The sequence below is a fragment of the Triturus cristatus genome, chromosome 4_1 (assembly GCF_964204655.1).
Source record: "Triturus cristatus chromosome 4_1, aTriCri1.1, whole genome shotgun sequence".
In the NCBI taxonomy this organism is placed as follows: domain Eukaryota; kingdom Metazoa; phylum Chordata; class Amphibia; order Caudata; family Salamandridae; genus Triturus; species Triturus cristatus.
In genome coordinates this window covers 385,961,125-386,105,303 of record NC_140585.1, presented here as the reverse complement: position 1 = coordinate 386,105,303, position 144,179 = coordinate 385,961,125, and positions in this window count along the sequence as shown.

Below are 144,179 nucleotides of genomic sequence, written 5' to 3'. Positions count from 1 at the left end.
GACTGTTAGCGTCTGCGTCAGCTGCCACTAGCTCCCCCACAAGATCCTCCCAGGCTCTGGCCCTTGTCATTTTGCCTATTCCCCTGCTAGCCTCTCGGAGTAACAGTCTCCCCTCCGCCCCCGCCCACATAATTTTTTATATATATATTAACTTTTTTGACATCGATATTTACAACCCGATATTTGTGTATGGGGATATTTTGGGGGGAAACCCTCTTCTGCGCATTTCCCCCCTGTGCGTGCGCCTACCTTCGGAATGGAAGCATAATTTAGTCCTGGCAGGCACAGTTGATGAGACAGCTGTTTGAACCTATTCACAAAGTAGAGCTCAAGTTTCTCACCTGGAAGATAGCCCTCTAACTGGCTCTCACATTTGCGGGGCGGGTTAGCGAAATACAAGCTTTTACAATCGAGGAACCTTTTCTACGTTTCACTGAGAACTATGTAGCTCTGAGAGCATGCCTGACTTTTATTCCAGAAGTCCCAACACAGTTTCACCTTAACAAACCAGTGATATTGCAATCCTTTTTTCCAAACCCATCTAGGCAGAACGGGCTTTGCATACATTAGACATTAAGAGATGTTTAAAATTCTACCTACACAGAACAAAAGACATAAGGAAAACAGATCAGTTACTGGTCGCTTACGGACAAGGAAAACAAGGCACAGCAGTAACTAAGGCCAAGGTTGCCAGGTGGGTCTCTTCTGCGATCCAATTCTGTCACGACAAGGCTAGCAAGCCTCTTACAACAAGAACTAAAGCGCACCCCACCAGGACAGTTTCTACGTCAGCAGCTCTGTTTGCTGGAGTGACATTGGACAAGATATGCCGTGCTGCGACATGGAAAAATGTCCACACTTTTACAAGACACTAGTGTCTACAATCTATGCAGCGTAAGGATGCAGCTGTGAGCCAAGCGGTACTGCGTCATCTCTTCATTTAAGGTCTTTATTGGATATAAGAGGGAAAAAAAATTGTTTTATCTTACTCAAAGTATATGTATATATAGATAACTGTAATTTATTTCAATGTGAAACTTGTGTATAACTTTGAAGGTTAAGCACAACCTTAATTGCTCTATTATTTTATTCAGCTAGAACGTTTCAGTACATACATCTTTAACAGTATAGTAGAAGAATCATCATCATTGGAAATGGGCTGGCTGAAGAACCCCCCTCAAAATTCTACCCCCAATTGCCCCCGGGCAACAAAATTGACATTTTCCAGGAAGCAGTGGTACAGGGAATATACAAAATAAGAGGAACAAAGTTTCATGATAATTTAAAACAAGAGGAAAGAATGGCTCTTAAAGAATTAATGACAGACAAATCAATAACGATAAAAATGGCGGATAAAGGTGGAAATATCGTTATAATGAACACCGTGGATTACGTAACAGAAGCACATCTCCAATTAAGGAATAAAGAATACTACAGGAAATTGGAGAAAAATCCGACGGCAATATTTAAGGAACATCTAGACAAGGAAATTCAAAGGTGGCAAAGTTTAGACCTAATTGATGATGATGAAAGAAAATTCCTGAGTACAGATCATCCCAAAACGGCAACAATATATTTCCTGCCAAAAGTGCACAAAAATCCAACGAAACCACCGGGCCGACCAATTGTGTCTGCAAAAGGGTCACTTATGGAACCAGTAGCAAATTACATCGACTTTTTCCTGATGCCACTAGTACTAAATCTAAACTCATATTTAAAGGATACTACGGATCTGTTACGACACCTACAGGCACTCCCATGGCAAACTTCCTATATGTTAATCACAATGGACGTTACATCATTGTACACAAATATCGAAAACAACATTGGATTAGCAGCATGCGGATACTTTCTCAAGGACAGAGACATCAAATTTAAATTTCACAACCAAATGTTAATGGACATGATTCAAATGTGCTTGACACAGAATGTATTTCTCTTTGGTGAGGAACTCTATATACAAACAAAGGGTTGTGCAATGGGGTTTTCCTTTAGCCCGGGATATGCCTGCCTCACCATGGGATGGTGGGAACAACAAGTAGCATGGCACCCTGAGAATGACAAATATGTGAACAAGGTGATGAAATGGTTAAGATACATCGATGACCTTTTAATAATATGGGATGGTACAACACAGGAATTTGATGAATATTTCAAAATTTTAAATTCATCTGATGCCAACATAAGATTCACATACAACATCAGTAAAGAAAGAATCATATTCCTGGATACAGAAATCTACATTGCTAACAACCAATTGGAAACAACATTGCACAGAAAAGAGACATCAACAAATGCGACCCTACACGCAACAAGTTTCCATAAATCATCGGTCAAAGATAACATCCCATACGGTGAATTCCTGAGATTACGACGAATCTGCTCAGAACAGAAGGAATGAGAAGAACACAGTAGAAAAACGGCAAAAAGGTTTAGTCACCGAGGATATCAAAAAGGCACCATTCAGAAATGTTGGAAACGGGCTAATGAGAAAAGAAGACAAGACATTCTTGATGAGAACCATCCAAGCAGGAAAAAACTCAAATCAGAAGAATCAACAGTCAGACTGATCTTGGATCATTCGAAGGAATCTAAACAAATAACAGACATCCTTCGAAAAAACTGGAAAATCCTACAATTGGATCCGGTTGTGAGCGAAATTATGGGCAAACACCCAAACATCACATATCGCCGAGCAAAAAACTTGAGAGACAAATTGATACACAGCCACCATCAAGATAACACCACCAAAAAGAAGGGCACACAGTGGCTAAACACAAAGGGGTTTAAAAAGTGTCACAGCTGTAAAGTCTGCCAAATTGCTAAAAACACTACGGAAGTTGAATTACCCAACAACAAAAAATGGCAGATAAAAGAACTCATTACATGTAAAAGTCAATTTGTAGTATATGTGATCCAATGCCCGTGCCAACTGAAATACATAGGAAGTACAAAATGTGAACTTAAAAAAAGAATATTAGAACATGTCAGAGCAACAATCAACAAGGACAGGAGCAACGCAGTTGCCAAACATATGGAGACCAATCATGGAGGAGATTGGAAATCCTTGACTTTCTATGCTCTGGAAAGAATACCCCTACAGGAAAGAGGGGGAGACCGTGAAAAAACTCTGAGGCAAAGAGAATCACGGCAAATTCTTAATTTCAGGACTTTCACACCATGGGGTCTTAATCAGAGTGAGGAACTGTACATTCATCTGTAGTTGGTACACTGACAAAGAGGGAGTTTCTTAGGCAGTCTAATTTAGAAAATGTTTTATATAAAATAAATGTTTAAAAAATACCCAAAACATCACAAAAATCTCTATATTTCCATATATAGATATATAAATATAAACTATCATATAATAAAAAAAGCATAAAAAGACCTCAACATAATCAATTTTCAACAATATAGATACAACCCATTGTTTAAGATGAATCGAATTCAATAAGTGGAATTATAGCCCACTGGAGGGCAATTAAGTAGTCAAGATATCGACCCACTAGAGGGTTCTATCTTGGATGACAATCACTACCAACGTCTGCATAATCAAGATGTAGCAATAGATAAATAGAGTTACGTAATTTGTTTGCGCAAACAATTAAAGGAGGACAGAAATAAATTAAATAAAATAACCCCAATAAAAAAATATATACAAAGATCATTATGCAAATAACACATAACTAAGTGCTACCTGGCAGACTAAATTTGTAAACAAAACATGTCACTATAAATAAATCAATATTTTCCCACTTTATAAATTCAATATGGGTTGGAATGCAAAAATTAATCAAGTGATCATAAAACTGAGGAATTAAATTCTTGCATGAAATGGTATTGTTTATTATTCAGTGATGCAAGGTTCAAAAACTACGGGGTCCAGAATGCTATGCTTTGTAATTGATGACATCAACAGTCACATGATTGATACCGATTGTTTTTATTGGTTAATTTCAAACGTGTAATGACAACCGTGATCAAGCTATCAGTGGATGGTGAAACGCGTTGGTTTGTCTTAAGACTGGATATCTATTAAGACGAATAAAGAACTGGGATTGAAATTAAATAAACCGTGAGTGCGTGCTAATTGGTTTCCTACCAGGGAACCGTCGGAGGATATTATGACGGCACAGCTCGGCCGCAGCATTGCACCGAATAGAGAAGCGCCAGGGGCCCCTTGAAACGGAGCGGAAGTGTGGAGATATGTGTATATATATGTAAATATATGTATATATACGTATATATGTATATATATATGTAAATATATATGTAGATATATATGTGTGTATATATATATATGTATGTATATATGTGTATATTTGTATATATTTGTGTATATATATATGTGTACATATATATGTGTGTGTATATATATACGTGTGTGTGTGTATATATATATGTGTGTATATATATATGTGTATATATATGTGTGTGTATATATGTATATATATATGTGTGTGTGTATATATGTATATATATCTATATACATATATATATGAAAGAAAGAGTTTGCCCCTCGGTGGGACCGCACTTGCAGGTAGGATTAATGCCATAGCACAGGCAGTCTGTTGAAAACTGCAACCTTTATTTTCTTCCTGCTATACGCGTTTCGGGCCACCGCCCTCCTCAGTAGCAGATAGTATGTGTTTGGCAGCGCACGAGTAACCGCCAGTTCATCCCCAGTTCATATTCCACAGGTGCAACTGCTCGCAAAGATTCTTGGGACTGGTAGTTCATCAAACCCATGTGGGACGTTGCTGCAAAACACAGTTTCAAAGTTCAACACAAGGCACGGCAAAGTTCATTCAGGCGCCCATGCACATAAACAGCACCTCCTGCTCCGCTTAAACACTGCATTCCTTTGCACAGTAGCGGACCCACAAATATTTCGCAGTAGTGCAGTCCCGCGGCCGGGCCGACCGCTATGTATGAAAGAAAGAGTTTGCCCCTCGGTGGGACCGCACTTGCAGGTAGGATTAATGCCATAGCACAGGCAGTCTGTTGAAAACTGCAACCTTTATTTTCTTCCTGCTATACGCGTTTCGGGCCACCGCCCTCCTCAGTAGCAGATAGTATGTGTTTGGCAGCGCACGAGTAACCGCCAGTTCATCCCCAGTTCATATTCCACAGGTGCAACTGCTCGCAAAGATTCTTGGGACTGGTAGTTCATCAAACCCATGTGGGACGTTGCTGCAAAACACAGTTTCAAAGTTCAACACAAGGCACGGCAAAGTTCATTCAGCGCCCATGCACATAAACAGCACCTCCTGCTCCGCTTAAACTCTGCATTCCTTTGCACAGTAGCGGACCCACAAATATTTCGCAGTAGTGCAGTCCCGCGGCCGGGCCGACCGCTATGTATGAAAGAAAGAGTTTGCCCCTCGGTGGGACCGCACTTGCAGGTAGGATTAATGCCATAGCACAGGCAGTCTGTTGAAAACTGCAACCTTTATTTTCTTCCTGCTATACGCGTTTCGGGCCACCGCCCTCCTCAGTAGCAGATAGTATGTGTTTGGCAGCAAACGAGTAACCGCCAGTTCATCCCCAGTTCATATTCCACAGGTGCAACTGCTCGCAAAGATTCTTGGGATTGGTAGTTCATCAAACCCATGTGGGACGTTGCTGCAAAACACAGTTTCAAAGTTCAACACAAGGCACGGCAAAGTTCATTCAGGCGCCCATGCACATAAACAGCACCTCCTGCTCCGCTTAAACACTGCATTCCTTTGCACAGTAGCGGACCCACAAATATTTCGCAGTAGTGCAGTCCCGCGGCCGGGCCGACCGCTATGTATGAAAGAAAGAGTTTGCCCCTCGGTGGGACCGCACTTGCAGGTAGGATTAATGCCATAGCACAGGCAGTCTGTTGAAAACTGCAACCTTTATTTTCTTCCTGCTATACGCGTTTCGGGCCACCGCCCTCCTCAGTAGCAGATAGTATGTGTTTGGCAGCGCACGAGTAACCGCCAGTTCATCCCCAGTTCATATTCCACAGGTGCAACTGCTTGCAAAGATTCTTGGGACTGGTAGTTCATCAAACCCATGTGGGACGTTGCTATAAAACACAGTTTCAAAGTTCAACACAAGGCACGGCAAAGTTCATTCAGGCGCCCATGCACATAAACAGCACCTCCTGCTCCGCTTAAACACTGCATTCCTTTGCACAGTAGCGGACCCACAAATATTTCGCAGTAGTGCAGTCCCGCGGCCGGGCCGACCGCTATGTATGAAAGAAAGAGTTTGCCCCTCGGTGGGACCGCACTTGCAGGTAGGATTAATGCCATAGCACAGGCAGTCTGTTGAAAACTGCAACCTTTATTTTCTTCCTGCTATACGCGTTTCGGGCCACCGCCCTCCTCAGTAGCAGATAGTATGTGTTTGGCAGCGCACGAGTAACCGCCAGTTCATCCCCAGTTCATATTCCACAGGTGCAACTGCTCGCAAAGATTCTTGGGACTGGTAGTTCATCAAACCCATGTGGGACGTTGCTGCAAAACACAGTTTCAAAGTTCAACACAAGGCACGGCAAAGTTCATTCAGGCGCCCATGCACATAAACAGCACCTCCTGCTCCGCTTAAACACTGCATTCCTTTGCACAGTAGCGGACCCACAAATATTTCGCAGTAGTGCAGTCCCGCGGCCGGGCCGACCGCTATGTATGAAAGAAAGAGTTTGCCCCTCGGTGGGACCGCACTTGCAGGTAGGATTAATGCCTTAGCACAGGCAGTCTGTTGAAAATTGCAACCTTTATTTTCTTCCTGCTATACGCGTTTCGGGCCACCGCCCTCCTCAGTAGCAGATAGTATGTGTTTGGCAGCGCACGAGTAACCGCCAGTTCATCCCCAGTTCATATTCCACAGGTGCAACTGCTCACAAAGATTCTTGGGACTGGTAGTTCATCAAACCCATGTGGGACGTTGCTGCAAAACACAGTTTCAAAGTTCAACACAAGGCACGGCAAAGTTCATTCAGGCGCCCATGCACATAAACAGCACCTCCTGCTCCGCTTAAACACTGCATTCCTTTGCACAGTAGCGGACCCACAAATATTTCGCAGTAGTGCAGTCCCGCGGCCGGGCCGACCGCTATGTATGAAAGAAAGAGTTTGCCCCTCGGTGGGACCGCACTTGCAGGTAGGATTAATGCCATAGCACAGGCAGTCTGTTGAAAACTGCAACCTTAATTTTCTTCCTGCTATACGCGTTTTGGTCCACCGCCCTCCTCAGTAGCAGATAGTATGTGTTTGGCAGCGCACGAGTAACCGCCAGTTCATCCCCAGTTCATATTCCACAGGTGCAACTGCTCGCAAAGATTCTTGGGACTGGTAGTTCATCAAACCCATGTGGGACGTTGCTGCAAAACACAGTTTCAAAGTTCAACACAAGGCACGGCAAAGTTCATTCAGGCGCCCATGCACATAAACAGCACCTCCTGCTCCGCTTAAACACTGCATTCCTTTGCACAGTAGCGGACCCACAAATATTTCGCAGTAGTGCAGTCCCGCGGCCGGGCCGACCGCTATGTATGAAAGAAAGAGTTTGCCCCTCGGTGGGACCGCACTTGCAGGTAGGATTAATGCCATAGCACAGGCAGTCTGTTGAAAACTGCAACCTTTATTTTCTTCCTGCTATACGCGTTTCGGGCCACCGCCCTCCTCAGTAGCAGATAGTATGTGTTTGGCAGCGCACGAGTAACCGCCAGTTCATCCCCAGTTCATATTCCACAGGTGCAACTGCTCGCAAAGATTCTTGGGACTGGTAGTTCATCAAACCCATGTGGGACGTTGCTGCAAAACACAGTTTCAAAGTTCAACACAAGGCACGGCAAAGTTCATTCAGGCGCCCATGCACATAAACAGCACCTCCTGCTCCGCTTAAACACTGCATTCCTTTGCACAGTAGCGGACCCACAAATATTTCGCAGTAGTGCAGTCCCGCGGCCGGGCCGACCGCTATGTATGAAAGAAAGAGTTTGCCCCTCGGTGGGACCGCACTTGCAGGTAGGATTAATGCCATAGCACAGGCAGTCTGTTGAAAACTGCAACCTTTATTTTCTTCCTGCTATACGCGTTTCGGGCCACCGCCCTCCTCAGTAGCAGATAGTATGTGTTTGGCAGCGCACGAGTAACCGCCAGTTCATCCCCAGTTCATATTCCACAGGTGCAACTGCTCGCAAAGATTCTTGGGACTGGTAGTTCATCAAACCCATGTGGGACGTTGCTGCAAAACACAGTTTCAAAGTTCAACACAAGGCACGGCAAAGTTCATTCAGGCGCCCATGCACATAAACAGCACCTCCTGCTCCGCTTAAACACTGCATTCCTTTGCACAGTAGCGGACCCACAAATATTTCGCAGTAGTGCAGTCCCGCGGCCGGGCCGACCGCTATGTATGAAAGAAAGAGTTTGCCCCTCGGTGGGACCGCACTTGCAGGTAGGATTAATGCCATAGCACAGGCAGTCTGTTGAAAACTGCAACCTTTATTTTCTTCCTGCTATACGCGTTTCGGGCCACCGCCCTCCTCAGTAGCAGATAGTATGTGTTTGGCAGCAAACGAGTAACCGCCAGTTCATCCCCAGTTCATATTCCACAGGTGCAACTGCTCGCAAAGATTCTTGGGATTGGTAGTTCATCAAACCCATGTGGGACGTTGCTGCAAAACACAGTTTCAAAGTTCAACACAAGGCACGGCAAAGTTCATTCAGGCGCCCATGCACATAAACAGCACCTCCTGCTCCGCTTAAACACTGCATTCCTTTGCACAGTAGCGGACCCACAAATATTTCGCAGTAGTGCAGTCCCGCGGCCGGGCCGACCGCTATGTATGAAAGAAAGAGTTTGCCCCTCGGTGGGACCGCACTTGCAGGTAGGATTAATGCCATAGCACAGGCAGTCTGTTGAAAACTGCAACCTTTATTTTCTTCCTGCTATACGCGTTTCGGGCCACCACCCTCCTCAGTAGCAGATAGTATGTGTTTGGCAGCGCACGAGTAACCGCCAGTTCATCCCCAGTTCATATTCCACAGGTGCAACTGCTCGCAAAGATTCTTGGGACTGGTAGTTCATCAAACCCATGTGGGACGTTGCTATAAAACACAGTTTCAAAGTTCAACACAAGGCACGGCAAAGTTCATTCAGGCGCCCATGCACATAAACAGCACCTCCTGCTCCGCTTAAACACTGCATTCCTTTGCACAGTAGCGGACCCACAAATATTTCGCAGTAGTGCAGTCCCGCGGCCGGGCCGACCGCTATGTATGAAAGAAAGAGTTTGCCCCTCGGTGGGACCGCACTTGCAGGTAGGATTAATGCCATAGCACAGGCAGTCTGTTGAAAACTGCAACCTTTATTTTCTTCCTGCTATACGCGTTTCGGGCCACCGCCCTCCTCAGTAGCAGATAGTATGTGTTTGGCAGCGCACGAGTAACCGCCAGTTCATCCCCAGTTCATATTCCACAGGTGCAACTGCTCGCAAAGATTCTTGGGACTGGTAGTTCATCAAACCCATGTGGGACGTTGCTGCAAAACACAGTTTCAAAGTTCAACACAAGGCACGGCAAAGTTCATTCAGGCGCCCATGCACATAAACAGCACCTCCTGCTCCGCTTAAACACTGCATTCCTTTGCACAGTAGCGGACCCACAAATATTTCGCAGTAGTGCAGTCCCGCGGCCGGGCCGACCGCTATGTATGAAAGAAAGAGTTTGCCCCTCGGTGGGACCGCACTTGCAGGTAGGATTAATGCCATAGCACAGGCAGTCTGTTGAAAACTGCAACCTTTATTTTCTTCCTGCTATACGCGTTTCGGGCCACCGCCCTCCTCAGTAGCAGATAGTATGTGTTTGGCAGCGCACGAGTAACAGCCAGTTCATCCCCAGTTCATATTCCACAGGTGCAACTGCTCGCAAAGATTCTTGGGACTGGTAGTTCATCAAACCCATGTGGGACGTTGCTGCAAAACACAGTTTCAAAGTTCAACACAAGGCACGGCAAAGTTCATTCAGGCGCCCATGCACATAAACAGCACCTCCTGCTCCGCTTAACCCCTTCAGCGCTGGGCGAATTCCGCCGCGGTGCTGAAGGGTTCGAGCGCGGGCGGGCTCATGACGGAACGGTTCCGTCATGAGCACAGCTCAACCGTGGCTCATGACGGAACCGTTCCGTCATGAGCATGGAAGGGGTTAAACACTGCATTCCTTTGCACAGTAGCGGACCCACAAATATTTCGCAGTAGTGCAGTCCCGCGGCCGGGCCGACCGCTATGTATGAAAGAAAGAGTTTGCCCCTCGGTGGGACCGCACTTGCAGGTAGGATTAATGCCATAGCACAGGCAGTCTGTTGAAAACTGCAACCTTTATTTTCTTCCTGCTATACGCGTTTCGGGCCACCGCCCTCCTCAGTAGCAGATAGTATGTGTTTGGCAGCGCACGAGTAACCGCCAGTTCATCCCCAGTTCATATTCCACAGGTGCAACTGCTCGCAAAGATTCTTGGGACTGGTAGTTCATCAAACCCATGTGGGACGTTGCTGCAAAACACAGTTTCAAAGTTCAACACAAGGCACGGCAAAGTTCATTCAGGCGCCCATGCACATAAACAGCACCTCCTGCTCCGCTTAAACACTGCATTCCTTTGCACAGTAGCGGACCCACAAATATTTCGCAGTAGTGCAGTCCCGCGGCCGGGCCGACCGCTATGTATGAAAGAAAGAGTTTGCCCCTCGGTGGGACCGCACTTGCAGGTAGGATTAATGCCATAGCACAGGCAGTCTGTTGAAAACTGCAACCTTTATTTTGTTCCGGCTATACGCGTTTCGGGCCACCGCCCTCCTCAGTAGCAGATAGTATGTGTTTGGCAGCGCACGAGTAACCGCCAGTTCATCCCCAGTTCATATTCCACAGGTGCAACTGCTCGCAAAGATTCTTGGGACTGGTAGTTCATCAAACCCATGTGGGACGTTGCTGCAAAACACAGTTTCAAAGTTCAACACAAGGCACGGCAAAGTTCATTCAGGCGCCCATGCACATAAACAGCACCTCCTGCTCCGCTTAAACACTGCATTCCTTTGCACAGTAGCGGACCCACAAATATTTCGCAGTAGTGCAGTCCCGCGGCCGGGCCGACCGCTATGTATGAAAGAAAGAGTTTGCCCCTCGGTGGGACCGCACTTGCAGGTAGGATTAATGCCATAGCACAGGCAGTCTGTTGAAAACTGCAACCTTTATTTTCTTCCTGCTATACGCGTTTCGGGCCACCGCCCTCCTCAGTAGCAGATAGTATGTGTTTGGCAGCGCACGAGTAACCGCCAGTTCATCCCCAGTTCATATTCCACAGGTGCAACTGCTCGCAAAGATTCTTGGGACTGGTAGTTCATCAAACCCATGTGGGACGTTGCTGCAAAACACAGTTTCAAAGTTCAACACAAGGCACGGCAAAGTTCATTCAGGCGCCCTTGCACATAAACAGCACCTCCTGCTCCGCTTAAACACTGCATTCCTTTGCACAGTAGCGGACCCACAAATATTTCGCAGTAGTGCAGTCCCGCGGCCGGGCCGACCGCTATGTATGAAAGAAAGAGTTTGCCCCTCGGTGGGACCGCACTTGCAGGTAGGATTAATGCCATAGCACAGGCAGTCTGTTGAAAACTGCAACCTTTATTTTCTTCCTGCTATACGCGTTTCGGGCCACCGCCCTCCTCAGTAGCAGATAGTATGTGTTTGGCAGCGCACGAGTAACCGCCAGTTCATCCCCAGTTCATATTCCACAGGTGCAACTGCTCGCAAAGATTCTTGGGACTGGTAGTTCATCAAACCCATGTGGGACGTTGCTGCAAAACACAGTTTCAAAGTTCAACACAAGGCACGGCAAAGTTCATTCAGGCGCCCATGCACATAAACAGCACCTCCTGCTCCGCTTAAACACTGTATTCCTTTGCACAGTAGCGGACCCACAAATATTTCGCAGTAGTGCAGTCCCGTGGCCGGGCCGACCGCTATGTATGAAAGAAAGAGTTTGCCCCTCGGTGGGACCGCACTTGCAGGTAGGATTAATGCCATAGCACAGGCAGTCTGTTGAAAACTGCAACCTTTATTTTCTTCCTGCTATACGCGTTTCGGGCCACCGCCCTCCTCAGTAGCAGATAGTATGTGTTTGGCAGCGCACGAGTAACCGCCAGTTCATCCCCAGTTCATATTCCACAGGTGCAACTGATCGCAAAGATTCTTGGGACTGGTAGTTCATCAAACCCATGTGGGACGTTGCTGCAAAACACAGTTTCAAAGTTCAACACAAGGCACGGCAAAGTTCATTCAGGCGCCCATGCACATAAACAGCACCTCCTGCTCCGCTTAAACACTGCATTCCTTTGCACAGTAGCGGACCCACAAATATTTCGCAGTAGTGCAGTCCCGCGGCCGGGCCGACCGCTATGTATGAAAGAAAGAGTTTGCCCCTCGGTGGGACCGCACTTGCAGGTAGGATTAATGCCATAGCACAGGCAGTCTGTTGAAAACTGCAACCTTTATTTTCTTCCTGCTATACGCGTTTCGGGCCACCGCCCTCCTCAGTAGCAGATAGTATGTGTTTGGCAGCGCACGAGTAACCGCCAGTTCATCCCCAGTTCATATTCCACAGGTGCAACTGCTCGCAAAGATTCTTGGGACTGGTAGTTCATCAAACCCATGTGGGACATTGCTGCAAAACACAGTTTCAAAGTTCAACACAAGGCACGGCAAAGTTCATTCAGGCGCCTATGCACATAAACAGCACCTCCTGCTCCGCTTAAACACTGCATTCCTTTGCACAGTAGCGGACCCACAAATATTTCGCAGTAGTGCAGTCCCGCGGCCGGGCCGACCGCTATGTATGAAAGAAAGAGTTTGCCCCTCGGTGGGACCGCACTTGCAGGTAGGATTAATGCCATAGCACAGGCAGTCTGTTGAAAACTGCAACCTTTATTTTCTTCCTGCTATACGCGTTTCGGGCCACCGCCCTCCTCAGTAGCAGATAGTATGTGTTTGGCAGCGCACGAGTAACCGCCAGTTCATCCCCAGTTCATATTCCACAGGTGCAACTGCTCGCAAAGATTCTTGGGACTGGTAGTTCATCAAACCCATGTGGGACGTTGCTGCAAAACACAGTTTCAAAGTTCAACACAAGGCACGGCAAAGTTCATTCAGGCGCCCATGCACATAAACAGCACCTCCTGCTCCGCTTAAACACTGCATTCCTTTGCACAGTAGCGGACCCACAAATATTTCGCAGTAGTGCAGTCCCGCGGCCGGGCCGACCGCTATGTATTAAAGAAAGAGTTTGCCCCTCGGTGGGACCGCACTTGCAGGTAGGATTAATGCCATAGCACAGGCAGTCTGTTGAAAACTGCAACCTTTATTTTCTTCCTGCTATACGCGTTTCGGGCCACCGCCCTCCTCAGTAGCAGATAGTATGTGTTTGGCAGCGCACGAGTAACCGCCAGTTCATCCCCAGTTCATATTCCACAGGTGCAACTGCTCGCAAAGATTCTTGGGACTGGTAGTTCATCAAACCCATGTGGGACGTTGCTGCAAAACACAGTTTCAAAGTTCAACACAAGGCACGGCAAAGTTCATTCAGGCGCCCATGCACATAAACAGCACCTCCTGCTCCGCTTAAACACTGCATTCCTTTGCACAGTAGCGGACCCACAAATATTTCGCAGTAGTGCAGTCCCGCGGCCGGGCCGACCGCTATGTATGAAAGAAAGAGTTTGCCCCTCGGTGGGACCGCACTTGCAGGTAGGATTAATGCCATAGCACAGGCAGTCTGTTGAAAACTGCAACCTTTATTTTCTTCCTGCTATACGCGTTTCGGGCCACCGCCCTCCTCAGTAGCAGATAGTATGTGTTTGGCAGCGCACGAGTAACCGCCAGTTCATCCCCAGTTCATATTCCACAGGTGCAACTGCTCGCAAAGATTCTTGGGACTGGTAGTTCATCAAACCCATGTGGGACGTTGCTGCAAAACACAGTTTCAAAGTTCAACACAAGGCACGGCAAAGTTCATTCAGGCGCCCATGCACATAAACAGCACCTCCTGCTCCGCTTAAACACTGCATTCCTTTGCACAGTAGCGGACCCACAAATATTTCGCAGTAGTGCAGTCCCGCGGCCGGGCCGACCGCTATGTATGAAAGAAAGAGTTTGCCCCTCGGTGGGACCGCACTTGCAGGTAGGATTAATGCCATAGCACAGGCAGTCTGTTGAAAACTGCAACCTTTATTTTCTTCCTGCTATACGCGTTTCGGGCCACCGCCCTCCTCAGTAGCAGATAGTATGTGTTTGGCAGCGCACGAGTAACCGCCAGTTCATCCCCAGTTCATATTCCACAGGTGCAACTGCTCGCAAAGATTCTTGGGACTGGTAGTTCATCAAACCCATGTGGGACGTTGCTGCAAAACACAGTTTCAAAGTTCAACACAAGGCACGGCAAAGTTCATTCAGGCGCCCATGCACATAAACAGCACCTCCTGCTCCGCTTAAACACTGTATTCCTTTGCACAGTAGCGGACCCACAAATATTTCGCAGTAGTGCAGTCCCGTGGCCGGGCCGACCGCTATGTATGAAAGAAAGAGTTTGCCCCTCGGTGGGACCGCACTTGCAGGTAGGATTAATGCCATAGCACAGGCAGTCTGTTGAAAACTGCAACCTTTATTTTCTTCCTGCTATACGCGTTTCGGGCCACCGCCCTCCTCAGTAGCAGATAGTATGTGTTTGGCAGCGCACGAGTAACCGCCAGTTCATCCCCAGTTCATATTCCACAGGTGCAACTGCTCGCAAAGATTCTTGGGACTGGTAGTTCATCAAACCCATGTGGGACGTTGCTGCAAAACACAGTTTCAAAGTTCAACACAAGGCACGGCAAAGTTCATTCAGGCGCCCATGCACATAAACAGCACCTCCTGCTCCGCTTAAACACTGCATTCCTTTGCACAGTAGCGGACCCACAAATATTTCGCAGTAGTGCAGTCCCGCGGCCGGGCCGACCGCTATGTATGAAAGAAAGAGTTTGCCCCTCGGTGGGACCGCACTTGCAGGTAGGATTAATGCCATAGCACAGGCAGTCTGTTGAAAACTGCAACCTTTATTTTCTTCCTGCTATACGCGTTTCGGGCCACCGCCCTCCTCAGTAGCAGATAGTATGTGTTTGGCAGCGCACGAGTAACCGCCAGTTCATCCCCAGTTCATATTCCACAGGTGCAACTGCTCGCAAAGATTCTTGGGACTGGTAGTTCATCAAACCCATGTGGGACGTTGCTGCAAAACACAGTTTCAAAGTTCAACACAAGGCACGGCAAAGTTCATTCAGGCGCCTATGCACATAAACAGCACCTCCTGCTCCGCTTAAACACTGCATTCCTTTGCACAGTAGCGGACCCACAAATATTTCGCAGTAGTGCAGTCCCGCGGCCGGGCCGACCGCTATGTATGAAAGAAAGAGTTTGCCCCTCGGTGGGACCGCACTTGCAGGTAGGATTAATGCCATAGCACAGGCAGTCTGTTGAAAACTGCAACCTTTATTTTCTTCCTGCTATACGCGTTTCGGGCCACCGCCCTCCTCAGTAGCAGATAGTATGTGTTTGGCAGCGCACGAGTAACCGCCAGTTCATCCCCAGTTCATATTCCACAGGTGCAACTGCTCGCAAAGATTCTTGGGACTGGTAGTTCATCAAACCCATGTGGGACGTTGCTGCAAAACACAGTTTCAAAGTTCAACACAAGGCACGGCAAAGTTCATTCAGGCGCCCATGCACATAAACAGCACCTCCTGCTCCGCTTAAACACTGCATTCCTTTGCACAGTAGCGGACCCACAAATATTTCGCAGTAGTGCAGTCCCGCGGCCGGGCCGACCGCTATGTATTAAAGAAAGAGTTTGCCCCTCGGTGGGACCGCACTTGCAGGTAGGATTAATGCCATAGCACAGGCAGTCTGTTGAAAACTGCAACCTTTATTTTCTTCCTGCTATACGCGTTTCGGGCCACCGCCCTCCTCAGTAGCAGATAGTATGTGTTTGGCAGCGCACGAGTAACCGCCAGTTCATCCCCAGTTCATATTCCACAGGTGCAACTGCTCGCAAAGATTCTTGGGACTGGTAGTTCATCAAACCCATGTGGGACGTTGCTGCAAAACACAGTTTCAAAGTTCAACACAAGGCACGGCAAAGTTCATTCAGGCGCCCATGCACATAAACAGCACCTCCTGCTCCGCTTAAACACTGCATTCCTTTGCACAGTAGCGGACCCACAAATATTTCGCAGTAGTGCAGTCCCGCGGCCGGGCCGACCGCTATGTATGAAAGAAAGAGTTTGCCCCTCGGTGGGACCGCACTTGCAGGTAGGATTAATGCCATAGCACAGGCAGTCTGTTGAAAACTGCAACCTTTATTTTCTTCCTGCTATAGGCGTTTCGGGCCACCGCCCTCCTCAGTAGCAGATAGTATGTGTTTGGCAGCGCACGAGTAACCGCCAGTTCATCCCCAGTTCATATTCCACAGGTGCAACTGCTCGCAAAGATTCTTGGGACTGGTAGTTCATCAAACCCATGTGGGACGTTGCTGCAAAACACAGTTTCAAAGTTCAACACAAGGCACGGCAAAGTTCATTCAGGCGCCCATGCACATAAACAGCACCTCCTGCTCCGCTTAAACACTGCATTCCTTTGCACAGTAGCGGACCCACAAATATTTCGCAGTAGTGCAGTCCCGCGGCCGGGCCGACCGCTATGTATGAAAGAAAGAGTTTGCCCCTCGGTGGGACCGCACTTGCAGGTAGGATTAATGCCATAGCACAGGCAGTCTGTTGAAAACTGCAACCTTTATTTTCTTCCTGCTATACGCGTTTCGGGCCACCGCCCTCCTCAGTAGCAGATAGTATGTGTTTGGCAGCGCACGAGTAACCGCCAGTTCATCCCCAGTTCATATTCCACAGGTGCAACTGCTCGCAAAGATTCTTGGGACTGGTAGTTCATCAAACCCATGTGGGACGTTGCTGCAAAACACAGTTTCAAAGTTCAACACAAGGCACGGCAAAGTTCATTCAGGCGCCCATGCACATAAACAGCACCTCCTGCTCCGCTTAAACACTGCATTCCTTTGCACAGTAGCGGACCCACAAATATTTCGCAGTAGTGCAGTCCCGCGGCCGGGCCGACCGCTATGGAATATGAACTGGGGATGAACTGGCGGTTACTTGTGCGCTGCCAAACACATACTTTCTGCTACTGAGGAGGGCGGTGGCCCGAAACGCGTATAGCAGGAAGAAAATAAAGGTTGCAGTTTTCAACAGACTGCCTGTGCTATGGCATTAATCCTACCTGCAAGTGCGGTCCCACCGAGGGTCAAACTCTTTCTTTCATACATATATATATATATATATATATATATATATAAATATATATTAGGAAGACCGATGTACCATCATATCAGTTTAAGTTGGAGAAACAGCACCCACCTCTATAAGGCATGAACAGAACCAATACAAAGTAATCTGGGCCCCATTGAAGTCAGTTACCAACCCATGGACTTCTGGGAGTTGCCGTCCCCTACACCGGACTACAAAGGAGAGATTATGTTTTCTCAATTGAGGCCAGCTGTACTCCAACTAATGGGAGGAGCCTAGTAGGTATAAAGAAGGGTGAGACCCAATTCCGATTTTAAAGGCATCTGAAGAAGACGAAGTGTCGAAATGCATCATGCCGTATTTACTTTCAGTAAACGATCTTCCTCAGAATCCCCGCTGTGTCCTTTGGGTTTCTTGTAAAGAAGTTGCCTATTGTTTTATGTCTTTGCACGCATGCCAGTAGCGTGCTAAAGGACCCGCTCTAAAGAGTCCTAGGGATATCTGGTGAAAGTGCGATATTTTCCAAGGGTTTGGTGTTACCTCGGACCGCCTCAAGAACCGGCCCAGCAAGTGGTTTTTGTCAGGAGCAACCCAGATCTGACGGGGGAACGCGGACACTGCACCGCTGTTCCGTGACCCGGCTGGTGGCAGTAATGGAGGCAGAGCATTGGGGGCCTGAGGAAGAGCGATGTACCATCATATCGGATTAAGTTGGAGAAACAGCACCCACCTCTATAGGGCATGAACAGTACCAATACGAAGTAATCTGGGTCCCATTGAAGTCAGTTACCAACCCATGGACTTCTGGGAGTTGCAGTCCCCTACACCGGACTACAAAGGAGAGACTATGTTTTCTCAATTGGGGCCAGCTGTACTCCAACTAATGGGAGGAGCCAAGGAGGTATAAGGAAGGGTGAAACCCAATTCCGATTTTAAAGGCATCTGAAGAAGACGAAGTGTCGAAATGCATCATGCCGTATTTACTTTCAGTATCCCCCCTGTGTCCTTTGGGTTTCTTGTAAAGAAGTTGCCTATTGTTTTATATATATATTCACTGAAAAAATATAATAATACATACATAACTTAGCATTTAAAAAACCTTACAAATTCACTTAAAAAACCATAGGTTTCACACACTTTATAGTTAGGAATTAGCATTTAAAAAACCTTGCAAATTCACTTAAAAAACCATAGGTTTCACACATGTTATAGTTAGCGGGACTTTTCACTCGTACAAAACCATTGAAATTCCCCCGTTATAGTAAGTTCAGCTAACTATAACTCGCGCACCCGCAATGCACTGCTGATGACGTCACATATTACATCACTCATGACATGGTCAGTGACATCACTCATGACATCACTGATGACATCTCAAATGACATCACTCATGACATCACTGATGACATCATCCAGTGAATGTGTGTTTTTCTGAAAATTACATATGCTTTATATATGTATATCTCAAGGTCGATGGAAGAATAAATGGATATATAAATGTCTAAATGAATGATTTGTTTTGAAAAATTAATTGTATAACTAACTGATTAAGTGTATCTTAGTGAACACATGGCTAGTGAGTAATGTTTAAATATGTAAATATCTGTATCAGTCTCTCACTTTGTGTATAAGTGGCTGCATGGGTTGGTGAGTGTCTATATAGGTTATTAGTTGTTTTTTTGAGTATCAGTATGAGTGTCTGTATGGTTCGGTGGGGGGTATTACGTAGTGCATAGGTGCATTAATGAGTGACTCGCTGTTTGTATGTGTTGAAGACAGCATGTGTGCAGGACTGTATGGGTGGATGCGTGTGTGCATGGGTGTGTTAGTGGGTGAATGACTGTCTCAATAGTGTCTTTATGAGTAACTACATATGTTTTAAACTAGTACATGTGACTATTGGTGTATATAAGTGAGCATATGTGAGAGGGAGAGATTGAAAGAGTTCCTGTATGAATAAGTATGTGTTTCTATAAGTGATTGTTTAAAAGACTAAGTATGTGTAAGTTTCTGTAGAAGTAAGTGTGGTGGTGTGTGTATAACTGTATATGCAAGTAAATGGATGTTTGATTCTTTATTAGCATGAGTGACTATGTGTGTGAATAACTCTATGGATGAGTGGCGTTGTGTAACAGGATGTATAGGTTAATGAGTACATATGATGAATGAGTACATGTATGAGTGACTGTATAGGACTGTTGGTGAATGAATGGATGTGTATGTGGATCTTAGAATTACTGAATAGGTTGTTGTAACTGGTATTGGTATGTCCATTGTTTTGAGAATTTTAGTTTCTATTTTTGAATGTGTGTATCAAAGGTTATATTAGGGGGAGAGGAGGTCTGCCACTTTATCACAAGGATGATGTCATCAGTGATGTCATTTGAGATGTCATCAGTGATGTCACTGACCATGTCATGAGTGATGTAATATGTGACGTCATCAGCAGTGCATTGCGGGCGCGCGAGTTATAGTTAGCTGAACTAACTATAACGGGGGAATTTCAATGGTTTTGTACGAGTGAAAAGTCCAGCTAACTATAACATGTGTGAAACCTATGGTTTTTTAAGTGAATTTGCAAGGTTTTTTAAATGCTAATTCCTAACTATAACGTGTGTGAAACCTATGGTTTTTTAAGTGAATTTGTAAGGTTTTTTAAATACTAAGTTATGTATGTATTATGAAAAGTCCAGCTAACTATAACGCCCCTGAAACCTATGGTTTTTTCAGTGAATTTCTAAGGTTTTTTAAATGCTAATTCCTAACTATAACGTGCCTGAAACCTATGGTTTTTTCAGTGAATTTCAAAGGTTTTTTAAATGCTAATTTCTAACTATGCCTACAGAGATAGGGCATGTGAAGAAAGAAGAAAAAACGCACAGAAAGAAAAAAAATAAATGCAGAAAGAAGCAACAGAAGTCCTCAAAGACGAAGAAAAGTGCAGGAAGAAGGATAACGTGCAGAAAGAACAAACAGAAGAGCAGAAAGAAGCAATGTTGCAAAATCATCCTGTACCCTCAAATTATTTAGACGGATTCTGGTGGTAACTGAGTCTGACTAACCAGTCCTAGAGCCAGTGCTATGTTAAAAGACACTCAGAATACAGTGAAATCACCTACATACACTAGGGAACACTATGCGTTGGGGTCCCCCTGTGATTAGCATGACCTCCTCTGTAAGCTCCTAGTATATAATAGGGCAGGGGATTAAAACTACCTCTTAAAACGCGCCACAGGGCGTGTTTGCACACGTCACCTCAGGCCCCGTCCCCTCCCTTCCCCACTGTGTAAACACGCCCTGTGGCCGTTTTAAGTTGGGAGATTAAGTCCCCTTGAATCCTGAGGGTCCCTAGGGTCCAACTAGACCACTAGGTACCTCCAGTAAGCGCCACAGAGCTTCGTTGCAGAGAGATGTAAAAAAGGGGCACATCCTAGACCACCTCTCTGCAACGCAGCGCAGTGACGCTTACTGGAAGCACCTGGTGGGCTAGTTGGCCCCAGGGTCCCTCAGGATTGACGGGGAATTATTTCCCCAACTTAAAACGCGCCACAGGGCTTGTTTGCACACGTTAACTCAGGCCCCGTCCCCTCCCTTCACCACTGTGTAAACACGCCCTGTGGCCGTTTTTAGTTGGGAGATTTAGTTCATTTGAATCCTGAGGGTCCCTAGGGTCCAACTAGCCCACTAGGTACCTCCAGTAAGCACCACAGAGCTGCGTTGCAGAGAGGTGTAAAAAGTGGCATGGCCTGGACCACCTCTCTGCAACACAGCTCAGTGGCGCTTACTGGAAGCACCTGGTGGGCTAGTTAGCCCCCAGGGACCCTCAGGATTGAAGGGGCATTATTTCCCTAACTTAAAACGTACCATAGGGCGTGTTTGCACACGTCACCTTAGGCCCCGTCTCCTCCCTTCCCCACTGTGTAAACACACCCTGTGGCTGTTTTTTAAGTTGGGAGATTAAGTCCCCTTGAATCCTGAGGGTCCCTAGGGGCAAAATAGCCCACTAGGTACGTCCAGTAAGCGCCATTGCAGAGAGGTGTAAAAAGGGGCACGGCCTTCACCACCTCTCTGCAACGCAGAGCAGTGGCGCTTACTGGAAGCACCTGGTGGGCTAGTTGGCCCCCAGGGGGCCCTCAGGATTGAAAGGGAATTATTTCCCCAACTTAAAACGCGCCACAGGGTGTGTTTGCACACATCACCTCAGGCCCCGTCCCCTCCCTTCACTACTGTGTAAACGCGCCCTGTGGCCGTTCTAAGTTGAGAGATTAAGTCCCCTTGAATCCTAAGGGTCCCTAGGGTCAAACTAGCCCACTAGGTACCTCCAGTAAGTGCCACAGAGCTGCGTTGCATAGAGGTGTAAAAAGGAGCGTGGCCTCAGAACACCTGTCTGCAACGCAGCTCCCTGGCGCATACTGGAGATACCTGTTGGGCTAGTTGGCCCTCAGGGACCCTCAGTATTGAAGGGGAATTAATTCCCCAACTTACAACTGGCCAGGGGGCGCGTTTGCAGAGTGCTGCAAGGAGGGGGCATGGCCTCCGGCGCGATGCCGGTCTTTTATTTATTTTATTTTTTTAAGAAGGAGGGCTGTGTGGCCCCCCTTCTTTTTCAAATTTATTGGCCCTGGGGACCCCATCCCCCAGGGCCTGCACCCTAATTTTTTTTATTGAAAAAAATACATTTGGCCCTCACAAGGCCTTAATCAGCCCCGGGGACCCCAACCCCCAGGTCATGGCCTTTTTAAAAAAGAAATCTATAGGAGGGGGGCTGCGTTGCCCCCCTCCTCAGGCCACTTATGGCCCCGGGGACCCCATCCCCCGGGGCCGGCCTTTGTTTTTTATTATTTTAAAAAAATATATATTTATAGAAACACCTAGGACATGCTGGACAAACCGTATGTACCTATCACCATGACGATTTGCCGGATATTCATTAAAAGGCGACTATGCATACAATGAATCCACGTGGAATGAATTTACACCACTAGTGAAGCTCTGACGTGTCTGATGCCCTACCGTGCCTAATCCCGGCGCCCCCGCCGGTGGGTACTCTCCAAGTAGACACCCTTGTCGTTTATTTATACAAACATGGGTAGCTATTGACGGGCACATTTAATACACACGCACACCAAGCCTTTCAAAGGGGATTCGACAAAAATTCAACCAAACTATGCAAGAAACCCCCCTCATGGTTAATAAAACACACATCCACCGCCGGATGTGTAATACTTTTTATTTTACTCTCTGGAAAGGAGACGAACCTCACTTGAGAGTCACAGCGTGCTCCTGGCTGAGCCCAATGCTGTGTTACACCCACCAATGCTCGCCGAGTGCCACACACCTCTGTGTTGTATTCCACCAGCTAGTGCGTATGCTATGACACTCTCTAGCCCATGTGCACTGTAACACCACTCCGTGAATATGTCATGCGACACTTGCCTTCGCCTTCGTTATATCGCACAGCGCTATGCCATCCATATTACAATCTGGGATCCATATCTTTGTCACAGTGCATATGCAATGTTACACTCCCCAGCACATATTTTATATTACAACTTTAGAGACTAGTTAGGTAACACAACACTGCCCTGTGCATATTACACTCCAAGGCGCATATCGCATAGCACGCGCTAGTGCCTGTGCTATCTCGCGCTCTCCAATGAATCTGTCATTGCGCACAATGTATTGCATATTATATTTCACGCCCGGTTCATCTTATATCACACTTTTTGGTGCATAGTTTATACCATATACTATATCTAGTTTTCATTTTCAATCGTGCTCTCAGGACTATGTTCTATATAATACTGCGTCCACCTACCCTTTTCACGGGCATTACATTTTGCGATGGGGGGTGGAGGGTCAGGGGGTGTTTCTGCCAAGTGAGCCAGGAGTCACAGTCACAAAAGTCCTCTTCTTACTGAATAAAAGTGAGATTATGCTGCATACTTGTTCATGTTTTAAGTAGTTCGCACAGACACAGATTTTAATAACAATAAAGTTCCTAATACCCACCTTCTCTGAACAGTTAGCTTGCTGCCCCATCCACCTCCTCCCTATCCTCTGTTGTCTGAATCCATGGACTAGCCTCCTCCCTCCTGCCATGCATGGTCTGATGTGCTGCCACTGCCCTCCATTTAGCATGATGTACCAGTCCACTCCTCCTGCCATCCATTGCCAAATTCTATGGCCCATCATTGACCTCCTGCTTAGCCTCTGTGCTTAGCTTGCTGCCCCTATTCTCCTTCCCCCTGCCCTCCAATGTCTTTGTGCATGCCCCTGCTCCATCCTTTTTGCCCACCATGTTCCATGGACCTGCCACTCCTATCTACTCTGAGTGTTCTGTTGAGCTGCCACTCCCCTCCCACCTGCCTAGCATTGTCAGATGACTGTAACCTGCCCCTGCCACCTCCACCCTGCCTGTCCACATGCCATGCCCCTATCCCCTTCCTCCTGTCCTCCATGGTCCATTTTACTGCCACATCCTTCTGCCCTCCCTGGTCTGTTGTGCTGCAACTGCTCCTCCTGCCTGACCCGCGCAGTCTGTTGTGAGGCCCCTTCCCCTGAACTCTCTTGTCCGTGCCCAGGTCCTGACCCTCCCTTCTATCCTCCATGGTTCTTTGTGCATGCCCCTGCACCCTCCTTCTTGCCCATCATAGCCATTGTGCTGTCACTAACTCTCCCGCTTGCCATGCATGGTCTTCTGTGCTGCCATGGCCCCTCCCACCTTCCATGTGTGGTCAGCTAGCTGCCCCTGACCCCCTCCCATCTTCCCTCCATGGTCTGTGTGTATGCCACCATAGTCTCATTGTTGCTGTTCATGGTGTGTCTTGTTTCTAGTGCCCATCCTGCCTGACCTCCATGGTCATCTTGCTGCTCCTGCCCTGCCCCCTTGCCCCCAGTGCTCTGTTTCCATGTGCAGACCCCTATTCCCTCCCTCCTGGCTTGTCTGTTCCATTGTAATGCCCCTGATCCGTCCCTCCTGCCCTTTATGGTCTGTTATGCTGCAGCTTTCTCTCCTGTCTGTCCATTATGGTCAGCTAGCTACCATTGCCTCTTTCCCCTCTGTTCTCTGTTGTCCATGTGCATGGTCCTGTCCCCTCCCTATTGCTTTCTATGGATTGTTGTGCTGCACTCCCGTCCCGCATGCCCTGTGTGGTGTATTGTGCTGTTGCAAACCCTGATGCCTGCACTGTAGGGTTAGTTTGGTGCACCTCTCCATGTCCCTCCTGTCCTCTGTTATCCGAGTCCATGTCCCTACCCCAATTCCTGCTGCCTACCATGATCCAATGTACCATACTTGCGAACATTTTGAACTTGGTAAGAGGGAGATTTTGAAAAAAAACTGGGGTATTGATTTTCCCCTTTGAGTTACATTGAAAAAGAGGAGATTGTAGACAGATCAAATAAAGCCCATTTGAGTTTAAAAACATTGGACATTTCCTGGCTGAAACGGGTCTGTTGGCATGTATGGTTGTACTACCACTGCCTCTTCCTTCTGCCCACAATGGTCTATTTTATTACCACAGCCTCTCTTGCCAGTCCTGTATTGTTGGTTTGTTGCTCCTGCCCCCCTTTCCACTGCCCTCCATAGTCTGTTGTGCTGCCACTGCCCTTCCTGCCTGCCCAGTGTGGTCAAATTGTTGCCTCTGCACTCTCCTACCTGCCTTCAATTTCCAGAGTCCGTGCCCCTGGCCTCTGCCTCTCAACAGTATCCCAATGAACAACTAGATTGCTAACATTCTATATTTATTACAAAAGTGTGGAACGCCTGACGTCATCTTGATGTAATCAAAACTGTAATACCTAGAGCATTTCCTTTAGAAATTACATAAATGAGAGGGTCTTATTTGCATCAAAATTATGGTTAGTGCTCTAAAAAACTAAAATGAGGACGTATTTTCTGAGTTTTCAAATAGCGACAAAGAACTGTTAAATTATGTGTAATCTTTATGGTTTTTTATCCAGTTGACCACTTGATTAAATGTTGCTCCTCGGGGAGAGGATGTGGTGTTACTTCCAGAGCTGCAGACTTTGCCACTGGGGAACCAGGTTGGAGTTTCTGCTTCAGCTCAACATTCTGTGATTCTGGTCAAATCACTTAATCCCCCCATGTCTACAACCAAAATGAATTTGATCTTGTGTGATGTAACCAGTGCTCGTGTAAAGCACTCCAATACCTGACAAGTCTGCACTATATAAAACTGCAAATGCACAAATAAGTGTTTTGCACACTTCTGTCATTTCATTTCATTTCAAATAATCTTTATTCGGATATTAAAAAATAGCCATAAAAGATACATATTATACAATAGGGCCTTCAACTAATACAAGATATTTTATGCATTAATAAATAATTCATGATAAAACAAGCATATTAAAAACTGACCATCGATGTCGTCATTAAACGGAAAACCTAGACAATGGTACTCTATTCATTTCTGGATTTTAGTTCTTTCATTTCTACTCCTTATAACAAGGGCGGCCTGATTAATCCTCTGCCCTGGTCTTTCTCAGTTTAACTGCCAAACGCAGGAAATGTACCATACTGAATAGTGTAAAAGAATCAGAGGCAAGCTTGAGAAATAAAAGGGCTGCTTTGGCCTGTCCTATATTTGCACGTTTGAGGATTGTTTTTAAAAACAGTGATCGTGGATAAGCAAAAAAGGGACAAATTAAGACGAAGTGAAGAGTGTCTTGCGGAGATCTAAGATCGCAGCCGCAACACCTTTTTAAACTCACGTCATGTACAAAACCCGCTGGGACGGACAGGATATGGTGCAGCAAATCCAATCTAAATCTGGACATTAGAAATCTGTCATGTCTGTTATACATATTGGCAAGATAGTATTCCATGCCCGGATTAACTTTAATGAGCTGGTAAGACCTTACTGTGCTTTTAAGCCCTTCTATTGCCTCTCTGGTCCTAACCAGATGCTGCCTACAATCTTTCTTTATAATACCCTTGTCTCTACTGACCAACGTGCTTGGTTCATTAAAGAAGTTTTCGTAGCCCAGACTGGTCAGTACATCCCTTACATATTTTAGCCATGGTATTCGGGGCCACTTATCCCCTTTCATACAATCCTCTAAAATCAATCTACTCAAGCTTGCCTCTGGATTGGTCCAAATTTTTATCCAGCAAAAGATTGGGTTAAAGGCGGCCTTATCAGTAAGATAATCTATACCCATCTCCTCAGGTGCAATAAACGAGGAGATGCATGTTGGCACTTGCAAAAGCCTTTTTAAGAATTTGTCTTCTTCTCGTTGGATATTCCCCATATCTAAAAAACCCAGACCTCACTCCGATATAGGATCTTTGGGCAACATACCGAGCTATATAATTGGGCAATTTCGTGCGGGGACCAGCGACCCAGTCTCGTCGCATAATTCAAAAGGGACCCCGCAGCGCTGGGATGTTGACTACATTTGCGTCTTACTAAGGGCTTAAAATTAAGATCTTGGTCGAAGACGATCCCCAGATAATTAAAAGTTTTTACTTTTTCCAGTATGTGGGTTCCTATGGTAAAACTATAGTTCTTAGCTGGCTTTTTACCCACTTCCATGATGTATGATTTGGATAAGTTGGGGACTAGGTCTAAATCCGCCATGAACCTGACGAACCCATTAATGAGTGCCTGTAGACTCCTTCCTGTACGGGCCAAAACTTCTGTCATTGGGCTACATGTGGGCTACATCTGGGTGATATTTGTGCTGCATTTGGGCTCTTTTGTCTCTGGTGGCCATCTTGGGAGATTTATTTGTTATGAAGTTTCCTAATTTCCTCATTTACTGCAGTCTCCTCAGTAGGAAATGCTTTCAGTTTTTTACTTTGATTCCATCAAGAAGGTATTCAGATATGTCACACATTTGCCATAAATTCTGAATGTTAGCACTCTAGTTGCTGATTAGATCACTGTAGTAAAGCTACTGCTCACCACGGAAGTATGCTGCTGGTATTAAAAGTGCATGTTTCAGTCTGCGTATCAGAATTTTTTAATGAAATAGAAGAGGATTTGAGAAGTCACTCGAAATGTGCCCTAATTTTTCTTTCTTCAGCACTAATCATAATTTCTATGGCAAAATGAACCCCCTCATTGTGTTCCTTTTTAGATCAAAATGTTTTAAGTGTTACCATTTTATTCCAATCAAGATGGCTTCAGGTGTGCCATACTTTTGTCATAAGTAAGACAGTAAGCGCTCAAGTTGTTCTTAAGAACACTCTGGGACATTCTGTCATTGGGCTATACTTGGGCTACATCTGGGTGATATTTGGGCTACATTTGGGCTCTTTTGTCTCTGGTGGCCATCTTGGGAGATTTATTTGTTATGAAGTTTCCTAATTTCCTCATTTACAGCATTCTCCTCAGTAGGAAATACTTTCAGTTTTTTACTTTGTTTCCACCAAGAAGGCATTCAGATGTGTCACACATTTGCCATAAATTCTGAATGTTAGCACTCTAGTTGCTCATTAGATCACTGTAGTAAAGCTACTGCTCACCAGGGAAGTCTGCTGCTGGTATTCAAAGTGCATGTTTCAGTCTGCATGTCAGAATGTTTTTATGAAATAGAAGAGGATTTGAGAAGTCAAAATGTGCCCTAATTTTTCTTTCTGCAGCACTAATCATAATTTCCTCATTTACTACAGTCTCCTCAGTAGGAAATACTTTCAGTTTTTTACTTTGATTCCATCAAGAAGGCATTCAGATGTGTCACACATTTGCCATAAATTCAGAATGTTAGCACTTTAGTTGCTTATTAGATCACTGTAGTAAAGCTACTGCTCATCAGGGAAATCTGCTGCTGGTATTGAAAGTGCATGTTTCAGTCTGCATGTCAGAATTTTTTAATGAAATAGAAGAGGATTTGAGAAGGCACTCAAAATGTGCCCTAATTTTTCTTTCTGCAGCACTAATCATACTTTCTATGGCAAAATGAACCCCCTCATTTTGTTCCTTTTTAAATTAAATGTTTTAAGAGTTACCACTTTATTCCAATCAAGATGGCTTCAGGTGTGCAATACGTTTGTCATAAGTAGGACTGTTAGCGCTCTAGTTGTTCTTTAGAACACTCTGGGAAGCTGCAGTAGAACACAAAGGAATCAACTGACAGTCTCTGCCCTTGTTGGATGTATATGTTTTACTGAGAATGTCAGACTTCATTCTCACATGACTGAGAAAGATAATGTGAATTTACAGAAAATATGCTCTCAGTTTAGCTTATAGATCACCTTCCAAACCTCTGTGATAAATGCATGAGAAAATAGTTTTCTCTCAAACATGATTCATGATATCACAGCAAAAGGCTTTTTCACACGGTAAAATCACCTTAGAACACACCACAATTTCTAAAATGAGTATGGTACCATAAACAAATAATTTATAAGTAACTAAAGTCTTAAAACCTTCTATTAACTGCAATGCTTTTTAATGAGGTGCTATCATGTATATTGGTCCCAAGATGGCTGCTAACACTTCTTGGATGAAGTACTGACAGCCAATCAGATTTAACGATGAGATGTGTGGTTAGGCTCCGCCCAGATATATCTATCTTTTTAACCCTAATTTTCTCAGGAACTACTGAACGGATTTACACCATTTAAGCAAAAGGCATGAGTCTGAATTGAGGACTACCTCTTTGCCAAATTTGGTGTAATTCCGTTCAGCAGTTTGGGCTGTAGCTGCGTCAGCAGGTCCTATGGGAAAATGCATTGGGAAAACGCGTTTTGGGACCCCCCTTTTTTCTCGGCCCCCACTTGACGAATCACCGTGAAATTTTCAGAATAGGAGCGGACTGGAGCTGGCCAAAAGTTTGGAAAATTTCACGAAGATTCGTCAATCGGCGCCAACGTTATTCCAAATAGAATGTTGCGGATTTCCTAAGGAAAATAGGTCTAACTATAACTAACCTACTGGTGACTGCCAGTAGGTTTTATATATATATATATATATATATATATATATATATATATATATGTTCCCAAAAGCCTCCGAGCTTTAAAGACGCACTCCGTGAGGAATTGTTCAACTTGAACTTTATTGACACAGCAGCGGCTCCACGGACCCGCAAATGATGTCCCTGACGCGTTTCAGTGCACACCTGCACCTTATTCATAGGGAGAGGCAAGTTGGAACACCAGAACTGGACTGCCAACATCTTTTCCCCTTCTGATGCATGTGTTCTCCAGTGAACAGCATGCTGGGAGCGGTAGTTCTCAATTCTTCCCCTTTGGTGGGTCCGATGTCCAACATCAATATTTCGCCTGTGTTCGTATTAATTATCTTACGACCCTCCAGTGAGCCTCGGGGCCGTACTGCCACTGCCAAAATTGTAAGTATTCCTCACGCTGGAACAGGCTGCAATGATTTACAGCCACACAGAACGCTCTTCGGTATTAGCAGCGGTGCAATCTTCCACGGCCGGAGCTGCCGTGTTCAAACATGTTCCCAAAAGCCTCCGAGCTTTAAAGACGCACTCCGTGAGGAATTGTTCAACTTGAACTTTATTGACACAGCAGCGGCTCCACGGACCCGCAAATGATGTCCCTGACGCGTTTCAGTGCACACCTGCACCTTATTCATAGGGAGAGGCAAGTTGGAACACCAGAACTGGACTGCCAACATCTTTTCCCCTTCTGATGCATGTGTTCTCCAGTGAACAGCATGCTGGGAGCGGTAGTTCTCAATTCTTCCCCTTTGGTGGGTCCGATGTCCAACATCAATATTTCGCCTGTGTTCGTATTAATTATCTTACGACCCTCCAGTGAGCCTCGGGGCCGTACTGCCACTGCCAAAATTGTAAGTATTCCTCACGCTGGAACAGGCTGCAATGATTTACAGCCACACAGAACGCTCTTCGGTATTAGCAGCGGTGCAATCTTCCACGGCCGGAGCTGCCGTGTTCAAACATGTTCCCAAAAGCCTCCGAGCTTTAAAGACGCACTCCGTGAGGAATTGTTCAACTTGAACTTTATTGACACAGCAGCGGCTCCACGGACCCGCAAATGATGTCCCTGACGCGTTTCAGTGCACACCTGCACCTTATTCATAGGGAGAGGCAAGTTGGAACACCAGAACTGGACTGCCAACATCTTTTCCCCTTCTGATGCATGTGTTCTCCAGTGAACAGCATGCTGGGAGCGGTAGTTCTCAATTCTTCCCCTTTGGTGGGTCCGATGTCCAACATCAATATTTCGCCTGTGTTCGTATTAATTATCTTACGACCCTCCAGTGAGCCTCGGGGCCGTACTGCCACTGCCAAAATTGTAAGTATTCCTCACGCTGGAACAGGCTGCAATGATTTACAGCCACACAGAACGCTCTTCGGTATTAGCAGCGGTGCAATCTTCCACGGCCGGAGCTGCCGTGTTCAAACATGTTCCCAAAAGCCTCCGAGCTTTAAAGACGCACTCCGTGAGGAATTGTTCAACTTGAACTTTATTGACACAGCAGCGGCTCCACGGACCCGCAAATGATGTCCCTGACGCGTTTCAGTGCACACCTGCACCTTATTCATAGGGAGAGGCAAGTTGGAACACCAGAACTGGACTGCCAACATCTTTTCCCCTTCTGATGCATGTGTTCTCCAGTGAACAGCATGCTGGGAGCGGTAGTTCTCAATTCTTCCCCTTTGGTGGGTCCGATGTCCAACATCAATATTTCGCCTGTGTTCGTATTAATTATCTTACGACCCTCCAGTGAGCCTCGGGGCCGTACTGCCACTGCCAAAATTGTAAGTATTCCTCACGCTGGAACAGGCTGCAATGATTTACAGCCACACAGAACGCTCTTCGGTATTAGCAGCGGTGCAATCTTCCACGGCCGGAGCTGCCGTGTTCAAACATGTTCCCAAAAGCCTCCGAGCTTTAAAGACGCACTCCGTGAGGAATTGTTCAACTTGAACTTTATTGACACAGCAGCGGCTCCACGGACCCGCAAATGATGTCCCTGACGCGTTTCAGTGCACACCTGCACCTTATTCATAGGGAGAGGCAAGTTGGAACACCAGAACTGGACTGCCAACATCTTTTCCCCTTCTGATGCATGTGTTCTCCAGTGAACAGCATGCTGGGAGCGGTAGTTCTCAATTCTTCCCCTTTGGTGGGTCCGATGTCCAACATCAATATTTCGCCTGTGTTCGTATTAATTATCTTACGACCCTCCAGTGAAACGCGTCAGGGAAAAGGATTAATTGGGCCAATTTCGCGCCGCTTTCATCAATAAAGGTTGTGTTCAACTTACCTTTGTGGAGTGCTGCTTTAAAGCTCGGAGCTTTTTTGGAACAGTGATGACACGGCGCCTCCGGCCGTGGAAGCAAGCACCGCCTCCTCAATTGGACAAGGTCTGTGGGGCTGAGTATTCGACTGCAGCCTCCATGCAGCACAAGGGTTTGCAAAAAAGGAAAGCGGTTGAAATGGCCTGAGGCCCACCGGAGGGCTGTGAATTTAAAGTGACTGAAAATCGGCAGAAAAATCGCTGGCATATTAATGACTATACCTGAATAGAAGAATTGGGACCTCTACTCCCGGCATATCGCCTACCTGAAAGTGAGTGCCATAAGGGTAATAAACGTGGAAGTCCATCTCATGTTTTGCCAGCTGCCGCCCTATGATTACGGTGCTTGAAGCACTGAAACGCGTCAGGGAAAAGGATTAATTGGGCCAATTTCGCGCCGCTTTCATCAATAAAGGTTGTGTTCAACTTACCTTTGTGGAGTGCTGCTTTAAAGCTCGGAGCTTTTTTGGAACATATATATATATATATATATATATATATAACCACAAACTCCGTCCTTCCAGCAGCAATAAACCAGCGCTCCAGGGGTTTCTTACTAGTTTTTTTTATTTTTGTAGTGATGGCATCTACACGTTTCAGCTGCTACACGCAGCCTTGTTCACGATGCAGAGCCCCATGTTTAAATTCTTTAAATATATATATATAGTTATTACATACATTGACAACGACAGAGGACAAACCCCATTGTACATCAAGGCAGTACATCATGTAAATTCGGGCGCCATCTTGGAACAGGTTATATCGCATTACATGCTATCACTTTTTATATGCCAGTGCATAATATCTCCCTAAAACTCTAATTGATTAACATAATTCCTAATTTACTCAATGAATTAAAAAATAGAAGATACAATAAGAATGAAAAATTTCCTTTTATATATAAAGTGCATGAATGATTATCGCTCCTTAGCTGCTTATTACTCTTAGAATTTCTAAGTTTACAATGTCCGTCTCCTTGTTAAAGTGCTCTTGCTAACTTTGTTTCTCTTTTTTTCTCCGTTTATTAACACTCATATATTTTTATTTAAAGTGCTAGTGCTTATGCTAGTGCTTATTCCAATTATACTATAAAGTGCTTAGGGTCAAGGTAGGATTATGCAAGTCCTTAATTGCGTTTATTAAGGAATCGCAATTAAGGACTCGCAAAAGCCTATGCATGTAGGAATCGCTATAAAAATAGTGATTCCTAAACAATCCTTAATTGCGACTCGCAATTTGCGAGTCGCAATTAAGGAATGTCTCCTCATTCATTCCTATGGGCCTAAAGGCCCATAGGAATGAATGGTCGATTGCATGCGCAATTTGCGAGTACCAATAGGTACTCGCAAATTGCGCATGCAATTACAAGGGTGTCGAAAGGACACCCTGTTGCACCCCTGAAATTGTGATGTGCACCCATGTTGCGCACATACATGCCCCAGGGGCATGTGTGTGCGCATCGTGAAACTTTGAAAAATGCACTTTAGTGCATTCTTCAAAGTTTTTGCAAATTACCGACCAGTTTAATTGCTCGGTAATTTGCGGCCCCAATTAGCAAAATCGCTATTTTAAAGTGGGTCTGGCGTTGCATTTAAGGGATCGCAATTTGCGATTCCTTTAATGCAATCGCAATTTAAGAAATCCCAAAAATTGCGAATTTTTAAATTGCGAGTACCTTAAACCTTGATGCATCGCAAAAGCCCTTTTTGCAGGCACAATCAGCCAATTTTTGCGAATCGCACCGTTTGCGCTCGCAAAAAAGGTTGATGCATCTGCCTGTTAGTGTTAAAGTGTTTGTGTCATTTGTCCTCCTAGTAAAATTTAAATACCTTTCAATAAAAGAAAGGGGGCGGAGCTTGCTCACGACCAAGATGGCCTCTTGAGCCGAGAGCTCCGTGCTACCGTCTCATTATCCTGCAATTATCCGATGACTGTACAGAGCTACTGTGCGGCGGGGCTCTCCTTCGAGATCTGGAAATCGGCTGGCAGAGTTAGAGCCTCTCCCAACTGAGATCGCACGTATGGGGCTGGAGTTAGAGCGATCGGTGTGCTGAGCATGCGGCTGGGCCGGAGACACCGGGCTCGGGTGCACACGAAAGGCGGAGCCTGCTGGGACCTGCCACGGACCGGGCGCCTGGAGAGTGCTACTAATCGGCTACGGCGGAGAGCGCTTCTGAGGAGGGTTGCGAGTGCCTGACGGTCACGCGGTGAGGCGCGCGCTGCCCCTTTGAAGTGCGGGGCTGCCAGGTCCTGCTGAGGCCTGCCGACGGTGCGCGAGCTGAAGACGTGCAGATAGATGGGCCTTGACAGCTAGCCTCTGGAGGAGAAGACCGGGCTGCGAGGTGAGGTGCGGCCGGACTATATTGGGACAGACTGTTGCCACTGAGGCTGGCCTCTGCTGTTATCTCAGCGCTGCTTAGGGCGTCGCTGTGGACGCTGTGGCTGCGCACCTGGGGGTGCTGGCAGTGGAGACAAGGTTCTGGGCGGCAACTGCAATATTGCTGCGAGGATTTCATTTTGTCCCAATAACATATGTGCAGTGGCGACCTCTAGTGCCCCCAACAACAGCAGATCGAATGTAATGCCAGAGATTGCTGGGGCATAGGCGCAAATTGTCCTGCAGGGTGTGACGACTCCTGCCGCAGTGTTCCCCCGGATGCCCTAGCTGATAGATTGTAGACCTCGGTGGACAATGGTGTCGGAGCGGCTGCTGTGGAGGCGGGGAGCCCCCAGCGGCGTGGGAGAGCAGTACTCTGTGCTGGGCCCGGTGGAGCTACCCCAGGACTCTCCCGCGCTGTGCTGAGGCCACCGTGTGTGATGTTCCCACGGGGAAGTGCGCCAGAGCCCTGGTACTGGCAAGACGGGCAGGGTAGACAAGGCTCAACCTAAACTCTCATTTAGCCAAACGAGATCCAAATCCAGTGATGCGGCCATGGAGGAGGGGCCCAAGGATTGTGAGCAGCCCGAAGCGGCGGCCGGACATGACCTGCGGAATCTGTTGCTCAATATGAAAAAGAATTTGCAGGGGAGCATCACGTCACTTGGAAATAAGATTGATGCAATGTCCTACAGGATGGACCGCATGGCGGAACGCATAGACAAACATGCGGAGAGGCTAGACATGTCAGAGCGACGGCTGACGGAGGCGGAGGAGGCGCAGTCTACCCTAGACACTGATCATAAGCAGCTGGGCAAGGTTCTGAACATTCTACACGACAAAACAGAGGTTTTGGAGGCGCGCTCTCAACGATGTAATTTGCGCATCACGGGCCTTCCGGTGAACACCCAAACGGGAAACATGGGGCTCTACTTTGAGCAGTTGCTCAAATCTTTGCTGGGGGAGGCTTCCTTTTCGGATATGTTTGTGGTGGAGAGAGCGCACCGTTCACTGGGCCCGAGCCCGCTCCTGGGGCTGCCCCAAGACCGATAATTGCTAAACTCCTCAACTATCGCAACAGGGACGTCGCGTTGAGGCCCGCGAGAAACAGCCGCTGAGGTATGAGGGGTCCATCACATCACTGTTACCGGACTTCACGGCCAGGGTCCAGGAGGCTAGGAAACTGTTCGCTCCACTTAAGAGACAACTCCGAGACCAAGGGGTGGACTATGCTATGCTTTACCCGGCACGACTCCGGGTTAATAGACAAGGCCGATCCCACATCTTCACTGATCCCAAGGCCCTGCAGTCGGCTATGAAGGGGTGGGCTAGAGAGCAGCGACATAGCCCGGCGAACCAACCAGCAGATGATGAGACGAGCGGCTTGATGGATGACCAGGACTGACACCTTATAGTTACCCCTGATGTGTTAAGTACTGTATGATAGGTGGATGTAAGAGAGGTGGGGTGGTTGCTGGGGATTGTTTCATGAAGCATCAGATGTTTATGGGCAGGTAGGTAGAGACCGGTCGTGGTTGATTCTGGGTATTGGCTTATACTGCAATGTTGATCTCTTGGTGGTGTGCTGGGTGGAGTGCGGTTGTATGGTTGAGTGATAGGGTAAACACCCTGGGGCTGCATGCTTGTTCTCCGCATGTCAAGAAGGAGGGCATGTGGTGTTACCGCATTGGTAGAAAGACCTCTGGGTTCTAGATACTTTTTGAGTTGACACATGTTAAGTTGCATTGCTCACTGGGGAATGATTTTCCTGCAGTAATACGTCCCTATTAGGTGCTTGTTATGATGCAGAGATACAGCTGTAACCATTTTACGACGGTGTGTGGAGTGGGTCTTTATTTCAGCTGCATTTTAGTGCTTTTCGTTTGAGCAACCTCCTCCCACGCATGAATCACACTGGGGAATGTTTCTTTTGGTAGGAGGGTGGGGGCGGGAGGGTTTTGTTGGTTTGAGAAGTTCTGCCACGGCCAAGTTGGGGTTGGTCTGACGTGGGTGGGGGTGTGGAGGGGTTGATTTCTGGATTGTCATTTTTTGAGTGTGTAAGCTACATTCCGAATGCTCAGCATGGGGTTTTGTTGTTTTTAGGCCATGTTAGGTCTGATATGATTGGGTTTGGAGGGGGGGACGGTTATGAGACTGACAAATGTATGCTTTGTGTGATCATTTCTTGTGGTATGCAACTCGGTAGGGTTGGAGAGGTACTATGAGGAGCGCCCAATTGACAACACGTTTAGCGCACACAGGACGGATAGTACCGAACACGGCGGGGCGACTGACCCAGATACACTGACGGTACTCATGTGGAATGTCCGGGGGTCTAAACGATTACCGGAAAACCCGAAAGGTGCTAAGCTACCTACATCGGCGCAATGTTGACATAGCTCTTCTGCAGGAGACGCATCTCCCAGTTGACAGCCCGGCTTCGCGTACCAAGGGGCTACTCGGTCACATACACGCATCTGGTTTCACCACATGGTTTCACCACTGCATGGGACGACTCATGGTGGCCGGTAGCCCTTGGAAAAGCACCCATCCCGACAGACCACGCACGGAACCTAGGCGTTATCCTGGATTCTTCACTCTCAATGAACAGACAAGTCAGCGCCGTATCTTCATCTTGCTTCAACATTCTTCGCATGCTCAAAAAAACATTTAGATGGATCCCCACCGAAACCAGGAAAACAGTCACCCATGCTCTAGTCACGAGCCGACTGGACTACGGAAACACCCTCTACGCAGGCACTACCGCTAAACTCCAAAAGAAACTCCAACGAATCCAAAACGCCTCAGCCAGAATCATATTAGACATCCCACGCAACGAACACATCTCTGGTCACCTGAAAGACCTCCACTGGCTACCCGTCAATAAGAGAATCACTTTCCGACTGCTAACCCACGCACACAAATCACTCTACGACATCGGACCAGAATGCCTCAACTCAAGACTGTCCTTCTACACCCCCTCCCGCCAATTACGTTCCTCCAGCCAAGCCCTCGCCACCGTACCTCGCATCAACAAGACCACCATGGGAGGCAGATCCTTCTCTTACCTGGCTGCTAAAACATGGAACTCACTCCCCACTCACCTTCGCCTTACCCAGAACCACCTAGCTTTCAGAAAGCAACTTAAAACGTGGATTTTTGACAAGTAATCCTCCCCCCCCCCCTCCTTAGCGCCTTGAGACCCTCTGGGTATGTAGTGCGCTTTATAAATTCTCTGACTTGACTTGACTTGACCACGCATTCGCGGGGGGTCTTTACGTGGGTTAACCCTATGAAGGCCATCCAACTGACGCCTCTGGCGACAGATAGGGAGGGGCGGTATGTGCTCACTAAATGCAGCGGCAAAGGATTTGACATGTTCATCCTAAACGTTTATGGCCCTAATTACGACAATCCAGACTTCTATTGCAACCTTCACAAACATAAGGAAGGTGCACTCAATACAAGAGTCATTCAGATTCACAAATATTATCCGTTGTTATTTCAAATTTATTCCAAATTTAATCGGATGAACTTTGCGCGGTTTACGGACGCTTTGGCTATTATTGAGTTGATGTGGCGTAATTAGCCTTATCTCATCTGATCTTTAGCCCTGAAGAAGTCCCCTGGCAAAAGGGACGAAACGCGTTGGCTGTTTGCCGATTAAATTTGGAATAAATTTGAAATAACAACGGATAATATTTGTGAATCTGAATGACTCTTGTATTGAGTGCACCTTCCTTATGTTTGTGAACTTTTGGAACCATTAGAGCATCTTTCAACGACGGATGCTGGAAGTGGATGCACCGTTTCTGATATAATTGTACCTGGGAATTCAAGTGCTTAACCTTTGTCTGTCGTTGGTGGCCCTTCTATTGCAACCTTACTGACCTCGCCATCTCTCTACCGACGACGCAGTTTCTGTGGGGAGGTGATTTTAATTTTGTTAGAAACCCGCTTGTTGATAGGTCGGATGGCCTGGACAGGCGTGTGTCGGCTTCGGCCGATGTGGTTGACTCTTCCCTGATTCAGTTGGATATGTGTGACGTGTGGCGCACTCTGCATGTGGAGCAAGGGGGCTTCACGCATTATTTGGCGTACCATAACGTACATACCAGAATAGATTACTGGTTTGCCTCTAGATAGTTGTTGCCGCGTATACAGTCCTGCTTGATCATGCCAAGTACATTTTCCGACCATTCCCCCTTCTGATGGCTTTATCTGCTCCTAAGGCGAGAATGCCCCCGTTTATGTGGCGCTTCCCCCCCTACTCCCTACAGGACGCGATTTTTAAAGACGAAATGGCCACAGCAATCGAGACGTTCTTTGAGAAGAATGTCGGGTCGGTTGACTCATTTCAAACAGTATGGGAAGCTTTTAAAGTATATATCTGAGGGATTGCTATATCTAAACATGCGGGGGTCCTTAAATCGATACGTAATAGGCTTTCAGAGTTGGAACGCACGATTAAAAGGCTGGAGTCCGCTCTGCTTGACGATCCTGACGGCGACAGTCAAGCTGCGCTTGCGAAAGCCTTACGAGACTATAATGAGGAGGCGGTCGCGGAAGTTAAACGTCTCGGGAAGTACGCCAGTGCCCATATCAACAGCGAGGGTGAAAGGCCGGGAGCGGTATTAGCGTGGCTACAGTGGCAGAGCAGAAACGCCTGCGTGATCCCGGAAATCAAGGAGCCGGATGGGGACACTTTCTTTACTGATGCCCGGGTGGCAGAGAAATTCATGGGTTATTACTCGGACTTATATTCATCGAGAGGTTGCAGCCCAGATGAACAAATATTAGACTACCTGGAGCATATCAAGCTACCATGGCTGTTTAATTGGCACCTGGAGTTTTTGATGAGGCTGATTGAGCGCGATGAAATTCTGCTAGCGCTCTCTGGTATGAGAGTGGGCAGCGCACTGGGCGGGGATGCCTCACTGTTGCATTTTATAAAGCGTTCATTGACCTGCTATTGCCGCACTTACTCACACGGTTTGAAGATATGTGCACTTCAGGTGTGATGCCCCCGTCGATGAATGAGGCTATCATAGTTGCTATCCTTAAGCCCGGTAAGACACCGGAGGACTGCACCTCATATAGGCCTCTGTCTCTGCTCAACGTAGATACTAAAATCTTTGCGAAATTGCTCACTAACCGACTGCTGCCCTTAGCTACGACCCTGTTAGCCCCGGAACAGGCCAGCTTCGTGCCTAGTCGAAATCTGACATATAACCTGCGCACTGTCTTTGTGGCCTTCCAACACACCAGATCGGAGGTGCCGGCGATAGCTGTGTTTTTCGATATGGAGAAGGCATTTGACTCCGTTGAATGGCCCTTCTTACGGCACGTCCTTACTCGCATGGGGGTGGGTGAAGTCTTCTTACAACTTATCGCTGTTCTCTACCGCTCTCCCACAGCACGTATTAAAATAGGATCTGTAGTCACGGCTTCTATAAAGATATGCAGAGGCACGAGACAGGGATGCCCCTTATCTCCCATACTGTATGTGCTGGTGGCCGAGCCCCTGGCGTTCGCCCTCCGGGAATACCATAGTCACAGAGGGATACGCTTCCCGAATTACCATCTGATAGTATCTACCTACGCGGATGATACTTTGCTTTACGTCCGCAACCCGGACAATAATCTCTCACCAGTCTTGACAGAGATAGTGCTCTCTGGCTCCTTATCTGGTCTCCGGGTCAACTGGCATAAATCGGTCATGTTTCCCCTGACGCCAGCCACGACTCCTATTGAGCCCGAATATCCACTGCTGTGGACTACTGATGCAGTGCGCTATTTGGGAATTATGCTGCACACGGACTCTGAGGTGGTGCTTAGGGAAAACTATGGGGTTGCAGTTTCTAAGTTGGAGAATGAGGTTGCGCGTTGGGTCAAATTCCCCCTGTCATTGATGGGAAGAGTGGCTTTAATGAAAATGGTTGTACTGCCGCAATTCCTTTTCCTGTTTGTAAACATACCCATGGTGCTGCCTTGAGCGCTCTTTCAGCGTCTGCAAACCCTTTTGGTACACTTGGCATGGGCTGGTAAGCAACCGCGCGTAGCCTGGCACACGATGACACTGCCTTACTCGCTGAGAGGCTTGGGAGCGCCTGACTTGGAATTATACTACAGAGCTGCCCAAAGCTCCCACGCCTATTACTGGATGCATGGCCCGGCAGACCTCCCACATGTGCGCATAGAGACAATAGTTGTGGACCCACACCGCTGCCGGCTTTGCTCTTCACTATGTCAGATAGGCGCACATGCATTTTACAATTTCTTAACTCAGTTGCACACGCCTGGCAGTATTTACTGCCTATGCAGGCGGGGAACATATTGTACTCACCGGTGGCCTGGCTGGAATGGTGCCACTGGCTGACGCCGTGTAGGGAGAAGGGTGTCATAGCTGCTCTACATTCCCTCAGAGTACAGACTGTGGGAGACATCTTCAATGAAGGGACGGCTCGTGCGTGGTCGGACATGCTGAAAGACGAGTTACCCACCCCCTCACTACTGGTACAATTTCAATTCCACAGGATCCGTCATGCAAGGGAACTGTTGGGTGATGATATGGAAGAACCTCCTGAGGTCTTAGCCCTTACGGCAGTTATTAAAGCTAAAACTCTGGCTAAGATGGTCTCACGGATATACAACATCTCCATGGCAGTCAGGGGATGCAGGTACACGAAATCTAGGCTGGCCTGGCAACGCGATTTGCAAATTGACCTTTCTGATGACAAGTGGTCCTACTGCTGCATGAGCACAAAGCGGGTCTCCCTGAATGGCCGGCACCGGCTGGTTCATTTCAAATTTCTCAATAGGGTATATTACACCCCGGAATGGCTTCAGAGCTATGGACTGCGAGCGGATCCCAGGTGCGAGAGATGCGGCACGCAGGTTGCAAATTTCTTCCATTTAGCCTGGACGTGCCCGGGGATTGCTCATTTTTGGGGACTCGTCTTTGTTGAACTTAGTCGGCTTACGGAGTTGATGCTGACACCTAACCCTCTTCTGGCACTGCTTGGGTACTCTAAACCCCTCCCCGAGGCTGCCCGGCGTTTGCTGGACATGGCAATGCTACTGGCTAAGCGATGTGTGGTGATGTGCTGGCTTCAGGGCCCCACACCCACTATAACACAGTGGGCCAAAGACATGACCTTTTGCTGCACACTATAGCGAGATGCTCTCACCTTGCAACCGTCCAAAGAACTTTTGGGCCCTATACAAGAACGGGATGACACGCCTGGCTGCCTCTGACTCAGGTGCTGATGCTGTGGATCAGCGGTCGGTCCCATAATGCCAGTCGAGATTACCGTGGTGACGGACCGAGGCCTTCAGTTCCCCCCACCTACTCACCTCCTTCCCCCCCACCTCCCCTCCCCCCCATCATCTATGTAGGGTGAGGCACTTGGTATTCTGGGAAAAACTGTCGTCATGATGTGTACGATCGCGAATTCTTGGGTACGTCTCATGTCCTGTTAGTTCCCTTCTTGCACGGACACTGCTGTAAGCTGTTGCATGTATTTGATCTACACTGTAATGCCACTGATCAGAATGATTTGTCACTGTCTCTGTTTGATTATAATAACCTTTAATAAAAACATTTAAAAAAAAAAAAACACTTTCAATAAAAGAAATGGTTATTCTTGAATGTACAAACTTTACAGCAGTTTTCAATACAGGCATGTAAACAAATCTTCATCAATATTCAATCCGTAAGACTCTTTACTATCGAACTCAAGGATAAAACAAGTTTCCGATTTTCGCAGTTCTTTTTCTCTATTCCCTCCCCTCTTTTTTCTGGGTATCTTGGCTGTACAACTGTACCGCATCAGGGTTTGATTGCTTTGATGGTTTTTCTCAAAATTTCTCAAAATGCCTGGCTATAGGATAACTCCTATCTTTATTAATTATCGCTTCTGTGTTGCAGGATTCTCTTATGTACTGGTAAGGTAATCCCTATATAAACTTTTTCACACAGGCATTTCAACATGTATATTACAAAGCTTGACTTACAGGTTAGATATCTTTTTATTTTTACTGTTTTATTAAAAGCCCGTTTTCAAGTTTGTGAGGTTCTCCCCATGTTGACAGGCTTTACATTTGAAACACTTCCTAAAGCCCTCTCTCTGTTGCAACCAGGTTTGATTACCCGTGTTTTCTTGGTATTCACTTATAACAATGTGGTCTTTCAAAGATTTTAATTTCTTGTATGTTATTTCGGGATACTTCTTAACAACAGGGCCTAATGTGGGGTCGCCTTTAATAAGGTGCCAGTGCTTTTTTAAGATAGATCTTACTTCCTTGTGTTTAGTATTATAGGTTTTTATAAACCTATGTGTTTTCATTCCACTGTGAACAGGGCCGATGCTGCAGAAAGAGAGGATGAGGGCCTGGGCAAGGTACCCTAAATAGGCCTCACCCAACTCCTCCCCCGCGATGGCCGGTCCCTGCAGGAAGTGATGTCATGTCCTGTCCTAGAAGTGATTTCTGCCGCTCTGCCGCCAATCGGATAACCCCGGAGTCAGGAGGGCGTGGGGTGCGGGGCCCTAATGGGGCGCTTTCCTAAAGTCTGCGCTTTTCCATAGGACCCGGACCCCCAGGTTGTTCCCGGCCCCAACCCCCACGGAACCCACAAATCAAGACTTGATTCCTATAGCTGTGGGTAAAAAGAGGCCATGTTTATTCCAAACAATCCCATATTTTAAGCCCTCCAATGGGCCTTGGAATACAAATCAGCTTTCAATTCATAGGACTGCTGCCCCACTTCAGAGCTCGGAAAATTCCAAGCCCCGTGGTCTCGCGTACAATCATAGGGGTGGTGCAGTCCTCCAGGGGCAAGCTGCCGTGGAGGACTGTCTTCCAATCAGTGCCCCAAACACGAGGATGCATTCGGACAGCAGGTGACTTTCAACAAGGTTCTCTACAGCTGTATACCTGGACATGAAAATGATTGACTACATTTTTTGGTATGTTCTTTTCTGATCTTGTGGAGTAGCCAAGAACATTTGGTATAAGGCCAATAGCATGTGCTGCACTTTATGTTATCAAAAACCATGCTTTATGTTACCAAGGACAATCTCATGTGTGGTGACAATTTTGCTAATCAATCAAAGTGTTTGATTGTAAATTCTTTGTTTTCTAATGCTCCCTTAACTTCTTCACAAGCTGCTGAATAATGTGACTTTTGTCTAGCATTTACTTCCGAAGTTTTACCAGACGAATTTACAGAAGTGGGAGAGCTACTCCAATTCTTTAACCCATTCAATCTGCAATCCAGCAGCTTTGTAGAGAGGTTGCACTGCTTGTACAAAGTGGCATTGACTACAAAATGGTGCTTCATGGCTAAGTAATATATATACTGCAATGTAGAGTGGTTCTTACAGTACTGTATTATTATTTTAAGTGAAAGCACTGGAACCTCCTTACTGTAAAGGGCTGACAAAGTATCAACGTGACCTGGATACATGTTTTGTATAAACAATAGTATGAAATTGTGACTTGAATTTGTTAGATGGAATTTTGGAAGAGAAACATTTGAAATTCCATACTTTTCTTTACATGGTTTCTTGAGTTCCTGAATGAGATGATATAACGGATCACATGCTTTGGCTATGCTACTTTAGGCATCTAAGTATAATCTTAGCATCTTGCCAAAGCTATTCACGTTTTCCAGAGTTTTTCAGAGTAAAAATGAGTGAGAGATATAGAGGCAGGGGGCTGAGATTAAAGCATTCCTTGCTAATGCTACTTTTCCAATTATGACTGATACATCTGAGGAAATGAGTTTTTGATTGATGCTTCTTTGCAGTTTCCTTACCTTATGAATACCCTCTAGACTTGATCTGGAAATGTCCCTAACAGTGGCTCAACCAGCGCCACCAGGTGGCACCATGTGGTCTCCGCAGCAACCCTGTCCATCAAGGAAGAATCAAAAATGTTTTAAGGCATTCGTGTCCATTCTTATTTTTCCACTCATTACAATGCACCCTAAGGATTTTTCGTGCCCCCAGAAATACAGGTTTTAAGGCAACCTGTTTGGAACACCTTTCTTTCCCATTTTCACCTTATTTGAGTACTTTCTATTCATCATGAGTCCAGAGCTTCTCTCAGTGCTTCACTAATGAATTTCCTTAGCTTTAAATAGCAACTAGATCAAATGTCTAATTTCTCCTCCTAGGATTTCAGAGTTTAAACCCTGATGCAGATGCCAGAAGAAAATGTCCTTGTTAGACAGGTTGGTGTCGTACGTTTCCTACAATTTCAGTAAGACAGTGTGTTTGGGCAAAAAAGCATCAAAGCTATGTGGGACAGAGTCTATGCATACTATCAGAATATGTTGACCTAATTCCTGGTTAGCTCGCAGTCCACTATCTGTACCTCTAAACCGTACAAGGTACTGAATGGAGTCTGCAAACTCAGAACATGACAACCCTGATTCCTCAAGTAAATCATGGAAATAGATCTACCCTTTCATTTGTTAACTCAGGGATGCCCAAAAGTGAGATACAGGAAGTACATATATTGGCATTTCAAATATTTATTGAAGCAATTGGACTCTTGTGTAAAATGCATGCGCTGCAATGATTAATAGAATGAAGCAAAACAATGTTAACAGCATTACAAGAATGGTGAACAAAATGAACAATCCAACCATTGTGCATTTGCATTGATTATAGGAATACATATAATTGACTTCAACCTAGCGCTGTCTATCCCATATGGCATAGAATGTGCATGTCTCTCAGAACACCTTAAAGTAATCTAACTCCCCATTTACCTGCAGGTGTGTGTCATCTGGTAGGATGGTGACGGGATTCAGCTGGGCTAGAATTCCAGCACTGGGCAGCCTCGACAACCCATTGAAAAACTCCTCCGTCTAAACAAAGACTTGGTGCAGTTTATATAATAAACTGGATCCGCTTGTTCTGTGCCTGAGCTCTGGTCCAGCTGTTATTGTTGATTCTACCCACCCAGAGCTGTCACCGAGCAGACAACAAACAACATTTTGCGCAGTGTACCTAGTCCTTGTACAGAATGTTCCTAGGCCTCATAATGAGTCTAAGAAGAAGTGCAAGTGTAAGCAAACCATTTTCTAAGAACATTATCCCATATTGCTGATCAAGCAAATGTGTGTCAAAACTCATCATTTAAAAAGATGTCAACCTTAAACGTAAATATGTAAAATAAAGGTGTTTGAGCCCAGGGCCTATGTAACCTCACAACACCAACTCTTTCTCTGTAAGGTGACTAAAAATGCTTTATCTTAAACTGTATAACTTTGATCATGGAACCCTAAAGTCTTTAAAACACTTTGCACCTTAATAAAAAAGCAAAAGGAAAGCCAAATTGCATTTAAAAGCCGGAATTAAAACCTTCTGAAAAGGCATTTTGTATTAAAAAGTTTGCCAAATTAAAAAACAATTCTTCTTGAAACATCATAATTGTTTAAATATTCCAAAAGTCAGATGAAACAATATTGTTTCCAGCTTCAGATGTTTCCAATGGCACCCCAGACACAAGTTACAAAGAACAAACATGATCATAACCAACCCTATCAGCAGTCGCTGAAGGTGTGAAACCCAGTAGCGAATTTGCAGTGGACAAGCTAGGATACGAAAATCCAGGAGCCAAGGCATCTAAGGAAGGCTCATAATATGCATTTTGCAGCAACGGTAATCTCACAGGACATCTTTGCTGGTGTATTCTTAAATGACCCATCAGCAGTTCTATATCCGTAGATTGGACCAATTCAATTCCAAAGCATTTATCCAAGACACACTCGAAAGTGCACTGCAGACAGCGGAACACAGGCTGTAAGCATTAACCCATCTAGGCCGAAAGGACAAGATTCAGTTGTCATTTAGTTCTTGAAGTAAGGGTGGGCCGAAAAACTGCATCATGCGTTCATGACACAGTAACATATGTGGTAGTGCTATTCCATTGCAGAAAAACAAAAATAGAACCAAGACCCTGACATCAGAAAAAGGGCAAGTAATATGCCTCCAAAAATTTTGGAAGCCAAGGAGTGAATGAAAGATGGAATCACTCTGAGGACAGTCTGGAAAGTACTAACAAACCCAGGTCTAATCACTTTAAAATATTGTACTACTATCGCAGTATTTGAGGCATTAAAAATGTGGTGCAGAAGATCCCCTACATGTTGTGGGAGGTTAGTGCATAGTAGCAACTGGATTTCAGGACAACACCTTGCAACTTAAAGATCAAACCTCTCCCTTGCAGAAGTTAAGGAAACTTCCTTCTGAAACATAAGGCTTTCAGTCTGCTTAGGCTATCAAACTTCACATTTAAAATAGAAATTGAAGGCCAGATTGTACCTTTACTAACTGTATGGGCTCGTGGAAAGAGCACATTTGTACAACTTGTCACGACCTTAGAAACTGTCACCACGTAGGGCACTCCCAGTTTCATCTCACAGCAACCTTGGTCATTTGAAATCAAATAACTTCGATTTGAAAGTAACCTGACTGCTGGACGAATTACAGCAGCTGGGGAACCCTTCAGATAACAAGCTACGTTTGCCTTGGATGCATTACATGCTCTATGAAATGTAACCTCCCTGCAGACTAGAGAATGGCTGAAGGTGTTCTTGCAATCTGTACAGCTAAGAAAAACTTCAGTGTCCCTTCTGGGCCAAAATTCCGTTTCGCTCGCGGAAATTGCGATTATTTGGCATTTTCGCGTTCCGTGGAAAGCGTAAAAATGTCAAAATTTCCGCAATCCGCATCTTACCGGTAATTTCTTTCTTGCTCGCGCTGTAAAAAAATACATTCTTGCGTGTGCGTGATCGCCTTACCTGAATCCCCGCGTTCGCCGACAAGTTTTCCCGACCTGGTCGCGTTCTCCACGAGATGTTGGATTGTTGGTAGCCAATTTGCGCTGTCTCGCGACAGTTCGCGCCCACATTAATGTCATTTGTCGCACGATCACGTCATATGTCGCGCGATCACGTCTTTCTTCTCGCAATCAAGCACCGCAAGAGTATGAGAAGATTGAGATCTCGAACACGTCATTCTCCACCGCGAGCGAGAGCGTGAGGACGCGGGCACGTCTAATCGAACGCGAAAAGGAGAAAGAGACCCCGAACACGTCATATCCAACGCGACATGGAGCGAGAGAACGCGATCAAGTCATTTTGGACATGCCATCGACATCCGGCGGAAGTAATGTGAAGCTCGAAAACTCGAACATGTAAAATTTTCAATTTGGAGAAGAATATCAGCTCTAATAGCATGAAACCTTCTGCAAATGATGATTTTGGATGAAAACAACTCCTCAGATTGACATTTGGCTGTCCTTTTTTGTGCATGGAGTCCTTTTTTAAAAAGGTGGGGAGAGGGAGGAAGTGCCACAGAATCTCCAACTTCCTGTTCCTGTCCAGCAGGCTCCTCCCAGTGCTTTGTCCATCTCCTGCTCATTCTGCCTTTGGATTTTGAGCTGGAAAGATCACTCTTTTTGTCTGCTGCATCATTGAAATTGGATTTGAGGATTTTTTAATTGGATATTTACGGTTGTTGTGTCTGTTTGATTGGGGGCATTGCAGTTGTTGTAACTACAATTTATTTTTGGTAACTATCATCATTCCTTTTTTTTTAAATGTTGTGGATAGTAGTAGTCAGTAGTAGGCCCGAGCTAGTCATGGCCTCATGGGTTTGTGCATGATGAAGCAACTGTTCCTTTGGTATTTTTTTAATGTATTTCATTTTCAAGCATCATTTAGGGCATGGATGGCATTGGATTGAGTTGGGGAAGTGTGTTTTTTTGGGGTGGGCTTTCTGATGTTGTTGGGCCTGGCCATGTGGCTGGTGGCCATTTTGAAGCCTAGGCCTGCAAGCTTGCCTGGCCTTGTCTGCCAACAGGCCTGCTTTCATCCAGTAGGATCAGAGCAGGTAGCCACAGCTTTATTAATCAAGTGTTTTCTGTGTGGTCTGTTGAATTTAGACATCATTTAGGGCATGGATGGCATTGGAATGAGTTGGGGGAAGTGTGTTTTTTTGAGGTGGGCTTTCTGATGTTGTTGGGCCTGGCCATGTGGCTGGTGGCCATTTTGAAGCCTAGGCCTGCAAGCTTGCCTGGCCTTGTCTGCCAACAGGCATGCTTTCATCCAGTAGGATCAGAGCAGGTAGCCACAGCTTTATTAATCAAGTGTTTTTTGTGTGGTCTGTTGAATTTAGACATCATTTAGGGCATGGATGGCATTGAATTGAGTTGGGGAAGTGTGGTTTTTTGGGGTGGGTTTTCTGATTTTGTTGGGCCTGGTCATGTGGCTGGTGGCCATTTTGAAGCCTAGGCCTGCAAGCTTGCCTGCCTGGCCTTGTCTGCCAACAGGCCTGCTTTCATCCAGTAGGATCAGAGCAGGTAGCTACAGCTTCATTAATCAAGTGTTTTCTGTGTGGTCTGTTTAATTTAGACATCATTTAGGGCATGGATGGCATTGGATTGAGTTGGGGACGTGTGTTTTTTTGGGGTGTGCTTTCTGATGTTGGTTGTCTTAAAGACATGCTTTTGCTGTGTGTGTCTGGTGTGAGTTGGTGTGCAATGCATGCACCCTGCAGACCTTTTTGGGGCCTTTGAATGTTCGTATTTGCATTTTGTTGCATTAAAAAGGCAGAGCAGTGTGCTTTAGCATGCATCCTTTACCTGGCTTTTATAGGCCTTTTGTCAGCTCCTGGTGTTTCCCAGGCCCCCTGCTTGTTTGTGATTTGTGAGTGTGTCCATGTGGATGAAGGCCTTTTTTGTGTTGGGAGTTATTAGTGTCCTGCTTTTGCCATATAGGCCTGCATGGTTTTCCTATTGGCTTACTGCTTCCATCCATCCACCCCCTTTGCCAGCAGCAGCTCCATGGATGCTAAGATGCTCAAATAATTTAATGGCAAATAGGGTCCAACCCACTTCCATTACATTTTTATTTTGGTGGTTCTTATTAACTTTCCTATCCTTCCTGAGAGTGTGGTGTGTGACTGTACACAGTAGTATAACATAGCCCTTGTTGAAAAAGTCATAAATGGCTTGACTATATCTTTTGTTTGCACTAGTGCAGTAGTAAGTAACTGAACCACAACAACAAATGCAACATTTCACTGATGTTCTTCTCCTGGCTTATTTGCTTTTAGGTGCACAAAAAGCCAGAGGAGGAGGTGTCATCAGCATCACCCGGCTACCCGTTGTTCTGTCAGCCAGACAGAAGTCCTGCTGCGCATCACGTCCACGTGTGACCAGAACTTGTTGTGCATCTGCATCCTGCCTGACATCTGAAGAAGATGGCCCCAAAGAAAGGTACCAGGTCCAGTACCAAGAAAGTTGCTGGTGAGAAGAAGGAACAGAAAAAGGAAGTGCCATTAACCACGACTGGTGGTGTGCCGGCCAATGTTTTTTTGGCACCAAAAAAGTTACGCCTGCAGCAGCGTTGTCTGGCAACCAAGCTGGGAGCAGCACCTCAGCACCAGCGGTCCAACCCCACCAACCTAGGCCCAAGGACTTTAGTGTCGCAGAGGTAGCCAGTCTACTAATGAGTAGCGATGTTGAAATGTCATTATCGCAAAGTAGTACACAATCAACGCAGGCGCAAACTCAGCAGATAAGTGTGCAGCCGCAACAAGAATAGCAGCAGCCGCAACAAGAATAGCAGCAGCCGCAACAAGAACAGCAGCAGCCGCAACAAGAACAGCAGCAGCCGCAACAAGAACAGCAGCGGCCGCAACAAGAACAGCAGAAGCCGCAACAAGAACAGCAGCAGCCGCAACAACAACCCACCATAGTAGTTGTTGCTCCTGACGTAGGGGCATTTCAGGAAATCGAGCTTCCTGCAGACCAAGTGGAGCAAAGTCAAACCACTGTTTCAGAAGATCTACTGTCTTCCAGACCACCAGCAAGGAAACGGAGGCTTAGTCCATCATCTTCTTCTTCAAGCCCCGCTTCTGATGATCGTGATGCCACTTGGCATCCACCAGCTCAGTCTGAGAGTGATGCACGCCACAAGACAATGCTTCTGAAAAGGAAGGTCCCAGAAAAACTTAGAGTTATGGAGGTAGATGTAGAAGAGGGGGGTGATGTTGATGAAGACGAGCCAGTCATCACGCACATCACTCCCGCACCAAAGGGATTGGAGACCAACATTCTCACCCTATCCAGAAAGGCTGCTACTGAGCGGGATGTAGCACGGATATCACCAACACAGGTTACGCCACCACTACCTCCAGCTGCCATATTTTCCAAGGCCCGGCAGGGACCTACATCCAGCTCAACCATCTCAGTAGGTAGTGGTAGTAAAAGTCACAGTGTGGCTGCACAGGGTCACATTCCAAGCACACCCTCCAGTTCATCTGGTATTGAAAGTGGCACATCCAGCAGTGCCAGAAAGTTCTCCTCCCCAGTTTGGGACTTCTTTTCTGTTAGCACCAAGGAGGAGAACGTTGCTATATGCTCAATTTGTCGACCAGGTGTTCGGTGGGGTAAGCTTGGTACAAACTATGGTACCGGAGGCCAAGCAAGTCATCTCAGAATACACCACACTATCGTGTGGGAGAAACACCTACTTCAGTTAAAAGAAAGTCGAAAAACTCAACCCATTGAAGTTGGTCAGGAAGAATCAGGGAGCGATATTATTGCGGTGGAAGGTGAAGAAGAGGGAGGCATTTCTAGCCCTGTCCCCAGTAGTGCAGTGGTACCGCCCACATCCTCCTCAGTAACATCTAAGTGGCACCGCAGTAAGAGCCATACTCAGAGTCAGGCTGAGACACCAAGGCGACCGAGTACCGCAATGAGACAAACTGTGTCGTTGAGCCTAAGTTGGTTAAAGAAAACAACAGCACCACAAAGGAAAGTAATCCAGCCTACCATTGAGAGCATGCCTAGGTTGGAGGGGCAGTTCCAACGCAACCACCCAACGGCACGGTTGTACAATGCGAAGCTGGCTAAAATGTTAGTGCTGGACCTTCTTCCTTTTTCATTTGTGGAAGGGGTGGGTTTGCTTGAATTTGTTTCAGCCATCTGCCCTAAATGGAAGGTTCCCAGCCAGTCCTATTTTGCAAGAATTGCTGTTCCGGCACTACATCATGATGTGCAGGAATTGGTTGGACAAGCTTTGCAGCAAAGTACTGTTCTCAATATCCACCTGACAACAGACATGTGGACCAGTTGCCAAGCCACAGATTACATGTGCATCACTGCACACTGGGTCTCTTTTGTGGGGGTTAGAGATAAGCTATCTGCACGAGGTGCTGTTGACACAGCTGCGATTTTTAAAGGTACTTGGAAACATGCAACTGTAGCCATGTTCGCCATGGAGAAATCTCATACGGCTGTAAACATTTTGCAAGAGTTTCGCAGCAAGGTTTTTGAATGGCTGCGCCCAAGAGGGCTTAGTATTGGTTTTGTTGCCACAGACAATGGCAGTAATGTACTTAAGGCCATGGATCTTGGTTCCTATTTCAGGGTTCCATGTTTGGCGCACTGCATAAACATTATAGTTCAAGACTTTCTGAAAAAAGAACCCATAGTCAGCAACTTACTGGCCATCTGCCGAAGAATATGCACTCATTTCAGCAATTCTTTCAAAGCTCAGAAGCAGCTGAGGATCATCCAACGTGAAAATAGGATGCCAGTCAAGGCACTCATCCAGGAGGTGGCAACACGTTGGAACTCAACGTATTACATGCTTGATCGTCTGTAAGAGCAGTACAGGTCACTCCATGAATATGTCTGGAAAAGAGGGGATGCTACTGTTAAAGGTATGAACCTTGAGATGGAGCAATGGAGCCTAATTAAATGCCTGACTGAGATGCTTCGTCCTTTTGAGGTCTTCACACGTGAAGTCAGCAAGGAGGACTGTACAATGGGCCAAGCTATCCCATTATTGCAAATGCTAGAGCATCAGCTGAAGAAGGTGTCTGAATCATACAAAGGTGTAGAGGACAAAAGGGAAGCCTATGACTTGGTGGAGAGCTTAGCCCGTCGCTTAGCTGAAAATACAAGGATAGAAAATAAAATTTTGTCACAAGAACATTACATTTGTGCCACAATTCTGGATCCACGTGCAAAATTTGGACTGAAGACATTCTTTGCTTTTTCAGAGATTGATGTTGCCCGCTACAAAACTTGTATAGCTGAGGCAGCCAGTAAGTTGGAAAACGAACGGCTGCTAATTAAAAGCCTGCAGGATCAACCCACAAGAAGTACTGCAGCTGGGCATGCAGGATCAAGTGCAACTTCGTCGGCTGAGGGCAGTGCGTTTGTATCACAACACTCACCATCACTATCGACAACAGCAACAATAACTGGATCATTAGGCCCAGTAGAATCGTTAGACGATTGGTATGTACAGTTAGGCATTAATAAGCACAGTGCTGATGCACAGAGAAAAGAGCCTGAAAGCTTATCAGCAGCACCCCTGAACATTGAGCGGATGGTCCAGGCCTATCTGGACGACCCAACAGAGGTGTACATTGATCAAAAACCATTGCAGTATTGGTATAGGAAAAGATCTGAATGGCCACTGCTCAGCAGGCTGGCGATAAGCTATCTGGCTTGCCCTGTCGCAAGGGTCTCTTCCGAACGTGTTTTCAGTGCTGCTGGTTCCATTGTAACATTGAGAAGGACCAGTCTCTCGCCCAAAAACGTGGAGAGGTTAACAATGATCAAAATGAATTAGCACTTCATACCACCGGATTACACAATACATGAAGCAATGGAGGAAGATGAGGACAGCGGCTCAGGTGACGGAAGTAGTGTGTCACATGATTACCTACTACTGGCTCACCCCCAGAGTTTGAGGACGAGCTATACTTCCCTGACAATTAGGCTTGCACTTACTCTCTTCCTCCCTTTCCCCCCCCCCTTTATTTGTGTGTCTGTCGTTCCGGTTACAAACTTGTGAATCACAACAAATCCATTACCACCATCTTCTACTCTTCTTATTTAATATACAAGTTTCAGGTGTCTGCAATTTGGCAGTACAGTCCTCCGAATCCAGCTCCTCCGCTCCATCATACTGAATCTCCCGCCCAAATCCATTGCTCTCATGAGTGATGATTGGATGATGGGAAATAGAAGAAAAAATTAAAACTTTCCTAGTCCCGCCAAAAGAAGTGGAGCATGAATCAGATGACTACTATAGCTATCCTCCTTTCAGAGCCGAGAGAGACTGCCCATTAACTGAAAATGAGATGGAACAGGTAATGATTGATGCCATGCATTGGACGCAGAGTCGCAGACTGAGTGATTTTGTTGTGTTTCTTGTGCATGAAGTTATGTCATTGTGCACTAATCATCTTTCTACAGTACACACTAAACTTAACTCAAGGTGAATTTTCCCCTTCTTGCAAATAAGAAATTTGTACTTCTCCTTCAGCTTGATACATTGCTTTTAATTCAATACAGGAAGGGGACTCTATCTGCGCACTGAGAATGATTGACAACAGCACCGTCCATGATGATGGCGGCGAAATAGACGGCCCGTTAACTTAAGATGAGAAGGAACAGGTAATGACAATTAATGGCATGCATTGGACACCTGACTCTGAACGATTGGTGTTTGTGTTTTCGTTGTTTGTTTGTTGTGCACGAAGTGAAGTCAAAGTGTACTATTAATCTTACTGTACACACTAAAGAGTGACTCAAGTCAATAATATTTCTACTCTTGTTGTGTAATAAAAAATTTACTTCTACTGCAGGCCGATCTTCACAGTCAGTCAGTACAAGTATCGGAGATGATTGATGGAATAATAGCAAGTCAGGAGGACGTTTCATGAGTGGCATAAAACTTAAAAGCCTAAAGGTAAACACGTCAACAACAACCACAGCAGACCCACATGTCTGTGTAGAAGTGGAGTCGAGTGTAGCGGTGGGATGACTGCGGTGCATTGATTTACTAACAAACTGTAAAATGCTATGTTTGGAATGGATAATGTGCTTTGCCTTTGTCCAACTCTTTAAAAAAAAAAAAAGTTACTCTAAAGTCTAAATGTAGGATGTGCTACTGCTAAGCAACGTGCCGTCAGGCCTGTCACTGTGGGCCTGCTCTCTCCTGTTATTGTTGAAGGTCAATGCTGGAAACAGACTAGAGTAGAGATGATGCATACATGCCTCCTCGGAAAGTGTTCTTGTTGCACTACACCAAAACTTGTGCATTTGTTTCAACTTTGTTTCTCAATATCCCCTTTGTTTTTCCATCTACAATTACAGGCCGGGCCTTGCCCTATACTTGGGAAAACATTACAATGCACACTTACCTTACCAATAAATCGAGAAAAAAAATTCCAGCTGGGCAGTGGCGAGTGGCGACACCCAAGATTGATGGACGAGAGGATCAAGAGGAATGCCGAGATGCAAATCCAGTCCACATTTTTGACCAGGATAACACAGTAACAGTATCCACTTTCATGTCCTTTTAAATAATTTGAATCATTTTTCTGTCTACAATCTTTACAACAGTGTGTTCTTGTTGTTGTTATTATCATCATTAGGTTTGCTCTCTGTTTACGATTCTTCTCTACCAATATTTAAAATTTCTATTTGTTATCTGTAAAAGTATGAAGGCCGGAACAACAGAACAAGAAGTCTATGTAATCCGGGTCTCTCATCATCATGCATACATTTCCTTTTTCTCCCTTAACATATGGACATGGTAGTCTTCAAAGATTGTCGTTTTTTTATCCATGCATACAGTTTTTCAATGTCAAACCTTTCCCCAAACCCCCTTCCCATCCATTCAACAAACCCTAACCCTCTTCCCCCGGGCTGTGTGACTTATTGTCGAGGTGTGACTAAATTAAATGTATACCAATACTTAATCACACGCTTGCTGGGGCGGATGTGGCAACAGTACTTCAATTTCAAGGCAGAGCGATGATCTTCTTCTGCTTGCCCACCCATGAGTAGTATATTTTGGAGGTGATTTTATTTAACAAAGAAACATATACCTCAGCATTAATTGCTGGCATTGATTGGATTTGTTTGTTGTCATTCCTCATACACAGCACTAACTGTTAGGCTGTAGGCCTAGTCAAGTGACTCAACACAATTATACTTTGATAGCTTTATTTTGGTCAGATGACCATAAAAGCACAGGTAAAATATATACAAGCATAAAATACATAAATAATTCAGAATTTGAGATAAAAAGTTATTAAACAGCAATTGTCAAAGTGAAAACAATCAAGAGTACAATATACATATTCAATCTCTGGTAAGAGGTAAAAACATTTATAGGGGTCCTAACGCCTTTAAAATCCGGTTGCGCGTGTGCCAAACATTGGTCAAAAATTTTGCTAATGCGAAAACAATTGGGCCAGAGAGATCAGTTTTTAAGATTCTGTACATTGGTGCGTATTCCCTACAACCCATGTTCCTTATCAAGGGGAGGAGCCAGTATTTACGTGCTGTTTTATAGGCAGGGCAGAAGAAAACCACGTGCAAATCAGTTTCTTGGCGTCACAAGCTGGACACTGCTTTAGGGTGGGACCCGATGACCAGGTACTTGTGAAAAATCTGAACGGCAATGTGCCGTATCTCCATTGGAGGAACAGCTTCCTGGTGAGTACGGGGGAGATGGAATCCAACACCCTCTCCAGTCTATAGACATCCTTGCTCTGCATGAACACAGAAGCTAGGGACCCTTCTGCCTGGGTAGCTTGAGCCCTGTCTAGTTTATATTCATGGTAAACCTTAGCCAGGGACCTTTTGGATATTTTCGGTGCGGCTCTCGCCGGGTCATTCCATAGGTCGGGGAGTCCTATTCCCACACAAATGGCTTGGATGTTTTTGACCCAGGGAATACTGAGCGCCATTGGTTCTTTCAAAAGTTCAGCCAATTCCGCCCTATATTCTACGAGATCAATACTGCTCCACAGCCTACGCCAAAGTGCTAGAGGTCTCAGGCTTATTTCGTCAGCTAATGGTCGTAGGCCCAGATCTAGCCTCAAGGGGAGGAGCGGAGTACTGGGAGGGAGTGCGGCTATCTGTCTGATAAACTTGTTTTCCACTAATGACAGACTCTTACAGGATGTGTGGCCCCATATTTCCGCCCCATACATTATTGCTCCCCGAGCCTGGGCTTTATATATCTGGATCAATGCCCCCAATGGACGATATGATGAACCATTCATCATACGAGCAATACCCCCAGTGATCTGCGTGAGTTTGAGGCTTGCCCTGCTCTGGTGGGATCCCCAAGTCATGGTCTCGTTAATAGTCACACCAAGGTATTCAAAGGTAGTCACTCTCTCCAGCCGTCCAACACCCAATTGCGGATTTGGGCGAAGTTTTTGCCTCGGGTTCAGAACCATATATTTGGTTTTTGCCGCGTTAATTTCGAGCCCCCTATCGTTACAGAAGGCCACGAAGGAGTCAAGAATCCTCTGAATACCCATAGGGGTTTTGGATAGCAGCAGGGTGTCGTCCGCAAACATAATTGCGGGCACCCTGCTGCCATTCAATTTCGGGGCGTCAGTATATTCAGTGGCATTCAAATGGGCGATTACCCCGTTGACAAAGAGGCAGAACAGGGTCGGTGCCAATACACAGCCCTGCCTTACCCCCCGGTCATCGGGGAATCTGTCGGTCAGTTCCCCCGCCCTCCCACACCTCACTCGGGCATAGTTGTTGTGATGCAATCTCTGTAAGATCAAGAGGATATCCGGGGGGACGCCCATCTCTGCCAAGATGCTCCAAAGTTTCCCCCGGGGCACCAAATCAAAAGCGGCCCGTAAGTCCACAAAAATTGTGTACAAACTACCGCCCTCGATTTTTGCTACCCGCCAGTAGACCAGATTCAATCTAAAAACCTGGTCCACTGTGGATACCCCCCTCCTGAATCCCGCCTGGTAAGGGCTAAGGGCTCCCACCTCCTCAATCCAGTCCTGTAGCCTATTCAACATCACCCTACCAAACAGCTTCTGCGTCACGTCTATCAAGCTGATTGGTCTATAGTTGGCTGGGAGGAGAGGTGAGCCCTTTTTAAAGATGGGGACCACCTCAGCCCCCAACCAAGTACTAGGGATCTCCATACCACCAATAACTCCATTGAAGAGGGCGGTAAGATAAGGGGCCCATACAACAGGTTCCTGCTTAAACATATCCCCTGGTAGTCCGTCCAGTCCCGGCGCCTTTCCAGGGGCAAGTCCTGAAATGGCAGCAATCACTTCACCGAGCGTTATCAGCTCCCTTTCATAGTCCTGGAGGCCTACCGCATCAGCAACAGGGGATTCTTCCGAGTCAGGGCTATATAGAGTCTGAAAGTGAGCCTGCCATACCCCAGGAGCAATATTCGGCTCTAGTGCCGATTTTAAGTTCCCTGACCCCCCATTCACAATCCTCCAGAACAACCGATGGTCTTGGGTTGCTAGTGCCTTAGTGAGTTTTTCCCACTGTTCTTCCTCCCATTCTGCCTTAGCGTGGGCAGTGAGTTTCTTATAAACTCGCCTGCTTTGTTTTAGGGTATCCCCACCAAGACCCTCCTTGATTAGTTTGAGGAGCTCTGTTTTTGCCCTTCTGCAGGCCAGGTTGTACCATAGTGTTTTTCCTGGACGCCCCCCTTTTGCCTTTCGCGGGCTACAAGTGAGATGGGGTCCCGCAGCTTTTATAAGTTCCTCATGGGCTTTGAATAATTTACCCTGGGAGTCTTTGTTGAGTGGTTCGGCGTCCAAGCAACCCACAGTTTCCAAAATGGGAATTATCCCATCATAGAGCCTAGGGAGTTTATTCTTGCTCGTGGCCAAGTGCTCCCACCTGATCCTTCTGCGGTTGTTGTCAAGGAGAAGTACAGGGGTATTTTCTACCACATTATTCAGAGGAGCTTGGGGGCCAGGATGGACAAGGTCGAGCTCAAGTGCGTTATGGTCACTATCAGACCTTTCCATCACCCTGAAGTCCTGGATTGTCGGCCACTTCACTATTTGAGCCAAGACATAATCCAGGCGGGACTCTCTACCCAGCCTGTTGTAGGTGGTTTTACTGGGTATGTCAGATTTTATTCGCCCATTGCAAGCTCTGAGTCCAAACTTCAGGGTGAGGGCTGTGATTTGCACCGCTAAAGGGGTCCACGCCTTTGGAGGTGGGGCTTCCACCATAGGGACTGCCCATTTAACTTCTTCATCAGATGATAACCCATCCAATAGACCAGGGAGTGGCTCAAAGTGAGAATTAAAATCCCCTCCCACGACATAATATGAGTCACTCGATAGGTCAGTTAGAAAATTGGAGAGTTCATCTATGGTCGGCGATTCCTTTGCATTCCCCATTGGCCTGGAATAAATGTTAATAAACACCAGTTTAACTCGGTTGGGCCATAATAGAGAAATTGCAAGGATGTCCTCAGAGTTGGTCGGCATCCGAGTTGCCACACAGCCCAGATGGGATGCAACCCAAGTCGTGAGTCCTCCTGACGGCCGGCCTTTGCCCTCCCATCTCGCTGGAATGAAGAATGACATGTAGCCTTGATGGCCATGTTCCTCTCTGGCCCAGGTCTCCTGGAACATACATATGTCCCCCGACTCGATGTAATTTGCCCAGTCCGAGTCCTCCAGTTTGTTAGCGAGGCCAGCGATATTCCAACAGATTAGCCTCAAAAATCCAGGGGTGTTAGGTGCCGGACCAGGAGAATTAAAAAGTGTAATTCCGGGCTCCACTGAAATCGGGGGTTCTAACGTACTACTAACAGTAGGGGCCGGTAAATCAAAAGGTCTACTGCGGACATTCTCCACCAGTGATGGGTCAATCGGAGTTCCAAAGGCATTGGGAACATTATGGGCCAATAAATTGTCCAAGACCGCCAAATTGTTCAGTGGCCCATCCAATTTAACAGCAGTCGAGGTAGGTAGCTTGGGAGAACTGCAAACACCACAATCCAAAGCCATTGGCTTGTGACTAGAGAGTCAATCAACCCCATCCAAACTGTTCAGGCAATTAAAGCGATTAAAATGGAAGTAGGGCCTGTCCTGCACTTGAAGACTTGGACGTTGTGCATGATCCTTGTGTCTATGTCTCTGTTCCACCCTCACCCACTCATCTTGTGTCGGAATGTGATGCATATGGGTAGGGGGGAAAAAAAGGATACTGGCATGGTCTGGATAGTAGAGTCCAGTGACCTATTTATTCCTTTGCAAATGTGCCGCACAGTGCCCGGGTCCTTAAAGCTTGTCAGGATACAGTCCCCTATTATTGATTTCCTAGTTTTACCTAACCAGGGGACCCTTCTTACCATAATAATCTCATTGTTAAAATGGGACGGTAAGGGTCGATTCCAATTTAGCCATTTAATGACCTTGTATTTTAGTGATTGGTAATCTTCGTTCTCCCCTAGTCTTAAGCGGGGGACGCCTGCTAGGACCACCGTTAGACTATTAGCCTCTGGCGGCAAGTCTGGTCTCCGTGGACTTGGAGCCGGCCGACCCGGGGAGGGTAGAGGGATACCACCAACTTCTAGATTGCCGTCAATAGTCCCCGAATGGGAACTTTGAGGGGCAGAGTACATTGTCTCTCTGGGCCTATTAGATACATTGCAGCGCGGTGCCTGATCTAAGACAGCCATTAATGGTTGCAAAGGAGGGGCAGTAGTCGCACTCTGGGGGGAGACTTTGTTATTGCCCTTCGTAATTCCTTTTTTAGTAAGGTTTCCTGCGGAGGGATAAGGTCCCGTGTTATTGGATTGCTTACTAACTAAGGTGTTCAGATTAGTAAGAGATGTTTCCAATAAAGTGAGCCTGCTCTCTACTTTTATCAAACTATCGCTAATGGGCTGTAGAAGAGAACGCAGTAGCGATTCTAGGCTCCCTATAGCTGTAGAAGGGTTAAGTGTGTCAGCCACTGGGACGTTTAGAATAGTAGCTCTAGATGGACTAGGGGCCTTTGAGAGAAGAGCAGTGGGGGCAATCTTATTATCCCTCCCAGGTTGGGGTACAAGTGTGTGTTTTTTGCCGAAATCTAGATGTGACGGTTTGGCTTTCCCCCTGCCCCCCATTGACTTTTTACTGCGTTTACTCGGTGGGGGCCTGTGCAACTCTACCTCAACTCTTTGTTTAGGCTTGCTTTTCTTAGCTGCATGCGGAGGTGGGGTTTGAGTAACCAGATTAACAGGAGTAGGACAAGTCCCAGAAGGGGTTATATCTAGGAGTTTTCCAGGAACCAACTCAGGGGAAGTGGGGATGTCCCGCAATAAGAGAGGGAAGTCCTCAGGGGTCAGAGGTTTTAGACTAAGTGGGGGCGTGCCATCCTCTTGGGTAATGGGATTGTGGTAAATAAAATTCCTTTACCTGGACTTAATTTGATACAGAAACATAATAAAACAGCTCAGTAAAATGAGAGGCAGAATCCGTGGTATTAGAGATTCGGAATGGGCTTTATTCCAGTGATCGATTATAATCGGTTGCTCCAAGTTCCATCACCACGGGGGTTCAGGAAGTGAAGTACATACATTATTGACATGAAATTACTTTTATAGATCATACATTACAATGAAGCGAATGCAATAGGCGTAACAATTGATAAGGAAAATGACGATTTATCTGCGTAACCAAAAATGGGTGTAATAAGGAGTAAAAAGGAACGTAATTGGTTATGATGTCACATATAGGTGGATCCATAAGATAATACTTGGCATAGATGCGCGCGCAGCAACATGACGTGTAATTGACGTGTAACTAGGGGGTGAAGGGGACTTGACATTTAGCTCTACATGAGGAGACAAGAAGTCTGGGGGGTCAAGTCAACCTAATCCCAAATCATATCTAACATCCTATGTTTAAAGAACTATGTTATCCACGAAAGAAGGACTCTCGGACAGAATCTATTCTATACTGACTGTGCGTGCGTGTACAAGCGTCTAAGTGTCTACACTAAATGCGAGGGGGTAGAAATATTCCATGGTAACAGGACTATGAATTACTTGCATGAGGACAGAGAAGCCGGGCCTTTTGCTCGGTAACTGGAAGAATGTTTACTTAAACTACTAGGCAGGAATGCATCGGCTGAGGGGGAAGCAGATAATTCGAAGGTGAAATACAGTTCTTGGCAGAGAATAGGCTGATGTCAGGCTTCGTGAGCCGCGCAGAGAATGAGACAAAGTTCATGGTCACAGATGCAGGCTCAGACTCGAGCTTTCAGAGGCAGAAGGCAAGAAGAGTTTGATGACAGAATCAGGGCCTACTTGCCTGGACTGTAAAATGGCATAAGTGAACCATATAAAGCCGGTGGCCTTTCATATTTAGGAATGGAATATCCGGCCTATTCATGGCGGATCTGACAGAGGACATGTTGACGGTGGACGCACATGTATTTGCGTCTTCATAACTGGAACTGGAGGGAACATACATGTACTTGTGACATGCACATGGAACCGTTGGGGTCCAAGATAGGGGACATAACTGACCAGAAAAATCCATATTTCCACATTCCCTCCTTGTCCCCTACTTGCCCGTCAAGAGATATCAATCTTCATTAATCCATTGATCTGTTCATATAGCATCATTTGTTCTTCTTTCTTCTTCCGTGACGAATGAAATCTTGGTGGTGGAATACACGATGTGGCACACAGACCACAGATCGCTGGTCCACATTGTAGACATAGACAGCAACTGAATAGTATGAGAAGGCCAATACCTAGGAAGGATAGAACTCTCCATCCCCAGGCTGATATCACACTCCAAAACCAACTGGACCAAGTCCAAGTGCCTGGGTTCTGGTGTATCTGGTTTACAATCTTATGAAGGCGAGTTATGGCTTTATATACTGATGGCGAATTTTCTGGTATGAATATGCAGCAGCTTGATCCGATGACCCTACAAGCTCCGCCCCTATCAGCCAGGATGACGTCAAGGACAAGACGATTTTGAAGCACAACAATCCGCATAGCAGACTGCTCTTCTGTTAAATTGCCTAGGGCGGAAATAGTTTCATTTACTACTGCTTCAAGGGTTCTAGTTAATCTACGTATCAGTTTACTATTAGTAACAGTACCTATATAAGGAAAGATGCCTTTATTGAAATCTGTGTATTTTTCCCATGCTGTTTCAGTGTAATCGACGATTGGGAGATCTCTCCGCTCTCTGTTGTGTACTAAATGAATATTTCTGTAATAATCAGGAGGAGCTAGGAAAACAGGTGGCAAAAGGAATGCAATGTAGCAGGTACCATCCCAGTCTAGAGGCAGACGCATATATGCAGTCTGACCACATATAAAGTAGGAGTGGCGATAAGCTCTAAATGAAGATTTGCCTTGATCACTGAATTCTACTGTAGTAGTGCATTTACTATGGCCCATATGTATGGAACCAACTTTTCTTACACATAATTCACCTTTCGCTGGGAATACTGACATGGTTGGTAAAACTAGTTCAACTTCGGATTCGACATTTAGAATCATGAGATTAGGTGTGAATTTACCTAATCCATATACTTCATTTTCTAGATCAGTTCCTGTTCTTTTGGGGCGACCCTCCTTGTCAGGGTAGCAGACCTTGAGTAAAACTAGGTTCAGGTTTCCCCATACCCACTGATCTTGGTAAACTGCTGTGTCTGAGTCTATGGAATTGATTAAACTAAACCATGCTCCACAGGAGCCATTATGTGTAAACGGGTGTGGAAAGAATGGCAGGACTCCTTCATAATTCTGATAGGGAGGGAGCCGACCACACACCCAACAATTGGTGGCATTACTAGTCTGATGGGAATGATGTAACATACTAATGAAAGTGTTATTGCGCAGCGCAAGTCTATAAGACAATTCATGCGGCGGTAGGTCACTAAAAGAATGTTCTGCGGTAACATTGTAAACGTTTCTGGCAATAGGGTAATATATGTGCAACAATATACTTGCAGTAATTATTAAAAGACTTAAGGAAAACAAGATTATTAATGTCACTATGCAATGGCTACGCAGTGATTTACAATACGCCTGTCGTTTCATCATTTTTCGCGACTGTCCATGATTCAGGTCTAGAGGATACATGTCAGAGACAAATTCAACCGCTTCACCTTGGAGAGGACTTAAACAATCAAATTGTCTGACGTTCTAGGCCTCAATTTTACTTTATAGAGTTCGGTTTCAGTCTTTTCAACCAAAGGAAGTTTTGAATCAGTCTGTGAGGGAGTGCAGGGCACAATGTCTATATCCGAGGATAGTCCATGAAATTTCTTGATATGACTTGAATGAATCCAGCCCTTGCGGCCCTCGATCTTCACGGCTGTCCTTGTAGTGAGCAGAACCAACTTGGGTGTCTTCCACCTGGGCTCCAGCTGAGTCTTTCGGTCGAAATTTCTCACAAATACGAGATCACCCGGAACTACGTCATGGGGTTTCACCTCAGTGTTGTCGGGAAAGGCTGCAGCTACCTGTGAACGACAAGATTGTAGTGCAGACATCAAGGAAGCCAAGTAATCTGTCAGCATATTACAGTCAACATCAGTTATTTTGCGTGGTATAGGCGTCCCCCACATATTTGGTGGTCTGCCAAAGATCACCTCATACGGGGATAGCCCTGTTCGAGAGTGTGCTACCATTCTCATGTAAAAGAGTGCAACTGGTAACGCTACTATCCAGTCGACACCTTTCTCTCTGCATATTTTGGACAATCTGATTTTCAGTATCTGATTATGTCTTTCTACGAGACCTGCTGCCTCGGGGTGTCGGACACAGTGGAATTTCCACTGATATCCTAACAGAAGTGAAACATGTTTCATTAATTCGGATGAGAACGGCTGACCGTTATCTGAGTGGACAACACGTGGTAAACCGTATCGTGGGAAGAATTCTCGAACTAACTGTTTGGCAGTAGTCGGGGCAGTGTAATCTGAAACCGGGTATGCCTCCGTCCAACGGGACAGAGCGCAGACAACTACGAGAACATATTTGAATCCTCGACATCGTTCCATCTGGATATAATCCATCTGGAGCACTTCAAAAGGGTGATCAGGAGGATGAAATCCACCCTGTTCTACGGGAACGCTTTTTCCTGGGTTGAACTGGCAACAGATCATACAGGTACGGACTTTTTGTTTGGCTGCTGCTCGTAAATGTTTATTGAACCAAATGTGTTGAATGCTGTCTAGCATAGCCTTTTCTCCTAGATGTGCTGGACTATGTATAGTGTTAATTATAACTTGGACCATTGAATCAGGAAGGAACCATACAGACTTTTCCTTCATCATCCATCCTTGGTCCGTTTGGATCCCTCCTAATTCAGTCCATTTCTTTATTTCGTCTGGTGTAGCATGTGTCTGTATGTCAATTACGTCAAGAGTAGGATCTTTAACTGTCATACACTGTGTCGGTGTCGGGACTATTGTCTTTATCATGTCGGGGGTTTGAGTTTGAGCAGTCTGTTTAGCTGTTCTGTCGGCTAGATCATTGCCTTGGGAAATGATATCAGTAACTTTCGTATGAGCTTTACATTTCATAATTGATATTGCTGTGGGTAGATGTATTGCATCTAATAAGGCATGAATGAGGGGTCCGTGCTGAATGTGGGCACCGTGGGAAGTTAAATAACCTCTCTCTCGCCACAGCACGCCGAAGTCATGTACAACTCCGAATGCATAACGTGAATCAGTGTATATGTTGACTTTTTTATTCGTGGCTTGAATACAGGCTTGTGTCAGAGCGATGAGCTCTGCGGCTTGAGCTGACAAAGTATTTATACGATTAGTTTCGATGACTTCAGTATCTGTGGTGACTGCGTAAGCAGCCACTAACTCTCCTGTATTTGTTCTCATACATGAACCATCTACATACAATGTCAGGTCTGGGTTTTGTCGTTATAGTAATAACTTCAATACAGTCATGAGCTAGTGGGTCTGTTCCGGTTACTGGCAAAAGTGTGGCAGGATTCAATGTGTTACAGCGTCTGATTTCTATATGTGGCTGAAACAATGTAAGTTCGTACCCTGTAAGTCGCGCTATAGTCAAGTGTTGTGTTTGCGTTCTATTTACAAGAACCTCTACTGCGTGTGGCACTTGAACTGTCAATGGATGTCCTAACACTATGGCATCGCTTTGTCTGATTGCTAAAGCTGTCGCTGCTACTGATTTCAGGCATGCAGGCAAAGCCTGAGCTACGGGATCTAATGTACTAGAAAAATAAGCACATGGTTTGTGTGCTCCTGCTTGTTCCTGTGTGAGTACTGACAAGGCAGTACCTTCGCGTTCTGTAACAAAGAGTGTAAACTGTTTTCTGTAACATGGCGTTGCTAAAACAGGTGCTTGACATAAAGCTTTCTTTAGGCTTTCAAAAGCTTGTGTATGTTCCTGAGTCCAAGGGAGAACAGTCGATGTGGCTGCCTCCTGTGTTGTCAACTGAATGAGTGGTTTTGCTAGAAATGCATACTGAGGGATCCACTGCCTACAATATGAAGTGAGGCCTATGAAAGCCCGTACTTCCTTTTGTGTCTTGGGTATTGGCATGTTAGCTATTAACTGAATGCGGTCCGGTGTAAGCTGCCTTCCCTCCTTGGACAGCGAGTGTCCAAGATAAACAACTCGCTGGACACAGAATTGCAGCTTAGAAGGGGACACCTTGTGCCCCTTTTCGGCTAGAAATTGTAAAACTGTCAGTGATGCTTTTTCACATTCCGGTTCGCTTCTCGCGGTGATCAGCAGATCATCGACGTATTGAAGCAGGGCAGTGTTAACTGGCATGTGGATACTATCGAGTTCTCGTTTCAGTGCTTGGCTATAGATGCTGGGGCTTTCTGTAAATCCTTGAGGTGCGCGTGAGAATTTAAAGCTACGTCCATTTAAACTAAATCCGAACAAATATTGGCTTTCCGGATCTATTGGGACGCTGAAAAAAGCATTCTTGAGATCAATTACAGTAAAGAATGTTGCTTCGGAATCAATAGCTGTCAGTAATGACGAGATATCTGGGACCACAGGGAATTGTGGCACAATGCACTTGTTTAATTCGCGCAGATCAATAACCAATCGATAGACTGGCGGGGCCTTTGGATCTGTTCGTTTAAGAATCGGAATTATCGGTGAATTACATACATTGGAGTCTGTTTCCACAACTACTCCTTGGGCAATGAGCTCGTCAATGATTTGTAGTAAAGCCACTACAGCATCTGGTGGTAACTTGTATTGTCGCATTCGTGGTAGCACCACTCCTGCCTTTAATGTGACTCGATATGGTGTAATATTCATGCAACCAACATCAGTAGGGCCTTGTGCCCATAGATGTGTAGGTAAAGTCTGCAGTCGGGGATCCATGTCTCTAGACACATAGTGACCTTTAAAATCACGTAAAAACAACCTTACTCCTTCCGGAGAACAACATATTATGGCTCCTAGAGCTTTCAATGTTTTTATTCCTAGCAAATTTTCTGGACATGATTTAGTAAGCAATAAATCTGTAGTTCGGGTCAGAGGTCCTATCGTAAGTGGAAGAGGCTGTGATACTTCATTAACAATAGGTTTTCCTGAAAAACCAAGGGAAATATTCTGAGAGCCTGAGAGGGGTGCCCCTGGAACTTCACTACGTTTTATAGTTGTTCGACTTGCCCCTGTATCGAGTAAAAATTTTCTATCTTGGCCTAATAATTCACTATGTACATAAGGTCCTTCTTGATCTACAGGAATCTCGATAAGGGGTAAGTCAACTTCCCTCTCTAGGCTAGTTCATGCGTAACGCTGATACTCAGGATATTCATACTGGGCGGTCTGATACATTTGTCGTGTTGTTGTCTGTGTGGCAGCAACAGGCAACGGTGGTGCAGCTGGCACAAACTGTATTGGCTGTTGTGCGGCTGGCATGGCCTGGGCATGCTGCAGAGCTCCTTGTTCATACTGATCTTGTCTAAATGGCCGTGGTCTTTCTTGTGTTTTACCTATGGCGATATTATGTTTTAAAACTGGACAATCGTGTACGTAATGACCTGGCTTTTTACAATAATTGCATGTCCCTTTTACAGGTCCTGTTGAATCTGAATGTGTCATACCCTTTTTATGTCCTTCAGCTGGAACTGTCTGGGAAACTAGCATTTTCATTTTCGTGTCTTTCATGCGTCTGTGTTCATGTTCTTGTTCCTCTCTAATTCTATTGTGATGGTACTGTAACATTTGTAACATTTGTGATGGAGTGTTACCTTGCCAGGTACTCTCGAATTTTAATACTCTATTCTTTACTGGGGGCAGGGCATTTTCTACTAATTTTGTTACAAACAGATGTGGGTATGATTCGCTACTTGCTTTTATGCCACTATTTATACCAAAACATTTTTCAAATCGGACATAGTAATCACTAATGTCTTCATCTTGCTTCTGTTTACAGGCTGAAATTGTACCCCAATCTTCCTTTTTCGTAGTTAATAAACGCGGCAGTACCTGTACTAGTAAACCTGGCAGTGCTTTAGTTTTATCCCCAAGTCCTGCTCCTGCAGTTCGGGCCTTTTCTTCCGCTTCTAACACTGACCATTCTATCTTTTGGTCTCCTACCTCCCACTCTTTTTCCTTGAGTTTCTCATAAATACCAGCAGGCATCAATACCTTTAATATTGTCATAATGTCGGGATAGGTATACTCTCCCATGAGTAACATGTCTTTAATTTCTCGGTGAAAACCCGCTGGATCTTTGTCATGACTGGGTACCACTTTCTTCATTTGTAACAATTCTATTTTTGATATGGGCGTATATACAAATACGCGCTTAAACTCGTTGTCCTCGCCTTTTATTGGGTGCACTTCTCGTAAGGGATTCTGTCTATCCATGTGATACGTGGTTCTTTCCTTGACGGGCAATGAGACATGCTCTGCGCATACAAAAAGAATATACTGCTTTCTTGATTCTAGAATTTCTTTAATTAATTTAGTACCTGCACCTCTCCATTTATTCATAAGCAATTCAGTCAATATGTCAGGTAAGGGACCAGGGTCCGAACGCTGACTCCGATATAGTATAATGAGTTGTTGAATCATATAAATCCCAGCTAACCTCTGTTCATCTGGGGTGAGATTCAAAAATGTGCGTACTACTGTATCATCACTATATTTTCCGGGACTGTCCACCCAATGGACAGCTGCCCTGGCTAAATCTTGTTCATCCATAGAATCGAGAAAATGATAACCCCTTCGTTCTCGGAGTAGTTTGTCGGCGGTTTGGAACGAATGCTCGTTAGACCTGATGTTAATTATAGGTATTTGGAAATTCCTATTATTATCTGGACATATCGGACGTATCGGGTCAATAGGACATCTATTACTATTACAAGATCTTCCTCTTCCTACATAGGCTATGGTGTCTGACTGTCCTGTGGGCAGTCCTGACCCTTCTTCCTCGCTTTGTTCGAACTCGTCTACCTCTAATCTCTCTTCGTGTAGGCGTTCTATTTCTTTACGGATCTTTCGGCACATGGCTATTATACAATTTTGCTTATCATGTCTCCCTTCTGATATATTCTGGCTCCATCTGGTAAGAATTTGCATTGCTTCCGGGTTTACCCCCGGTCGGTCTTGATTTCTGATCACACAGTTTATGAGGAAACGTAACAGTTCCCCCTGTATCTCTACTTTCTGGTATTCCATAGCTCTGTTAATACATTCTGGATCTCGCCCTGTTTGGACAAAATGATATATTTTATCTAGATGCGCAGTCATTCCTGGTAACTTCCCTAAATACACTGCGGCTCGTCTGATACGCAATGATGCCAGGGTCATTTCGTCCTCTTTACCGGGCACAGGGTCATATCTGCAATCTATAAGAAGTTCCTTCAGCGTACGGGCACTTATGAGTTTGGGTGTACGTGAATGTGCTGACTCTTGAAAAGTAAGTTTATTCATTCTGGGTGGCGTAGAAAAAATATTGGTAGCACCTCCCGTGGCCCCATCTGGGGTGTCGGGTGTGAAAGGATTCGTCGAACGTGACACAGCAACTACAGGTGTGGACACAGCTATAGAAGTAGCTGTAGGAGCGGATGCAGAAACAGATGTGCTTGCCGGAACTTGTGACTCGATTCGTTGCTGTAGGGATACGGGTACTGGATCTTGGCGTTGGATCTCCCTGGTATGCGGTCTATGCGGGGCGGAATTAGCATACTCGGGAGCTGCGTCATCTAAATATGAGGAAAGAAAAACATCTTCTGCGGTTCTAGGATGCCCCTTAGGATGTACCTTTATTGGGAATAATGGGGGCGGCAAGTCTTTCGGTTTTTCTGGAGTAGCCTTAGGTAATCCTTCGGCCAGAAGGGGATACATACCATTCATAAGGGCATTTCTTTGCCTATCTACTTGTTCTGATTTCACTCGGATACCTTCCTCAATTAATAGATTTTCTCGAACTTTATTTGAACTCTCTTTATTCTTTTCTTCCTGTCTACGTGCTTTTTCCATACGTCTATGAGATTCTTTACGCCATAACTCAACGGCATCTTTCTGTGACTGTCTGACTTTCCTTTTCCATAACTCTTCCTCGAACTTCATGATGCACTCTGCATCCCAGGTTCCCGCTGCGGGCCACCTCTGACTTTCTGGTAATCCCTTGGTGTAGTCTACCCATAAATCAAGAAATAATATAGCGTCTAAGCCATGTTTATGATACATGAAGTACCCTGGAGTGTCCCTAGGAGGAATAGGAACGGCTTCTTCGAGTACCCCTTTTCTTGTAGTGATCTGTCTTAGTTTCGAAAAGAACGGCATATTGAGAACTGACCTTATACTTGATTTTGAACAGACTTAAATACAATAAACACGATAAAGAACAGTCATTCATACCACAATATGCAGAACGTACTTAAAACATTTAACATTTAACATTAAACCTTTAACTGAAACAACAATGATGATCGTCTGCATAACTAATCACCAAGCTTAATTCTTGACAATAACTAGATACTTCGGAATACTTGATATACTGCTAAACAGTACAGATACACTGCTAAAACAGTGCAGACCGGATTTGTGTACCCAAACCCGTCTTGACCGGCACAACCTATGTGCACGTCAGAAATGCCTCCCCAGTAATGGTACTCACCGGGTAGCTTCGGAAACGGAAGGCCTCGGTAACTTGAACTTGAACCGGACTGGACTCGACTCGTCGGAAACTGGGCTTGACTTCGAACTGGTGGGTCTCTGTATACCTCGGATCTTGCTCTCTCAGCTAGGCTCTGGTCGGGATACTTCGCACTTCTCACCGCCTCGTCTGGGTGTTGATCGCAGCCTCAGTCGCCCCCGCTTGACCGGAGGGAGATACAGGAAATCCTGCTGGTACGCGTTATTGTCCGTCCAGCTGTGGCAGGAGACCGGGCCTGCAACTCACCGCCGGCGCGTGAGATGAGAAAGTGTCCCTGTTCGGGCGCCATTCTTGTGGTAAATAAAATTCCTTTACCTGGACTTAATTTGATACAGAAACATAATAAAACAGCTCAGTAAAATGAGAGGCAGAATCCGTGGTATTAGAGATTCGGAATGGGCTTTATTCCAGTGATCGATTATAATCGGTTGCTCCAAGTTCCATCACCACGGGGGTTCAGGAAGTGAAGTACATACATTATTGACATGAAATGACTTTTATAGATCATACATTACAATGAAGCGAATGCAATAGGCGTAACAATTGATAAGGAAAATGACGATTTATCTGCGTAACCAAAAATGGGTGTAATAAGGAGTAAAAAGGAACGTAATTGGTTATGATGTCACATATAGGTGGATCCATAAGATAATACTTGGCATAGATGCGCGCGCAGCAACATGACGTGTAATTGACGTGTAACTAGGGGGTGAAGGGGACTTGACATTTAGCTCTACATGAGGAGACAAGAAGTCTGGGGGGTCAAGTCAACCTAATCCCAAATCATATCTAACATCCTATGTTTAAAGAACTATGTTATCCACGAAAGAAGGACTCTCGGACAGAATCTATTCTATACTGACTGTGCGTGCGTGTACAAGCGTCTAAGTGTCTACACTAAATGCGAGGGGGTAGAAATATTCCATGGTAACAGGACTATGAATTACTTGCATGAGGACAGAGAAGCCGGGCCTTTTGCTCGGTAACTGGAAGAATGTTTACTTAAACTACTAGGCAGGAATGCATCGGCTGAGGGGGAAGCAGATAATTCGAAGGTGAAATACAGTTCTTGGCAGAGAATAGGCTGATGTCAGGCTTCGTGAGCCGCGCAGAGAATGAGACAAAGTTCATGGTCACAGATGCAGGCTCAGACTCGAGCTTTCAGAGGCAGAAGGCAAGAAGAGTTTGATGACAGAATCAGGGCCTACTTGCCTGGACTGTAAAATGGCATAAGTGAACCATATAAAGCCGGTGGCCTTTCATATTTAGGAATGGAATATCCGGCCTATTCATGGCGGATCTGACAGAGGACATGTTGACGGTGGACGCACATGTATTTGCGTCTTCATAACTGGAACTGGAGGGAACATACATGTACTTGTGACATGCACATGGAACCGTTGGGGTCCAAGATAGGGGACATAACTGACCAGAAAAATCCATATTTCCACATTCCCTCCTTGTCCCCTACTTGCCCGTCAAGAGATATCAATCTTCATTAATCCATTGATCTGTTCATATAGCATCATTTGTTCTTCTTTCTTCTTCCGTGACGAATGAAATCTTGGTGGTGGAATACACGATGTGGCACACAGACCACAGATCGCTGGTCCACATTGTAGACATAGACAGCAACTGAATAGTATGAGAAGGCCAATACCTAGGAAGGATAGAACTCTCCATCCCCAGGCTGATATCACACTCCAAAACCAACTGGACCAAGTCCAAGTGCCTGGGTTCTGGTGTATCTGGTTTACAATCTTATGAAGGCGAGTTATGGCTTTATATACTGATGGCGAATTTTCTGGTATGAATATGCAGCAGCTTGATCCGATGACCCTACAAGCTCCGCCCCTATCAGCCAGGATGACGTCAAGGACAAGACGATTTTGAAGCACAACAATCCGCATAGCAGACTGCTCTTCTGTTAAATTGCCTAGGGCGGAAATAGTTTCATTTACTACTGCTTCAAGGGTTCTAGTTAATCTACGTATCAGTTTACTATTAGTAACAGTACCTATATAAGGAAAGATGCCTTTATTGAAATCTGTGTATTTTTCCCATGCTGTTTCAGTGTAATCGACGATTGGGAGATCTCTCCGCTCTCTGTTGTGTACTAAATGAATATTTCTGTAATAATCAGGAGGAGCTAGGAAAACAGGTGGCAAAAGGAATGCAATGTAGCAGGTACCATCCCAGTCTAGAGGCAGACGCATATATGCAGTCTGACCACATATAAAGTAGGAGTGGCGATAAGCTCTAAATGAAGATTTGCCTTGATCACTGAATTCTACTGTAGTAGTGCATTTACTATGGCCCATATGTATGGAACCAACTTTTCTTACACATAATTCACCTTTCGCTGGGAATACTGACATGGTTGGTAAAACTAGTTCAACTTCGGATTCGACATTTAGAATCATGAGATTAGGTGTGAATTTACCTAATCCATATACTTCATTTTCTAGATCAGTTCCTGTTCTTTTGGGGCGACCCTCCTTGTCAGGGTAGCAGACCTTGAGTAAAACTAGGTTCAGGTTTCCCCATACCCACTGATCTTGGTAAACTGCTGTGTCTGAGTCTATGGAATTGATTAAACTAAACCATGCTCCACAGGAGCCATTATGTGTAAACGGGTGTGGAAAGAATGGCAGGACTCCTTCATAATTCTGATAGGGAGGGAGCCGACCACACACCCAACAATTGGTGGCATTACTAGTCTGATGGGAATGATGTAACATACTAATGAAAGTGTTATTGCGCAGCGCAAGTCTATAAGACAATTCATGCGGCGGTAGGTCACTAAAAGAATGTTCTGCGGTAACATTGTAAACGTTTCTGGCAATAGGGTAATATATGTGCAACAATATACTTGCAGTAATTATTAAAAGACTTAAGGAAAACAAGATTATTAATGTCACTATGCAATGGCTACGCAGTGATTTACAATACGCCTGTCGTTTCATCATTTTTCGCGACTGTCCATGATTCAGGTCTAGAGGATACATGTCAGAGACAAATTCAACCGCTTCACCTTGGAGAGGACTTAAACAATCAAATTGTCTGACGTTCTAGGCCTCAATTTTACTTTATAGAGTTCGGTTTCAGTCTTTTCAACCAAAGGAAGTTTTGAATCAGTCTGTGAGGGAGTGCAGGGCACAATGTCTATATCCGAGGATAGTCCATGAAATTTCTTGATATGACTTGAATGAATCCAGCCCTTGCGGCCCTCGATCTTCACGGCTGTCCTTGTAGTGAGCAGAACCAACTTGGGTGTCTTCCACCTGGGCTCCAGCTGAGTCTTTCGGTCGAAATTTCTCACAAATACGAGATCACCCGGAACTACGTCATGGGGTTTCACCTCAGTGTTGTCGGGAAAGGCTGCAGCTACCTGTGAACGACAAGATTGTAGTGCAGACATCAAGGAAGCCAAGTAATCTGTCAGCATATTACAGTCAACATCAGTTATTTTGCGTGGTATAGGCGTCCCCCACATATTTGGTGGTCTGCCAAAGATCACCTCATACGGGGATAGCCCTGTTCGAGAGTGTGCTACCATTCTCATGTAAAAGAGTGCAACTGGTAACGCTACTATCCAGTCGACACCTTTCTCTCTGCATATTTTGGACAATCTGATTTTCAGTATCTGATTATGTCTTTCTACGAGACCTGCTGCCTCGGGGTGTCGGACACAGTGGAATTTCCACTGATATCCTAACAGAAGTGAAACATGTTTCATTAATTCGGATGAGAACGGCTGACCGTTATCTGAGTAGACAACACGTGGTAAACCGTATCGTGGGAAGAATTCTCGAACTAACTGTTTGGCAGTAGTCGGGGCAGTGTAATCTGAAACCGGGTATGCCTCCGTCCAACGGGACAGAGCGCAGACAACTACGAGAACATATTTGAATCCTCGACATCGTTCCATCTGGATATAATCCATCTGGAGCACTTCAAAAGGGTGATCAGGAGGATGAAATCCACCCTGTTCTACGGGAACGCTTTTTCCTGGGTTGAACTGGCAACAGATCATACAGGTACGGACTTTTTGTTTGGCTGCTGCTCGTAAATGTTTATTGAACCAAATGTGTTGAATGCTGTCTAGCATAGCCTTTTCTCCTAGATGTGCTGGACTATGTATAGTGTTAATTATAACTTGGACCATTGAATCAGGAAGGAACCATACAGACTTTTCCTTCATCATCCATCCTTGGTCCGTTTGGATCCCTCCTAATTCAGTCCATTTCTTTATTTCGTCTGGTGTAGCATGTGTCTGTATGTCAATTACGTCAAGAGTAGGATCTTTAACTGTCATACACTGTGTCGGTGTCGGGACTATTGTCTTTATCATGTCGGGGGTTTGAGTTTGAGCAGTCTGTTTAGCTGTTCTGTCGGCTAGATCATTGCCTTGGGAAATGATATCAGTAACTTTCGTATGAGCTTTACATTTCATAATTGATATTGCCGTGGGTAGATGTATTGCATCTAATAAGGCATGAATGAGGGGTCCGTGCTGAATGTGGGCACCGTGGGAAGTTAAATAACCTCTCTCTCGCCACAGCACGCCGAAGTCATGTACAACTCCGAATGCATAACGTGAATCAGTGTATATGTTGACTTTTTTATTCGTGGCTTGAATACAGGCTTGTGTCAGAGCGATGAGCTCTGCGGCTTGAGCTGACAAAGTATTTATACGATTAGTTTCGATGACTTCAGTATCTGTGGTGACTGCGTAAGCAGCCACTAACTCTCCTGTATTTGTTCTCATACATGAACCATCTACATACAATGTCAGGTCTGGGTTTTGTCGTTATAGTAATAACTTCAATACAGTCATGAGCTAGTGGGTCTGTTCCGGTTACTGGCAAAAGTGTGGCAGGATTCAATGTGTTACAGCGTCTGATTTCTATATGTGGCTGAAACAATGTAAGTTCGTACCCTGTAAGTCGCGCTATAGTCAAGTGTTGTGTTTGCGTTCTATTTACAAGAACCTCTACTGCGTGTGGCACTTGAACTGTCAATGGATGTCCTAACACTATGGCATCGCTTTGTCTGATTGCTAAAGCTGTCGCTGCTACTGATTTCAGGCATGCAGGCAAAGCCTGAGCTACGGGATCTAATGTACTAGAAAAATAAGCACATGGTTTGTGTGCTCCTGCTTGTTCCTGTGTGAGTACTGACAAGGCAGTACCTTCGCGTTCTGTAACAAAGAGTGTAAACTGTTTTCTGTAACATGGCGTTGCTAAAACAGGTGCTTGACATAAAGCTTTCTTTAGGCTTTCAAAAGCTTGTGTATGTTCCTGAGTCCAAGGGAGAACAGTCGATGTGGCTGCCTCCTGTGTTGTCAACTGAATGAGTGGTTTTGCTAGAAATGCATACTGAGGGATCCACTGCCTACAATATGAAGTGAGGCCTATGAAAGCCCGTACTTCCTTTTGTGTCTTGGGTATTGGCATGTTAGCTATTAACTGAATGCGGTCCGGTGTAAGCTGCCTTCCCTCCTTGGACAGCGAGTGTCCAAGATAAACAACTCGCTGGACACAGAATTGCAGCTTAGAAGGGGACACCTTGTGCCCCTTTTCGGCTAGAAATTGTAAAACTGTCAGTGATGCTTTTTCACATTCCGGTTCGCTTCTCGCGGTGATCAGCAGATCATCGACGTATTGAAGCAGGGCAGTGTTAACTGGCATGTGGATACTATCGAGTTCTCGTTTCAGTGCTTGGCTATAGATGCTGGGGCTTTCTGTAAATCCTTGAGGTGCGCGTGAGAATTTAAAGCTACGTCCATTTAAACTAAATCCGAACAAATATTGGCTTTCCGGATCTATTGGGACGCTGAAAAAAGCATTCTTGAGATCAATTACAGTAAAGAATGTTGCTTCGGAATCAATAGCTGTCAGTAATGACGAGATATCTGGGACCACAGGGAATTGTGGCACAATGCACTTGTTTAATTCGCGCAGATCAATAACCAATCGATAGACTGGCGGGGCCTTTGGATCTGTTCGTTTAAGAATCGGAATTATCGGTGAATTACATACATTGGAGTCTGTTTCCACAACTACTCCTTGGGCAATGAGCTCGTCAATGATTTGTAGTAAAGCCACTACAGCATCTGGTGGTAACTTGTATTGTCGCATTCGTGGTAGCACCACTCCTGCCTTTAATGTGACTCGATATGGTGTAATATTCATGCAACCAACATCAGTAGGGCCTTGTGCCCATAGATGTGTAGGTAAAGTCTGCAGTCGGGGATCCATGTCTCTAGACACATAGTGACCTTTAAAATCACGTAAAAACAACCTTACTCCTTCCGGAGAACAACATATTATGGCTCCTAGAGCTTTCAATGTTTTTATTCCTAGCAAATTTTCTGGACATGATTTAGTAAGCAATAAATCTGTAGTTCGGGTCAGAGGTCCTATCGTAAGTGGAAGAGGCTGTGATACTTCATTAACAATAGGTTTTCCTGAAAAACCAAGGGAAATATTCTGAGAGCCTGAGAGGGGTGCCCCTGGAACTTCACTACGTTTTATAGTTGTTCGACTTGCCCCTGTATCGAGTAAAAATTTTCTATCTTGGCCTAATAATTCACTATGTACATAAGGTCCTTCTTGATCTACAGGAATCTCGATAAGGGGTAAGTCAACTTCCCTCTCTAGGCTAGTTCATGCGTAACGCTGATACTCAGGATATTCATACTGGGCGGTCTGATACATTTGTCGTGTTGTTGTCTGTGTGGCAGCAACAGGCAACGGTGGTGCAGCTGGCACAAACTGTATTGGCTGTTGTGCGGCTGGCATGGCCTGGGCATGCTGCAGAGCTCCTTGTTCATACTGATCTTGTCTAAATGGCCGTGGTCTTTCTTGTGTTTTACCTATGGCGATATTATGTTTTAAAACTGGACAATCGTGTACGTAATGACCTGGCTTTTTACAATAATTGCATGTCCCTTTTACAGGTCCTGTTGAATCTGAATGTGTCATACCCTTTTTATGTCCTTCAGCTGGAACTGTCTGGGAAACTAGCATTTTCATTTTCGTGTCTTTCATGCGTCTGTGTTCATGTTCTTGTTCCTCTCTAATTCTATTGTGATGGTACTGTAACATTTGTAACATTTGTGATGGAGTGTTACCTTGCCAGGTACTCTCGAATTTTAATACTCTATTCTTTACTGGGGGCAGGGCATTTTCTACTAATTTTGTTACAAACAGATGTGGGTATGATTCGCTACTTGCTTTTATGCCACTATTTATACCAAAACATTTTTCAAATCGGACATAGTAATCACTAATGTCTTCATCTTGCTTCTGTTTACAGGCTGAAATTGTACCCCAATCTTCCTTTTTCGTAGTTAATAAACGCGGCAGTACCTGTACTAGTAAACCTGGCAGTGCTTTAGTTTTATCCCCAAGTCCTGCTCCTGCAGTTCGGGCCTTTTCTTCCGCTTCTAACACTGACCATTCTATCTTTTGGTCTCCTACCTCCCACTCTTTTTCCTTGAGTTTCTCATAAATACCAGCAGGCATCAATACCTTTAATATTGTCATAATGTCGGGATAGGTATACTCTCCCATGAGTAACATGTCTTTAATTTCTCGGTGAAAACCCGCTGGATCTTTGTCATGACTGGGTACCACTTTCTTCATTTGTAACAATTCTATTTTTGATATGGGCGTATATACAAATACGCGCTTAAACTCGTTGTCCTCGCCTTTTATTGGGTGCACTTCTCGTAAGGGATTCTGTCTATCCATGTGATACGTGGTTCTTTCCTTGACGGGCAATGAGACATGCTCTGCGCATACAAAAAGAATATACTGCTTTCTTGATTCTAGAATTTCTTTAATTAATTTAGTACCTGCACCTCTCCATTTATTCATAAGCAATTCAGTCAATATGTCAGGTAAGGGACCAGGGTCCGAACGCTGACTCCGATATAGTATAATGAGTTGTTGAATCATATAAATCCCAGCTAACCTCTGTTCATCTGGGGTGAGATTCAAAAATGTGCGTACTACTGTATCATCACTATATTTTCCGGGACTGTCCACCCAATGGACAGCTGCCCTGGCTAAATCTTGTTCATCCATAGAATCGAGAAAATGATAACCCCTTCGTTCTCGGAGTAGTTTGTCGGCGGTTTGGAACGAATGCTCGTTAGACCTGATGTTAATTATAGGTATTTGGAAATTCCTATTATTATCTGGACATATCGGACGTATCGGGTCAATAGGACATCTATTACTATTACAAGATCTTCCTCTTCCTACATAGGCTATGGTGTCTGACTGTCCTGTGGGCAGTCCTGACCCTTCTTCCTCGCTTTGTTCGAACTCGTCTACCTCTAATCTCTCTTCGTGTAGGCGTTCTATTTCTTTACGGATCTTTCGGCACATGGCTATTATACAATTTTGCTTATCATGTCTCCCTTCTGATATATTCTGGCTCCATCTGGTAAGAATTTGCATTGCTTCCGGGTTTACCCCCGGTCGGTCTTGATTTCTGATCACACAGTTTATGAGGAAACGTAACAGTTCCCCCTGTATCTCTACTTTCTGGTATTCCATAGCTCTGTTAATACATTCTGGATCTCGCCCTGTTTGGACAAAATGATATATTTTATCTAGATGCGCAGTCATTCCTGGTAACTTCCCTAAATACACTGCGGCTCGTCTGATACGCAATGATGCCAGGGTCATTTCGTCCTCTTTACCGGGCACAGGGTCATATCTGCAATCTATAAGAAGTTCCTTCAGCGTACGGGCACTTATGAGTTTGGGTGTACGTGAATGTGCTGACTCTTGAAAAGTAAGTTTATTCATTCTGGGTGGCGTAGAAAAAATATTGGTAGCACCTCCCGTGGCCCCATCTGGGGTGTCGGGTGTGAAAGGATTCGTCGAACGTGACACAGCAACTACAGGTGTGGACACAGCTATAGAAGTAGCTGTAGGAGCGGATGCAGAAACAGATGTGCTTGCCGGAACTTGTGACTCGATTCGTTGCTGTAGGGATACGGGTACTGGATCTTGGCGTTGGATCTCCCTGGTATGCGGTCTATGCGGGGCGGAATTAGCATACTCGGGAGCTGCGTCATCTAAATATGAGGAAAGAAAAACATCTTCTGCGGTTCTAGGATGCCCCTTAGGATGTACCTTTATTGGGAATAATGGGGGCGGCAAGTCTTTCGGTTTTTCTGGAGTAGCCTTAGGTAATCCTTCGGCCAGAAGGGGATACATACCATTCATAAGGGCATTTCTTTGCCTATCTACTTGTTCTGATTTCACTCGGATACCTTCCTCAATTAATAGATTTTCTCGAACTTTATTTGAACTCTCTTTATTCTTTTCTTCCTGTCTACGTGCTTTTTCCATACGTCTATGAGATTCTTTACGCCATAACTCAACGGCATCTTTCTGTGACTGTCTGACTTTCCTTTTCCATAACTCTTCCTCGAACTTCATGATGCACTCTGCATCCCAGGTTCCCGCTGCGGGCCACCTCTGACTTTCTGGTAATCCCTTGGTGTAGTCTACCCATAAATCAAGAAATAATATAGCGTCTAAGCCATGTTTATGATACATGAAGTACCCTGGAGTGTCCCTAGGAGGAATAGGAACGGCTTCTTCGAGTACCCCTTTTCTTGTAGTGATCTGTCTTAGTTTCGAAAAGAACGGCATATTGAGAACTGACCTTATACTTGATTTTGAACAGACTTAAATACAATAAACACGATAAAGAACAGTCATTCATACCACAATATGCAGAACGTACTTAAAACATTTAACATTTAACATTAAACCTTTAACTGAAACAACAATGATGATCGTCTGCATAACTAATCACCAAGCTTAATTCTTGACAATAACTAGATACTTCGGAATACTTGATATACTGCTAAACAGTACAGATACACTGCTAAAACAGTGCAGACCGGATTTGTGTACCCAAACCCGTCTTGACCGGCACAACCTATGTGCACGTCAGAAATGCCTCCCCAGTAATGGTACTCACCGGGTAGCTTCGGAAACGGAAGGCCTCGGTAACTTGAACTTGAACCGGACTGGACTCGACTCGTCGGAAACTGGGCTTGACTTCGAACTGGTGGGTCTCTGTATACCTCGGATCTTGCTCTCTCAGCTAGGCTCTGGTCGGGATACTTCGCACTTCTCACCGCCTCGTCTGGGTGTTGATCGCAGCCTCAGTCGCCCCCGCTTGACCGGAGGGAGATACAGGAAATCCTGCTGGTACGCGTTATTGTCCGTCCAGCTGTGGCAGGAGACCGGGCCTGCAACTCACCGCCGGCGCGTGAGATGAGAAAGTGTCCCTGTTCGGGCGCCATTCTTGTGGTAAATAAAATTCCTTTACCTGGACTTAATTTGATACAGAAACATAATAAAACAGCTCAGTAAAATGAGAGGCAGAATCCGTGGTATTAGAGATTCGGAATGGGCTTTATTCCAGTGATCGATTATAATCGGTTGCTCCAAGTTCCATCACCACGGGGGTTCAGGAAGTGAAGTACATACATTATTGACATGAAATGACTTTTATAGATCATACATTACAATGAAGCGAATGCAATAGGCGTAACAATTGATAAGGAAAATGACGATTTATCTGCGTAACCAAAAATGGGTGTAATAAGGAGTAAAAAGGAACGTAATTGGTTATGATGTCACATATAGGTGGATCCATAAGATAATACTTGGCATAGATGCGCGCGCAGCAACATGACGTGTAATTGACGTGTAACTAGGGGGTGAAGGGGACTTGACATTTAGCTCTACATGAGGAGACAAGAAGTCTGGGGGGTCAAGTCAACCTAATCCCAAATCATATCTAACATCCTATGTTTAAAGAACTATGTTATCCACGAAAGAAGGACTCTCGGACAGAATCTATTCTATACTGACTGTGCGTGCGTGTACAAGCGTCTAAGTGTCTACACTAAATGCGAGGGGGTAGAAATATTCCATGGTAACAGGACTATGAATTACTTGCATGAGGACAGAGAAGCCGGGCCTTTTGCTCGGTAACTGGAAGAATGTTTACTTAAACTACTAGGCAGGAATGCATCGGCTGAGGGGGAAGCAGATAATTCGAAGGTGAAATACAGTTCTTGGCAGAGAATAGGCTGATGTCAGGCTTCGTGAGCCGCGCAGAGAATGAGACAAAGTTCATGGTCACAGATGCAGGCTCAGACTCGAGCTTTCAGAGGCAGAAGGCAAGAAGAGTTTGATGACAGAATCAGGGCCTACTTGCCTGGACTGTAAAATGGCATAAGTGAACCATATAAAGCCGGTGGCCTTTCATATTTAGGAATGGAATATCCGGCCTATTCATGGCGGATCTGACAGAGGACATGTTGACGGTGGACGCACATGTATTTGCGTCTTCATAACTGGAACTGGAGGGAACATACATGTACTTGTGACATGCACATGGAACCGTTGGGGTCCAAGATAGGGGACATAACTGACCAGAAAAATCCATATTTCCACAGGATACGGGATGATCTCTGGCAGGGGCGTATTCTTCATGGAATCAATGGAGCGCCGCCGCTCGGCCCTGCGTTTCTCCAAAGAGTTTTCCTTACCTACATCTTCTTTGGTAGGTTTGAAGTACTTGTCCAACGTCCCTGCATTGCAGCCCCCTTCCCTGGCAGTAGATTTGCAAGGTCCTGGAGAGGGCATCCTCCTGGACTGGTTGAGTTTAGGAAGAAAGGGGTATGGCCTGGCCCGGCCTCCTTTGGCCCCTGACGGCCACAGACGGCCCGCCCTTTGCCCGGGCTTAGCCCGGCGCGTCCCGCGCGCGTCCCGCGCGCGTCCCGCGACGCGGAGACAGAGCCGATCTTTTGAGCGCCTCCTGGCGCGAAAACGGCGTCAGCGGCTCCCCTGGCACACAGGATGCTGGGGAGTGTAGTCCGTCCCCGCTCTGCGGCCGCTGCTGGAGATGGCGGCGGCGGGGGACGAGGAACAGCAGTACAGCAAGGTGAGAGGCACTGAGGTGAGTGGTGTATGGACACTCAGGATGCAACCACGAATTGGCGAACAGGAGCCCGCTCGGCCGAGACAGAGCCGATCTTTTGAGCGCCTCCTGGCGCGAAAACGGCGTCAGCGGCTCCCCTGGCACACAGGATGCTGGGGAGTGTAGTCCGTCCCCGCTCTGCGGCCGCTGCTGGAGATGGCGGCGGCGGGGGACGAGGAACAGCAGTACAGCAAGGTGAGAGGCACTGAGGTGAGTGGTGTATGGACACTCAGGATGCAACCACGAATTGACTGTAACTCTGTCTAGTAGGCTATCCCAACCACCATTATGTTTTGTTGTAAAATATTTTAGCATATTATTGTTGCTCGGTAAGTTCTGTACTGTACTTCATTCTGCTACTCCTCGAACAGTCTCTCAAAGGCGATTGACTGTCTCATTTTCTTTTTTTGCAAATGCTGCTGCCCTGCCAGTGTCTACTACTACTACTACTATACTACCACCACCACCCCAATCATGGCATGTTAGAAAAAGGAAACCATCTTCACCATGCAGCCATTGTTGTGCCTAAGTTAAACATCAAGCAAAGGTAAGAGAAGTTTGTGGGAGGCAGAATTAATAATGGATATGTTTTCAATGAATTCAATTCCACACACCCCTTTGAGTCCAGATAAAGAATGCATAGACTAGAGGAGAGACTGAAAATACTAGTAGGACAAGTCAATCAGTGAGGGGTGTCGCATCTATCTGTTTGTGTCTTACACAGTCAGCCAATTATTTAAATCAAACACTGGCTATGGGCGGCCCTGCACCAGCAAGGAAACAGTGTGATGTAAAACAGTAACCCCACCTACAAAACATTAATAACATTGCATGTAACGTAGAAAAATATATTTAATTGACCCTAACAAAAATAAACTAAAAACCCACAAAAGCTGACCCACCCCCCTCCCTAACCCCAACCAATGTCCGTAGGAAAGTCCAGAAAATACTAGTCCAAAAAGCAAAAACCCAACGCCCAAACCAGTTCCCACCCACCCAAACAAGAATTAAAAAAGGGGCAGAAGACAGGGACTAAGGTGTGGGGCGGGATTGCAGGAGGACACGCATCTGCTCCTCTAGACAGGCGATGCGGCGCCTGAGGGCGCGGCAGTTGCAGCCACAGTGGGGGGGCACCAGAGATGGCATTGCAGTGGCGGCGGGCAGCCGCCAGACGGTGGCACCGTACCACTGGAGGGCAGTGGCTGGGGCCCGGGGCACTGGAGGAGGCTTCAAGTGCTGCTGCAGTCTCCTCCTCCTCCTCTGCCAAGACCACCAGCCGCCGATATTCCTGCTGGATTGCCTCCAGCTTCCAGCGCTGTGCCTTGGCGGCCAACTCCTTCCGATTGACTTTAGGAGTAGCTGTGTATCAAAAAGAAAAAAACAAGACAATTGTAAAATATACTCTTAGAAAAACAGTAAGACAAGTTAATTATTTATACACATAGTGGCATGGTAGAGTAGCACTATAAAGCACAGTACATAACATTTTAAATCTCGCCCGTCCTTCTTCCTTCCACCCGTCTTTCACTTTTTAGTTGAACAGTGCACCAGGTGCTCTTCTCCATAAAAATTTCAAAGCGGAGTTGAAATCAGATAGATGAGGCCATTGGTTACTCATTACTCCCGCCCCTATGCCAATTAAGGGGTGTCTAGTCTAGTTCACTCTTCAAACGTTCACAACAACTCATACTTACTTAGGACATCGGATGGCGGGCGGACTTTGTCCGCCTGCCATCCTCACGCTAAAAAGGGTGGGTGTCCTGTGGGGACAATTAGGAGGATGCGCCCAGCACAGTGGCGGGCGCATCCTGTTTTTTTACATTCTGGTGGGCGGTGCCGAAAGCAATGCTAAAAATACATGTTGTGCTTTTCCAAGCACAACATGACAGGCCCCGCGCAGAGCCTGTCGCGTTTTGCTTTGAAAGGCAGGGGGGTACCATAGCATAGGTACCCTCCATGGGGGCCCCCAAGCATACACTGCATGCCTTTCCGTGGCGACCGGCAATGCTGCCAAGCAAAGGCATTCCAAAATGCAGATTATATGGCTGGCGGTGTGTTCAGAGAGACACCACCACCATATTGAACCCTTTTCCGCCTGGTCGACATGTGGGGGGTCTGACTCTTTTCTACAGGGATGGCGGGAGGTTTGCCCCTGCGGGGTCGGCAGTGACTACCGCCGGCTCGGCGGGGGTAATCCGCCCGCCATCCTAATGGGGCCCTAAGTCTCAACAATACAGTATACATACAGTACACCCTTGCAGTGAGTGTACTGTCAAAAATAGTTAAGGATAATGAATCTAACTTACCACCGCCCGCCACTGGTGCTGGCACTCTCCCTACCGCTCCATCGTTGGTATCAGCAGCAACTGCCGCATCCTCTCCCTCCGCGTCGCCTTCGCTGGCCCCAGCAATGGTGGTCAGTAGTGCGCCTAGAAAACATTACACATTTATTAGGCGTCATATACACCTCCCCCTATTGGTCAGTAGCAAGATTGAAAAATGAGTTAATACTAACATACATCACTAGTAGAAATCAGGTAGTAGTAGAGTAGACACTAATAGTTATATATGGTCCCCCCTAGGGTCATTCTAGCCTTTGCTTAGTTAGCCCGAGCCATGCAACCATTTTACCTTTGTGTCTTTTATTTTTGCACATGTGACGTTACCTTGCAGCTTTTTGTATAAGACACCTTTGAGCCCACATGACCTGCCTCACACTGCTACTGTCTACGTGCTGCATACAAGCCACTTTTTTATGAAGTACTGGTGTACTGTTAGTCCATATTGCTTATCCATAAATGCTACACTTTTTGGCACGGCTGAGAAATGCTTACAAGTTGCAATATACTAACGCGCACATTTCATTTTTCTCATTACAGACGGAAGATTCCCTTCTACGAACCAGAGATATGCAGAGCTTATGAATGATGCAACAACTACCAGTACTAGGTTCTTCTAAGGTGAGGGGTCCCTTCACTCAGAGATCTTCATTTATAAATTTATATAAACTAACTTCCTAGGGGATGGTGGTGCTGCCTTCCACCACTGTTCAGTTATCATGATTGAATTCCCAACTGTAAGTAAGTGTAACAATGTTTATTGTTTTAATGTTATTGATTTTTCGGTTTGTGCTGCATTATATAATAGAACAATGTACAGAGCTTCTCAATTCAAAATAAACATTTTGAACTTACATAGACTTGGTGGTATTTGGTGTGGACTAACTTACACAAGTGAGCAAATTAAAGGAAGCGTGTGCATGTGCATTGCTTCCACGACTGAGAGGTTGGGTGTTTTATGTTCTGGGTTGTCTACTTGTTGGGTATCTTGGGGTGAGGGTTCGGAGACATAATAGTTATGATAAGACAGTACTATAGTCGAGCAGGGGATTGTGGTGGGTTCTGAATTTCTGATTGAGGTGTGTGAGGAAGGTCCAACCTACCATCACCAACATCCTATTTTCTTGTGCAAAGGTCTGTGTGTGCAAGATCCCTACAACAGTAATAGTATGTCCTATAGGCTATCATATCAAAATAGTAATAAATCTGGTTGGGTATTTGTTGCTGTGAATTGTCAAAGCCTCAAGATTAACAAAGACTCAGGATCAGTAAGACTAGAAGTAGTACAAGAGGACGACCCAAAGGACTGGACTCAATGGCTAGAGCTACTGGTGAATCTGAGTTTTATTTACAACCTTTCAAATAAAGAGTGGCACTGGCCAACTGGGCAGGCTTAGCTACTACAGTACAGAAAGACTGATAGTAGTAGTAGTACAGAGAGTCATCATAGCAGAGGCAGGGATAACAAGATTTTTGAAACCGAACAGATCGAAGGATAATTGTTGGTAAAAAATAGCATTGGGAAACAGAAACAATAGTTCGTGAAAAATATGGTGCAGTAAAAGTTATGGAATAAGAAATATTATTAAAAACAGGAAGACTTACTGGGGCCAGCAGAGGAGCCCTCGTTGGTGTCCTCCTGGTGGTGGTGTTCTCCCGCCGACTGCCCACTCCCTGTCTGCCTGCCCCTGGGTGCTGATGAACAGGAAAGATATAAGAAAGAGACAAACATTGATGGATGGTGTCAAACAAATACAATATTTTTAAAGAACGGTCAAAAAAAACTTATGTAAACAACAATTGCAATAACTAGATAAGTAGTATTGGGGGATTCGCGGATCGACTACTTAAGTTACTATTTATCAACAGTAATCAGTCTTCCATTCTGATTCCAGAATACTAAGTTACAACTAAGCCTAAGTACACCGTACCACCCGACCCAGCCCACCTATTCCAGGCGTGCCAATTGTACATTAAGTATGCATTTCCACTTCTCTTAGTCCTCAACAATGCATATGGTCAAATGGAGGACACATGACTACATTTTTTGTATACACCAAATTTTGGGTTGACTGATTGATGCTGATGTTCTGCTAGTGCTAAGCCAATTACCACCACTCATTGAACAAACTAGAAAAGGTTCTAATAAAGACTGGCGTACTAGCAGCATGTGACGTAACTGAGGGGGCATCATGCATACCACTAAAAAATTACAAACTCATACAAAGTACGTAAACCTAAGTATCAATCCGCCCCTATCTCTTAGTGACAGGACAAAGTAAGGACTAGAGTCACTGTAGCATTACGTAACTTAATTTCTCTAAAATAAACTCTTACAGAATCACGCTAAGCGAGCGCAAACGCAAAGTTGCAAACAAGTAAGATTAGTAGTAGCGTAGAGGAGAACCTGTGTCATAACAATCACAGAAGACTTTTAAACGTAATTAACCTGGAATGTAAGCAGCAACATTCTAGCTGGTTGGAAGAAAAAAAAGATTTTCGCAATATAACACAGAGCAGAAGAACAGACGCAAAGTAGTAATAATTAAATAGCTACTCACCAAGACCCGGGACCTCCACTCCTAGCAGGTCCAGCAGGTCCTGCTCACGGTCCAGGATGTTGGACCACCGGTGCGTCAACTGCGCCTGGGTGCGCCGGACCCCAGAGCAGCACAACACTGCCCGGCGCACCTTCCCCCACCGCTGTCGAAGCTCCCGGAGGCCGTACCCGGACCCAGCCCTGCCACCTGCTGCCAGGGTTGAGGGGAGGTGGCGCTGCACAAAGAAAATGAGTGCAGCCAACTCCATCTTCTCAAATAAGGCCCGTGTCTGCACCCCTTGTGGGCGCCGTCTTCCGCAAGGAAGGCGGTCGCGGCTCTGGCTGCGACGAGCCCTACCCTTTGACATGGTTGTGGGACGGGGCGGGAAAGAAAAGGTAATGAAATTAAAAAAGGAAGTAAAGGAAATAAATAGCAGGCAATAGAAAGAGTGAAAAAGTAGCTAAAAAACTAAAAAAAGTAGACAAAAACCAAAAATATAGAAGCAGGAAAATAGTTAGAGAAATAATAAATAAAAAAGATTAAAAAAAAGTGGCTTCAAACAAAGGATTGAAAAGATGCAGGGAGGATTCAAAATCAGGCCCCAGAACTATGCAATAGAGTGAAAAACAAGATGGCTGCGCCCATTGCGACCACGTGCGCAAGTTCGCGCGATATTTTCTCCCCGAGCAAGCAAAAATCAACGCTATCAAGTAAAAGCATTCGCGAACAGGAAATATCTACCGTGAACGGGTGCGAGCATGCATTGTGCGACCCGGAACAGGAAGTAAGCATCGCGGGAGGGCGGGACAAGTGAAAACAAGATGGCCACGCCCGTGAGCAACCGAATGGGTAAGTTGGCAAGCCGCGATCACGCAAAAAATACCGCGAACAGGCTGGAAAAAAACTTCCGCGTCTTCGCGATATTTCCGCTGTGTTTGCGGAGATTTTCAACATTTTCGCGATAGTTTGCGAAAGCGAATTTCGCAAATTCCGCCCACCCCTACACCTGTAATTGAAAGGTAGACTCCATGTTTTGTGTACAAGACTCTCACCTAACGCTTCATATCTGCCTACTTGATAGTGTAACCAGTTCATAAAGTGGAATGTTGAAATTGGTAGAGCTATAAACCCATGAATGATCCAGTTGGCTGACTGTGAACGGTAATTTCTCTAGATGCTCTATGTTTTACAATGTTACTCAGAGAATACATTCTAGTGGATAAAGTAGTCATACCACTCCTAGAGCCATTTCTAAATTTACTCTGTCAATTTCACATATCAACTCAGCAGCTTCCTGCTGTGAAACGTTCCACAATTTGTTGTATAGACCATACAAAAATCACTTATGACGTGTCTTTCTAGGACCTAACAAAAACTCTTGTAAATTCATGTCATCTGAAAGGAGAGACGAGTGTTCCTTCACTTCATCTGACGTGGAATGTTTTCGACATTCAAGGCATAATTTTCCCACTGTACTTGTTGTTACTGCTCCCGAGTGTTCTGTCTGCTCGTAACGTGGGTCTGGCCTATTTATCCTAAACCCCTTTATGTTGTTTAGAAAATGTGCATGACAACCATTAGTATCTAATCGCCACACTAGCAATCCCTCTGGAATGGAATGTGCAGAATTATATGTAAAATTCTTAGGCATGTTGTTGAACTTCTCCTTTATTTAATTTAAACTGTTGACAATTCTCACAACATGCAAATATGGGAATGTTTGGAGTGTTCATGCCCTTTGTCTTGGCCAGGCTAAGGCAGGATGTTTGATGCACAGTTTTGTTCAGGAAAATCATTTGTCTTGGTATAAAACGCTCTCTAAACAATGCCTCATTACCTTGAACTTTCCAGTCTTTAGTTCCCCAAACACATTTTAAATCAATATTGTCCTTCCAAAAGTCGCACCCTTGTACTGACAAATGGGAAATAAAGGGGGCCGGATAGATCAATTTAGTTTTGGTCAGCATATTTTTCTTTGACGGGGAAGGGAGAAGTTTATATCAATAAGACTCCTGATCTATGGGGTTATTGCTGTAAAACTATGCAAACTTCTGTTTGAATGTTTAGGAGGTACCCGAAGATGGTCTAGGGCAATGTTCCCATTGTGTGGAATTAAATATTGACCATGGAGTACTAGCTCTGTGTAAGTAATGGTGTGCATAATGGTGAAAACAAAACATTTAATCATGACTAAATGTTTCACTATACATATCTTCATGTTAAATATGCAAGATAATGTTCTAGCTCTACAAGCATAGATCTGACTGTATTACTGTCCCAATCATTAGAGATGCTACCTGGAGTAATAATGTCATTCAGTGACACTTTAGACACATACGGTATCTGTAAAGTTTCTGATGGTGCAAAAAAATGTATAAGGTACCTTATCCCTAACAATTCATTCAATTACTGGAACCTCTAAAATGTTTACAAGAGAGAGGTCTCTTCGCATTTTGTGTGATGAAAAATTAGGCTTCAATACCTCAGTTACCAGTTTAACAGTAGAGCCTTCTGATAGATAGTGTCCATTTAGAAGCAAAAAAGAATACAGTCAGAGAATCAATCCAAAGAAAAAGAAAAAGTAACGAAATAGAAATCCAAATTTAAATCCAAGGTGGATTAAAATATGTCTTTTTAAGCTAAATTATAAATGCACAAAATCCATTCAATCGCGGATCTAACAAATCGGCTGAAAAGTCAACAATGTCTGCAAAATTCTCTTGAACCAGATCCCTGACCTTTGGGAATCTGGCCAGGAGTTTCTGTTGACCCTTCACTTTGCTAGCAGCAAAACATTTCTCGAGCTCGTTGCTTTGCTTGTCCCTGAACTCTTTCAGTTGCTGTAAGACAACCAAACGCTCACTAATATCAAAAGATGTTTCCGCAACCACTGTACTAGGATTGTCAAGGTCTGTAACTCACATGTTGACCCCAAACAGGACCTCATAGACAGTCTGACCACCAAAGGATTTTTATGGCAGATTGTATAAGACTCTCTGTACACCACACAGGTCGTGGACCAAACTGCCACCTGAACCTAATACTCTAGATGTTAAAGACTGATTTTTCCGCACCACCATCGAAATTCCCTCAGGATGATAGGGGGAGGAGTAGTGGACAGTCACACCCAATATTCCCATGGTATCCCAGTAAGCCTTCGAAAAAAACGCTGGACCCTGGCCCAAATGGAATGCAGCTACTAGATATATGACGATGAAGACCTGCAAATCTTTTCAGTTTGAGCGTCAGCCGATCGCTGTGGGCATACCCAGGATCGAGAACAAGAATCCACTTCGAAAAGAATGCATTTAAAATAGCCATCAGTGTGTAATGCCTCAGAGTGGTGCAGATAAACGCTGGCCATAGGCTTATTTGAAATTAAGAGAGGTGTCTGTGGTGCACTTGCTGTGGTAGAGACTTGTATTTGCGGTGCCTGCCACTTGGTTCAGGGAACTGCAGGGGGGTACCATGGGAACCCCCCAATTGCACCCACCCAACCCACCACCCCCGAGGGGGCCTGCAAGGGGCCACCAAAGCCGATCCCCACCAGCCCTTCCATGGCGGCAATGAAGGGCCCATATACCATCCACATCGTAATACGGCTGGCGGTGCCCACCATATTACTAGCCCAGCACTGCCCAGCCGGCAATCGGAACGATTGCCGACCGGCGCAAAAGCAGTCGACGGACTTTGCATCCGCCGTGATACCCCCACCATCATAATATGGCGGGGGTATTTCTCGTTATGATGGCGTAACGGTCGCTACCGCCAGCTTGGCAATTACGCAATCGTAATGAGCCCCATAGTCTTTAGCCTGTTTATATAGTCCTAGTCACAAGTAGCTTTGATGCAATAGTGAAACTGTAGCCACCAGCCCTGCGTGAGCAGATGCTAGACCCTCATGTGCTGCTGCCAGGATTAAATCTGGCCTGCGGTCTAAATTTGGAAGTTATTTATCCCCTACTCCGGGAAGACGAGCAAACAGAATGTTTTATGCACTTAGCTGGTAGGAGTATTTTACTGGAAAAGATTTTGGTAAAGTGGTGCCCCAGCGTGAAACTGTGACAATCATCATTTTGTCTTCATTTATCGTTGTGTTGGAACGAGTCACAGCAGCTACGAGACCAGTTTGCACTACTGTCTTTGAAGCTTCATCAGCCAATTAATTCCCTGCAACATTTATCATACACATTGATGGCTCAGTGGGTGCATAACATGAGCCTGCAGCAAATTTGCTTTAAGATTAGCCACTGTTCCCCAAAAGCAACTTGTTCTTGATAGTATACTCTTTTCAGTTGCTAAATCCATTCTGGCTCCAATAGTGTAAGTGCTCGTTGTAAGACTGGACATGATAATATGGATCACACACTTAAATTGGGATTCAGGATCCATATTCTCAAGTACCAGAATGAAAACTTTCAGCTCAGCCAGTTGTGCAGTGCAATCACATGGTGACTGTGAAATTGTTTTTAGAGGGTGGAATACTCTATTCCCCATTTTACCCCTCACCGCTGCACAAGTAGCGGAGTATTAATGTTTTGTTCCAACTGCTGGCTGGTCAGAGCCATCCCTATAAACAATAAAGTCGTACTGATGTAAAGGCATTATTTCACTGGGCACAGGGTATTTTTTATTGTAGGTATTAAGACATACTGTATGTCTGTGCTGTTAATGAGTTGGCCCACTGTTTCCATTTGGGATGTAAGGCTTTCGCATTTGGGATGCTGGTCTTTGTGACAGCTTCTAAGGCTGGAATAGGAGCCAGAACAATTATGTGTTTCCCCTAAGCCAATAATCTTTATTTCACTACAGCTGTCTGTACTGCCGTCATTATTTTTTCTGTTGGTGCAAAACGAAATTCTGCATTGGCCGTTGGTATTTTTTAAGTTGGTGCAGAACGCAATACTGCATAGGAATATAAATGCAATTTATATGCAATTGGTACTGTGTAACCCTGATGGAATCTAAAATATGTGTAGCTTGTGGTCCCCGCAATTAAGCGGATCACCAGGTTTTTGGTGTTATCACATGTGTATTAAGTGTTTTGAAACTAGCATGTCCACTTGTACTGAATGCAAGATCTGTGTATGTTCTGGTGTCCAATGTGTGGTTGAAAAGTCTGGACGGATTAATTTATAAAATGGTTTCATCCATTGTGCATAATCTGCTATGTATATTCTACAAAAATGTAGAAAGCCCGATAGTGATTGTAGCTCTTTTATTGTGGTTGGTGGTTGTAAGAGCGCACATTTCTCCAGAAAATGTGGCACTAAGCTCTTGCCTTCATTTGACAGCTCATATCCCAGGAACAGGATACTGAGAAAGGCAATCTTGGATTTCTTGAAGTTGAATTTGTAGCCTTTTTGAAAAAATTCTATCTACTCTGGCTAGATGTGTTTGTCAGACGTCATCCGTTAGATATATGTCATCTACATAGGACAGTGCTTCATGGTCAAAGTTTTGTAACAGTCCTGTTACACGGGCAGAGAACAAACCTTGTCTGCTCTTATACCCTGGTGGCAAACACCAAAATTGTATTTCTTACCCGAGAACAGTAAATGCTGTCAAATACCTGCTCTCAGGCACTATGTATTGGCCGAAAAAGCAGTTTGAAATGTCTAAAGTTTTTTTTAATTTTTTGCACACTTTGGGACTCATGTATGAAAAGTGTTGCATCGCTGTGGTAAAACAGGATTGACAGATACGTCAGGGATCTTGACATGCCTGTCAGTGCAGAAATGGCATATTGCTAAAGTATGTCTGGAAACAGATGCAACTCTGGTAATGTGTCATTTCACATGGGGTAAGCCCCATGTAAAATAGCCTCAAGCAGGCATTGGGATTTGGCGCAGTCAGGCCCTACGGCCTCATAGATTTCACTGCAACACTTCTGCAAGCCTTTTCTGCGCCGGAACGTCCACCCTGCATACATTATACCTGTCGCAATTATAATGTAGCACAGGGGTTTACAAAGTGACGCATCTGCCTAGATGATTCACTGTGTAAGTATGGTGCAGTGTGGCAAATTATTTACGCCGCTGCAGTGTCACAAAAAGTGACATAATGGTGGCGTAAGGGCCTCATAAAAAAGGCCCTATGTTCATAAGTGCTGCGCTTTGTGCATGCTGTACTGCAAATGTGCAAGTGTGACTAATTGTCTATAGTCTAAGACTAGGCAGTATTTATGATCTGGTTTTGCTACCGGGAACAAAGGATTGTTAATTGGTTAGGTGAAATTTTCAATCACACCTTGATATTCAAGTTGTGTTAGGATTTCTCTAACCTGTCGTTTTGCTTTATGATTAATGGTGTATTGTGGTTGCACTTGTGGGCTGGACCATAAAAGTATAATATGGTATGGTGCATCTTCATCCGAGCCCACGTGATTGCAATATATTGCCTGGGGTTGTGCAGTCCCACTCCTTGGCATATGGATGTTTAATTGATTCTGGAACAAAGGCAGAGAAGGCTGGTAATATCAGGCTTTCTCCTCGTGGGACATTTTACACAAACTCTGATGGCCAATCCTTTTCACTCAGAGAATGTCAAGGCTAAATTTTGGGTTCTCCGCAAAGTGAACTTTAATGGTGCAAGTTATATCATCCTCCATTTGGAGTTGCAAATCATAATCTTCCTGGAGCACTAACTCTCTGAGCCGGTGTTTCCACCTGAACAAACTCATTAGTTGCGCTTGCCACCAGAAACTCTTGAATATTCTGCTGAACTATTGTGACTCCTGCTGCGCTGTTTAGCAAACTGGGGTGGCATGGTGAGCAGAAAAATGATGGATTTAACCCAGATCTCTTGACTGGTGGTGAATGTTTTGATTTGTTCTGCATTCTGTCCATCAATTTTGTGTCTTTTGCGCTGTCTAGCAGAGTCAGAGCCCACTCCTTATTCAGAAGCAGAGTCCTCAATATGTGCGGCATGTTTAACAGAGATCCCAGACACTTTCTTCTTTTTAACTTCAGGAGCTTTTTCTTCCTTATTTACTATGAAGTCAGGCAAGCGTTGTGAGTCCTTCGATTTCACGTACTCCTCCCATCTGCACTCTGACCGACCTCTTCTCTCCAAGCGTTTTTCGGATGAGTCCTAAAATGAACAAGAAGAACGTTTATCAGTATACTGATATCTATCAGGCTATTTAATTGTTTCATAGTTGTGCAGATTATAGTGCTTTTCAGAGGACTCCTGTGGAGGAGATCCACCCTGTTGTTTAGGCTTTTCTTTATTTTTCTCATTGTCCCAGCGTTTTTTAGAAAACTTTGGTGCCTGTTTCCAGTTATCCTTTTCCAAATTATCCCTAAGTTGTTGTTTATTAGGCCTGGCTCCCAAATTAACTCGACCTATGGATGTTGAGGTGTCAGCAATAATTTTTGGTAGTTCACGCTTCTGATCCGCTAACGGAACTTGTGCAAGACTTTGGCATAGTGCTAAAGCTGCTGCTTCCCCTTTAATATTAACAAGTTTCATCCCCAAGTCCAGGGCAGGGGCTGCAGCTATTTATTTTGGATCTGTTTAAGCACATCTGGAAAAACAGCTATGGATGATGTACCATGCATGATGGTATACATTGCGGCAACCACTGTGTACCATGTGGTACATTCTTCTATTGGAGGAATCATCTCTAAAGGAAGGCACATTGTGAGAATTCTATGTTTATCTTGAGGTCCCGTATGGGTAAATAATGCTTCAATCTGATATGTTTTTTGCGCAATCCAGAACGGATTTCCTCCTGTCTGGTGGGAACCTTTCCCATAATTGAATTAATAGTGGCTGGACTCATTGCTGTCATTCCTAAATGCGTTTGTGCAGCTTGGGCGGTCCTCAGTGGCTTAGTTGTTTTTGTTCTCATAACGAACTATGTCAAACATCTGTATAATCTCACTCGACCGTTGTAAAGCATACATAGATCTGCCGCTGTGAGTGTTGCTAATTCTGAGGCAAGTGTGGAGCCAGCTAAAATTGGCTCTATTGAGGAAACCCAGTTTGACATTTGCTAATGGATGTGGTAGGATACCGTGATCTGTCGGGAGCGCGATGGTGACGCCCCCCGAGAGGGGCTAGACACCAGCCAGCCTAGGGGTGAGGCATGAAGTATTGTACTGAGGGCCTAGCTGTTCAGGTGGGGCGCAAAGTAAAGGTGACAATGTTGATCAAACAGTCTGTACAAGGGACACCGGGATGGGGGGTCGGAACAGGGGACAGGATCAGGGGTTACTAGATCATAAGCCGGACTTTGCTGTTGTTGTTTTACCTGGGCATTTGATGTTCTGCCCCATTATTCCATGGTTTGCTAACTGTTTATGGAAACACACTTGGGGTGAGTGGGTGGAATACTAGCGCCTTTCCTTGGGGAGGCCTCTCAGTGACATGATATCGAAGGGGACTTTGTGGTCACAGTTTCAGTTGAGAGGCCCTCAATGCTGATAAGAGATTATGTGATGTACCCGCTCCTATTAACTAATATACACCTGGCTAGATACATACCAATGATTCTATTACTTATGTAAGTTACTCTGGTCTCAAAGTGTACTGTGAATCTTGTTAAAAGAAATGCCAATAAACAGATTTTATAAATAAATGGATGTGGTAGGATGCCTTGGAACCAATTTGTGTGTTCCTGAAATGTTACTGCAATACCTACATTTTCATGTGATGTGTAATTGTTGGACACTGCTGCTACAGTATACGTGTGAACATTTCCTGTGGTGGCATCTGCCGTAAATGTTGCCCATGGATAGAATACCCCTGTTTTATACACTTTGTGGTCCTCTACCTCGAAGGTAACATCCCCTCCTGTTTGAGGGAGCCCATGTTGTAGCCACATCTGTGTTACCATATGCCTGCAGTTTAGTGGTTTGACCACTGGTACTGGATTAGCCATTTGAATATGTGGAATTCAGTGAAAGTAACTATGGCAGGTGATCCTTTGTAAGGTTCAAGCTTGAACAACAAACAGGCAAAAACAATAGTTCCCTGTTTTGCTGAAGAGGATTTTTACTTAACACCACAGACATTTCCGGTTAAATGGAGAGTAGGGTCTTTGGGCACAAGAAAGAAAACTACTCAGGAGACCCATTAAATAAGTACCTGACCTAGAACGCTGGTGGCGCCGTGTCATATGGTTCCTACTATTTCAGTAAGACTGTCCGTTTGAGCAACATAAGCATCAAAAATATGGGGGACTAAGTCCGCTCATACCATTAAAATATGTTGATCTAATTCCTGGCTAGCTCACAGTGCGCCATCTGGACTTCTAAACCAATCAAGATAACTGATGGTTCTGCAACCTCAGAACAGGACAACCCTTATTCCTCAAGGAAATTGTGGAAACAGATCTACCCTTTTGTTTGTTAACTCAGGTATGCCCTAAAGGGAGACACAAGAAGTAAACATATTAGCATTTAAAATATTTATTGAAGCAATTAGATTCTTGTGTGAAATATATGTGCTGCAATGATTAATAGAACGAAGCAAAACAATGTTACCAGCTTTACAAGAATGGTGAACAGAATGAACAATTCAACCATTGTGCATTTGGGTTTATTATATGAATACATATAATTGTACTCCTACCTAGCGCTGCCTATCCTATAAGGCATGGTGTATGCGGGTCTGCCAGAATACCTTAGAGTGGTTAAACTTCCCATTTACCTGCAGGTGTTTGTCATCTCATAGCCAACCTTGGTGTAGAGCAGGCCACTGTCCTTCTTAGAATGTTGATGGGATTAGGCTGGGCTAGAATTCCAGGATGGGGTGACCTCGACAACCCATCAAAATGCTCCTTTGTTTACACAAAGGCTTGGTGCTGTTTGTATAATAAACTGGACCCATTCGTTCTGTGCCTGAGCTCTGGTCCGGCTGTCTTTGTTGATTCTACCTATTCAGAGCTGTCGCCGAACAGACAACAACAAACAACGATATTTTGCGCAGTGTACCTAGTCCTTGTACAGAATCTTCTGAGGCCAGATAATATGCCTACAAAGAAGTGTAAGTATAAGCAAACCATTTTCTGATAACATTATCCCATACTGACGCGCAAGCAAATTTGTGTTAAAAGTCATATTTTAAAAGGATGTCAACATTCAACATGAACAATGAAAATGGAGGTGTTTGTTCCCGGGGCCTATGCAACCTCACAACATTGGCATGTGCATGTGGTGTCTGAAATCTGAATATGACACCTTAGCCAGTGATTCCTGTTCCTGATGGACCCAAAGGCCATCAGAGTGTAGAAGGCCAACTTAATATAGTCAAGGTCCGTAGGAAATGATCTTTCAAGATGTCTTTCCAGAAAAAGCTCAAAAACCTTCATGAGAATTAATTGTCCTTTTCCTCCTCGAGAAAATAGTCCTACCTCCCATATTTGTTCAAAGATCCGGTGTGTTCCCCAATGGAAGGCTCTTTTTCATCATCAGAGCTGATTCTGTTGCTGAAAATATGAAGCTACCATTCCAGACTCTATCAGCCAACCCAAGGCCATTTGAATTATTCCAGCAGGTCATGCTGCATCTTTCTGGATAGTCCTGCTACCTTCTGGGCCAACCCAAAGACTTTCCCAGTCACAATGTCCCAGACATCATCTGAATGCACACCACTACAGGCTCAGGCCTTGATGTTCATTGTATCAAAGGTAGTATCCTTCAAGGTGCTGATACCTGTGAACTTTGCGTGGACTATGAAACTGTCACTAGCGTTGCCCCCAAAACCATTTTCAGCACTACCCTTAAAACCTTTGAAATTGGCTGAAATCATTCAGTGACAAAAAAAGGTCTGTGCCCGCTTTAAAAATAAATCTTTAGTACAATCTCTTCATATGGTCTAGTGATTTGTCTTATGGAGAACATTTCAGAACCAACTCTGGTGCTCAAGCCATGTTCAAGAAAGACTATGGTCATACAGGCTGATGATGACTTGGAGGTTGACAACCTCCTACCCTCTTACAACACAAATGCTTACAAAATGCACGTGGTCTGGACACAACATCAGGGGAGTCTTACATCTCTAGGTCTCCTTCAGCGGAAGTCTCTTTGTTCAATGAGGTACCACAAAATAAAAGTGTTGGAATTAATAGTCACTAAGGTCAGCTCTAACATTTTGAGAGAAATCTTTTAGCTGCTGCTGTAGTTTTAGAGCTCCTACGATTTTTAACGAGGCTCCCCGGAGCCTGTAAATGGCTTTCCTAGGATCTACTACCATGGACTCAATGGGCTGAAAATGTTTGCCACAGGTAGCCTCGCCCTTTGGACAGTGAGCACCACGTGCCCTCTGGGCTGCTATGCCCACAAACTGGGAGTTGGTGTAAGTGATTGTTATGAGTGTGCCTTACCATGTGAACATTTTTCTCTCTACAGTGCTTCCAACAGATTCTGGAGTGCAGCTTGGATTCTGGGTACACTGGGCTCTATTAATGGGCATGTCTGGCATTTTACCTTGCCATGCTTGGATGCTTTCTACTTCATTCTGAGGTGATGTCCAAGAACTCTCATTCACTTGCCTTTCAATGGTGAATGGCTGTTTGAAGAGCAGGTCAACTCCTCCATGAAGTGATTCAAAAACAGCAGAGCTGTTGCATATTCACTGTTACCTGGACTTCTGGCTAAATGTTTTTACCAAGATTACTGAAAGGTTTGAGGCTGTTCGGGGGCACAGCAATCCTGGCAGTTTCAACCTTCGTAGCTAACCCAAAAACAGTTTATCACTCCTTATGGTGTAAGGGAAGACATAAGGCACTCCATTACCACAAACAGCAGCAGCCCCTGTCATCTCAATCTTCTGCTGCCTCAAAATCTCCTTGTCTCCCCCTCTACACCACTAACTTCTGTGGGCGGAATCTCCCATTTCTTCAGCAGTCAAAAGACAGTCTTGACAGATTACTGGATCATTACAGGATTCCTTTAATTCTTAGTACCCAAGAAGGATGAAGGTCTGTGATTCACCCTAGACCTTCACAGCTTGAATCTTTTCTTTAGCAGGACAAGTACAAAATGCTGCCCTTGAGCCAGGTTCAGTTGGCTCTGGACACAAGGGATAGAAAGTAAGAGCAAAGAGGAGGAAGAGGAATGCACACCTGGATGAGAGTATAGGGCTCACCAGAGGTCATAGCTGCAATTCCTGGCTCGCCCCTTGCGACCCCTGGCACTAGTTTTGAAACCCTTGGCCTCAAAGAGGGCAATATTCTCCTTGTTTTCTGCCCATTTTTATTACACTAATAATGAAAAGAAATGACATACTCATAATGAATTATATATTATTCTCAATTAGTGTAATTTAAATGGAGAACTGGAAGAGACATTTGTTGACTTCTGAGGTAGGTAAAACAAAATGCTACTAAATTAGTTTTGTCCATGCGTGCAGGTGAGAGAGTGTTTGTGTAAGAGAGAGTGTATGTATGTATGAGCATGTTTATGTAAGCGTGTGTGTTATAGTGAGTGACAGACAGTGAACGAGTATGAGAGACTGAGTATCATGAAATGAGTGTGATTGAGTCGAGTGAATAAGAAAGGAGTAAGCAAAAGATTTAATAGAGGTGATTGAGAATGAGTAAGTGAGAAAGAATAAGAATGATTGTGAGGAATGATATAGGAATGTGAATGAGAATGAATGATAATTAGTGAGTGTAATAGTGAGTGAGAAGAAGTGAGTGAGGGTAAGAGCGAGAGAATGAGAAAATATGATTGAGTCAGGCTAAGAGTTAGTGAGTCTAAAAGTGAGTGTAAGCTAGTGAGAATGAGAGTGAGTGAATGAAGGTGAGTGTGATTGAGAATGTGTTGTTATTCTTGAGAGTCTGCAGTTAGTCCTGGCAAACTGAAGGTAATTCTTGGCTAATGAAGGCACCAATAACAACGTGCTAGCATACTGGATCAATTCTTATCATGACAGGCACCTGTAAGTAAATGTAGGCTCTGACATACTAGAGGTAGTATTTGACTTATGGGAACAACCATGACAAAATCCTGTTCCTAGCATACTGATGGTATTTATTGGCATAGACCCACGTGTGGAAAAAGGCTGGTGCTGGCATATTGGGGGTAATTGTTTGCATAAGGGAGGACAACAGTGCAACTGTGCTATAAAGGAGGGTGGGGTAAATGATAAAACATGGGCCCAGACATACTAAACATAATTTTTGATATGAGGGCAATTTATGCTAGATGGTGGCACTAATGGCAAAATGTTTGGCACTGCCATATTGTATGCAATTTTTGGCCTTCGTAGCACCCATGGCAAGCTGCTGGCCCTGAAGATAATTTTGACCTATGCGGGCACATTCAGCACATTATGAAAAATATATAGTCAACTCATGGAAAGCATCTGGTTTCATTGGCCTGGTCCACCATGAAAAATCTGTAAATTTAATGAGTGGATCTATTTGTTTGTACATGTATGTTAGAATTGTGCTTTAAAATACAACTTTTTCTACATTTTCTTCAGCTGGGAGAACTTACTATTGAACCCTTATTGGAAGAAGTTGGGCTCATTCGCTTCACTTCCTACCACACAGGGCAAGTGATAATGCATTCAAGATGGCCGCGTGGCAAGATCTCTAAAACCGGGCTCTCGGGCTTGGGATCACTAACTTAGTGTAAATCCCACCCGACCCGTTCACCCTGCCACAGCCACTACCCAAAAAACTCAGTATTTACCGGAACTGATCAAGAGGCAATCCAGGCGACGGCAAGCGGAATCACTCGGAGATAGTCCCTCGCCCCCTGGATGACAAGTGGTCCTGCTGGGGAGTCCAAGGCGACGGAGCCCTCCAGGTCAGCCCCGCGTTCAATCCAGCAGAAGTCCATCGGGGGTAACCAGTAACTTGTTTTCAGCCGGCTCAGCACGGATCGGCATCCCACAAATTGCGTCACCCAGCGGTCGCGAGAGACGGACCCCATGATGGCCGCCCTTGATCGCCTAGCTCTCCACGCATGGATTTGTTGTCCCCGCACATCGGAGCACTTAGCGGAGTGGGGCGCGTAACTCCCCCTGCGATCTGCTCGGAGGAAGCCCCGGAAGGAGAGTGATCCCGCTCCGGACCGGCACGGAGCTTGGGTCGGAATCCAAACTGCCTTTTCCCAAGATGGCCGACACTGGGACCCACTCGGCAAAATGAGAGTGGCATCTAAGACAACGACGGGGTTTCCACGCAGATAATCGATACACATTGGGCGCTTAGTGAAGCGCTAACCAAATATCATAAAACTTGACTTCCTTAGGTCTTTGGTGAGGAATAAGTCCGTCCTCCGAGAAATACACAGACTGCCTGACCCACTGATGGCAGCCAAAAAGGACAACTCTCTGACCCCCGGTCCACACTAAGGCAGCGGACCTGTTTCTGGTCTGTTTTGGTGGTGCTCACTCCCCTGCATCAAACACGCTGACCAAATTGTGCTACCAGGGCCCCGAGCATCCCCCCAGTCTTTACTCTCTTATTCGTTTTGGGTGATCTTAAGATGGCCGCCCTTGGCCTTCCCAACAATCGCATCGTACACTGATAAGGGTCCAAATGAGACCAGGAGCCCTGATAAACCCCCTGCAATGCTCAACAATGAGTGTCAAAGCGAGTGCCTCTTGCAGCAACGCGCATCTTAGAAGGCACAGACTAGTGGTCAAATGACTCAGAAGCCTGACTCCATAATGGTGGCTCCATGAAGACAGAAATAACAGATCTTTAGTCCGAGTCAGAGTGACCTGTGCAATTGCCCAATCCTCTACGGAGACCAGAAATAATGGAAATAAGTGGAAGCTAAAGGGCGGTACAACAGGTCAGGTAAGCCCTTCCCCCATCCTAATTTAAAGGTGCCTAATCTCCTACACCCTAACTCCTACACTCCTACGCCTAATCTCCTACACCCCCTGCTGAAGTGCCCAACACTGCATCTCCGCCATACCTCTTATGTCGCTCTATAGCAGAACCTGACAGCCAGAGAAAGGGCCCCCACACTCTGCACTCAACCTGCAGTGGAGGAGTGGCCTCACATCTGACCCCAGCACACTGCCCTCCTTCCACCTAAGATCTTCGCAACTAGAACCCACAAACACTTATTTCCTCCATCATTACGCAGCGGCTACTCTCCCAATCTATTCGCATGGCTCCCACATCAATGAGGGATGCCGTCCTTCCACCTCAGATCAGGGCAACTAGAACCCACAGACACCTATTTCGGCAACTAGAAACCACAGCCACCTATTTCCTCCATCATTACGCAGCAGCCTTTCTCCCAATCTAGTCTCACGGCTCCCATTTTAGTGAGGGCCTCCACGCACCTGTCAACCACACGTCGTGTCCAGCTTCCCCCAGACGACATTCTCTGATCAAGGAGATACCCTCCTTATCAGAAACACGGCCCCCTCTTCAAAGAAACGCAACAATGTCAGCGGGCACTCCAATTTCCATCAACCCAACCATGCTGATCCACCTGAAACCGCACGGCGTGAACTCCTTTGCAATTAGCTTCCCCCCTAACCTCTCCCTAAAAGCGAGAAGAATCTTCAAACATAGACTGATCAGACAGCATCTAGAAACGCTATTTGCGGACACGTACCACTGCACCTCCAAAGCGCAGATAAAGATGGATCTCATCTTCCACACGAATAGATCTGAGAACTGGAACACTACATTAAGAATGCAACTTCACATCTCCAAAACGACGACTACCACACACAGCTGTAAACTGACAACCTCTCTCCCCAACCAGTCGACTAGGAACGTGAACACATCTGTAATTATTTATTTAAATGGCACTGTTTTGATACAGGCTAGCAACGAGAACCTAGAGGCCTTCGACTCTCTCTTCCTTACACTTCATTCCGCCCACTTACACTCACTTCATCCTTCCCTGCCTCAACTCCCTTCCCCAGTCAACCTGCCCCATCAGGCGAAGCAAACATCAGTTCCCACACCCCTGCCAAGAACCTTCAGCCTCCCCTCTCGAGTCTCCACCCACTCCTCTGTCCCCACGAATAGCGACCTCCAACTATCCGAGGAACATCAGACCCCACCGCCCCCCCCAGATTCACCATCTTCAACATCACATCATCGCCCTGTGGGCACTGTCCACTGACCTCCATTCCACTCCCGCAGAAACCATGAGGAAGATCTCACGACTCGACCCTTTGCACCCCCTACCGTGGGTCACAAACAGGCAGCATGGCCGACACAAATAGCAATAGACTTCACAACACGGCCTTGCCCCCCACCACACGAAATGTCCCTACCTAAGACTGCATGCCCTCAGCCCCAGAAAGCATGGCGCACCGTCTGGCCCTATTAGAAAGTTAGTTAGAAATAATATTCCTGGGCCTTAATGAAATCCTAACCATTCTTGACAAGGCCCGAAAGCCCCAGCAATCCCGGCCCAGGGCTTCCTCACCGACCAACTCCAACCTTCTAAAACACCATATCGGGCCCTCACCCGCCCACGTGACCCGGTTACAAAGACCCACTACAATCGACGCAGAGATCCTGTCACAGAGTCACACAAGAATCAAAGCACCCGCGTCCGGGGTAGAGAGTCTCCTAAGTAAGGATGCTGAAATCCAGACACAAAGACCTTCTAGAACCAAAGCAGCAATGTCCGCAGAAGAAGCAGCGGATCTAGCCTCCACATACGACTCTTCTCCCACAGCCTCCCCTAAATCCAAAATTCAAGTGATCACGGACTTCAGAAGAGACTACCCCCCCACTAAAATCAAAAGACCCCCGCCCTCCCTCTCCACCATACCTAGGGCCCCATCTGGAAAGTATCTCAGCAAAAAAGAGCTCTCCACTAACTGCATGCTCATTAATTGCAGATCAGCCCCCAAACATGCAACGGAATTAGCTGAAGCCATCCTCTCTCAGGACTTAGACATTGTGTTCATCACGGAGACGTGGCTAAATGAGATCTCACCTCCATGCTTGGATATGCTTGTGCCCCTAGGTTTTATCATCATCAACAAAGATAGAAAAGATCAACGAGGTGGAGGTGTAGCTATCATCCACAAGGACGACATCGACATCGTTGAAATGGACACCTGCAAGTATAGTTCCTTTGAATGTCTTACTGTCAACATCAAGACTAAGGATAATAGTCCATTACTCTGTCACCTTCTCTATCACCCACCAGGCAACACCCCCACATTCGGGGAACACTTATCCGACCTGATTACCCATTGCGCACTCGGAGACGCTAACAACCTAATCCTTGGTGACCTTAACCTACGCTGGAACGAAGCCAACAACACGCTAATTCAAACTCTAAACAATCTCCTCTGTGACAATAATCTATCCCAACACTGTTCAGAGGAAACTCACAATAAAGGAGCAACCTTGGATGCCATCATCGCTCATCGAGACGCAATTGCGATCGACAACATTCTACCAGTGGACTGGTTGGATCACCACATGATCTTATTCCACATCAACCAAAGAGTACTATCCCTACCACCTGTACAAGACCCACCCAAATGGTCCAGAAATCTCACCCAGATTCCCCTTGGCGTCATGGAAGAAAGGCTAAATTCGCTCCTCCCCAGTGGCAATGAACACCTCTCCACAACCGATCTCACCTCGCTCTATAACTCGAAGATGGTAACCTTGCTTGATCAACTAGCACCCCTGAAATTAAAAAAAACCGAGCTATTCCGTCCAGATCATGGTTTGACTCAGACATCAATGAGGAAAGGAGACAATTAAGAGCTAAAGAAAGGGGAGGAGCCTAGCGCGCAACCAAGATGGCCGCGTAGGTGCGAGGCTCCCGAGGACCTCCGCGACCTCCTGTATAAATCCTGACAGAATCCTGTCCCAGATGAGGGGACTGTATTTGTGAACCCGTGCAGAGGTGACGCCCGTTTTCCGTTTTTAAATCGGACCTCGGACACCGGCAGGAGCATCGATTGAGGTTTGCGGCCTTCTCCACGCCGGCCCCCCGTACTGGAGTCGTGGGGCGATCCGGACACAAAGTGAACAACAGCGGCGGGCAAGGCTGGGTGGCTCGCGTACCCCGCGCTTTCACTTTCGCTTTTGCGCCCTCCTTGCTGCCAGGCGAGGTTGGGTTGCGGGGCGGTGTGCGGTGCTGTGGCCTCGTTGGGCTGCCCTGCCGGCCCGCCGGCTGCGATCCGTCCTGAGGAGCGGTGGTCGCCCCCCCCCGGAGCCCTTGAACGGGATTGTCTGCCCCTTTTCTGAGGAGATTGGCTCGATTTGGGGATTGCGACCATGGCCACAAAACAAGATGGCGACCGGGCCAAGGTGAAGTCGACCCGTCGTGGCACGGCCCAACAATCCAATAACATGGACCGCTACACCCTCCAGAAGGGATCTCCAGAGGTGCTGCGTAGGTCCCCCACGGGCCCGACTGATGCTCCTGTTCCGCCCACGGACCTGACCCTCCGGGACGTCATGGGCGCCATCGCCGAGATGAAGGCCTCGGTGGACCAGCGCTTTGACACTCTGGCGCAGAAGATCGACTCGGCCCTCGTGGACGTGGGCCTCGTGAGAGCCGATCTGTCTAAAACAAATGACCGGGTCGATTCTTTGGCCCACTCTACCTCGGGCCTCACAACTGACGTGGCGGCCCTCCAACAGGAGGTGCGCAGGCTTGGCCAGGCGAGCGCCCTGATGAATCGTCGACTGGAGGATTCCGAGGGTCGGGCCCGGAGAAACAACGTCCGCATTATCGGGGTGCCGGAGGGACGAGAGGCGGAGGCAGCGGATCTGTTCGTGGAGGACCTGGTCCTCACCCACCTACAGCCTCGGGGGCTGAGCAAATTCTTTGCAGTGGAACGGGCCCATAGGGTCCCCGGGGGTAGGCCTAAGATCGGCGCCCCTCCGAGGCCTCTCATCGCCCGGATCTTCAATTTTAGGGACAGAGACGCTATCCTGCAGACTTCTAGGCTCCAAGGGCCAGTCAGACTTGATAACATGGATATTAATTTCTATCCTGACTTCACCCCGGCGGTCCAAAAGCAGAGACTAAGCTTTCTGGGTGTCAAACGTCGCCTACGAGACCTGAATCTCAAATATTCGATGCTTTTTCCAGCTAAGCTGAGGGTGGAGGTAGATGGCCGCACGCACTTTTTTGATCGTCCCGAGGCGGCCGGGGACTGGCTGGACACTTTGCCTGGAGATCGGGGCCGGGGGGGCGGGGGGGGAGCGGTTGGTGGGGAGGGCCCGCCGGATCAAGATTAAGGGACTAATGGTAGGCCTTGCTCCGGGCTGTGTTATTGTCACCATTGACTGTTAGGGTAAGTTCCCCTCCTGTGGAGGTCGTGCGGGGTCTCTTGGGGGATCTCCCTCCTCCTCTGGGGGACTAGTTAGTTTTCTTCTATGGGGCGACAGGCACACTGCACTTTGGGGGGGCTGTTCGGGCTCATGCAGGGGTGCAGGGTGGGGGGAGTTCTGTTGGGATGGGTGGGTTGGGGTGGGGTGTGGTTCGTTTCTACCGCAAGGCAAACCCTTTATTGTACTGGTGTTTTTGAGTTGCTCTCGGGGGGACAAATGATGGCTTCTGTATGTGATGGGGGGTAGGGACCTGACTTTGTTGTCCTGGAACGTTAACGGGCTGGGGGATAGGATTAAGCGGGGTGTGGTCCTGCAGTATCTGAAACGGATTTCGCCTGATGTGGTCTTTCTGCAGGAGACACACCTTATTGGTAACTCCTTTTGTGCCATGAATCGACGTGGTTATCGTTTGGTGGCCCACTCGGGCTTTACGTCAGGCTCACGAGGGGTGGGCATTATGGTCAAGACCTCGCTCCCGCTAGAAATAGACGAGGTGCGTCATGATGAGAGGGGACGCTACACTGTTTTGGTGGGGAGAATGGAGGGCAAAGTAGTCGTCTTTGTCTCAGTGTACGTCCCACCGGGGTTACAGTCCACCACCTTTGCGGACCTGGGACGCCTCCTTCTTGACCTTCCGGGGGGGCTTCTGGTGGTTGGGGGGGACTTCAACGCGGTGGTTTCTGGGACTATGGATCGTTATCCCCCTAGGGACCTCCCCCGGGCACAGGCGTGGCTGTCGGGCCTTTTGGACACACTGGGATTGGTAGACTGCTGGCGTTTAAAACATCCCACTCAGCTGCAGTACACCTTCCATTCGGGTGCCCATGGTAGCCTTTCGCGGCTTGATCATATCCTTGTCCCTGCGGCCTATGCCGGGAGGGTGGGGGAGGTGCGCCATTTGGCGAGGGGCATTTCGGATCACTCCCCGCTCCTGTTGCACTTTGATGTCTTCCCGAGGGGGGAGGGCAGGGTAGCTCCAATCAACGCTTGGTACCTGCGCGACCCCACTATTCGCGCTGACTTGATTAAATCCTTGCAACGGTATTTCGAGGAGAATGTGGGGTCAGTCCTGTCGGCTATCTCCCTGTGGGAGGCTTTCAAGACAGTACTGAGAGGGGAGGCCCTCTCCTTTATTTCCCATGCCCGGAGGCGCGCACAGGAGGAGGTGACCCGGGTGGAGGCCAAAATTACTGAATTGGAGGGTGATTTGGGGAGTGGGGTGACTGACGCTGCGCTCCACGTTCTGCACCTTAAGCAGGCGGCCTATAGGGCCCTCGTCACGGAGGCGGCCAGGGGCCTCAGCAGAGAGCAACAGGGGCGATTGTATGATGTGGGTGATAAGGCGGGCAAGTTGTTTGCGTGGCTGGATAAGAAGGAGAGAGCGAGTCGTGTGGTCCCGCTGATTGAGAGGACGGATGGCGTGCGTGTCATTGAGCCGGAAGGCATTGTTTCTTGCTTTGCGGATTATTTCCGCGAGGTATATTCCCCGGTTTCTCCCTGCTCGGAGGAGGATTCCCATGCCCTGCTGCGTGACATCGCGCTCCCCTCCCTTTCTGTGGAGGACAGGGAGTCGCTGGATGCCGCCCCCACCTCGGACGAAATCGCCCTCGCCATCCGCTCGGTCGCTTCTGGCAAGGCCATGGGCCCAAACGGCATTCCTATCGAGTTATACAAGCTGCGACTGGATGTACTGGCACCCCACCTCCGTGCAATGTTCCTCGCGGCCCACTCGCGGGGCTCCCTCCCGCCGGACCAGCGTCTGGCTACCATCGTGGTCATCCACAAGGAGGGGAGACCTCGAGATCGGGTCACATCCTATCGGCCTTTCTCGCTCTTGAATGCGGAACCTAAAATCCTCGCCAAGGTGCTCGCCAACCGGCTGGTCGGCGTGGTGGGCGACCTGGTCCACCAAGACCAGTCCGGCTTTATCCCCCATCGCAATACGGCTCTTAATCTGCGACGCCTGCACGGCGTGCTAGCGCGTGTTCCGTTCGTGCGGGAGCCGGCCATCTTGGCGTCTTTGGACGCCACTATGGCGTTTGACACACTCGAGTGGCCGTACATCTGGGCGATGCTGGCGAAGTTTGGCTTCGGGCCGGGTTTCATCAGCTGGGTCAAATTGTTGTACTCGGACCCACTTGCGCAGGTGGTGGTGAATGGTCGAGTCTCGGCCCCATTCGTGCTGGGACGGGGCACGCGACAGGGTTGCCCCCTGTCGCCGCTCCTGTTCGCACTGGCCTTGGAACCCCTGGCAGAGTGGCTGCGGTGGCACCCTTCTATCCGAGGTCTCCGTTGGACCCCTGAGTATGAGGACCGCGTGTCTCTCTATGCAGACGACATCCTTTTGTACTTAGCCTCCCCGCGCAAATCACTGATTGTCCTGGTCGATGTTCTGCGCTCTTTTGGCCGCAATTCAGGCCTTGTCATCAACTGGGCCAAATCCTGTGTCTATGTGCTTTCCGGGGAGGCTCCTGTCCTCCCGCGGGGCTGTCCGATCCAGATTGCCTCGGAGGGATTTCGATACTTGGGTGTCTACATTACGCTGGACCCGGTGGCCCGCTACGAGCGAAATTTGCTTCCCCCCCTCCAGCGCTTGAAGGAGGACGTCGCGCGCTGGCGGCGCTTGCCACTTTCGCCGCTCGGCCGGGCGGCGTTGTTCAAGATGATGTCACTGCCGCGCTTCCTGTACGCTCTCCAGAACACTATGGACCTGGTCCCAGCGCGCTACTTCCGTGAAGTGGAAGGTCTACAGCGCCGCCTGTTCTGGGATGGGAGGCCGCGTATAGCCTTGGCAAAGTTGACGCTCCCGTGGTACGATGGAGGGATCGCCCTCCCGGATATTAAACGGTATTACTGGGCCTCCCAGTTGGCTGCAATTAATCAGGGCCTCTATGGGCCCGCCCTAAACCCGGCATTTGAAATGGACAAGATGCTCCTGCCCGGTGGCGACTACAATCGAGCGCTCTACGCTAGTGTGCCCGATTCCCGCTTGACGGGACCCACGCGTGTCATGGTGCGAGTATGGCACGCGGCTAATGCAGCCATGGGCTGGAAGGACCGTTTGACCCGGGCGTCACCGCTGTACGCGTCTGAGAGGTTGGGCTCTCTGTGGACCTCGAAGGGCTTTGAGCAGTGGGACACTATAGGCATCAGTACAGTGGGGGATCTCTGGACGAGGGGAGGATTTAAAACATTCGAGACGCTGCAGGCGGAGTTTCAGCTGCGGGGCAGTGAATACTTTCGGTACCTGCAGGTCCGTCACGCGCTGGGCTCCGTCTTCCCAGACGTGGCCTCCATCCCGGAGTCCTCCCCCCTGGAGGATCGAGTGCTAGATGGCCATGTTCCGGACAGCACGATCTCCCTCATTTACAAGAAATTGATAAATGATCGCTCGGGCTTACTGACTGGCCTCCGCGAGGCCTGGGTTGCCGATGGGCTGGAGTTGGACGACGAGGACTGGATTTCCGCGGTGGCCTCTCCGAAGGAGGTGGCCATCCCGGCTCGCCTTCGTTTCGTCCAGCTTAAGATACTCCACCGGGTGTACATGACGGGGCCAAGGCTTCTGCGTATGGGCTATGCCGAGGACGGATTGTGTAGGCGTGGGTGTGGTGCTTCAGCGACCTTTTTGCACATTTTGTGGGAATGCCCGAGGGTGGAGCGATTCTGGCGTGGTGTGCATGAGGTCCTGCGAGCGGTCACGCATGTCGCGCTGTTGCCTGAAGCGAGGAGATGTTTGCTGAATGTGTGGGAACCGACCGATTACTCGGTTCCGCAGACGCGATGGGTGACTCTGGGCTATATGGTGGCTAAACGGGACGTTGCGCAGCTGTGGGGATCCCAGAGGTCCCCGGCGGTGTCGGCCTGGAAAGAACACATGGATTGGTGCATGTTCCGAGAGAAGGTGGTGTATGTGGCGCGGGGTAAGCCTGGGGCATGGGTGAAGATATGGGGCCCCTGGAACGCCTACCGCGGGGATATCTGCGAGCCGCCGTTGCTGCCTCCCGCTTCCCCAGCTCCATCCCCCTAGTTTACTCCCTCCCTCAGTTCCGAGCACAGTATTCTCCCAGTCCCGGACCTGTTTCCCTTCCCCGCTTGGGGGTTTTCAGTGGATGGTTTGGGGTCCCCCATTTGAGGAGCACGTGCTGCCGCTTTTGATCGTGGGTTGCCTTGCGGGTGTGTGTTTATTTATGTTGTTGTGTTGTATAAAATGAAACCGTATTGTGGGCTCAGAGCCACATGGCCCGCGTTGTGGATACCTCCTGCCTTAGTGTCTATGTAAAGTTCAGTGCCTCATTGTATGTATGCCATTTGTCATCGTCATTTTAGCGGCCGGCCGGAAGGTTGTAGGCCCATACCTGTATATATTTGAGATTGCAATAAACGGTTTCAAAAAAAAAAAAAAAAAAAAAAAAAAAAAAGAGCTAAAGAAAGACGCTGGAGGAACAATCCTACTACTATCCACCGCGATCGACTCAGAACAGTCTGGAAGAAGTACAACAGTCACATCAAGAACAAAAAATCCACGTTTTTCCGCTCCGCACTTGATAGCGCAAAAAACAGACCCAAGGAGCTCTTTAATATCATCAGACAACAAACCTCCAAACCCGCTACGTCCCTAAGACAGGCATCCAAAGAACTTTGCGACAACTTCGCCAACTTCTTCAATGACAAGATTTCCAAGATCGAGCGCTCACTGGACATCAATAGCGCCCCCCTTTCCAATAGCAGCCCATCTGGGGTTTTTGGTAGTGCTCCCTTACCCTACACTAAACCCTGGTCACTCTTCCATCCCATCCAAGAAGAGGAGATAGTCAAACTGATCTCCACCTCCAAACCTTCATCTCACGTCCTAGACCCTCTACCCGCGCAACTGACCCAAAAGCTGAAACTCTCCTTAGCCCCACTATGGAGCAAGATTATAAAAAGCCCTAAAAAGCGGAATCGTTCCAGACTGCCTCAAAGTGGGACAAGTCACCCCACTGCTGAAAAACCCTGGCCTGGATATAAATGATTTGAATAACTTCAGACCTGTCTCCAACCTTCCTCTTCTATCCAAAATCCTAGAAAAATGTGTACTCCAACAATTAACTCAACACTTGGAAAGTATCAACCTCCTTGACTCCCATCAGTCGGGATTCAGGAAAGGCTGCAGTACAGAAACCGTGATTCTCAACTTAATCGAAGATATCCACAAATCACTTGACTTGACCAATGTTGCCTCCTCATTCTCCTAGACCTATCGGCAGCATTCGACACAGTAGATCACAAACTTCTCATCAAGGCGCTCGAAGAAAGGGCTGGACTAGACGAGGTGGTCCTCAAATGGTTCTCCTCATTCCTACACAATCACTTCCAGAGAATCAAAATCAAAAGCTTTGAGTCTGACCTTCACCCAGTCAATAGGGGAGTCCCCCAAGGGTCAGTGCTCTCCCCTCAACTCTTCAACATTTACATGGAACCCCTCACCACCCTACTCAGAAAAGCTAACATTCCCTTCCACCTATATGCTGATGATACTCAAATTTACTTGGAAATCTCCTCTGTTAAAGACATTCAAAGACTCAATGACATACTGAGGGAAGTGCAACTTTGGCTGTCAAGTAACCACTTAAAACTGAATTCGGACAAAACCGAACTACTCCTCATATCAAATAAAGAAGAGAAAACACAAATGTTCGAGTGGTTAAAAGCTATCGATGCGCTCAATGGGAACCTCACCCTGGCCGACTCTGTTAAATCATTAGGCATCACGCTAGACTCAAAACTGGACATGACCAAACACATTAACATCTCGGCTAAGAGCGCCTTCCTCAACCTGAAGCTAATGAACAAAATAAAACCTTTCATTCCGCCCAAAGATCTCAAACAAGCCACCCAATCATTGGTGCTGTCAAGATTAGACTATGGAAACGCAGTCCTCTCGGGAATAGCTAAAACACATCTTGCTCCTCTGAAAACAACTCTCAACGCGACAGCCAGAATGGTCACCGGAATAAAGAAATTTGATCACATCTCACCTGCACTCAAAGAACTCAAGTGGCTAACAGTAGAAATGCGGGCGAACTTTAGAACAGCCTGCCTCACGCACAAAGCCCCACACACCGGCAAACCCGAATATCTGGCTGCCAAACTCAAAAAAGCAGGTCAGAACAGGAACCTCAGAAGCTCTAACACCCTACTACTCATCCAGCTGAAATCACGTAAACAAAAAACCGCAGACAGGTCCTTCGCCGGATATGCGCCCAAAATCTGGAACTCTATTCCCCCGACATCAGAACTATTCCCTCCTTCCCTAAATTCAAAAGTCAGCTCAAAATCGTATTCCTCGATCGATCCCTAGCGAACAGATAGGAGCAGTCAGAGTGCTGAAGGAGACACCTCACTCCTCTCCGACGCTATGTCTATAAGACCCCGTAATGGAACTCTTCATCATTGATATCATTAATATTCGTATTCGGAACTTCTCGCTTTATTGTATTATGTTTTGCTCTGTTTTGTTCTGCTCTGTAACTGATGTGAAGCGCTCCGATACCCTCCGGTCAGGTTAGCGCTATATAAAACTTCTGAAATGAAAATAAAGTGTCATCATGGTTAAGGTCATGGGACATCACTATGTGAGTCAAAGGTCATATGATTCAGGGTCAAAGGGTCAAAAGTCATATGGTGTAACTTCCTGTGATGTAATTAAGGCTAAAGGGTGTATGATGTCACTTCTGCTACCCCCGGCATTCTGGTGAATTGGTGTCCATGCTCACCAGCACTTGGAAGACTTGAAGAATATCGGCAGATATTAAAAGCACATAGAAATGATATATAAAGAAAAGAGGGAACATTTTATTTATTGGTTTATGTTCACTTGGACTGGATAAAATGGGGATGAAGAAATTATGTATAGACATTAGAACCACCATATACCAAACAATGTAAATAATGTTAATGCATAATTGACTTCCTCAAAACACGCCCTTGAAATCTTGATAGTCATTTTTTAATGGCCGATTATGATGGCGGACGGAAGTGCATCCGCAGTGGTGGCGCTGGCGCAAAGCATTGATTTTTCCACTGCGGCAGTGGTCCTTACGACCGCCATATTAGAATGGCTCCAGATAGTCCATTTTCCGACCGCCGCGGTGTTTCAGGCTTCGCACGTTTTTTCGTTACGCAAGGGTGCCGGACGGAGCCAATCGAGCACGACCAGAATGCGGAATTACGTTTTGTCCGCCAAACAGATTACGATGTATCAAACCGCCCATCCCACCGCGGCGGTAAAACCACCTCATCGCGTATGGCGGAAGCACAACTACGGAGAGGGAAAGTCGACCCAGAACACCTCCATACAACCAGAGCCGCCATGGATCCTGCTCTACAGGCCTTTCCGCTGCTCTACCTGATGCACTACCAGCAGATAAGATGCCGCTGCGCTCTACTGTAGAGGTATGTCCAAAACATCTCCACGCATGCAACCCCGGTATAACAACAACTCCCAGCAAGCGCGCAGGTAGGGCCGGTCTATGATGTTTGGGGAATCCTGCGAAATGCCTTGTGTGAGGCTCCCTCAATTTACATGAGTGACACCCTCAGGGCTCCTGAAGGCTGCTTTGGGCTGACTCCTCCTGATACACTGCTCCTCCCTCCCCCACCTACAAGCACCACTCACACAGCTCCGATCGGGCTCAAGGTGACAGATTTGATTGGGGGCTGGGAGTGTATACACTGCAGACTGCAAAGTGAGGAAGATGCATCCCCAGGATGGGTAGCAGTGTCGCAGCCAATAGCTACACACGTTTGCTATCACCTACTGCTACACAACCCAGGCAAACATCCATGCTGGAACAAGACAAGTGGACTGTGCTGGAAATCCATTTGTACTGTACATCAGCAACCATGACTGAAATCAAGTAGACTCAAAGAGTACATGTCACATACTGAAACAGTGCTGAGGCCACAATGCTTCTGGATACAAATCATGTGCACACAGTACAGTGTCAAACCATGGAGTGGTGGGGAGGGACAAACATTTGCATGGCATGCAGCGGCACATGTTTTGACTCAAGTGGTATATACACGAGAATTGTACAGGTGAAGAGTGTACAGAGCAAAAAGCCAAAGTGGAGTATCTCACATTGTGTAGGCCTCAATGGTATGACTGTGACTGCTATGAATCAGACCAACACATATTGGAGCCCATAAAGTGGAAAGTGATAGCAATGCATGTGAAAACTCACATGTCATGTTTGTATCTCAGAGACATGCAGCACAGTGAGATCAAAGGTAAACAAGAGCCAGGTCGAATCCCAAGACTCACAACACAGACATTGCTGTGGCACACTCTGCATACTCACAAATGATGTGGATAAGATGTAGGTGTACCCTAGGACTGTGAGGTTACAATGACACACTGCACACTGCTCCGGCAACAACCCCAACATGTGCACAAACACTCCAAAAGGTGTCTGATCATGGAAACAAACAGGCACTCATCAACTGGATCATACATGTGTGAGAGGGCAATGTTCAAGGGCACATACCCATTAACACATCTGCTAATGACAGGATACGATACTCACACTGTCTGATGACTCCAGTGTGCACATGTACATCCATCCATTGGACTATGAAGCCATACCTATCCAAGATGACAACACACCTACACTGGTGTGTACACATCAAGATAGATCACACCGATATGTTGTACCCTGTCCACCCCTCAAGTCATCATGTAAATTGGAATAGCTTCTCTTCATGGAAATCAAACAAATCTGACAGTTGTGCTCCGAGCTCAGTCAACATAATGACAGAACCAGAGTGAACCATCACAGACAAGCAGCTTGCCCCCATCAATCCTCAGAGTCAAAAGTGGACATTAATTGCTGGAACCTCTGGTAACACCTGCATTACCAACTTAACTGCATGCCAATGGGAAAGTGTGAATTCAGAGCATGGAACCGATAAACATATACACATACATTCTACTGCATCATTAGTAAAGCCAGCGACAACGCCCAGAACATAAATATTTTTTTTTATTACATAAACACTGTATCAGCATGTAAAGTGCAAAACATTAAGGGCAACAGCCAGTCCAAACTCAAGTCAGCAAATGTGTGCTTTGAAATTTCACACAGATGATTGAAACACAGTCCACTACCATGGGAAAATCGCCAGGATAGAGCCAGCAAATGGGCAGGTCAGGCACTGCTCAAGGAGGAATGGGGTGGAAAGGAGGACTCTTCTTCAAATTTGGGGAGAACTGGAACTGGGTGGAGGATGTGTGTCTGGGGTAGTCGGAAGACTGGACCTGGGAGGGGGAGAACTGATTGAGGTAGAGGGATCCCTGGATGTGGGAGCCTGAGGGCTGGCTGGAGCTGGTAGAGTCGTCGTACGGGGAGGTGGGGAAATGCAGTGGGGAGGCTCAGTGGCTGATGTTGCATGTGGAGGGCTGGGCCTCCCTAGTAAGATGGCTACCTACCTGTTAGGAGGCACTGTAGAGGGAGATGGCTGCCACGTGGGGTGGGGAGGGGGCTCCATGCTGTTTGGGAGGGAGGCCAGAGGGCCTTGTGGGAGTTGTGGTCTTGTTCTCAGGTCCCAACAACACCCTCCCTAGTAAGATGGCTACCTACCTGTGAGGTGAAGTAGAGGAAGGAAATGCTAGCCTTGTGAGAAATTCATATTGAAAACGTGCATTGTACATAAGTTTAGATTGTTCCTGGAATTGAGGCTCAATTGGTGTGTACAACACTACATTACAGTGTGATGGGATCCTTTTGTTTGTACTTACCAGTCTGCACTCCCCCATCGATTCCTTTGAGACTCTCGGGATTCAGTATGGCAAGCACCTCCTCGCATTCGCTGAATGTTAGTGGTGGAATGGGAGGGCCACCACCAGTTTTTGAGCCGCATCATGGTTCCATTGGGTCCGAGCCTTGACCCTGCTCTAGAGGTCGATCTACAGGTTTTTATGTCAGGCAGTGTGTGGAGGGTGTTCCCTACTCCATTGACTTTGTTGCAGATCCTTGCCCACATTTGATTTGATTTTTCCAGTGGGGTCTGTTTGACCAGGTTCCCATACAAATGTGGTTCTACCCTGATTATCTCGTCTACCATCACTTTCAACTCTGTGTCTGTGAATTTGGGCATTTTCTTGGGGGGCATGGTGCAAATGAGTGAAAAGTGCAGGGTGCAAGGTGGTGGTGAAGATATGTGAGGTGTGTCAGGTGTGTGGATGAGAAGTGGTATTGTGTGGAGATAGGTGGCTGTGATGTGTGCTGTGTGATGTGTTATGTCTGTGAAAATGCTGTCATGTCTCTCTCTGTCTCTGTCTCTCTGCGGCTTATTTGCAAAGGATGCTGGTCCAGGAAGGGGTTGGTTTAATTCTGCGGTATGTGGATGTGTCCACATGAGTAATGACCACCATGTGTGTGTTCCATGTTGACCGTGGCTTTCATTGTCAGAAACAGTTGGGGTGTATCACTAGAGCTTGTCTATTGCGATTAAGGGCAGAGCAGAGTACAGGCACACTTTGAGCATTGTTGTGACGTTTTTATGACCACCATTCATTTTGCCTAAGTGCGACCACGGTGGTCGGAATGCAATGTTCATCCGCCAGCTCTGAAATCTCATCGTAATTAGCCGTGCTGTCATACCGCAGCAGTAGCGGCCTTTTTAGTCTATTGACTAAGCCGCAGTCGGATTTGCAGCTTTTCTGACCGTGGCGGAAGGTCTTTTGGGAATTCCGTCCGCCGCCGTCGGATTTTACGTGCGTTGCATCGTAATCTGACCGGCGGCAATGCCGCAGTATATGCGGGCGTTTTTTTACCTTGAACACGGCAGATGGAAGGGTTTTCCGTCCGCCATCGTAATGACCCACTTAATGGTTAAGTTAAAAACAAGTTTTTAAAAATCTGTGTTTATTTACATGCACTGTGTAGGGGAAACTCTTTTCTGGTCTGATGAAGGTTTTTGCAAGACCGAAAAGCATTATGGCTGCTACCGCTTCGATGACTGGGATGAAGCAATAAAGAAAGAAAGATTCTTAAGATCTTTTCAATGCTCCTGTGACTATCATGTTTGTGTGTGACAACAGTTTGGAGTTGTCTGCCTCACAACTCACACGAGGCACTGACACTAAGAGAAACAGGCTTTGGGGGCATTTTCTGTGGATATAAGCAAGAAATTGGGCTATTACCTGAAAGAGGTGTAAGCCCCACTCAAATAATAAGCACTGTCCTTGTTAGGGTGAACCACAAATGTCCCTAGATAAACCTCTGCTTATCCTTCTGGTACCTTGGCACAAAAGCATTCATGCTTAACTTAGAGGCAATGTGTAAAGTATTTATGTAGTACTTGAACAGCAATAAAGTAAAAACACAACACAAGAAGGATCCCAAACCAATTTAGAGAAATAGAGCACAATGTCATCAATAAAATGACACCAAAATGACAAAACTCTAACTAGTAGAACCGGAGAAATTAGTTTTTAAAGTTCTAGGTAAAAATAGCATAAAAGAGCACAAAGCCCTACTTGGGGTTATCTGGTTGCACTGGACTGTGGAATAGTCACAAGTTCAGACTGACTTCGATGGAGCGCGGGTCAGATACAGGGGCCAGATTTGTCCAGCTGAAGATTTTCCATCTCAAACCCTTGTGAGGAGCTGCTGTTCGTGTTGTCACAGCTGTGAGGAGGTTGTTGTTGACGAAAACAGCAGGTCGGGCATGGCGGACCATCGCTGTTCTAGTGCGAAGAGCCGGTCAACATTGAAGCTTTACTTTGGCAACGCGGGCTGTTGGTGGGAAGTGCTGGTCTTGCTGGAGCCTCATGGCAGTCATCGCACACAGCCGCTGTCGGCATGAAGTGTAGGTCCAGCTGGATCTTCGTGTTGGCGGTCGTCATGGGTGGTCATTTGTTGGTGCAAAAAAAGTCACTCTGCAGTTGCAAGGAGTCCAAAACGTCTGTATTTTCACCTTGAGATCAGGAGGTGTTCACTCTGATGCAAGCCAAAGATCCAGGACCTCGTAGGCACATCTTGGGGATCAGGACTCATTCCAGCACAGGCCAGCAACAGGGCACAGGCAGGTCGAAGTGACGCTGGGATGTTGCAGGAAGGCATCTGGAAGCTTAGTATGTACCGGTAGCTCAAACAGGAGGCCTGCCAATTGACCCTTAGTGTCACTCTCTGAGAGCCTGGGTTCAAAGCAAGCATGTCCAATCTTCCTTATTCAGACAGAAGGGCAGTCCTTCTTTTGAATCTTCCACAGGTCCAGGAGTGTTCTGATGAGAACTTCTGAAGGTGCCGCTGTTATACCTGGGGCCAGAATTTATGTGGGGGAATTCCCTGACCTAACCCCAAAACTTGTTCTGTTAAGTTCTTTCCCTTCCCCTGGCTCCAAACTGTCTAGGGTTACAAAGGCAAGGGAAGGCCTAGTGCCAAGTTAATTTTGCCTGTGCTGCAGACAGGGCCCTTTGAAGTATAATCAGGGCAGGGTACAGCTCCTCCCCACCCATCCTGTTAGGAGGAAACCCCCCCCACACCTAGGCCTCTTTTATCCCCATGTCTGGAAAGAATGCCCAACCCACAACAGGAGAGCCATTCAAAGTTGTGACCCTGGACACAGGCTGGAAGGCACATTTGGTTCAAGACAGGCATTTTCAGAATAGTATTTTAAAATCTGACTTTACCATTAAAGAGGATTTTAATTTGCAAGTCATTTGAGTGGAAGCAGCATTTCTCTATTTGGCTTAAAACTGAAGTTAGCCCTTATTGAGTGTAATAAGGTAGATCAGTGTTAGTCTATGGGAGGGATAGACTTATAGCAGTGAAAAAACCTTTAGGAGTTTTTCACTGCCAGGACATGTTGAACTGAAACACACACGTCCTACTTTTTAAATACCATGCACCCCTCCCTGAGAGCCTTTAGGGCCTACCATAGGCGTAAATGTCAAGTATTAAAAAGCAAAGTTTAGTTCTGGAAAAAGGTTTATTTTACCATGGTGTAATGGCATTTTAAAACTGCACAACAAGCTGCCGTGCCAGGCCTAAGACATATTTGGCAAAGCTATTTTAGTGAGTAGCACAATGAGTGCTACAGCCTACTAATAGTATTTAATTTACAGGCCAACAGTCAACGTAGTAGCATTTACTAGGGAGTTCTAAATAAGTTATATATTTTATTAAAATATTAGCATTTACTAGGGACTTCTAAATAAGTTATTTATTGTATTAAAATATATATACATTTTACCATGTTTAAGGGCGAGAGCACTAGCAGCTTACCACTAGTTAGCTGGGGTAAAGTGCACAGAGTCCTAATGCCAACAAAAACAAAACGTGGGGGAATACCAAACCAAGGATATCCAGTCTAACTTCATCCATCTATCTATCTATCTATCTATCTATCTATCTATCTATCTATCTATCTATCTATCTATCTATCTATCTATCTATCTATCTATCTATCTATCTATCTATCTATCTATCTATCTATCTATCTCTATGTATGTGTGTGTGTGTGTGTATATATACATATTTAAATATATATGTATATATATATACATATATATATATTACCTACTGGCGGTCGCCAGTAGGTAGTTATAGTTAGGACCCCTTTTCCATAGGAAAACCTCAACATTCTATTTTGAATAACTTTGGCGCCGGTCAACGAATCCTCGCGAATTTCTCAAAATAGGTGGGGCGCTACGCTCCGCTCCTACCCTGAAAGTCTCGGGGGGATTCGTCAAGCGGGGGCTGAGATAAAAGGGGGGTCCCAAAACGCGTTTTTCCCATGCATTTTTCCATAGGACCTTTAGACAGGGCTACAGCCCGAACGGCTGAACAGAATTACTAGAAATTTGGCAGAGAGGTAGTCCTCAGGTCAAGGAAGTGCCTTTTGTAGGTTTGGTGTAAATATGTTCAGTAGATCCTGAGAAAATAGCCTTTAAATCAATATATATATCTGTGGCAGCTAACGGTGCGCTTACGGTAAGCTTACGGTAAGCTTACGGTACGCGTACGGTGCCGTGCGCGAGCGCGATTCTGATTGGCTGTTAGATCATAGTAAACATTCGAATCGGTCGAAACCAGGAAGCGGCGGCCGCCATTTTCTCTCTCGAACTGTCAGGGGGGTGAATAAAAAAGGTGGATAATGTGAAAAGGGGGGCAGGCTCGACAGTTCCTGACCCCCTAGCCTTGGTCAGGGGGTCCCAGAAGGACCCTCAAGGGCAAAAATAAAAAAATAAAATTTTTCGAATAATCGCCGTATGCGCGTAGCGTACGCGCACGGTGACCTGCGGAATTCCGCGAAATTCGCGGAATTACGCTTACCGTGCGCGCACGGCAAAAAAAAATTTGCAAAAAGGAAAGCTTAAAAAAAAAAAAAAAAATGTGAGGTAAGGTTGGCTCTTATAAGAGCCGTTGGGTTCATACAGGGATGGAGGAAAGAAAGAATGGGAGTATTATGAGCATCTACAAACATGCTGGTCTATCTTATTGTTAATAAGGGGAAGACTGACCTCCCCAAAAACAATAAGACCACCACATTTTGTACACCTCATTTCAACACTCGCAAATCGAGGGTTGATGTCCAAAGGAAAAGAAGAAGGTGATGCTCCAACAACAGAGGAAGGGCTCAGCTGAGCTGCCGATGATGTACTCGGCTGAGCATCTGAGGCTGGGCTCTGGTGACTTACTGAAGAGTTTTCTCCAGTATGTCGAGCAAAGGTCCTTGGGTGTTTGTCCTGAAGGTGTCTCGTCATAGAGTGATTTCCAAAGGAATATTTCTTCCTTGGATTTCCTCTTGATAAAACACGATCACAAAGTATGCAAGTGACCAATTGAGCATTCACCTTTTTCTCCCCCTCTGGAAAAGTGAAATACTCCCATACAAAAGAAGTCTTTTGTTTCCTCCTTCTCTGGATCATGGTGGTGCTGCTGGCCTCACTCTCAGAAGAGCCCTGCTGTTCTGCCATTGTATCCCAATGTCAATCCAGCTCCTGCTCCTAGAGAATCACAAGCAGAAATGAGGGGAATGGGTGTGGTGTGGGAAGAATCTGGAACTGAAAGTAGTTTCAACCAATGAAAAGTGTTCTTTCAAGCAGTAATGAGGGGAATGGGTGTGGTGTGGGAAGTTTCTGGAAGTGAAAGTAATTTCAACCAATAAAAAGTGTTCTTTGTAAGTCACATGACCTACCGTGCGCGCACGTGACGCTTACGGTGCGCTTACGCAGCGCTTACGTCACTTTCGCGCATGCGCATTACACGCCCCTGCGTAACCGCGACATTGCTTCCGGGTATACGCGTACGGCACGCACGTATCACGTAGGCGCGCTGCACTAATTACGTCCAGAGCGCGTAGCGTCAGCTTACCGTACGCGTATTCTACAAGCGCGTAGCGTCAGCTTACCGTACGCGCACGGAAAAAAATGCATAAAAAAAAAACCTTTCCATAATGCAGGATATAGTACATAAATTATTAAAAAAAGGCTTACAAAAAATGACATAAAAAAATTTGCATTAAATTATAATTAAATTATAAAATCGAAATAAAAAAAACACTATCCACATTGACCCCACCCCCTGTGCTTTTGGTGGCCGAAGGCCACCAAATGTACAGGGCTTATTATAGTTGATAAAAACCGTGCACGGAACGAACTGCGTTAAGTGGGCGCGCACGCCACGAATGGCGTAAAGTAACTTAGCATTTAAAAAACCGTACAAATTCACTGAAAAAACCATAGGTTTCACACACGTTATAGTTAGGAATTAGCATTTAAAAAACCTTGCAAATTCACTGAAAAAACCATAGGTTTCACACATGTTATAGTTAGCGGAAATTTTACTGATAAAAAACCAGTGAAATTCCCCCGTTATAGTTAGTGCAGGCAACTATAACTCACGCGACCGCAATCTTCTGCTGATGACATATGTGTCTTTATGAAAAAAAAATATTTGTAATATATGTATAGCTAAAAATGTATGGAAGAAGACATGGGCAAATAAGTGTCTAAATACAGTATTAGCATCAGCAGAGGATTGCGGTCGCGTGAGTTATAGTTGCCTGCACTAACTATAACGGGGGAATTTCACTGGTTTTTTATCAGTAAAATTTCCGCTAACTATAACATGTGTGAAACCTATGGTTTTTTCAGTGAATATATATATAAACAGAGAGAGAGAGACAAGTATGCAAAATAAATAATTGAATATTTTATTAGTTTAAAAATTGATAGCTAACCTTTTTAAAAATATACATTACATTTTAAATAGTTTATTAAAAATGTAAATGTAATGTACGATAAATACATTTACTAATTGATAATTCAAATATTGTTAAGTAGGGTGTTTTTAGTTTATTTTGTTTAAAAATCAAGATGTCTAAACTAAATTAATGATTGAAATTATTTTAAAAAAAATTTAAACATTTATTTGAAAGAGGTAATGTGGTCTAAGATCATAGTCTATCAGTTCTAGTTAAAATTATAAATTGTAATTTAATTTATATTTATATTTTACACTAAAATAAAATATAAAAAAATGAGTAAACTTTAGTAATTTTACCTGTTTATAGGGAGATCTCCCCAAGGTGGTAGAGATCTTCCCCTAACTGTGTAAAGTTGCAAACAGTAACTTTTTACTTGTACATCTGGCTTAACCCCCTGGTTTCAGGGGTAGAGACATGAGAGTCTACACTTTAGAGTAAATTTACACTCAGGAATGGTGAATAGGGAAATGTAGTAAATTTACTAAAAATATATTGAGTAAATGTACACTTGTAGATTTTCTCACATGTAAGTTTACCTTTGTGAGTTAACCTTTATATATTCTATGAATGCTTTACAAGGGTTTGAGGTGTCATGCCTATTACCGTATAAGAAACACAGTATTTCCTAGTTTATACACAGAATGATTTCTTTAGTAATAAATGCATGGCACTTTTAAGGTTGTTCAAAATTAAAGGTAATAGGATGGTACTTGGTGTTGGAAAATATCAGTGTATCATCGGTCCAAAATTCCATATTTCTATATTGTTACTAAACAACCAATATCTATTGATGAGCACAGCATAAAGTATAGGAATTTCATTATTTTGCACCCATGTTCCATTATATTCAGAATGGAACTTCGCAATTCCAGGAAGTGAGTGTTCACTGATTGTGTTACCAAATCCAGTTATTTCTGAAGTTTATACACTCTTAGGTGTAGGTCTTATTTAGTCCAATTTGTAAAACATGTTAATCTTTAACCTCTTGAATGCCCATGACGAGATGGTCTCGTCATGGGCCGTGGTTGCGCTGTGCCCATGACGAGACTATCTCGTCATGAGTCCCGCCCGCTAATGAAACACCCGGCACAGGGCGTGGAAAGGGCGGGGCACTCAAGGGGTTAAGGACAGATTATAGTTAAGTGATGACTCAGAATGAACAGATTGAGTGTTGTGATTATGAATTTTTACAGCCGCCAAGATAGCAACCATGCATAATTTTGCTATTACTAAAATAAGACCCGCCATCATCATGATATGTTTATTCATAACATTTTCATCAACATATATTTTTATCATGGTGTACAAATTCATATCCTAATAAATCATCATTATTCCAATATTAATTATTTCCTCTAACATAATTCATACAAAGATAAAAACAAGCATGTTAATAAACAGACAATGTTCCATTTGTTGAAAAAGTTCATGATTAAAAAGACAGTTATGCCTTGAAATAGTTTCTTCATCTTTTCTTCTTTCGGTGAAGTTTGAAAGATTGTGGTAAAGTGTGTTCATGTTTTCTTTTTTTCATAACAGAAGTGTGTTAGTTCTAGTTTGTATCTTATATCTGGTGTTTGGAAGCTGTGTGCCAGACTCAACTGCCCATTATAACCCAACATTATTAAATGTAACCACTTCTTTCTTATTTCATTATATATGTAGCATGTAAAGACAACACATAATTCATCCTCAGTATTATTTAATGCAGATGTATAAATATTAGTATTCCCAACTGCCCAATTTATTGTTAAGTTTCCCAAAAGGAATACACTTAATTAAGATTCATATAGAATGATTTTCCATAAAGGGATATAGTCATATCTAAATAATCATCTGTCTGGAGATTTTTATTGTACCCTCATTTAACTCCCAGAGAGCTACCCAAGAGTGAATTATGGGCCTGATTTAGACTTTGGCAGATAGGATTTACTCTGTTGAGGTGACAGAGTAAGGTACTCTGTTGCCTTGAGGGAGAATCTGCCCACCAAAATTAGAGATGACCACCAGCCCAGCAGACATCTCTTGCATTGGCAGGAACTGCTATCACAGCGATTTATGTAAATGTATAGAAAGTCTGATGGATGGCTCAGTCAGTATAACAGAGCCATACAGCAAACCTTGAATGTCTTTTTTTATTTTTAAAAACAAAATCAGGCTAAAAAAGCAATGATCCCATCACCATGGGCGTTTCTCCCTTGGTCTGGTGGTCATTTTGCAGTTTTTACTGGCTCTAACCATAATGTTTTACCTGGTGGTGATGGACAGTGAAAACTTTCCATTTGTTCTCCCACTCTAAGTAGAGCAGGCAGACAAATGGCAAAACCTACAACAGCTGTTAATCTGTCGGGCTGTCGTAGGTGTATGTCGGTGGTGAAGACGGAGTTGTCTCCACTGTAAACATACTGAAAATCCACCCAAATCTAAATAAGGCGGGAGGACCTTCAGTTTGGCGGAGAGGGTACTCCATCGCCTTGGCGATGGAGTGCCCTCTCCGCCAAACTGTAAATCAGGACCTATGTAACCTGCATCTTATCTTTCCCCAATATTTTTTTGCAATTTACACATGATTCTTTCTTACAGCCAATAGGGTGAGACCATAAAAAAATCAATCTAATATCAATCAGTGTCTTTTTAGAATGTTTCATGGAAATCAAATGTTAGTAAAGCCACGAAGACTGATATTTTTTGGCTACTTTGTTTGACCACACTTATGTCACAATACGGCTGGTTTAAGAGCAACCACTTCTGCCACATCCTGTCTGCTGAATTCAAGTCCAAGTCCTTATTACAAGTTAAGGGCTAAATTCCAACCTATGTGTAAACAATAGTTTGCACAGGGAATGGAATTAAGAGTGGTGTGATAATTATCACACCCTTACAATTTTCTCCTGGTAGATTAAGGCAGGTCAAGCCTACTCAAAATTATCGATCTAAAAGGCCTGGAAGAAAGGCAAAACATGTGGAATTTGGTCTGTCAACGTTTGTTTTTTACATGTAATCTTTTTCCCTTCAGTAATGCAAATTTCATTATTATGCAGAAAACGTGAAGGCATTTTTCTACGGCATCCAATTTCTACTGATAGCCAGCTTGACAACCGTTGATCATCTCCTAATTTACATGTGCCATGAGCCTTCATAGAACTATACTAAATATTTCCCTCCTTCTCATTTAGCAGTGACATGAGACAGTTGGAAGAGTTGATTCAGGTGTCTTTCTTGTAAATGGCGACTATCAAGGCATGGCCTCATTTGGGCTAGACTCCTACTGCTTCTATAATGCTAATACAAATGTTTTGCCAATCATCTTATGACTAGTGCAAAAGAAAATCATGTAAATGTAAATAAGTTCTTTAAAGCATGTTATGCGTATTACATGTTGTTTGTCTTGTCATGTCTGAATAGGTTTAGCTGGACAAAAATATAAAAATACTTTTTCCGGGGCAAAATTAACTCCTTATAGTCCTGATGAAAGCACTGGACCCTTTGGCCTATTAGATTTTGGGTTGAAACATGTCGACTAACATAGAAAGGGCATAGGATCATCATTTCCACAGACACCCTTAATATATATTTTTTTATCATACCAAAAACACCAAGAATAAAAGGAATACCTTTGCTATTTTCTGGGTATTTTGATTGTAGAACCCTGGCAGGAGAAATTTTCCAAAGAGCTCCCTAGAATATGTTTTTAGGGACCAGGATGAGACCCAATGATAAAGCATGACAACAATTGAGTGTGTAAGGGTCTACCTATAAACACTAGGGACCTGATTATGATGGCGGTCAGACTTTTGTCCAACCGCCATCCAGTCGGGAATGGGACCTCCCGACTAGCTGTCGGCGGTCCCGCTACCGGTATTATGATACGACCGCCTTCAAGGTGGTCACAATGTGTATATTTTGTATTGTGGAATGTGCTGCAGTTGGCACATTTTACATATACCTGCACTATGTGGCAGGCACTCTGCAGTGCCTGCAACATGGTGCAGGGATACATGGTACCCCCAGGGCCCATATCGGAGGACAAGGGGTTTAGGGTGCCCGCTATGGGCCCCCAAGTCACTTTCCGCCCGCCCTTGTCATGGCGGATTAACTACCATTAAACAGCCGTCAGAAAGGGACATTGTAATCCCTACGGCGGTGCCTGAGCAGACACCAACACTGTTGTAGGGATTGCAGTCCCTCTGACGGTCCGACGGGCTTAAGGAGCTCATCCGATCCATGGCGAAAGGTCTCTCCGTCAGCCTTACATCCGCCAACCATCATAATATGGCAGGAGGTCAAGCAGGGTTTGTTGTCGGTGGGGCCGCCACTGACGGCGGAAGTCCCACTGCCATCATAATCAGGCCCCAGGTGATGTCCAGACTAAGGACAGAGCTTCACTCCACAGAAAATTTTAAAAAACATTGCTGTGATGGGTCAATATGTGTAGGATACTTTAGGTAATGACATAGTGGGGAGGACATGTCCGATACCGCCTTACCTCTCATCCCCTCCAGGATTGTGGACGTACATCCTGAATTCCTGCACACCTGTGGTGATACTGCAATAAAGCTACAGGAACCAGGTCGGGACTAGGGGCTGTTATCTTTTCTCCAAGTTTTCATTTAAATTTCCACTTCCCTTCTCTAGAGTAGCATTATCCATATGTGATAGAGTAGTGGTTCTTAACCTGTGGTCCGGATACCCCTGGGGGTCCGCAAAGCCTGCTCAGGGGGTCCTTGACTTCTTAGAAAATAAAAATGTTATTAACAGATTAACAAAGTGTATACGACTAAAGACCCAGAATGTAAAATTGGAGACTTATGGTCTCATTATGAAGGCGGTCGGACGAGCATCCGACTACCATCGTATGGGCAGGTGTCCGACTGACTGCGGTGATTGCGCCTGCCTGATTACAATGCGACCCCCATGCAGGCAGTCGGTTAAACTGCTCTTTTCCAGTGTGGCTTGTGCTACAGCAAACATCCATGCACCGTGTGCCAGGCACCATGTGGTGCCTGACACATGCTGAAGGGATGCAAAGGGCATCACATGTGTCCCGCTGTGCCCATAATGAAGGCCCATAGTAGTCCCATTCCATCTGCCTTTACATGTCGGTCAGACCGCCATGTAAAGGCAGAAGGAAGAGGGACATTGTAATCCCTACAGCGGTGCCTCCGCAGGAACCGCCCTCATTCTAGTAATTACGGTCGGACCGACACTCAGATGAGCTCTTTTAGCCAATCAGAGGCATTGGTCGGTCCCTCCACCCACTGCGGTCCGTACAACCGCATTGTAATGTGGCTGTCGGACCACTATGCTGGATGTTGGTGGGACGTCCAGTCAATGATAAGAGTTGTCTGGCACATTTGGTTAAGTGTTGCTTATGCACCAAGGTTGGACACTTTGCTAAATGTTGCAGGTCACAAAACAAGGGCAAGATGTGGGCCTTCCCCCTGGTGTTCCTCATCCGATACAAGCTGGGACCTGTGAAGTAGGAGCTCGGATAGGTGGTACAGGAACTCTGATTGTCTCTATGACCATATTAGTGACCGGCGGCATGCTTGGGTGGGTGGATTTGTTGGGATGTTTAGGGAATAGGGGAGGGGGTTGTGGTTGGGGAGTTCCTTATGCTGAAGCATAGTGTTGGCCTGGACCATGTGTGGAGACGGATAGGCCTGTCTCTTGGGCTATATGTGCGGGGATGAAGGAGACTTAGTATTGCACCTTTGTGATTCTTGGCAGAGCGCTTTTGAGAACAGTCCCACCTGGGAGGTCGCTAAAACTGTCATTGGGTACACTTGTCCTGCATATTGATTTCCTCGCCAATTTATCATGGTGCCCACAGGGCTGTATGTATGCTTGTTGAAAACCAATAAAAAACAAAGCAAGGGCAAGATAAAAAAGGTAAAAGAAGTCATAGTTTATGATGAAGACAAGGAGGAGTAAGTTGAGTGTGATGATGAAGTGGTTCTACAAGGTGTTGACATGCTATTTAATTTGGGTGCTAAGATTACCTTAGTGCTAAAGAACTTATACACACGAGAATTCTCTGACAAGTTCAGACTTTTTAAACCTGACCTACGTCCCTTAGAATATGGAGGACAATTTATTAAGTTGGTAGGGTATTTTCGATGAGTTTTGGAGTATAAAGGGTGTATCACTGCTAGGAAGGTTTATGTGTTGTGCAGAGGAAACAGCATTATTAGTTGGTTGCACCACAAATTTGGGAATTATGCTTGATCCCAATAGTGAACTGTGTATAATTTTGAAACAGTTGCCGTAGGAGCAGAGGTCAACGAGAGTGAGACTGGAGTATCTCTTGAATTATGTCAAGAATGTTGTGGGGTCTTCCAAGAAAAACTGGGGTGTTTGTCTGGGTACATTCATAAAATTATTCTAAAGAAGAGTATTTGGTCCATGGAATGCAAGGTACATAGTGCACCCCTAGCACTGAAACAAAACATGAGGGAGGTACTTGATAAGTTGGAACAAGAAGGGATAATCATCAAGTGAGTGGGTTGCACCTGTATACCTGGCACACAAAGCCTCAGGGGACATCAGTCTATGTGTACACCTACGGGTCCTTAACAGAGCTGTGGTGGTAGAAAGTATCCCCTTCCAAATATTTGTGAGGCTTACACAATTGGAGGGGGGTAGTGTCTTTTCAACATTAGATCTTAACTTAAGGTAGCATACTTTCAGATTAGGCTAGATAGTGATTCTATGAATTTGACTACTTTTATCACACTGCTACAGGGGCAGCTCCTCCATTGTAGGGGAGGAGCGTCACCCCATTAAATTATTCCCAAAGCCCCTGAGAAGAAAAATAAAATGGTAATTCATTACCATTAAATTTTTCATGTCCCATCCCAAACAAAGCATCAGGGTGGGGGCGGGCCGCTGCTGAATGACAGCAGCATGTCACGCAGCAGGGAGGAGGGTGGTCTGGCAAAGCACTGTTTAAAGTGTGCATGTGTTTTTGGCCATACGTCTTTCGATAGCCAGCCACACATGCACACTTTAATCAGCTCTAACCCTGCTATCATGAGACAGATGGGTTAGAGCAAGCCAAGGCCTTCAGAGCATTATAGAGCCCCATGTGAGGCCGCTCCCACCAATCCTAGCGCAGCTCTCATGGGATAGCAGCGCCAAGATTGGCCAAGGGAGTTTCCTGGTGGCTGGGCTGCTGAGGAAGAAAGAGGAGGAAGGAAGAGGTTCGGTGCACCTCCGTCTTAGTAAGTATTAATTTTTTCTTATTATTATTATTATTTTTCGTTGTTATTTGTGCTTGCTCACGTGCTCCTGACCCCCCCGGTAGATGCCAGCCACCACTGCTAGTCTACCGTTTGGATTCAATTCAGCAGCTGCAGTTTTCCAGTGGGCCATGGAGGAGGTATTAGGGGGGGTTGCTGGAGTAAAAATATATCAATATGATGTATTAATATATGGGTCAGACCAGGAAGAACATGGTTGTAGGTTGAAGTTGGTCCTGGAAAGGTTTAGGACAAGAGGTTTGACCCTAAGAGACAGTAAATGTAAGTTTAATCAAAATGAAATTAATTACTTGGGTCATAGGTTGACCAGAAATGGGGTGAAACCCAAGGAGCATTTGGTTAGGACTGTAGACAGTTTACATGTTCCTGAGGACAAAGAAGAACTATTGACATTCTTTGGCACAGCTGAATACTATAATGCATTTGTGCCATCCTTTGCCAGCTGCTCGCTAAACATGAGGTATTTGTTAAAGAATGGTTTTGCATTGGTTTGGTCTCCCTTATTTGATCAAGAATTTCAAAATGTATAATCGACACTTGGGAGTGCTCCATCATTACAAGGTTTTGATATCAGGGATGCCACAATAATGATTTTTGATGCCAGCTCTAAGGGGTTGGGTGTGGTATTAAAACAAACCAAAGAGGGGATCTGTAAATGTGTGTTAGCTTTCAACTTTAAGGTGGTGTATATCCCAGGAGTAGAGAACGAGATTGCGGATTGTTTATCGAGATTGTGTTCTAAACAAGAAGAAACTGATCTGGAGATTTGTGATGAACCGTGGATTTATGATGATGATAGCACCGTATGTGAAGTCACGGATGGGGTGTTCAGTGAGGAAGAGTGGAGGAGTGGCTTGGATGAAGATGAGGTTTTAAAGGTAGTACGAGGTTTGGTTGAGAGAGGTTTGGTTGAGAGAGGATGGTTCTCAAAACAAAGAGGTGATTGAAGAGAGTTTGAAATTCTGGATGGTAAATGAGGAGTTGTCTAAGAATAATGGTTCACTCTGGAGAGGTACCAAGTTAATTCCTCCAGACAAAGGGCAGTATTACGAGTTTGGTGGTTCTGTGGACTGCCGTACTAGCAGTGGCGGTCTGAGTGAGGAAAGCTTGGCGGTTCGACCGCAGTATTACGAGTTGGGCTGATTGCCTTTGCGAAGTCTGTGGCTGTTCTGCCCAGACCGCCAGCAGACCGCAGGGTTCGCGGTCGACGATAGCCGCCATAGGTTGGTACAGGGGATCTGCACCTCCATCCATATTACGAGTTGCCTTGCCCACAAGCTGACCACGGGGGTTTAGCCGCCTGCTTCAATGTGGCAGTGACAAAGGATTTGGGGTGCGTACTCAACCCTTTCTTGTTCTTCCAGGCAGAGTCCAATGTGGATCCCTTTCTTCAGGCCCCCCCTTCACAGCAGGACATTCATCCTGAAGATTATGACCATGTGAGCCACAATTTACAGGTGAGTCCTTTTCGTACCATTTACCTATTGCCAGAAAGCCCACATATGTGCCGAACCCCGGCAGTGGGTAGATGGTATATTTCTACATGTATTATGGAGATGGGTGAATCCAACACATATGCAGTCAATATGTACACACAGGCATCAATATATTTTGGCAAAGTACTCCCCACCACTGCAACATCTCTGCATCCACACTGCTTGCACCTTAGTCAACTCGTAATACGGCAGTCTTTGGACCGCCAGCGCTGTGGGCTACTGACGGGGTCAGACACAGTTATCCAGATGTTAGATCGCCAAGCTCGTAATGAAGCCGTAAGTCAGGATGAAGGTCATACAGTCAAGTCACCATGGACATTTAGGAATTTCAAAGACCAAGGAAAGGATAAGGTTACATTTCTGTTGGCCGGGAATGGACACACAAGTGAGAGATTGTAAGAATAGTGCACAACCAATGGTGGTGAGAGACACTCCTACAAGACTGTGGCAAGATGTAACTTTGGACATCCTGGGTCCAGTTACTAGTAAGCCAGGTCAGTACTATGTGCTAGTATAATGTAATTGCACTCTGTGAAAGTATATTCAGTAGAGAAGGATTCCCAGAATGTATTTCAATGGTGTCCAGTTAGTATCTAGGTATATGGAATAATTGTTATCCTCGAGGTGAATAAGGCATAAGAAGTATTCGCTCTATATTCCTGAGACAAATGGTATGATAGAGAGGTTCAACAGGGTTTTGAAGGAGTCTATTCAAATCTATAAGATGCAAAATTAGGATTGGAAAAGGGGATTTGTTAGAAAGGGTAGAAGTGTATTGTTAAAACTCCACACTCTGTTACTGGTGGAGTGCCTTTTGAGTGGTTTCGGGGAAGGAAACCTAATTCCGTGGTGAGTTCCACTTGGATGAAGGATGACAAACTCAAGGAAGTGAAAGATAAAGATGGTGATTGGCAGGAATTTGAAAGTGAGAAAGTGTGGAAGAGGAGTTCGATGTGCATTCTACTGTGGTGGTGGTTGGACATATGGTGAGGGTGCGACTTACGTAAAAGAGTTGAATCTAGAAATTCTCCTCATCTTTCAGGGTGGTGGATATATACCCAAATCCAGTCAAACTTAGTGACATCTGTATTTTGAATTTAAGTAGGATTGTGGTGGAACGAGACAACTTAAAAGGAAATCAAAATGTGGCTGAGAAAAATGAAGCCAACAGTGGTTTATGATGTAGTGGTCGCAGAGTCGTGCCTCCGAAGTTCAGGAAGGAAGGATGTGTGATTTTACAGTTTGATTTTTTTTTATGTGATTGTTATATTGTTGGTATACAGGAGAAATGTATATAGGTTAGGATAAATTTGTATATAAGTTGGAATGTATTTGGGCAGTTTTATGTTATGTAAAAGGGGGGAATATGTGTAGTAACCTATTGTATTACTTTGGCCAATGCTTAGTGGATAGAACATGTTAATTAATATTAGAAGTTAGAACCTTGGTGTTCGGGGAATGTAAAGTCAGTTAATCTCCTGCACCTGAGGTGGCTGGGACGTTTCTTTGAACATCGATATTTGATTAAACTTAGTTCAGTCGCAGAGTGGAGTGGCAGTACTTTATTACCACAGGTATAAAGCTCAATCAAATTTGGGAGGGGCAGAGAGAAATATTAGGTGTTTGTAAGGAGGCTGTAAGACTGGGGCCAATTTGAAAGCCTTCTGGTTTATATTTCTGTGGAAAAATGTTTGACCTGGTAACAAGATTTGTCGCTAACAATATGATGGTGCACAGCAACTATGGAGTTTAAGACAAATTGGTTAGGGTGTATGATGAACAATGTTTGGAGTGCATTTTATAATCACTCTCATAATATTTTTTATTGCTAAGATTTTTATTATTAGGATAATTCCAAATCGCATGATTTGCAGAAAAGCACATAATATATACTGATAATTATAAAATTCCAACCTTTGTGTGTGAATTGATTTTTTGGGTTTGGGGAAGAGCTCATTTATCACCTGAAACAGTTACAGGTTTATTGGATTCTAAACATTCCGATATATGTATATGTGTAACTTAGATGAAGCAGTGAGCATAATTCGATGTGTATATATTTGGAATGTATTATCTATTGGATATGTTTTCTTCTTTGCCTCTCATTGTACATTAGTTTGTTGATTTTAAAGGTAATGGGAGATCTTTAGTGATCATGCACATTTTTGTCTTGTAGGAGACATGGACATCATCATGCAAAGAAGATGAAATGCAAAAAAGCTATAAATATCGGTGTCGTGGTTAGTACTAAGAAGCTGGCTGTTAAGGTTTGAACTCTAATGTATTTAAATATGCCCACTAGGGCGGAATTGAAATAGGACAAAATGCATCATGCAAGATCCTCACCAGCCCACTGGGGCAGAATTCAAATTTATAAAGGATAATACCTACATGGTGGAAGGTTCTGACACTGTGGTGAACTGATCTGTATAAATAGACGGTCGCCTCACTTTTTGAATCATGTATAATTGAGTGGGTGGTAGTTTTTGTGACACCGTGGACAATGATTTACAACAGGATCCTTGCATAATAATGATAAGGTTGTTAGAAAAATGTTCAAACTGCCAGTATTAATATTTTACCACTGAATATCCAAGCAATGGGATGACCATTTCAAAATGGATACCGTTTTTTCTGAGAGATGATGCCAATCATGTAGTCCTACCTTTATGTTTGTAATTGTGCACTATATGGTAATGGTGGCACCAAACGTATATTTTATATATATATATATATATATATATATATATATATATATATATATATTCACCAAGTTGCTCCTGCTGACAGCCAGGGGACCCATGGAAGGTGGCACGCATGCCGGCGGAGCACGCCGGAAAATAAATCCAGTTTCAGAAAGTCAATATACGCGCGCTCTCAGTCAGCGGACCACAGGACACAAGAGAGGGCTCCAAGGGTGTTTATTTACGACGCGTTTCGACTTGCTCAGAAGTCTTGCTCACGTAAACTAACAGTGCTCAGTGACATACGTAATTAATAAAGTTGCACAGCGCTAAACATCGACATAGGACAATTCAAGTCGAAAAACTGTTTACATACAGCAGACATCTTGTAATGGTCACATATCGACACTTTCAAAGCGTGAAAGGCAGAAATCTACCACAAAAAGGATACACAATGCTGTTTGAATGAATCAATAAAGTGTAAATAACTCGTGGAATGTTAGCAAACATAGCATAAGTAAATAATAGTTATGACCATGAAATCCAAGGTTCGTAGTAAACAGGTGTGCCTACGTCTGCAGGGGTAGGTTGCTAGGTTACCAGAACTGTAAAGGAGAGGACGTGTCTAAATATAGTCGCAAGTGTGCACAGATGTACGTAGTAGCAGCGTAACCCCCATTCTAGGCTACTGTAGACAGCACCGGCTGAGTTGACCGGAGTGTGAAAGTGTCAAGGGGTGAAATAATAAGCGTGTGCCAATGTGTGTAACAGACAAAGTGCCGAAAGGTCAGGCTCACAAATAAAGAGCATTCAGACTAAATGATCGCTGCTCTAACAGAAATGATAATGCAATCTGTATGTAACACAAAATGTTATAGCATAAATGGTATAGCAACCGAGATCCCAATCAACAAGGGCAAGTGTCCCAGCTTTGCTGTAAGTAAGTATTGAGCCATACATACATATGACAGTCCTCAAGTACATCACCCCCAAATACCATCAACTCAATACAGTTAAATTCGAAGACAGTTCAGATGAAAAAGAATTGGCAAGTGCCAGAAGGTACTTAATGCAGACTCCCGTGCGTCTTCAGTCAAGGTGCTCAGTGTGCCGGAGGGGAAAAGGGTAGGTTGCCCGTGAAGTGAACGTGCCAGTGTGTGGGCCCCTTCCTTTCCTCCTGTGAAAAGAAATGACAATGGTAAGTAAAAGATTAAAAATACACAGCATGTATAGTGTATAAGATCTCATGTGCACACAGATCTAGCATGTGGAACGAGAAGATCTATCACACAGTAAGAGAACGAAATTAAGGAAGACATCAATGGTTGGTCACCCAATCACACGATGAGGGCACAGGCTAAAACAGATTATTCTCTAAGATGGATTGCCAGCTCCTCATCCTGATTCAACCCGCCCGGTGCCTTGGTCTGAAAATCTATGATGTATTTGGATTCTCTTTGCCTAAGTTTGAGTACTCTGTTGCCACCCCTGGGATTGGTGTTGATTTGCTCTAGAACAAAAAATCTCAGAAGGGCAGGATTGGAGAAATGTACATCACCGAAGTGTCGGGCCACAGGGTATTTGTCGTCTTTGTGTATAATAGCACGGTAGTGTTCAAGAACACGCTTTTTAGCCAACAAGGTTGTACTCCCTATGTACCACAGTTTACATGGACACTCTATGACATATACGACAAAGGTAGTACTACAGGTGAGGAACTGTGCAATTTTCTTGGTGATACCGTTGTAACTGATGTTCTTGACTAGTGTACTGTTTTTGCATGCCTTGCAATGCCCACAGGGAAAAAATCCCTGTAGACCGTGTTCGTGTATGTTGGAATAAATGGTAACATCACTGTGTACCAACATGTCCCTGATACTTTTGCCCTTTCTGTATGTGATCGTGGGCCTATCAGGTAACAATTCGCCAATAGTGTGGTCACATTTCAGAATATCCCAATTTTTTGTCAATATTCTCTTAATTCTGCTGGAATCTGAGTTGTAGGTCAGGATCAGGCGTGTGGTGTCTTCTTCACTCTCAGGGGATTCAGTCTCTCTTTCTGTGATGGTATGGGCTCTAGATATTGCATCTGCTCTGGTTTTGGCCCTCTTGAGAACCCAGTTCGGGTAGCCCCTGATCTTGAATCTAGACAACATCTCTTTACTCTCTAGTTGGTAAGTTTCATCTGTGTTGCAATTCCTCTTAGCCCTGAGTAGCTCACCGTATGGAATACTCCATTTGAGAGTCTCCGGGTGGCTACTGAGGGCATGCAAGACACTGTTGCCCGCAGTGTTCTTTCTAAACAGGGTGGTGCTGATCTTTTCTTCCTTGATGTCCAAACAGACATCTAGATATTCTGCATGGGTACTGCTAATGCTGCTGGTGAGAACAATGTTCCTATCATTGATGTTGAGTTTATCTATGAACTCCATGGCTTCCTGATGTTCGCCTTTCCATACGACGAACAAGTCGTCGATGTAGCGCATCCAGATACGGATGTGGCCAAGGTATTCATTCAACTCGGGGTTCGAAAAAATCTCTTCCTCCCAGTGCCCCATGAAAAGGTTGGCAAAGCTGGGCGCGAAGCACGAACCCATAGCTGTACCGACTGTCTGTCGGTATAGCGCCCCATTGAAAAGAAAGATGTTGTGAGCCAGGCAAAAACTGATCATGTCCAGTATCATTTTGTTGTGTTCCCTGAGATGGGCCGGTCTGGATCTAAGGAAATGCTCACATGCTTCAAGACCTTGCCGGTGGTCAATAATGGTGTACAAAGATTGTACATCCAATGTGATCATCAGAAAGTCCTTTTCCCAACTAACCCCATCGATCTTATTGAGGAAGTCTTTCGTGTCCCTGATGTAACTGGGAAGCTGAATCACATACTCCCTGAGGAAGTGATCTACATATTTGGATATATGTTCAGATACACTTCCCCTGGACGACACTATGGGACGTCCTGGGGGATTGGTGGGGTCTTTGTGGAGTTTGGGGAGTAGATACAGTGTGGGCAACACGGGAAATTCATTTTTTTTTTTTTTTTTTTTTTTTTCTTTTTTCAGGTAGCAGAACTCCTCCCATTCAAGGATGCCCTGGTCTTTCCAGATGGTAAGTTTGTCCCACAATTTGGTGATGCTGTTGCTATATTCATCCCTATTGATGGTCTCATAGTATCTATTGTCTCTCAGTTGTCTATGTGCTTCAGCAAGGTACATCTCCCTATCCATGATCACGATATTGCCACCCTTGTCAGCCGGGCGGATGACAATTTCAGTGTCTTCAGCCAGTGACTTGAGCGCCTGTTTCTGGGGAAATGTGAGGTTGTTTTTGGCTGGGATGTGACCCCTGCTTTTGTGTCTGAAGTTGCACAACGCCTTGCCCACACTCTCTTGGAACGTGTCAATCGTGTCAAAGGGTAGAGTAGGGAAAAATGTAGATTTAGGCTTAAAGCCTGATAAGGCACTATGGTCAGTGGCAAGGCCTATGGACTCGCAAATCTGCGTATGTTGCTCAGCGGGTTCTGTCGCCTCACCCTGATTGAGTTGGATCATATCAATGAGGGTGTCAATATCACCCACATTGATGTTGTCGAATTCCCTGGGTGTGTGCCTGCTGGTTTTTCTAGTCTCACCAAGTCTTTTTAATTTATGCCATTTTTTTAGCTTGAGTTTTCTGATGAATTTAAACAAATCAATTCTGGCATCAGTATAGTTAAATGATTTAGAGGGACAGAAAGAAAGTCCTAGACACAGAGTCCTTTTCTCTGTTTCACTCATCACTCTTTTAGAAAGATTGATGATGGTCTTGTTTACCATTTCACTGTCCATTAGCGGGCTCTTCTGGAGCGTGTGTTGCCAGTTCCCACTCTGCCCCTTGCCCTGCCTCTTCTGCCATCGCTGCTGTAGTCTCTTTCGGCGGTTTCTGCGTTTCCCCGGCCTCTTCCTCGGCCTCTGCTCCTCTGACCCCGTGTTCTCATCGCCGGAGCTTCCTGCTTCGTCCGTCTGCTCCGGCGTAGATGACGATACTCCTCTAAAAAATTGACAGGACGTATTGCAAAGTCATTATTAGAGGATGTTTCGGCCGAGACATCCGATTCCGTTTCACTAGGTGTCGAAATGGTATTATCTTGTCTCTCATCCACAGTGGAGGAAACAATGGTTGTGGGTTCTTGCTTTTTGTAAAGATGATCATATTTACGGCTGAAGGTCAGAATTCTGCCGCTCTCGTAGTCATTATAGTCCCTATTAAGCTTACGCTCTTTGCGAGCTTCAATGTCGTCTTCGTATTTTTTTAAACGTTCTTTCATGGCAATGCTCAATTCCTCGAGAGTTTTGCCATCAGTAAGTTTGCTAAGTTCCTCCTGTACTTCCTGGATCTGTTTAAGTACGAGGTCTCTGTCAATCCAAGCAAACTTCACTAGGATCTCCAACATTCTCCTGGAGCTGAGTGCGGAATTGTCCGACCATTCTTTCAGCATTGCCGGATTTGGCGTCTCGTAAGTTGGTATGGTAAAAATCCTCAGGCCTCTAGGGACCATCTCCTGATCTATATAGTTCTGCAATGAAATTGCCTCCCACCACTTGGAAATTTCGGTTTTCTTTAATTTTTCCAACACTCTGATTTTGTCCTCAACAGTTTGAGATGGTGCCACTGTATCTTCCACTGCTTTCGTGGTTTTTTGTCTCCGTGTGAATAAGATTTGGGCAGCTGCCCTTCTCTCAACCTCCTCCTCCATAGTGCACTGTCCCCTTGGTAAACCCTCAATGGCCCGTCAGGTCCGTTTAACCCCTGTGTAAATGCAGGTTCCTTCTGCCTTGAGCTCAAGTGATTTTGAAGTTAATTGGTATCGTATGGACCAATGTCCGAGTAATACTGGCGTTGTCTGCTGTTCCAGTATGCCCCTGTATATGGTCTATACACAACGAGTGTCCAAGAGTAAAAGTTCTGAATAGAACAAATGCGTCCTCTTGGTTTAAGTGATCGTAGGCTGTAACTGATCAAAAGCGAAAGTGCCGGAATCGGCTGGGTCAGCATATGCCAACAACGGGGAGGGAACGAATAACCCGCCCTCCGGAGAAGAATCCGCCCTCACACCCGCGTTATGCTAGCTGTAATCCCCAGGCTTACCTCCGACGTTCAATCTTGCACTCGTGTCCGTTCCCAAAATTGCGTGGCTCAAGCCCGGTCCAAGCGCTGTCCTCCATCATATAAATTCACCAAGTTGCTCCTGCTGACAGCCAGGGGACCCATGGAAGGTGGCACGCATGCCGGCGGAGCACGCCGGAAAATAAATCCAGTTTCAGAAAGTCAATATACGCGCGCTCTCAGTCAGCGGACCACAGGACACAAGAGAGGGCTCCAAGGGTCTGTTTTAGCCTGTGCCCTCATCGTGTGATTGGGTGACCAACCATTGATGTCTTCCTTAATTTCGTTCTCTTACTGTGTGATAGATCTTCTCGTTCCACATGCTAGATCTGTGTGCACATGAGATCTTATACACTATACATGCTGTGTATTTTTAATCTTTTACTTACCATTGTCATTTCTTTTCACAGGAGGAAAGGAAGGGGCCCACACACTGGCACGTTCACTTCACGGGCAACCTACCCTTTTCCCCTCCGGCACACTGAGCACCTTGACTGAAGACGCACGGGAGTCTGCATTAAGTACCTTCTGGCACTTGCCAATTCTTTTTCATCTGAACTGTCTTCGAATTTAACTGTATTGAGTTGATGGTATTTGGGGGTGATGTACTTGAGGACTGTCATATGTATGGCTCAATACTTACTTACAGCAAAGCTGGGACACTTGCCCTTGTTGATTGGGATCTCGGTTGCTATACCATTTATGCTATAACATTTTGTGTTACATACAGATTGCATTATCATTTCTGTTAGAGCAGCGATCATTTAGTCTGAATGCTCTTTATTTGTGAGCCTGACCTTTCGGCACTTTGTCTGTTACACACATTGGCACACGCTTATTATTTCACCCCTTGACACTTTCACACTCCGGTCAACTCAGCCGGTGCTGTCTACAGTAGCCTAGAATGGGGGTTACGCTGCTACTACGTACATCTGTGCACACTTGCGACTATATTTAGACACGTCCTCTCCTTTACAGTTCTGGTAACCTAGCAACCTACCCCTGCAGACGTAGGCGCACCTGTTTACTACGAACCTTGGATTTCATGGTCATAACTATTATTTACTTATGCTATGTTTGCTAACATTCCACGAGTTATTTACACTTTATTGATTCATTCAAACAGCATTGTGTATCCTTTTTGTGGTAGATTTCTGCCTTTCACGCTTTGAAAGTGTCGATATGTGACCATTACAAGATGTCTGCTGTATGTAAACAGTTTTTCGACTTGAATTGTCCTATGTCGATGTTTAGCGCTGTGCAACTTTATTAATTACGTATGTCACTGAGCACTGTTAGTTTACGTGAGCAAGACTTCTGAGCAAGTCGAAACGCGTCGTAAATAAACACCCTTGGAGCCCTCTCTTGTGTCCTGTGGTCCGCTGACTGAGAGCGCGCGTATATTGACTTTCTGAAACTGGATATATATATATATATATATATTTATTAGCACCATTTTTTATTATCTACTGGCGGTTGCCAGTAGATAGTTATAGTTAGGACCGAGTTCCCATAGGAAATCTGAAAATTCTATTTTGAATAACTTTGGCGCCGGTTGAGGAATCCTCGTGAAATTTTCAAAACTAATGGGGCGATTCGTCAAGCGGGGGCTGAGAAAAAAGGGGGGTCCCAAAACGCGTTTTCCCCATGCATTTTCCCATAGGACCTTTAGTCGAAGGTACAGCCCGAACGGCTGAACAGAATTACTTGAAATTTGGCAAAGAGGTAGTCCTCAGGTCAGGCATGTGCCTTTTGCATATATGGTGTCAATCTGTTCAGTAGTTCCTGAGAAAATTGCAGTTAAAAGTACATAAATATCTATCAGCACGCACCGTGCGCGCACGGTGCGCGCACGGGTCGCGCACCATAACGTGCGCGAGCGTAATTCTGATTGCTGGTTACATGTCAGTCAACATTCGAATCGGTCGAAATCAGGAAGTGTCAGCCGCCATTTTGTGTGTGACAGTGAAAAAGAAAGGTGAAGAACGTGAAAAGGGGGCAGGGTAGAGAGTTCCTGTCCCCCTAGCCTTTGTCAGGGGGTCCCTGAAGGACCCCGAAGGGTGAAAACAACATTTTATTTTTTTTTCAAAAAATCGCGGGGTGCGCGCACCGTGCAAGCACCGTGCGCGCACCCTGAAAAAAAACTTTAAAAAAAAAAAAACATTTTAAACTGTTTATAAGTTTATAGAAGATATTAACTATGCTGTTCAACTTTATCCAAATTAAAAAAAAAAGAGCTGAGCCATTCCATTTTACAGGATACAGTCAATCTATAACTATATACATAGGTAGTTTATTGTAAAATAAATATATAAAAAATATAATAACACATACATAAATTAGCATTTAAAAAACCTTACAAATTCACTTAAAACACCATAGGTTTCACACTCGTTATAGTTAGGAATTAGCATTTAAAAAACCTTGCAAATTCACTTTAAAAACCATAGGTTTCACACATGTTATAGTTAGCTGGACATTTCACTCGTAAAAAACCATTGAAATTCCCCCGTTATAGTTAGTTCAGATAACTATAACTCGCGCGACCGCCACTCTATCACAAGGATGATGTCATCAGTGATGTCATGAGTGATGTCACTGACCATGTCATGAGTGATGTAATATGTGACGTCATCAGCGGTGGATTGCGGTCGCGCGAGCTATAGTTATCTGAACTAACTATAAAGGGGGAATTTCAATGGTTTTTTACGAGTGAAATGTCCAGCTAACTATAACATGTGTGAAACCAATGGTTTTTAAAGTGAATATATATATATATATATATATATATATATATATATATATATATATATATATTTATTAGCACAATTTTTCAGCCTCTGGGCACTGACCCGCCCACATTTACTACTACTAAAACATATGTGTACGTGTGTGGAGATCTCTGCAGTGGGTTATTGAATAGCGTTTTGCAGTACCTCTCTAATACTATTGTAGTCCTACTAAACTTACCTCAAAATACAATTTGTGACTAGGCCTCCTAGTCTTGTGGGTTTCCACAGGGTTCTGTCCTAGCTCCCATGATGTTTGACATTCATATGGAACCACTGGGAGCACACCTCAGCCAACAAGACATTGTCATCCATCATTATGCCAATGAAACCTAATTATCGTTTCTTCAGCCAATTAAATCCTTACACTCACATTCTGCCTTGACATAATTCAGACTCCTTCCTACCTTGATAGATTCACAATAGCCCTCTCCTCCTGCAAAAATTAATTCTAAAGTTTATTGCATGTTACTAAGCACTTCACTTATGAAAACATGACCACGCAATATGAGTAGTGTGCTACTACACTTAGGGGTTAGGTCATTTTTAGGTCGAGCATTTGAGACCTCTTGTATATACTTTAGTATATACTTATTATATACGTATATGTGTATGTACGTTGTGGGCTCTGGAGATCAGCCCTAGGACTTGTCTGCTTCCGCTTAGGGACTTTTTTCTGTTCACCTGCCTCTATTTAAACTGTCTTTATTGAAAACAACCAGCAGAGGTCAGTAAAATACCAGAATTGCTTTCTGCTGAGGGACTTTCTCTTTTTCATTTTTCTGGCAACTGCCTCTATTTAACTTTCCTGATAGAAAACGACCAGCAGAGTTCAGTAAAATACCAGAATCACTTTAACATTCTCTAGACTCCAGTCCATAGAAATTGTCTTCCACGAGCACCCGTAGACAATAATATCTTTTTCGAATCTTGTATTTTCAGTATTATGACCACCGAAGGCTCTGATTTTATATTAAAAACAGAGGTTTGGACTATACCATTTCCCGCTGGAAGGCAATATTTCTCTCCATGTGTTCCCATACCTGCCGTGTCACACAGTTTGGTGCGTACGTTCCCTCCATGTTAATGAACAGTAGATGTTTCAGCACCCAGGCTAATGTGCTGCATAGCTAAATACATATAAGGTCCCAAAGGTGAGACCGATTGCATTGCAAATGCTTGTTATATAGTTACCCTAATACAATATATAACATAACAACATAATTTACAGTTACATTTTTCTGATAACATATAGTTGTAGAATGAAGTTACTACCAGTACTGTGTGATCACGCCTCATACACTGGTTTACGCGAGGCAGAAAAGTGGGGCACAAGTGCTTCTGTCCCGTTACCACATCCTGTAGTGATCATCATCTGCGTGGTTGGTCATCCTCCAGGTAAACCAAGACCGCCTCTTGGCTCCACTGGCAATGCGATCCTTCATGGGCTCACCCAGTTAACACAGGCAGATTTGACAATGGTAAAGAAATACATTTGTTTTGCTGGTCCTATTTGAGGTGTTGCAGTTGCACTTAAGTGTGTGGTGGCGTTGGTGGGCACCATTTGGTTTTCTACCATGAGCCTTTGTTACTTTGACATAGAAGGATTACTTCATGTCATTTCTCTCCATGAGTCTACTTAGCAGGGGAGGCAGTGCTTAATTTGAGCCAGTTGTTTCTGGTGCTCATCACCGGCACTTAATTTTCAACACTGGTACTTATGACAGTCTGTACCATGGTGGTGCTGACTGTCTAATTTAGAGATGAGCTCAACAACAGATGCTTAGTAATTCAAGGTACGTTAAAATGACTATTATCAGCACTCATACCATTCTTCTTTTTGAAGTGTGATAATTAATAGCTGGGTTGGTATTGGCATGAGCAGCGGATGGTGCAAGACCATATGCATGTTAATGAGGCCTCGCTGTTGTTTCACCCCTTCTAAGAGCCCCTGCAGCTCCACTCTGCCTATTGCTTAAAGATTCAGCCCCCCCCCCGAAATTTGGCTCTAGTTGCGCCTCTGGAACTGACCACCTATCCGCATGTAGGAGGTAACATGGTACATGTGGGGGACTGTCGAACAACAGTGCATTAGTCCGCAAAAAGGTGCATATGTAATCAAAAACAGCAAGACTGTAAACAAAAAGAAAAAAATATGTAATCGTTATATCGTGACTTTTTGTGCTATGTTTTTGTACTGACGCTTCATTACGCCACGGTAATTTTGTAAAAAGCTCTGTGATCCCAGTCAACAAAGTCAGAAATTAATTCAGGGCCTTTTATCAATAATGAGAAATAAAACACCGTTTGCGCTGCCCTCTGCCTGAAGAATGAAGAAGACAAAA